The sequence below is a fragment of the Diplotaxodon limnothrissa genome, linkage group LG8 (assembly GCF_057381915.1).
Source record: "Diplotaxodon limnothrissa isolate DT_005_m linkage group LG8, D_limnothrissa_male_GT1.1, whole genome shotgun sequence".
NCBI lineage: Eukaryota > Metazoa > Chordata > Actinopteri > Cichliformes > Cichlidae > Diplotaxodon > Diplotaxodon limnothrissa.
Genome location: NC_140603.1, coordinates 6,769,695 through 6,910,012, shown reverse-complemented (window position 1 = coordinate 6,910,012; position 140,318 = coordinate 6,769,695). Strand labels below are relative to the sequence as shown.

At 40.8% G+C, this 140,318-nt stretch overlaps 3 protein-coding genes across 5 annotated transcripts; all 3 read left to right on the top strand.

The window, feature by feature from the left end:
- The first annotated feature begins 18,276 nt into the window (after positions 1–18,276).
- Positions 18,277–54,313, top strand: radil2b (Ras association and DIL domains 2b). Of its 2 annotated transcripts, none has more exons than XM_085360375.1 (18): positions 18,277–18,404; positions 22,394–22,596; positions 23,854–24,028; positions 26,786–27,018; positions 27,995–28,416; positions 36,379–36,675; positions 36,796–37,188; positions 37,727–37,764; positions 37,850–38,076; positions 38,326–38,438; positions 42,177–42,441; positions 45,563–45,735; positions 47,782–47,926; positions 48,007–48,173; positions 50,883–51,360; positions 51,436–51,632; positions 54,004–54,143; positions 54,220–54,313. In XM_085360375.1, exons 1-18 carry the CDS (start codon positions 18,277–18,279, stop codon positions 54,311–54,313), a joined length of 3,888 nt encoding a protein of 1,295 aa, XP_085216501.1. The 2 variants fall into 2 exon arrangements, with proteins under 2 accessions (XP_085216501.1, XP_085216500.1); XM_085360374.1 differs by having other exon boundaries at positions 22,391–22,596.
- Positions 54,314–71,546: 17,233 nt separating this feature from the next.
- sult2st2 (sulfotransferase family 2, cytosolic sulfotransferase 2) lies at positions 71,547–88,963 on the top strand. The gene is made up of 6 exons (XM_085360373.1): positions 71,547–71,809; positions 86,351–86,562; positions 87,270–87,396; positions 87,575–87,669; positions 87,781–87,961; positions 88,533–88,963. Exons 1-6 carry the CDS (start codon positions 71,671–71,673, stop codon positions 88,640–88,642), a joined length of 864 nt encoding a protein of 287 aa, XP_085216499.1. The 5' UTR covers positions 71,547–71,670; the 3' UTR covers positions 88,643–88,963.
- A 4,836-nt stretch (positions 88,964–93,799) lies between these two features.
- Positions 93,800–140,051, top strand: LOC146626189 (uncharacterized). 2 transcript variants are annotated; one of them, XM_085361197.1, is made up of 47 exons: positions 93,800–94,200; positions 98,645–99,462; positions 100,876–101,065; positions 101,160–101,518; positions 101,983–102,102; positions 102,182–102,379; positions 102,522–102,662; positions 103,194–103,454; positions 105,212–105,392; positions 105,498–105,664; positions 105,815–105,955; positions 106,040–106,218; positions 106,752–106,924; positions 108,657–108,881; positions 108,974–109,083; positions 109,607–109,822; positions 111,425–111,551; positions 111,667–111,886; positions 111,988–112,135; positions 112,775–112,952; positions 113,073–113,250; positions 113,867–113,993; positions 114,104–114,223; positions 114,769–114,919; positions 115,009–115,121; positions 115,644–115,794; positions 116,728–116,976; positions 117,268–117,480; positions 121,261–121,442; positions 121,562–121,745; positions 122,185–122,327; positions 123,892–124,073; positions 127,762–128,021; positions 128,121–128,358; positions 128,442–128,625; positions 131,487–131,613; positions 131,804–131,890; positions 132,757–132,942; positions 133,023–133,285; positions 133,446–133,594; positions 134,810–134,894; positions 136,081–136,195; positions 137,427–137,558; positions 137,646–137,897; positions 139,143–139,284; positions 139,393–139,549; positions 139,628–140,051. In XM_085361197.1, the coding sequence occupies exons 2-47, from the start codon at positions 98,656–98,658 to the stop codon at positions 140,039–140,041; spliced, it is 8,925 nt and encodes a 2,974-aa protein (XP_085217323.1). In that variant the 5' UTR covers positions 93,800–94,200; positions 98,645–98,655; the 3' UTR covers positions 140,042–140,051. The 2 variants fall into 2 exon arrangements, with proteins under 2 accessions (XP_085217323.1, XP_085217321.1); XM_085361195.1 differs by lacking the exon at positions 93,800–94,200 and adding an exon at positions 95,338–95,400.
- Positions 140,052–140,318: the final 267 nt, after the last annotated feature.

Genomic DNA, 140,318 nt, shown 5'->3' with positions numbered 1-140,318 from the left:
ACTAGAAAACATGCAGCAAGAGTCATAAAAATCTTATCCTGCAACAGATGGTATGGCCCACACAGAGCTCTGATGTCAGCATCAGGCTATTAGATGAAGAGAGTGAAGACAACCTAAATCCACACAAAGCAAGCTCTCCGAGATGTTTAAAAAAATATTTAAGTCCTTTTAGTGCACTGTATGTGAAATTGATGAATGGTAAATAAACACTTGTTTTTAAAAGCAGCCTCAAGTAATGGTGTATTTCAGAAAACGAAGGCACAGCTCTGTGACGGTGATGCTTGGTTACATATGGACACATGCACTTAAAGAGAACATACAGTAGGACCACACCTAACAAATATATCTTCAAACCTGTATGACTGGAAAGGTATTTAAATAAAAGTCCTTAAATCTTCCTTCCACCTCGTAAACCTGTTACACTTCCTCTTGGACTGGTTCAACATGCTTAAAAGGTTATTATAAAATACATTTTCCTGTCCTACAGATAAACTCTGTTTGAGGTATTGTGACCTTAAGCTCATGTATGGGCCAAGTCAAATCAGCGAGTCCTAGTATTCTGTCATTCTCACATTTCTTCTGATCTCCAACCAGATATGGCACATGGCTGCACTTTCCTGGTTCTGTTGAAGGCCTTCTTGTTAAAAGGATGTTCTTCCTGTTGTTGTTCCTCCTATAAAACAACTGAAATTAAATGAACTGAAAGGTAGACAATCTCGAAAAGTGTTTCAGCTTTACCTATGTATGGCCCTGTGATGGAGTATGCAGCTATTGGCAAACATGTCAAGCTCTGTATAAACCACCTGAGACATAATGTCTTCAAATGTTCTCTTATAAAACTCGTTTGAAGCGTGATTGCTTCATTGTCCAACTCCACAGATACTTCCTGAGGATTTAGAACAAGCTGCAAAGCACTGATTACACACACACAAAAAAGGCCAGAGAAATGGTTCATGATCTGAAGTGTACCACATTATTTATCAGTTTGTCCGTCTGATTGCGTTAATGCATGTACTGTATATCAAGAGTGGTTCAGCATCAGTTAAATTATGTGCACAGTGCATACTTGTACCTAACAGTCTGATACAACTTTGGCTGAATTGGGTATCCCTGAATCATCCCTTAGTTATGCAACTATAGGCTCACACTGCTGTGGGTGCTCCTGTGGTACTCTGATGTGGTTTCAGTACCACTGCCATGTGGTTTCTGTATCAGTACAGAATGTTACATTTCTGCCTTCTCTCTCTTTGCTCTTGCTTTCTTCTTTTCTCTTTCCCCTCACTCCCCAAACAGTCATAGCAGATGAATGCCCATCCCCGAGCCTGGTTCTGCCTGACGTTTAATCCTGTAAAAAGGGAGTTTTTCCTTCTTACCCTAACAAAGTGCTTGCTCATAAGGGGCCAACTGATTGGTGGAATTTTCTCAAGTATACTCTTTACCTTAAAGTACGTAGCGGCTTGAAGCAACTGCTGGTGTGATTCAGCGTTAGCTACACAAAAATGAATTGAACGTCCCTTCTGTGCAGTTACACTCTGCTCATTTGCGGATTTCTGCATTCTGAGCCAAGTCAAAGAAAGGAAAGCGGAAGTCAAAATACTTTTACTGAATATTGCAGTTATTATCTTATTTACAGGAATCAAAGCTTTAACAAATACATTCCAAATAAGTGCCCAAAAAGCAGGCTCCTTGCAGAAGTACAGCTACTGAGCATGCCTGAATATTTCCTCTGCTGCTCAGTGTTGCTGTGTGTGAACAATCAGAGCCTAGATTTTGCTTCAGAATATCCACTCCACGCCAACATTTGGTTCGCCACATAAAAATAGATGCACCTCTGTGCCTTAAGAATTAACCTCAGAATCAAACACTGCTAGTGTATCTACTCTGGTCAAAAAAACACGCTTCATACTAACGTCCACATTTCAGTTTATTTTCCTCTCACAATGCTGAAGCATCGTGAAAAACAGAGAGAAATAAAATCATTTCAATTTTACATATGACATCCATCTCAGAAACGTGTTCCCTTTAACAGAGTACGTAAGTGCTTAGAAAAGTTAATGCTCATAATTCTACTGTTGAAGTCTGCCGTGTTATCGTTCTGCCTCTCCCGCTCACAACTTCCGGTTCCTGTGACTCACGGAGGCGGGGACTGTTCGACAACAATTTTATCAGAAAAAATTTATTTAAAGAAATGCATCCATAAACTTGTAAATTATCTTGTGGTGTTTCACTATAATTGTACACAAATATAAAATAAACAAAAAGAAAATAAACAAATCAAAATGAAGATTTCACATACCATCTTCTTGGGTTGTCATGGCAACCCACTCAAAGGCATTTCAGCGTGGCTAGGTGGCTTTTATTGCCTCTGAATATTTATGAAAGCTACCTATGGCTGAAAGTTTTTTTTTTTAAACAGTTGTTAGCAGAGACGGGTCTTCCAGCGGAATCTGCATGAATATTGAAGATACTTATATTGTCTAGACGGAGGAATAATCACACGTGGGGCATCGGCTTTTCACCGGAACAACACTTAGTTTTTATTATTGAACTCTCGCGTGCACTCTGCAGCATAACAGGAAGCATCCTTTCAAAATAAAATCACAACAGATGACAACGAGGGCATACCTATTAACTAGCTCAACACCCCCACTTGCACTCACGTTGTCAGCTTTACATGCATTCCAAAAGAAACAGTTTTTCTTTACTATTTGTTTACACTCCAAACATATATTTCTCAAACTTCAATAACTTCCCCTTTGTTGCTGGCTTTGTCATAACATCGGCCACCATCAGACCTGTCGGACAATACTCCAATATCAAATTTCCAGCATTAACTGTTGATCTCACAAAATGATATTTGATATCGATATGCTTACACCTCTGTCTGTTAACAGGATTCTTTGCCAATGCAATAGTCCCTTGATTGTCCTCAAAAATCTTTGGCGGTCTCTTTTGATGCTCATACATGCTTTGCAACAGTTGTGTCAAGTACAAACATTCTTGTGTTGTTGCTGCCAAAGCTATGTACTCTGCTTCACAAGTTGACAAGGCAACAGTTGGCTGCTTCTTTGTTCGCTGTTTTGAAGGGAGGAAGGTTCAGGGCTGAAGCAATCAGCTTCATGGGCTCATCCGGTTAGAATAAGAAAAGCAGCCATCTAATGCAGAATTATTTTCAGGGTACTCCTTTTATTCTCAAATAAATAAGGCAAAAAAGGAAGGAAACAAAGACACACATGGACTGCCAATGCTGAAAGAAAACAGAGATTCAAGTTACTCATTACCTTAACATTACATAAAATAAAAACCCAAACAGAACCTCACCTCAGCTGCCGCCCCGTGTGGAAGTGCGGAAAGAGTGAGCCAAAAGTGAATGCAGTCCTTATATACTGTGTGACATATAATGTGTGACAGGTGAGTGCAATCAAGGACAAGCACCACACCCAATCAAAGGTGAGAGAACTAAACAAGGTGCATCTGGTGAAGTGAGTGGGTGTGCTGGGATGTGCTAAAAGGTGGGTCTCTACAACAGCCGCCCCCATATTTCTAGTGAGAAATATGTTGATATGATCAGGATCTGTCTTCGTCAGGAAGCGAGGGCAGGGGGATCAGACAGGAGACAGGGCGGATATAGGTTTTATCCTGTACTAAGACCTCCACAGTTCTGATGTGGTCATCTGGGCTTTTCAGCAAGCGCGTCACTCTTCCTACAGGCCAAAGGGCTCGTGGAAGGTGTGAATCCATAATCATGACGACAGAGTTCAATGTGAGATCTGGTTTTTCCTTCTGCCATTTGGGTCTTCTTTGGAGGGATGGTAGATAGTCTCTTATGAAGTGTCGCCAGAAGTGATCTGCCAATATTTGTGCATGTCGCCATCGTCGTCGGCCTAGGAGGTCAGAATCAGAATAGGATACCAGGGGGAGTGATGAATCATGTCGGCCCATAAGGAGAAGGTTTGGGGTTACGGGGTCAATGTCCGCAATGTCTGAGGATACATAGCCTAGGGGTTTTGAGTTAAGAATGCCTTCAATCTCAATTAGGACTGTTCTTAAGACCTCTTCAGTGACCATCTGTGCACCAATGGTTCTCTTCAGAGCATTCTTCACAGAACGTATCTCCCTCTCCCAGGCTCCACCGAAATGGGGTGCATGCGGGGGATTGAATTTGAAATGGATTCTTTTAGTCATCAGGACCGGCTGTAGAGTCGGAGCAAGGTTGTTAAAAGCTGCCTGTAGTTCCTTATCTCCTCCTTTGAAGTTAGTTCCTTGATCACATATAATTTCCAGGGGTGTTCCTCGTCGAGAAATGAATCGTTGGAGGGCCATGAGGAAGGAGTCTGTATCCATACTGTTTAGGAGGTCAAGATGTATACACCGAGTGGTGAGACATTTGAATATTATTCCCCACCTTTTCTCCGATCTGCGGCCTGTCTTGACCTTGTATGGTCCAAAGCAGTCTATTCCTGTGGAGTAGAAAGGTGGTTTGAATAACCTAAGACGAGCAGCAGGCAAGTCTGACATTTTTGGAATGATGGGCTGTGCTCTCCATTTCTGACATGCGACGCAGCTATACCGATGCCTGCGTACGGCTTCCCTCCCTCTGAGAATCCAGAATTTCCGACGTAGTTCAGCAAAAAGTCTTTCTGAACCAGCATGATGCAGTTTGTCATCATAATTTTGTATGATCAGTTTGGTCACTGGATGAGCAGGATCAAGTACTATTGGGTGAATGACATTCAATTCCAAGTCTTGGCTTTGCCGTAATCGGCCTCCTACATGGATAAGTCCAGAATTCCTGCACAACACTGGTGACAAACACAATAGACGGCTGTCGGATGAGAGGGGTTTGTCTGACTGTAAACGGGCTAAGTCTTCACCGAAACTGTCCAGTTGTGCCTGACGAAGGATTTCTTGTTCTGCTGTTTGATAATCAGCTGCAGAAGGAATGTTACCCTTTTGGTTGGAGAGTGAATGAGCCGTGAAATCCAATAGCTCTTGATACGTTCTGAAGCTGGGTGTGTATGTATGGGAGGGTATACTGACAATACCAAAAAAGTAGGATTTCTTTAACTCAGTCTGATCATCATCAGGATGGAGATCTGTAACTGTGGGCCAGTTATTTGGAGGTTCATGCAGAAACGAGGGACCCTCAGTCCACCTGTTTGGGCTAAGGAACTCTTTCAGGGATTTACCTCTCGTAACATCATCAGCAGGATTTGTGGCTGAATTGATGTATCTCCAGTCTTGACTGTTTGTGAGGTTTTGAATTTCTGAGACTCTGGCTCCTACGAATACCTTGAAACGGCAGGAATCTGACTGAAGCCAGTGAAGTACAGTTGTCGAGTCAGACCAAAGGGTGGTAGTCCTGACTGGTAAGGTGAGTTCTGTTTGTATGAGCTCACAGAGGCGTGCGCCTAGTAGGGCTGCGCATAGCTCCAGTCTGGGTATTGTTAAATGCCGTTTAGGAGCAACACGTGAGCGAGCTAACAAGAAACTCAGTTCTACATGGCCTTCAAGATCATCTGATCTCAAATATGCGACAGCACCATATGCTCGCTCTGAAGCGTCACAGAAGATATGAATGTCTCGAACTGTGGTAGAAACATCCATTTCCTTAGAAGTATAGCAACGTGGGATGGCAATTTGTGGGAGATAACAAAGTTCTTCTTCCCAGGACTTCCATGCCTCTAAGAGGTTGTGTGGAAGGGAAGGGTCGTCCCAATCTCTCTCTTTTCTCCATAGCTCTTGCACCAAGGTTTTGGCGCGTGTTGTGAATGGGAGTAAGTAGCCTAATGGGTCATACAGACGAGCAAGTACTGCATAGATACGACGCATTGTGGTGGGGTGTGAGGCTAGAGTTCTGTATTTATAGGCAAACAAATCAGTCTCACAATTCCACAATAATCCTAATGTGCGTTCATGTGGGCCAGATGGCTTGTCTTCAGTCAGGCAAAGTTCATTACTTGCCGTTCTTACCTCAGATGGTAGATGGCTAATCACAACAGGATTATTGCTGGCCCACTGGCGAAGGTCGAAGCCTCCTTCTGATAGATGGTTTCTTAATTTGTCTAGGAGTGTTCGAGCTAACTCTGCTGATGGAAAACTCTGCAAGCAGTTATCAACATAGAAACACTGCATTACTGAAGACTGCACATCTTTGTCAGATTGATATTCCTTCACATGTTTCTGCAGTGCATAGATTGCACAACAAGGGCTGCAGGTCGTACCAAAGGGGAGTACCTGCCACTCATACACTGAAGGGGGAGCTGCTTTGTTCATGTCACGCCACAGGAATCGGAGGAGTGGTTTATCAGGAAGCAGAAGACGGACTTGGTTAAACATGCCTTTGATGTCGCCACTTATTGCTACTGAATGTTGCCTAAAACGCAACAAAACACCAAGAAGTGTTGGGCCTAGGATTGGTCCTGGCAATAGGTACTTATTGAGACACTGACCTTGAAATGTGAAAGAGCAGTCAAAGACTATGCGATCTTTATTGTTGTGACTTGTCATATGATGAGGAATATACCAGGTTTCTTTGCTATTGTGCATCTCCTCTGGGCTAAGTTTGACTATATAGCCTGCTTGCTCCAATTTCAAAATCTGATCCTTGTAAGACATGGCTTTGCCAGGATCTTTAGCTAACCGAGCCTCAGTGTTGCGGAGTCTAGACATGACTACATTTGGAGGGACATTCAAAGGAGGAAAGTTTGCCATCCGAAGAAGAGGAGTGGCGTAGCGATTAACACCATTGATCTCAACCCTTTTTGTGGCCTGTTCAAGGAGTTCCAGTGCCAGTTGATCTTGCTTTGATCGGATCACAGATTTCTCACTGTATTCAGGTAAAGTGTCTAGTTGCCATAGCTTCTCAACATGATAACGCAGTACATCTGCAGATGAACTGAGAGATGTGAACAAACACTGCACGTGCTCTGTACTGCTCTGGGGATGAAAATCTGTGATCGGGCCTTGAAGTGTCCATCCTAATTGGGTTTTAACTCCTGCAGGAGACCCATATGGTCCCTGTCTCAATGGAGCAGTAGGCGTGATGAGGTGAGTATGATCTGAGCCTATGAGCAGGAGTGGCGCTGCTTTATTAATAATGGGTAATGGGATACCTTGAAGATGCTTGTATCTCCGTTGGAGAGATGATACAGGGTAGGTGTGGTCTGAAAGTGCTAGGTGATTTGCAGTGAAGGCATTAGTAATTGTGTAGGTTTTCTCTGGGTGTGCGATGGGTGAGATTTTGAAACTTACGGAAGAACCATGAATAGTTTCAACTTCTTGACGGACCGTTCTAAGTGATAATCTCTCTGCTTCCCCAGTTAGGTTGAGATGCTGTGCAGCTGATGTCAGAAGAATGGTACGCTGGGAGCCATCGTCAAGTACTGCATATGTTTCAAGGGTTCTTTTGCCATTTCGCAGGAGCACTTTCACGACCTTTAAAAGGACACTAGGACAATCACTAGGTCTATCAAAGTATAGCGTCCTCACTACAGGATGAGTGTCAGTTTTAGATCTCTTATTTACATCGCATAGGATCTGGAGATGTAGTCCCATACAGGTGGCACATGCTTTCTTCAGGTCACACTTTGCGGCCTGATGATTCCTAGCACAACGCCAACACCGTTTGTTTACTTTTATCCAGTTTGTTTTCTCATCCTTTGTCTTCTGAATAAACCCAGGACACTTACTAATGTGATGTTCTGGTGAGCAGCAATATGCACATGTAGCCTTAGTTGTCATGATCGGCTGTGTTGCATGTACAGAATCATCAGATGTATTTGCTTCATGTAATATTGTTGTAAGTGGAGAAGCGTACTTACGGGCAGGTCGTGTCTGGTTGAAGGATGGAACAGGACTGGCCTTCTTTGGTTGACACCTGCATTCCATTTGCAACCAGGATGAGAACAAAGGCAAGGTATACGTCATTTCTCCCTGTTCCCTGTAAACATGCCGTTTGAAGTGACTGAAATGCTCTGCAGGCAACTTCACTAACAAGCGATCGACATGGGAGCCACAGTCTAGTTCTGCACGTCCTTGTTCTCCCATAGTGCTAAGCAACCCAACTAAAGCCTGTACTCGAAGAGCAAAATTATCAAGGCTCTGACCATCACCTGCTCTGATAGGAGGCAGTTCCAGTATATTCTTTAGCTCTTTCAATGCCAGCTGTCTTGGTTGCCCATAACGCTCATCAAGGGCTTTGATGGCTTGAGTGTATGGGTCAGGAGCGTAGGAAAAGGCAAGAGCTAATCGTTTAGCTTGGTCTACTTTGAGGTGATCAAGAAGGACATGATATTTGAAGTGCTCTGTCTCATGAGGATCAAGAAGGTTTGTAAGGGCCATCCGTAACATCCTGTATTGCATTTCGTCTTCTCTACTAAGGTCTGGAAATGAAGGACCTTCAAGCTTATATACATGTGTTCTCGTGCTAGAGGAGTGACCCGAGCTAGCAGTACCAGATATCAAAGGTTTCTGTTCATATGAGGTATTGGATGTAGCTGGTTGCTGCTCTAGAGGAGGGCAATGCTTGTGGTCAGATATGCGAATGAGAGGTTGAACAGGGTCTTCAGCTAAAGGAACAGCAGGTTGAACACATGAGATCTGGTCGGGATCCTGCCGTGATAAGGCCAGGAAATCAAAGGGAGTCTCATCTTCTGTAGCAAGGACTGGTCTAGGCAAACCAGTTGAAGGGATAGCAGCATCTAGTATTGTTGAATTAGGTAAAGGAGGGCTGGCAGCTGTAACTAAGCCAGACTGACGGCTAATCTGCGGGGGCTGGAAGGGTGATTGACAGGTTACTGTATCAATCACTGGGAGCTGCTCATGTTGTTGATGTGTTTGAGGACTGGCTCGTAAACTGCATACAGAAGCTTTGATTCCATCAGATGAGACTGTGCGAATGGAAGATCTGGAGCTACGAGAATGGGAAGGAGATGATTGAACCATAAATTGCTTAATCTCCCTCATGGTCGTTAGGAGTTCCCTCATGACCTCATCTTGGGTGGTGGGTAAAGGAACAAGGGATGTCTCTGGTGGTCTGTCTGACTCTCCGACAGGATCCTGCAGCCCATGTGTGTCTTTATCACTGTGCTGGCATTCAGTTTGGCTCTCTGTCTCACATGTAGCTCTTCTAGCTCCAGGGTACTGAACTTCATACTGTTCCAGGTAGGCAGGAGGTCTACTATCACGACTGGATCTTCTAGATGGCTGCTGTGTATCCATGATGCTAATACCTCTCCGGCTCAGAGGACCATGTTTTGAAGGGAGGAAGGTTCAGGGCTGAAGCAATCAGCTTCATGGGCTCATCCGGTTAGAATAAGAAAAGCAGCCATCTAATGCAGAATTATTTTCAGGGTACTCCTTTTATTCTCAAATAAATAAGGCAAAAAAGGAAGGAAACAAAGACACACATGGACTGCCAATGCTGAAAGAAAACAGAGATTCAAGTTACTCATTACCTTAACATTACATAAAATAAAAACCCAAACAGAACCTCACCTCAGCTGCCGCCCCGTGTGGAAGTGCGGAAAGAGTGAGCCAAAAGTGAATGCAGTCCTTATATACTGTGTGACATATAATGTGTGACAGGTGAGTGCAATCAAGGACAAGCACCACACCCAATCAAAGGTGAGAGAACTAAACAAGGTGCATCTGGTGAAGTGAGTGGGTGTGCTGGGATGTGCTAAAAGGTGGGTCTCTACAACATTCGCCATGACACCAAAGTACCTCCTTCATTCAGGCTTACGCAGTAACCTGTAGTACTCCTCCTGTCAGTCACATCCGCAGCCCAGTCTGAGTCACTGTGACCTTGTACTCTCAAATCTTTGTCACTTTTCCTGTAGCACAATGTCTTGTCTTTTGATTGTTTCAGGTACCTTAGAACATGTTTCACAGTAGTCCAATGTTCCACAGCTGGTTCTTTGAAGTGCTGTGACAGCTTACTTACAACAAAACTCAAATCTGGTCGTGTGCAAGAGGTCAAGTAAATAAGGCTACCTACTGCCTCTCTGTACATTCTGACATTGTTCATTTTCTCAGCATCATCATTGTAGTTCAACCTTTGTTCACAAGGAGTTGATCTTGGTTTACAGTCTTGCATTTGAAATCTTTCCAGTATGTTTTCTACATATCTCTCTTGTAACATTTTTACACAATCTTGGGTTTGCTCAAAATCAATACCAAGAAAATGTTTGAGTTTCCCCATATCTTTCATTTTGAATCTTGCAGTTAGCATTTCCTTCACAGTTTTCAAAACCCTTTCATCACTGGCTGCAATAATAATATCATCAACCCATATGATCATGATCACTTTTTCTTTTCCTGTTTTCCTTGTGTAAACACAATGATCTACAGGACTCTGCATGAAACCGTTCTCTATCAAATAGTCATGTAATGTCCTGTTCCAGTTTCGGCCTGACTGTTTAAGCCCATAAAGTGACTTTTCCAGCTTGTAGACCAGTTTCTCATCTGTTTTTCCTTTTACTTCATAGCCTTCTGGCTGCTCAACATACACTTCAAAATCTACTGGTGCATGCAAGTATGCGGTTTTTACATCCATCTGATGCAAAATCAGGTTTTCTTGTATTGCACACTGCATCAATACTCTTATGCTTGTCAGGTTAGCAGTCGGAGAAAAAGTTTCATCATAGTCTATCCCAAAACACTGGTTGTAACCTTTAGCTACGTACCGTGCTTTATATTTTTCTGATCCATCACCACTGTTTTTCTTCACATATACCCATCTACCCCCCACTGTAGAGCTGGGCGATATATCGAGTTTTTAAAAAATATCGATATATTTTTATACAAGATATAAGATGTGACAATATCCTTTATATCGATATAGTCTATGTTACGTTATAATTATACTTGTGGAGCCGCAGGTTTGCCTCTCTTTCGTCCACTTTCGTCTTTACGCAATGTTACTCGGCCTCGCCTCTCCTTCACTGAACACAACTCCCCCTCCTCCCCCATCGCTTCACCTGCAGGAAGCGACAAGATGGACACGGCAAATCTCCGTTAACGAGTTACTGCGCATCGCCCCGTGCGTGGGGCTGGACGGCGTCAACGTGTTAGCTAGCTAACCACGCTAACGAGCTAACCACGCTAACGCCATGCAGCCCAGAGGGGCTGCACGGACTAAAATCCTTTAATTTTCTCAAAAGTTGACAGCGCGCCTTATGTATGAATTCTGGTTGTGCTTGATGGCCGCGAACCGATTTTATGTGGAACACGGCGCTCAGCAATCTGTCAAAAATGTTTTAGTACGACTTTAGTAAGCTACGGAGCTGCACCGCTTGATGGATTGTCGGAGCATTACGGCTGAGCCTCGCGGAGTGATACGTACTGTGCTTCAACGTAATATTACCCTACTGTGTATAAGGACTATAAATGGCACCTGTTAAGAGACGCGGTTGCGAAGCGGATTTCAAACTCCAGGCTGTCAGTCACGCAGTACAAGTTGGGAACAGAGCAGCTGTGAAATCTGTCTTTGTTATTGTGCTCAGCGTCTTTTAGTTTACATTTTGACTGCACAATTGTGAGCTTTTTGTTATGCACAAAAACAACATTGTTTTCTTTTATTTATGGAGCATTATTATTTAATAAATGCTCATAATTTATTTTTGAGTAAATTTTATGTACATCTGCTCTATGTTAATAAAAGTGCCTGTGTGACATCTGGGACACAGCTTTGACTAAGAACTCTCTTTTTGTTCTTACTTTATGGCTTTAAAAAAATATATCGAGATATATATCATATATCGCCATCCAGCTAAAAAATATCGAGATATGAATTTTGGGTCATATCGCCCAGCCCTACCCCACTGCTTTCTTTCCCTCAGGTAAGATTGTTAGGGTAAAGGTGTTGTTCTCTTTTAAGGATTGCATTTCTTCATCCATAGCTGCTTTCCACTCTCTAGAGTTGGGTGACCTTGCAGCTTCACTGAATGTCACGGGTGAGTTACTTATCAGTCTGTAACAGTAGTCTATGTTAGTCAGCACTTGATCATCAATGTCTTCTCCTGACTCATATTCATTTAGATAATCTGGTTTCTTTCTTGTTCTAGAAGGATACCTTCTGGAGTTTTCAGTCTCATCACTAAGTGGCATCTGACTGTTCACTTCTGGTTGGTTGTCAGTATCTGGTTCCTGTGAACTGGTACTGGGGCTTTCCCTGTTCACGTTTGGTCTCTCCCTCACCTGTATGTCTTCATCCTCAGATGTCGTATCAGTTTGTGTTTGCTTTTCCTCATTGTGTTTGGTTACAAACTTAACCAGCCTAAACTTTTGCACTTTGGCGCTGTCTGGGAAATAAACCTTGTATGCTGGACTGTTTTTGTCGTAGCCTACAAAAATCCCTTTTGTACACTTAGAATCCAGCTTACCCTTGTTTTGCTTGTAAGCATAACACTCACACCCAAACTTTCGCATTCTGGATAGATTGGGCTTCCGCCCAGTCAGCAAAAAGTAAGGTGTCTGCCCTGTCCGGTTGTTAAAGCATCTGTTTCTCACGATAGCCGCTGTTTGAACTGCATACGTCCATAATTCCTTTGGTATGGCACTCTCAATAAGCATGCACCTCCCCATATCAAAAAGTGTTCTCCAGCCACGTTCCGCTGTACCATTCTGGTGAGGGGAATATGGGGCTGAAGTTTCATGTCTTATTCCATGTTTGTTTAACAATACCTGGTAACTCTTTGCCATGAACTCTGTGCCGTTGTCTGACCTGATACACTTTACCTTCCCGAGTGGAGCTGTATCGGCCAAAAAGATTTCAGTTGCTTGCATTGTTTCACTTTTGTTTTTGAGAAAATATACAAATACTGCACCGGAAAAGTCATCGGTAAACAATAATGCATATCTGTGTCCATCTCGTGATTCTGGATCTATCGGCCCTGCTAGATCCGTATGTACCAGCTCGAGAGGTTTCTCAGCTCTCCTGTCAGGGTTTCTATTCCTAGTCTGGACAAATTTTCCCTGAATACACACCTCACAGTTCAAACTTTCTTTGTCAGTTTTCCCTTTGATTTTCATACCTTCAACCACATTTTGTAGCTTCAGAATGTCACTATGATTGCAATGTCCCAAAATTTCATGCCATGTCTGCACATCAAAACAATTATTACACTTATCATCGTACTCACTTACAGTCTCAAGGTAATAAAGTCTGTTGTGCTCATGGATGTGAAACTTTGTACCGTCTCTGTGTTGAAGGACGTTCCTTCCTTTCTTAAAGATGATAGTGGCTCCGTTCGTGGTGGCCGCTCTCACAGAGAAGATATTCTGTGGAAATGAGGGAATGCATAGGGCGTCTTTCAGTGTTGTTTTACACTGTCTCCCTCTGCTGTCTATCAAGCACACCTCTGCATCTCCTCTGCCTTCAGCCACTCCTTTACACCTGGTGCCATCAGCTAATTCCACACAGTGCGTTCCCGGCTGGAAGTCGTCATTAAATTTCTTGAACGCTGTTTTATCATTCAGGATGTGTGATGTTGCGCCAGTATCCACCATTAGGCCTTTGGTCCTGATGTCTTGTGGCTGTTGAGGTGCCGCGTAGTCATCGCTCATCCGGAAGACATAGGTGTCGTCGCTCTCTGCGTTGTCGCCCTCCTCCGAGGCTATGCGTGCTTCATCATTCCGTTGTCGTCTCCTGCAAGTCGACTCTCGATGGGTGTTGCTCCTACAGTGACCGCACCACTGTCTGTAGCGGCATGCTCTGGCCTTGTGTCCCCGTTGGCCACACTTAAAACAGACTATGTCTGACATGTCTCTCCTGTGGTCATTAGCAGCTGCTGGGTTGCACTCTCGCCTTCATGATGTTATCCTCTTGTTCCATTAAGCGCATTTTCTCAGTGTCCTCATAGCTGCGGAGTTTCGTTTTAAATTCCGCAAACTTGATTTCTGATTCACTTTGCGTAATGTGAACGGAAAAAGGTTTAAATGTTTCTGGTAAACCTTTTAACACCATCGCTACAAGCAGACCATCACTAAGTGTCTCTCCAGCATTTCTCAGGGCTGTAATAAATGTCTCTGCGCGTATGATGTACTCCGTGACGCTCTCACTGCTTGCTTTCTTCAGAGAAGTCAGTTCGGTATAAAGGCTGATAATTCTTGGTTTACCTTTTCCTGCATAATAGTCTCTTAAAATTTTCAGTGCCTCGCGTCCATCATCGGCAGCTTCTCTCATCACGAGCGATAAACTCTTATCATCCAGGAACTGTATTAACTCTGCATAGGCCTGGGCATTCTTATCTTCGTCGTCCTCATCGTCGTCATCACTTTTCAATATTGTGTCTTTTAGACCTTGTAATCTAAGATGTCCCAAAAATTTTGTCTCCCACAGTTCATAATTCTTCTCATCTCCGTCAAAAACCAACCTTGCCCATCGGCCACTGGGTTCACCAGCACGCTTATTCATGGTGCTAACTTAGCACGCTAGCCCTCACCGAACACGCTGTACTTTGCGACTTTTCTGGTGGTAAACTTTCCCCTGGCGTAGCTTCAATGTTTTCCTGGGCCCATAACCTGTTAGCAGAGACGGGTCTTCCAGCGGAATCTGCATGAATATTGAAGATACTTATATTGTCTAGACGGAGGAATAATCACACGTGGGGCATCGGCTTTTCACCGGAACAACACTTAGTTTTTATTATTGAACTCTCGCGTGCACTCTGCAGCATAACAGGAAGCATCCTTTCAAAATAAAATCACAACAGATGACAACGAGGGCATACCTATTAACTAGCTCAACAACAGTGTTCATTACTCCCAACTGTCTTTACAACAAGAGTTTTTTCTTACACTGTAAAAAAAAAAAAAAGTAAAGAAAGGTAAAAACAACAAAACAAAATACTGCAGCATGAAAATGTTCCACAATGATGGAAAAAGTCACACGAGTCTGTTGTTTAAAATTTGTAGTGTTTGGTCATGCTGAGATACTGAGCTGTGAAGTTCTCTGTTAAAACCACCAGCATACATCAATTCCTGTCACCTGTCAATCTGTTGAACACACCCAGGAGTATATGTAACTCCACACTGTAATAAATTAAAATCTTTAATTTAAAATTTTTGCAACTTTTATAGAAAAACAACTAGCTGTCAATCCATCCACCCTTTTTGTCCACCAAATTATCCTTAATTGTCTCAGCCCTTTGGATCTGTGTTTAAATGTGCACACCACATCAGATGTTCCACCAACCAACACAGCCAACTTCAGTTTAGTTTTTTTCCACTCAGTAATATATGAATTCTGCTATTGGCACCTCTGATTAAGCTGTGTAAGCTAATGTTTTTGTCAAAACTGATTAAAATACCAGAGTCATGCAGTGCATTTCCAGCAGGTCAGTTCTGGTCAAATTATAACATAAGCACAGAGCTCTGCTTTATTTTGGCTCATAACACAGCAGATGTGTTGTTTTCTGTTTTGGAGATAGTGAAAGAAAGGGAGATTTGTGTGTAGTAAAGGCATTTTTAATTGTTCCGCAAACAGCAGCACTGACTTAACTACTGTTAGGTAAGTTTGTGAGGTATGGGCTGTAAAGCTTTCTTAAGTCTCCTGCTTGCAGGTGTCACTCCTCCTTCTCCAGCCGGGGATCTGATTACTAGATCTTAAGCCCTTCTGTTCTCTTCCTATGTACTGAGAAAGCCTGACCTTGGCCTACAGGCGGATTCTTTCCTGCTCACGATAAGATGGATAGCCTATCCAGTGAAGTGCAAGTAAACGAGTCCACACGAGAGAGAACCTGTACGGTGTGAACTTGCAGTGACATGCGGGGGAAGCCCTGCGTAGTGTTTACACTACAGGAGCTGTTACAAGATTCAGGTATCAGAAGCGTCATGTTATCCAAAAGGGCCTATACAGAACAGCTCCGCCCATTTATCTTTCCACGCAAACCACGAGGGAGTGCTCTTCAGCTCACCAGCGGGTGTTTGATGTGTTTTTGTTTAAAGTGAATTAATGAGTTAGAGAAAAGTGGCCTTTGTGAATTGAACAAAAGAAGCAAACGTGAATTAAATAACTACTATACAGGGTTTAGAATATATATATATATATATATATATATATATATATATATATATATATATATATATATATATATATATATATATATATATATATATATATATATATGAAATATGTAAGGTTTTCAATTTTTTGAATCCCTTATAAACAATGTCAGTGTACAAGCAGAGCTTCTGTTCAGGGTGTTACACTCGGTTATTTGTAACGCACAGTGCAGTGCACCATCTAGTGGTCATGTCTCTAATCGACGGTCACGTGGTGTTGCTCTTGGAACTCTTCAAACAAAACAGCTGCTGGTGGACTTTCTGACGGACGAATGGAAAAACATAAAAAGCAACTTTAAGCTTGTATCTTATCATTCTAGTGTAATATTGTATTAGCTCTTACATCCACTAGTGAAATTTTGTATGGAGTGGATCTTATTTGTTGTGTAGCTACTTTCTTTTCTCATTATGGGTAATGGGCTGAATAACTAAACCTCAGTTACAATATTGTGCAAAAGTCTTGAGTCACCTCTTATTTGTTTATATTTTGATACGAAATTGGAATCACATGAAACTACAAAACACATGTGATACACTCTGATGTGAGTTTGCCAGTTATAGCAAGAAATGTCTTCTACCCAGCAACCTAAATGACAGCATTCAGGGCAATCAGCTAATTTTACACATTGGTTTTATGCGTTAGCATATTTTTACTGAGAACACTGAATAAAAGCATTATAACATTTCTTGTCACACATGGACCTCTGATGATGACATAAGTCAGCAATTTGGTTCAGGGTTTAATAACTAAAAAGGATTTACCAAGCACTAAATCTTTTTAGTTATTAAAGGTTTAACAAAAGTATCTTAAACGTAGTGCCGACAACTCAAATATGATTGTTTTTTCCATAATAGCTCCACTTAAAGATGGGCAAAGACTCCAGTAATGACATAATATGCAAAAATAATCCCTCAAGCTTAAAGCTAAAGCAGCTTTAAACACTTTTTTAAATACTAGCTCTGTGTGTTACCAACAAGAGGGGATGTTACTATATCTCAAGCAGAAACCTACCTGCTGTTCAAATCTTCTTTTTTTCGTGGGAAAGCAAATCAGAAGAACTTTGGCTTTGACTACTTTTGGACTGAGTCAGTCCTAAACTAGTTGGTATTGAGGGGTTACACCAGGGACCTGTATTAGATAAATAAGGACTAATTTGAAAGGTAAATCATTGCAAAGCTAGAATCTAGTAGATTTAAGAGTAAAAGAAAAAAAAATCGGAACTGCAAATTAGAATAATAAGCCTACATTAACAAATAAATAAATAAAAAAAATCCTGCTGTGACAACACGTTCTCACTCCCAAAGCGTAACATTTTACGCTAGGTGACAAATCGTCAACATATTACGTTTTCGGCTACCCACCACGTTCCTAAATGACGACCTCGGGAAAATGAGGAATTATGAGAACCGTATGGACTCAATCTACACATGTTCTTCAAATCGCTTAGAAACACGCTATTTAACATCATTAAAGTCCTGGTTAAGGTCAGGAAAAAGGTTATGGTTAGGGCGCTGGCTGTGATCTGCTTTCAGCCAGAAGATGGAGTGATGGACACAGGAATCTTGGATTCACTCACTGCTCGAGTTCCTCTGTCTGCTTCAAGCACAGACGTGAACTTAGCACATCTTCCACAGCAAGAAAAGCGGTGCAATGCTGTGAAAGCTGGGATTTAAAAGGTCAGACGAGTTCTTCAGTAAGGTTTTATTTTGAAAGTTTCAGTGCGGGTCGGCGGGTGTGTGCAGCCTTGGCACTTTCAGGCAGTTGCGCTGTCGAAACACATCTGGAGAGCGGGTTCGTTATGAATTTGAAACAGGCTGCTTCCTTTGGAAGCGGACAGGATACGTCATAATGGCAGCAGTGTTCATCAGATGTGTCCGCTCCCTGGAATGACATCAGTAAGATATATTTCGATCACGTGTCAGCGTCCCAGAGACAGTTAAGAGATGAAGTTGTAACTGGAGAAGCTTCGTCGCTGTTGTTGGACTGAGCAGTCCGTCAACAGCTGGATGAGGGTTGGAAACATCTGCAGCGCTTATTCCGGAAAATGAAGCAGCAGCTGGATGAATTTGCGCCTCGGTTCCTGAATGGAACATGTCAGGAATGATGCAAGGCAACACCGGCTGTTCTCCAGTCGAGCACTAGAATAACCCTCTCTGATCATTTAGAATAAAACCACTTTAACGTAGCACCAGGTGGATCAGACAGGAATGAGTCGGATTAAAGATTCCTCTGAGGAGCTGCGCTCTCTACCACCAAGACCCCCGAACTTACCTGCAGCTCTCCCAAAAAGACGGTTTGTCAGGCTGGGGAGGAAGACCAGTGATGGCTCTCAGCAGTGAGTATGAAACACGTGCTAACAAATGCGTATTCGTGCCAAATTGTGTTCATGTGCACTTTAATTAACAAGTTGTTCACCTGACCAAACTTTTGTCTGCCTCAGTGCACCTTTACTTCTGTCTTCGTGCTTCCTGTCATTTGATTGTATTGTTAGGCATGCTGTCTGAATGTTGTTGTATGCTGTTATGTATTCAATCCTGATGTGTCCTGGAACTTGCGATCCCTTAAGCCACTGGATATAACAAAGCATGAGGTTCACATTCACACTGACAGACTGTCTGTGTATTTGAACTGTGAACTTGACTTTAATTGTAACAAAAACAGATGATCCATGTTGATTGTTCACCTGACAAAACATTTGTATCCCCAAGTGCAAGTTTACTTCTGTCTCTTTCTTCCGATTTGAATGTTTTGTATTTCATGTAATATTAGTCCCAGTCACTGTGAACAGGAACTGATCGGAAATTTTAAACTTCAAGTGACTGAATGGGGTCATTTTTGGCTCAGTCGTGACATAGATTTTTAAAATTATACACACATGCATTTGTCAGTCTACTTCTCCTATAGCATTTCACAGTTCAGTTTTCCACTTCTTACTTTTTTCGTAGTGTTTTGCAGTCATCCATGGCAAACAGACCTAGAGTTGTAAGAGTGGTAATGCTTTATAATATAGCCATTTACTAAAAGCACAATCATTAAGTGGAATTTTCAGTTTTCAGTTTTCAGTTTTATTTGTCATATGCAAGTTAGCACAGGGTCAACATTGCAATGAAATGTGTTTGACGAGCAGCAGTCACTCAGCAGCATGGTACAGTAGAAGAAAATATAATAAAATATAATAAAATAAAATAAAGTAATAAAAAATAGAAAAATAGTAAGGAGCAAAATATTAGAGAGACGTGGTAAAAGAGAAAAGATGACTAAATATATATGTATCTATAAATATAAATATATGTACACTAGTGATTAAATAAGAAAATCTTGAAAAGAAATATGACGGGGGGCAGATGGGATATTGCACAGGAATGAGCAGCAGAAAATTACAGTATTGCACTTTTAAATATAAATATCAATAACAATAAAGTGGAGTGACCAGTGCAGATTAAACAGAGTACTTGTGAAGCTGCAGGGTAGCTTCTGAGTGCGTCCTGTGGACTGTGTTGTGTGTGTTTAAGTGTTGTGGTTGAGGTGTCGTATGGCTTGGTGGTAAAAACTGTTTTTGAGTCTTGTAGTCCGAGCAGACAGACTCCTGTAACGTCTGCCAGATGGTAACAAGGAGAACAGCTGATGTGCTGGGTGGCTCTGGTCCTTGATGATGCTGTGTGCTTTACGGAGGCATCGCTGGAGATAAATGTCCTGAATGGCAGGAAGCCTCATGCCAGTGATGTGCTCTGCTGCCTTCACCACTCTCTGTAGTGATTTACAGCTGCTGGCAGAGCAGCGTCCGTACCAAACTGTGATGCAGCTCGTCCGCAAGCTCTCAATTGCACACCTGTAAAAATTTGAGGTGATGTTGGCGTTCATGCCAAACTTCCGCAGCCTCCTCAGGAAATAAAGCCGCTGGCGAGCTTTCCTGATAGCAGTGTCTGTCTGAAGGGTCCAGGAGAAGTTGTCTGTGATGTTGACTCCAAGGAACTTGAAGCTGCTGACCCTTTCGACCTTGACACCGTTGATGTGGATGGGCTGGTGTTCTCTGACTGGTCGTTTCCGGTAGTCTACTATCATCTCTCTAGTTTTGCTGATGTTGAGAGTCAGGTTATTTTCCAGACACCACTCGTACAGCGCCATCACCTCCTCTCTATAGGCCATCATTGCCTGTGATGAGGCCTATGATGGTTGTGTCATCCGCAAACTTGATGATGATGTTGGACTCGTGTTTAGCAACACAGTCGTGTGTGAACAGGGAATATAGGAGGGGGCTAAGCACACAACCCTGTGGCGTACCTGTGTTTAGGATGAGTGGTGAGGAGGTGTGCTTACCAACTCTCACCACCTGGGGCCTGTTTGTGAGGAAGTTTAGAATCCATCTGCAGATTGGTGTTTCCAGCCCAAGGTCGACGATTTGATGTACATTATTTGAAATTACTATTAATTATATTTAGATACAAATACTTAATGGTAGGTGCACTTGAATAAGTGGGCAACAAGTCAGATTTTGTTAGGAAGCAAAGAAATATTTACACTCTAAGTAAATTTAAGTAGTATGTAAGTAATTTTAACTAATGAATACTTGTTTTCCCACAAAACCATCAGGTAATTGCACACAGCTCAGTTAGGCCATACTTCATATTACTTACAGGATCATTTCTGTCTCCTTTTCTGTAAAATACCTGTAAGTTAGGCAAGGTTATCCCACTCTAAAATACAGCCACACTCTAAAAAGTACAGGGAAATCACACAGTACTTAAAATTACTTATGTAGAACTTAAAATTGTTCTACATATGTAACCACATAAGTTACATTTACTTACCGCATAATTATTTCTTTGTTTCCTGTACAATATGACTTGTTACCTTCTTAAGTATTTGTATGTAAATATACTTCTATTGTTATTTCAAATAAAATATATTGAAATATTATTTAATTACAGTTGACAGGCTGCACTATAAACTGTTACTGTAAGATTTACTTCTCCAGTACCTTGAGGCAGAGTCATCAATTCTACGCTCATCATCCACTTTCTTACATACATCTGTTCAACCACTCATTGACACAGATATCTAATCAGACAGTCACACTGCAGGAACTCCATTTAGCCATTTAGCCATAATTAAGGTGACCTACTGAATTTCAAACTGATCATGAGAATAGGGAAGAATGATGATTTAAGTGACTTTAGATGTGGCGTGGAGATTAAAATGAAAATGCCAGAGCTCAGAGGAGAATGGTCAGACTGCTTTGAGCTGATAAGAAGACCACAAACTGAAATAATAACCACTAATCAAGTGCACAACATATGTAACCTTGAAACAGATGGGTTACACCAGCAGAAGACCACACTGGGTACCAAACCTGTCAGCTAAGACCAGGAAACGCAAACTATAGGTATCATACACAACAAGAGCCATTACAAAAGTATTTCATCATAAAATAAAACGAGGTTTTAAATGAAAGATATTCAGCAAAATTCACCTTGCTCTACAGGGACTTATCCCTTGAAGAAACACAACCATAAAGATGCCAGCAGTGAAGCTGCACTAACACATACATGGACAATGATACTGTCACACTGAAGTTCAGTTCAAAGTTGAAAAAGCTCAGGCAAGTGGTTTTTAATTCAACATGGACACATGAACTTAAGTTTGGTACAGCTAGAGCCTTGCAGTATTGTTGCACACTACTACACACACTACACTATGATGAACTCAGCTACTGGTGCTCGTCTTCCTTTTTTAAGACTATTGGCCTGATTCAGAAGCTGAAGACCAAACTGAAAAAAATGCCACTGCGTATTTCTTCTACAAATAAACCCACATTTTGAGCCGAGAGAACTTGAAGGAGCTTTCATTATCCTCTAATGCAACTGCTTATGTGCAACTAGGAGTGCTAAGATTATCAATCAGACATGTAAAATCGTTTATTTCCAAGTGGTGGCGTAACTGCAGAGAACCTTTGAACCATAATGATAAGTAGCTTAGAGGCTCAGTCAGAAGTAAAGCAACACTTGATTATTTCATTCATGTCCCAAGAGAGCTTAGAGAAGCATGGTGAAGGAAACCAGGCAGCACTGCATTACGGTCAGAACGGTATGTGCCTAGCATACGTGCTGCTTTCAAGAATGGACATGATACTTTATGATTCGATTTGCTTTTTCTGATATCTTTGTTTTGGTTCCCTTTTTTTGTGGCTGATGATTGTTTGATTGATTGAAGACGCAAACATGTCTTCCTTGATCTTGAACCGATGTGATGGCTTTATCAGTCCTCCAGCTGGTAAGTGTTCAAAATGTTTCTCAAACACTCTTTTTTTACTTTTTTATTTAGCAGTTCAGCTTCATCCACTGGAAGTTCATCTGCTAGCAGATCTGCTGAGGGCGTGGCCATAAGACAGCCCTGCAAAAGCCGCATTCGTCGGAACACCCACCGCCTCTCAGGTGTCTTTCTCCGCACCCCCACCTCCACCTCAGGCTCCATGGCACTGACTGCAGGACTCAAGTCATCATTGTCTGTCCACACCAGGAAGGGAAGCAGTACGTCACAGTGACTTTACTTTCTCCCTGCATGTTTACACTCAGGATTTGTTGTGCTAATGCTACAGCTAGTGTTTTTAGCACAGATGACTTGTGGCTCTGGGATAAGTGATGATGTGCAAGACGATGACCCAAATGATATCATCAGAGCTATTTTGGCACTAGTTTGCAAGCGCTTTAGATTAATACCAAAATCTTGCATGCAGGCTGAGCCAGTTTAGAAAATAAAAGTCAGAGTAGCTCTGCCTCTGCTGTTTTCATTTTAATAATAATTGTTTTGATTAAATCAAAAAATACCACTAAGTTAAACTGGCTGCATCAGTTGTGCAGTTTGTGTTATAAAGAATATTCATCAGCGGGTCATGGATGTACAGTAAGGGGCTGTGGCTCAGGATGTAGAGCAGGTCATCTACTATCGGAAGGCAGGAAATGTGATTCCTAGCCAGCCAAAGTGTCCTTGGGCAAGATGCTGAACCTGAGTGAACCTGAGTTGCTCCCATTATGTTCATTGGAGTGAGAATGTGAGATAGAGAGCACCTGGATGTAGAAATAAATGCGAGTGTGATTATATAGTGCTTTGAGTGTTCACGTAGAGTAAAAAAGTGCTATATGGGAACCACTGCACTTACTGTACATTAATTTTCACCATATTTTTTCATTACATTGTCCTTCAATTTTTGGAAAGTCACAAAAACAAAGTGCATTCAAATGCAAATATGCATTCTGAAATTGGTTAAAATTGTTTTGAATGACAATCAGCTAAAGAGAAACTGAGGAACCAGCCTAAACTGCATCAGTTAGCATTAAACTTGTTTTACTGCATGCTTTTTTACTAATGCTCCATGAAGGGGGACCTGTTATACTTTTTCAGGCTTCAGGCTGTTCTATCCACTCAATTTCTGACAGTTTTTCTTCTACTCTTGGCTCTATATGATGTGAAGATAGAGTAGATATACCGAAACTGGCCCTGAGCACAGAAGCCCCACCAACCTTCTGTTCAAACCTTTTGTTTTTTAATGGGCAGCAACTCAGAGGAAACCTGACTTAACCTGACTTCAAGAATGAGGTTAAAAAAAAGTAAATATAGTATTTACTAAATGTGAATCATACAAAGCTACTCTAGCAGAGTTAAGAATAAAACATGGAGCTCCTTTAATAAAAACTAATTTTTGTAATCACATGTAAAAGTTTGGCCTTTCATCGATAATACCAAACCACAACTGAGTAAAGCATTAAACCTTCCTTCCCTTTCTGCAGTGATCTCTGCAGATGCTTTAATTGCAGAAGACCCATCTGAGCTGTCCAATCAGATAACTGCCCCAGGAATCCTGAAGATCTTTGGAAATGAAATCCTGGAAGGAGCTCACTATAAAAGCGTCCTCGCCACCACGCACTCCAGTGCAAAAGAGCTCGTCAAAGAGGCCCTTGAACGGTGAGACCATGTGTTATCTGGGAACATGCGTCTGCCTGCCATATGTGCCTGCTTTGTGTGTTTGCTCATGAGCCTGGCTGAGTTATGTATATCCATATGCTTCTTCTGCTGGAGCGGAGTTTGTATATCAATGCAGTCAGAATAGTTTTATAGACTGGCTATAGTGCCTGATGAAAGGTTAGCGCATTTACGTTTCTGTGTTTAGTATTGTATATTTCAGATGAACAAAGTTGGTATGACCCGTTGCTCTGTTTGTTATAACTGCAGTATAGTGCACACAGGGCCACTGAGTTAGTATTGCTGAAAAGGACCAGAGAAAACCACAGGCTTGTGTTAAAGACGGCCAGTGTGGCCCAGCTCCGAGGCAGCCTCTAGAGAATCAGTGTCTGTCAGCGTTTGCTTATATTTCAGCCAAAAAACATAATGGGATGATTAATGCAAGCGGTATTCACTTTGTAGAGGAAGGAGTAAATCATGACTCTTTTCTCTTAGTGAAAATAATTCTCTGCAGCAGTGACATTTAAATATGCCATTACTACTTTATGCATTTAGTAACGGTTCAGCAAACACTCTCAAATAATTATTTTTTTGTGTAATGAAAACAGGTTTATTGTAATATTCATAAGATACTGCTTTGACTACTTCAAAGAAACAGAATAAAAGGAGGGTCTGTTACATCTGGAAGACAAATGTGTCAAAGCTGCATTAATTCCTTTAATGTTAACCATTGACCCATTACAATATGTAAAGTTAAAAATGGTGCCAACAGTGAAGAAACCACTAAGAATCACCCCTAGTTTCTACAGCTTCCATCAATTATACCAAACATTTTAGCCTCTTGGAGCTAATTGTTGAGTTTCTAACAGCCTGAAGCATTTTTTACTTGGTTCACTCCCAGCAAACCCATTTCCAGCTCTTAAAAACCCACTACATGCACGGCAACAAAGGCAGACATAGTTAGCAACTAGCTGGCAAACAAAGTTGGGTTTTAGCATCTTTAAATACAGATATTTCCCTCAGGAGCAAATGGAAATCGAATTAAAGCCCAAAGTAAAGTGAATATTGGATTAACATTCAACAAGCAAGCACAAAACAACTCTAAAGTTAAATATTAATTCTGTTGTATGGACAAATGTGCAACTAGTTGCTAAGAAATCTATGCACACATAATAGTTTGTCAATGATATGGTAGATTTGTTAGGTTGGATGTATGCACTCTACATAAAAAGATGAAAAAGTGAAGCAGGATTAAAGGCTTGAAGATTCAGTTAACAGGCAGTGCTTGCTAACATTAGCAGTAGCGTAATGGCTTAGCAAACAGTAAGTTAGTCAGTTTGACTTATTTGACCTTGTGTTTGTTTGTCTATGAAGGTTTATCAGTCAAAATTATATTGATAAATTGTAAAGTTAGTACAGTACTGTAAGACGAAGACTTTCTTTTAATTTGTAAGTGTTTTTAGCAATAGAGCTCCAGATTTTCTAAAGGTCTTTTAGTTTTTCTCTTGACGTTAGCTGCTGATTCAGTCCCGTCCTTGTACCTGACATTTTCAGAGGAATGTTTTGGGTTTTTTATTTTACTTACTTGTTTACCACTTAACACTGATAAATGAATCATTCAAGCACAAAAACTCATCTAATTCAAGGGATGAATCAGTGTTGTGTCTACACATTATAGACAACTTAGCAAAGAACAGTAAAGTTTGTTACTAAAAGCTTGTCACAAGCACACAATTTGTTCCCATTTTTTTTAGCTGATCCTACAAAAGTGCCGAGGATAACAAAATCTAAGGGGCATAAAATTTTATTTTTGTACCAACATGGTAGATTCCCAGAAATATATTAGCCTGAAAGTTGACATATCTCAGCATTATGCAGTGTGTCCTTAAAAAATGTTGAGGAATGTTTAGTGATGGATGAAAGCAAATGTGCCAGATGAACATTATCTAAAAGTCATGTTCTTAAGAAACTGGAAAAACCTGAAACAGGGTCAGATAGATGCATTTCACCCCCTTCATTGAAGCCTCAACAGAAAATGTTTCAGTGGAGAGCTCAAAAAGTGATTCTTAAGGAAGGAAAGGGGAAAGAAAAGACTTAGACATGCCAAATTATGCAAGAATTAAACTGAAAATCAATGGCAACGGGTTTTAGGGGGTGATTAATCTTGTCAAAACTGATGAAATTATGAAAACAGATGCTTTAATTTCTTTCTCAACACGTGAATAATACCAAACATTTTACCAATGCTATTAGCAAACCTGAATAGAAAAACAATATAATCAGTAAATTGCTGCACTTCCTTTCCATTATCCTAGTAAAGTATAAAGAAATTTATTGCACTTTTACATAGTACTGCATGTAATGTATATAAACACTTATGTGAAAGCAGTTGCTTTTGGTGATGAGCTAATATTGCACTCAAGAACAGTCTCTCTCACTTGTTCAGAGCATTTAAGCATTTTTGAGCTCAGTATAAAGTTTTGCAATTTGCTGTCACTTCTTTTAAGAAATTTGTTTCTAGACACAGCAGAAGGGTGTTTTACGCAAGAAACATTTAATAAACCCACTGTGAAGAAACAGGCATAGTTAGCTGCTAACAAGCGAACATAAACCTTGAGTGCTTCTGAATGTAATGCTTCGGTCTCAAGAGAATTAATGATATTGTCCAGGAGAAATTCTCAGGAGAAATTTTGCTGCCTACTGTTTTAGTGCTCTGTCTCTGGGTTTGAAAGGATGATAACATGGCTAACTGTGATCTAGGTATGGCCTGAGAAAGGAGGAAGCGGAGTCCTACGTTCTCTGTGACACCATTGGTTCCATTAGTAATCATCCGTGGAGAACAGAAGGTTTCCGAGTACTGGGCGACCATGAAAAACCCCTCCTCCTGCAGTCGCTGTGGAAACCCAGAGATGGTTTGGCAAGACGATTCGAAATCCAGAAGAGAAGTTCAGTAGAGGAGAAGACATCCAAAGAGAAGGATACCATCACTGCTGGTACGCTATAGCCACAGGGCAATAAGGAGTTATCGCTGCACACTATACCACATCCTGAACCAGGGTGCATGCCCTGGAATAGGAGTCTTCACCAGTAAATGAAGCATTGTCAGTGTTAAGCCCAGTTTTAAAGTTCTCACAGTAAAAATGTGGTTTGTTGGCACGTTGTTGTTCCAGTGAAAGTAGGCCAAGCCACATAGGCCAAGCTATATTTTAATAGGTCCACTATTTCTTTTTTTCCTTTCTTTTCAATTTCTGCTGCAAATTTGGGGATCACATTTGCTCTCAGTTCCATTAAAATGTTCTTTAAAACTTTAAATGTAATTGATGTCGCAGACACACTTGTTTAATTAGATTTCTTCCAGTGACACACCCTATCTTTTGTACTTCACTGCTTGCTGCAAAATGCTGTAAAAGATTTACACTGCTACAATATCTAATTGGCCTTACAAGGGATGATGTGACAGAAGAAAAACACCAGAACTTTCCACAGATACCTGACACAAACACTCCGTGGTACTGTAACAGCACTGGCTGGACTATTTTCTACAATCATTTCTACTAGGGGCCCCAGCTGTGGTTGACACAGCTGTGTTCGTAGTGTAAGACTGTGTCCTGTTATGTGTTTTGCTTTTATGAATGGCACAGCTTGTGATGGCCTTCTATCGGTGTCAGCTTGTAGATGCCTGCTGCGGGGGTGCTGTTTTTTCTTCTTTTTTTCCATGAGCTCTCTTTCTTTCCACTGAGGTCTGTTTCCTGTATGGTGCTTCTGTGTTCATCCTGGCATAAACACACCATGGACAAATGACCGAGGCTCACACACACCTCACCTTGCTTCAGGAAGAAAAAAAAGGGTGTTGCTCTATCACCACATTCCATTAGCCCTGAGCTCTGTATATTTTTACTGCAGCTCAGTTTGGATGTAGTTACAACGCTATTCCCAGCTCTCTTATTTGTTTATTCATCTCCCTCTCAGGTATCAATGCTCAGGCTCGTAAGCTGCAGAAGAGCCGCTCCAGAGTGACCTCCACCCTCATAGAGAAAACCATGAGCCGGAGCCAGAAACTGTGGAGGAGCAAAAGTGAGATGGACCTCTTAGAGACCAAACACGACACAGATCACGAAAAACGTGTCAAGGATGAAAGCGAGTGCCCGAATCAAACGTCAGTGCAAAGCTTTGAGCATCCAGAACAGAATCACATTCACAGCCTTGCAGCTCCCTCAGAGGGGGCCAAAACAGAGAACCTCTGTCCGTCAAGGCCGAGAGGCGAGCAGGAAGTAGAGGAGTCGGAGAGGGAGGAGACAGAGAGCAGCGACGATAACACCACACAGTACTCTATTCACCCTCCTCACGACTGTCCATACCTGCTACTGCTGCAGGGCTACAACCCCGCGCAGGTATCATATCCAAACACACGCTCTGCATCTGACCCCGAAAAGCAGTTTTCCAATCATATGTCAGCAGCAGTAGGAAACAGCAATGCCTGTCAGTGCTTTGGCTTTTTATACATGTTCGAGTGTTGAAATCGTCCATTTAAAGAGTTTAGTAGCGGGTGAGTGGTGTTTTTATATGATAAAAAAAAACTAAAAAGACAATAGTGTACGTTTAGGGAATGGTCTATCTGATGTCAGTTTTATTTTTTCTGGCAATTTGCCTCTTCGGCCAATAGGACAAGACAGGAAACATGCAGAAAGTGATAATCAAACTGAAAAACTTTTGGTTACACTGTGTACTTTAGCTACTGTTTTATTTACCTCACCTTCAGAACCTTCAGCAACAACCAGGTCATTATTTATATGATCGCACTAAAAAGATGTAAACTAGCAGTGTATTTTACAGTGTCATTGCATTAGCATTACTGATGCACACAAGCTGAATTGGCATTAAAGTGTCATGACAATTCAGCTATTACATAAAGTTTATCTTTATAGTTAAGTAATCAATGCTTTAAAAGTTTCCCGGGGATAAAATTGTGAATTGTGCTCATGAAAGGTGAATCCCAAACTATATTTCAAGTTATTGTTACCACTTAACTTTGATGTCCTCTACTGCTACTGCCAGAGCTCCCTCATTTATTTGTTCTAAAAAGTTGCAATAGCTATCATATTATGTTTACAGAACCAGCAGCATAACAGTACACTACATACAGACCTAAAAAGTGTGTATGTGCAACATTTAAAAAAATGGTCCTGTTCATAATAACTACACATGTGTTTTTACTTACTGTGTGGAAGTTTGTCCCGGATGCTGAGTTTGGGTAACACTACCAACTGTTCACTCCCACAAAAGAAACAAAAACAAAAAATAATGGCAGACAACAGTATTGGCAAACTCATTTGGTTATTTCCCTTAAATTCTCTTCTTAGGCTTTGCCACTGTTGATCATCTGCATCTGTTTGGGACTTGAGCAATCTGCATTATTTTTATCCATATGCATGGCAAAGATGTAACACTCCTCATTTATCCTGGTCCTGGACCAGCATGATCACTACATTGACCCCCCCAAAGGGGCTCACCTCACACTTCCTAAATATAGCCTGTATGTATAAGATGGACAAGGCCACTGTGAGGTCACCCATTGGTTAGTGAGGTCTCATTCTGAAGCCTCAAGCAAAGCATTTTTCTTGTGTCCCTCTTGGAGCTTAAACCAGACAATTCATTTCGCTTTATATTGTAAGGTAGATCCTACAATAATACATACAGAGAAAAACCCAACAATCATATGACCCCCTATGAGCAAGCACTTTGGCGACAGTGGGAAGGAAAAACTCCCTTTTAACAGGAAGAAACCTCCAGCAGAACCAGGCTCAGGGAGGGGCGGGGCCATCTGCTGTGACTGATTGGGGTGAGAGAAGGAAGACAGGATAAAGACATGCTGTGGAAGAGAGACAGATAAATAACAACTATAATTCAGTTGAGAGAGGTCTGTTAACACACAGTGAGACAAGCCAGTAAAGAACTGTTAGGTAAATGTTTGGCAAGCTTCTCAAACCCTATAATGTTAACATCTTAAGATGTTTTGAATGGTAACACTTTCTAGGATTAGGATTAGGAAACTATACTTTTTTGCAGTTGGCCAGAATGGATCTTAACATTTTATCTTGTACTCATAGTTACATTTTCACTATAACAATGATTCTGTTTCCCGTGTTGGGGGTAACGGAATACATGTACCGGCATTACGTATTTAAAATACAAAATATGAGTAACTGTATTCCATTACAGTTACTGTTTAAAAAGGTGGTTATCAGAGTACAGTTACTTTGCGAAATAAAGGGATTACACTGCGATCTTTTCCTGCTTCATATGTTAGGCTATGCCCTCTCTATTTTTGGTAATTCCACGCCGGTGGAAATGCAAACAAAACACACATTGAGAGGCCCCGAGATTGAGTCTGTTTCTCAATCTCGGGGCCCATGCCACCTCTACTTGCGGCCCGCATAATGACGTGAAGAAATATTTTTTTAAAAGTATTATTCAAAAAATTATTTAATATGAAGGCAATAGGCAGAGTGTTACAGCCATAGCATGTATGGAACATGTAAATATAATAATAACCACTGCAGCCAAAAAGAGTGCCTGACGAACGCAGTTGTAAGTAAGCTATTTAGACTCGACTGTACACTGTGTTCGTGTTTTCCTCCAAAACAATAACTTCCGTTGGAGCAGCCTTTCAACGCCTCGCTCTGTCTCTCGTTAGCAAAGTTGACCCAGACAACAAAGTAAAGCTAGTTTTCGGCTACGAGCCCGACATGGAACCCGACATATTAGCCAGAGGTCTCTTTACTACGGTTCGCAGCCGCGGGCCTGTTTTATTTACGCGCCGAGTAATTTTCTATACGAAATCGCTGCATAAAGTGCAGCCTCAACTAATGTCCACCCTACTGTTACTCATTTTATATTAAGAGTATTCTGAATCCAAAGCATTCAGAATACGTTACTCTCATTGAGTAACACAATGGAATACGTTGCTGTGTCTTTTATGTCAACTGCTGAGCATGCTAACTTTTGACTGGAATAGGCAGTTTTAGCTTCAGTCTTTTAGCACCATGCAGTTTTCACCAGACAATTTAATGCGTTGTTAAGTTGAAATGCATTTATATAAAATTCATAGAACGAGAACTTGCTTTATCAGTTAGCTAGGTAGATTCTACACTTAAAAACCGCTATAGTCAGTCAGTAGCTCTGCCTCTGTTAGGTGTGGTTAGCTAAAACGATGAGGTATAATTTTTGGGCACAACTCAGCTAACGGTAAATTTAGACTGCTCTACAGTTTTAGCTGCATGTACGTTGTTTTCAGCTTCTTTAAAAAATATTTCCATATGCAAACCATTACATTTTAAAGTATAGTGGTACATGTGCTGTAAAATCCATTGTTTTCTTAAGTGAAAGTGAGAGGCAGCGGAAAGAATCATTATTGTGAAGGTCAGTGAACAGCACGTAGAAAAACTGTCAGTATAAAAACACTGTTCAGGAAACAGAAGAAGACAAGCCTGGCACTGCTTCCTGACTGATTACCAGTGGTTTTTTAACGGTGGCCAACAGCCGCACACATGCAGGCACACACACACATACACAGATTCTGCAGTGCTTTAGCTCTGCGTCACAGCTCTTTCCCAAAATACCCTTCATAAGAATATAATCATGTACCCCCAAGATATAGTATTATAAAGGTTTAAAGAGTTTATTTGTGCATTAATTCAGCTTTAATCTGTCCAGTTGGAAAACACAAGCATCACAAGGGGAATGTCAAACATAATAATCTCTACACACTATGCTTGCCACTCACTGGGGCTAATAAAACATTGTTTGTCTAATCAGGCTTGGATCTAGATTTTAATTCCAGTACCTCCACATGATCAGACTGCTAAGCTTTGTTTGAGGGAGACTGTTACATAGCTGATGGTGGACTGACGTAATGCACTAAATTCAATCTTTCTTTTTGTTAGTGATTAACAAAAGGGCTAAAGTGTGTAGTTGTGTCTCCAGATCACAGCACTATCCATAAAATGAACTCAAGCATTACAAAAGCACTCATTACTCAGATTTGAGCCTTTTTTTTATAACATTTTTTACAGACCAAACAAAGTCAAATGGATGCAGTCTGTTAACATGTTGCAGATATGTTGCTGATTAACCACAGACTGTGTATATAAGATCGATGTAGCCGACTTCACGTTACCCTTTGGTTTGTGAAGTTTGCAGCATGTGTCAGATCAGCATCATTAACTCAGTAATGCTACCACATGAACATAATGGCAGTTAGCTCAGTGGACACAAATGTGTGAGGTTTGAAGTGTGTGCTTTTCTTTCTTCTGCTCATAATTTTCTCAAGTTTTTTTTAATTGTTGTTTTTTTCCACTGTCTATATAATTGGCAAATAGACAGAAGAAAATGATTCTTGAATGCAAACCTATTACTAGAAAGTCTAACAAGGACATTCAGGCGCTATTTAAGAAGCACCTTGAGCTGATGACAGAGTAACATCTGCAACATCTGTTCAACTTTAATTTTGACGCTATTCTTCAACCGCAACTAGACTGCTGCTGGCTCTTCAGTGATTGATATGCTTTCTTAAACTTGGGCAATCAGAATATAAGATAAGATAAGATAAGATAAGATAAGATAACTCTTTATTGTCATTGCACAGTCATACATAGTACAGTAGTACAATGAAATTGGAAAAACTGTCCTACGTCGGCACTACATATAACACAACACGACACGATATGACACATCACAACGTAACAAACAACACAACACAGTATATTAACTTAGTATAAAAAAGAAGAATAAGTGTATGTGTATTGCACACTGTTATTATTGCACATTAATTATTATTGCACCTTGTTATAAATATAAATATTATTGTTATCGTTTTAAACATTGTTACCTCCCCCTAAAAAGTCCAGGGAGGTATCCAGTCAGGTCAGCTATTTACATTGATCAGGGCTATTGCCCTGTTGTAAAAGCTGTCCTTGAGTCTATTTGTTCGGGACCTCAGCAGCCTGAACCTCCTGCCAGACGGCAGCAGCTTAAACACCCGGTGTCCTGGGTGTGTGCAGTCCCGTAGGATGCTGCGTGCCCTCTTGAGACAGCGAGTGCTGTACAGGTCCTTCAGGGAGGGAAGAGGATGTCCAATGATTTTTTGGGCCATGTTGATGACCCTCTGGAGTGCCTTTCTGTGTGCTGTGGTGCAGCTGGAGAACCACACACCGATGCAATATGTCAGCACACTTTCAATGGAGCAGCGGTAGAAGACGGTCAGCAGCTCCTTCTTCAGGTCCATTTTTCTGAGGATTCTCAGAAAGTGGAGACGCTGTTGGGCCTTCTTTAAGACCGCAGAGGTGTTAGAGCTCCATTGGAGGTCTGTGTCTATGTGCACACCCAGAAACTTGAAACTGGAGACCCTTTCCACGCACTCCCCGTTGATGCTGACAGGCTGCAGCTCGGACTTCCTCCTTCTGAAGTCAACTACCAGTTCTTTTGTTTTGGTGGTATTGAGGTCCAGGTTGTTATCTGCACACCAATCTGACAGCCTCTGAACTTCAGCTCTGTATGCAGTCTCATCTCCCCCTGAGATGAGCCCCACCACAGTGGTATCATCTGCAAACTTGATGACTGTGTTGTCTGGGTGGGAACTAACACAGTCATGTGTGTACAGAGTGTACAGTAGGGGACTCAGTACACAGCCTTGTGGAGAGCCGGTGTTGAGGCTGAGGGCTGAGGAAAGATGAGGCCCCACTCTAACTCTCTGTACACGGTCTGAGAGGAAGTCTCTGATCCAGCGGCAGGTGGTGGAAGGAAGTCCAATTTCCAGCAGTTTATCTATTAGTCTGTCCGGGAGTATCGTATTGAAAGCAGAGCTAAAGTCAACAAAGAGCAGCCTGGCGTAACGGCCCTGCACTTCCAGGTGAGAGATGGTGGTGTGGAGCGTTGTAGCAATGGCATCTTCAGTTGATCTGTTAGCTCTGTATGCAAACTGGAGCGGGTCGAGTGTGGGTGGCAGGCAGGACATGATGTGACGTCGGACCAGTTTCTCAAAGCACTTCATTATAACAGGTGTTAGAGCAACTGGTCGGTAGTCGTTGAGGCTGCTAATGTTAGTACGCTTTGGCAGTGGGACAATTGTGGCTGACTTTAGGCACGGCGGGATGCAGGACTGGGACAGTGAAGTGTTGAAGATCTTAGTGAAGACCCCAGCCAGCTGGTCTGCACACTCTTTTAGGACCTTTGCGGTTACCCCATCTGGTCCGGTGGCCTTCCTGGGGTTCACTGCCCTCAGTGTGCGCCTCACCTCATATTCCTGCACTATGAGGCTTGGGCTGCTGCTGTCCGATGTTTTTGCTGCTGCTGCCTCTGGTCCCTTCACCTCAAAGCGTGCGAAGAAGTGGTTCAGCTCCTCTGCAAGCTCCGCGTTACCCTCAGTCAACGTGGTATTACCAGGTTTGTAGTTGGTTAAGTGCTGAACTCCCTGCCATACCTGTCATGAGTTGTTGGTGGTGAAGTGGTCGTCGATCCTTCTCTTGTACGCTGCCTTGGCCTCTCTGATGCCTCTTTTCAACTGAGATCTGGCTGCACTGTACTGCATACCATCACCGGATCTAAAAGCGGCGTCACGTTGCTTCAGCAGGACCTGGACCTCTTTAGTCATCCAGGGTTTCTGGTTGGAATACACCCGGAGACGTTTGTCCACAGTGACACTGTTGACACAGAAGTTAATATATGAGAGCACTGATGTTGTGTGCTCTTCAAGGTCCTGATGTTCGAACACGCTCCAGTCCGTGTTTTCAAAACAGTCCTGCAGCTGATGTGATGCACCTTCTGGCCAGGTTTTCACAGTTTTTGTATGTATTTTTATGTAATATGTATTTTTTCTTTTTTATTAAAGATACAGTGTGTAAAATCTTTTCTTATCCCTCCAAATTCCCACAGGAGCGCTCGCTGCCATGTATTTTTAATGAATTCATTCCGAGTTTGTGAGAATGCATCAGTTTTTTAGAAGATGTACATATACACTAATCAATGTATATTTATGAGTACAACTGTCTTTTTTTCTACTAAATAATGTCAAAAGATTACTTACTGTACCTTTAAATTGTGCTCCCAAGTCTCTGCAATCAAGGTACAAAGAAATTAATCAGACAAAAATAAAAAAAATATATCAGTTTTTACCTTCTCTAAAATATAGGTTTAGCGTTAGCATTAATAGTAGTGTTCCACCTACGATGACTTAGACCTCAGAGGTCTGTCTGGAATGTCTATGGCATTCACACCAGTAGCAATTTGCTTTATTGCTGATGGTTGGTTGATAGCGGACATTCCAGACTTCGATTTCCTGGATAACTGGATAACCCTCAAATATATTTACAATCCTGTCATATGGTAATTAAAATATGGTTTGAGCTCAGTGACAGTCACTTCCGTTGCTCGCCTCAAAGTTCAGAAAAGTTGAACCCTACTGAAGTCACTGAATGTCACAGATTTTGTGTCAGCACAGATTTCCATGTTGGCCTTGCCTGTGTGGACACACCTTTCTGTTACTAAATGCTGTTTTTTTTACCACTGTTTATACTCAAGTACAGCATGCTAGCATTCACTGTGCAGACACTTGTCATTGAATTGTATTAAGCAGATCTTTGCATTCTTGTTTTTTAGCTTTCCTACTATCACTAAATCCTCTTCAGGCAACCATTCATAGGCTATATTAGAAGTATTGGAACCTGTCACTGGATCATTGTGCAAGTTCTGATTTGAACCAAAACTATGATCCATTCTAAAGCTTTTGGTGCTTAAACACAGCATGTCTTTATACTGTCTTCCTTCTCTCACCTGAACCGGTCACCATCTTAACCAGGCTCATGGAGGGGCCCCCCCTCCATGAGCCTGGTTAAGATGGAGGTTTCTTCCTGTTAAAAGGGAGTTTTTAGTTCCCACTGTTGCCAAAGTGCTTGCTCATAGGGGGTCATATGATTGTTGGGTTTTTCTCTGTATGTATTATTGTAGGGTCTACCTTACAATACAGAGCGCCTTGAGGCGACCGTTGTTGTGATTTGGCGCTGTATGAATAAAATTGAATAGAATTGAATTAAACCAAGTAGATCTGGAAGTTAAATGTAATCAAAGAAGCAGGTAAAACCAAAACAATAATACCAAAGTTAAAAAAAAATAAAAATCTCACATGGGAGGTCAGGTAATCATAATGCTTCTTTATATACTAAAAGAAATTCTTTGAGCATGCCTGAACAAAGCACCAGCAGACAACGGCACTGTACAGGGTGGAATACATTTGAGAGAAGATGAGATATAGTGAACTCTTGGTGATTGTTTGGTAACTTGTCATTTATTTCTTCACTCAGGACTTTGTCATCTACCTCCTTGCCAGCCCAAATATTGTTGTTGGTCAACAAAGCGGTCACAAGGAAGGGTCAAAGGCTGATATCCTTCTCTTTGCCGCTGATATTCTTCCGAGACACTGCTACTTCCTTCGCCACAGCGCCGTTGCACCCACCGTTCTCTGCCCGCGTCAGGATGCCGTGGTCACTAAGAATGGAAAAGGGCTGAGAAATGAGGAACCGCTTTGCTCTGGTGATATTATTGGGTTGGGACAGCACTACTTGTTTCTTTTCAAAGACCCTCTAGCTTCAATGCACAAGGTAACGGCAGATTACCTTCACAAGAACCAAAATCTTTTACTTTTAATCAATTTGGATTTTTTCTTAAGTGCAAATCCTGCTTCATGTTTCATGTTTCTTGTTTCTTTCTGGAAAATAAAGGAAGTGATCAGTGATGCTCTTGAACCCAGCCTGTCTGCCGCCTCCTGGACTCTAGGTCACACCACCTCTGCAACTACAAGCAAAAAGATCCTCTGTAGCACCTGCATCACCTACCAGAGCCCAAACTGCAAACTGCCCTTGAGCGGAGGGCCTCCATTTCTAAAATCACCTGAAGGCCACAGTCTGACTCTTACCTATGCAGCTGAAGACGAGGACATTATTGTGAAGGAGATTGTTGCTATGGGGAGCAGTAGCAGCATCAGTGGTAGACCACCATTGACTGTTGCATTCCTGTTGTGCATGTGTGTTCAGTATTCATCAGTTTGTCTTCAAACGTCAGACCTACGCAGGCTTCTGCTGCGTATTGCAAGTGGAGTTCAGAGTGCCATGTGGGTGAGTTGTAGTAACAGACATAAGGAGCTCGGCCACATTTTAAAGTGGAGCATAACAACAACAAGCAAAAAAAGTTGCTCCAGATGTGTTCAATGTCAGGAAATCAGAGATTTCATGTTTAAAAAAGGATGTGCACAGGTTAATATTTAAAGAGATCCATAGCTGGTCGCCATGATGTGCTTACAGTCTTTTTCAATCATCTGCTTCACTGCTAACCAAAGGAGAGGTCACTTTCAAGTGTTGCTGAGTGCATCCAGCACGAGCACACCGAGACCAAAGAGAAAATGTCTGCAGGGAGAAAATCAGGCTTAAAATTCTGTTCCAAAAGTTAATTTCCCAAAGCAGAACTTTCTTCAGGGAATCATTTCTTAGGAACTCAAACTGCTGTTCACTGTAGCAACCAAGGACTGAATTACTAAATTAAGTTACTATCTGAAGAACAGAGAAATACTGTGTTATATCCCCCAGATGGCTCTGGCTTACAATTTTACCTATTGCTATTTTAAGTCACTCCAAAACTTTTAATCTTGTCGTGCAGGAGCAGACCAAGGAGCTGGCTGCAGTTCAGCCTGAAGTGTAAGCAGAGCTTTCTTTATTTCCCCGACACTAATTATATTACAGTTCACAGAGAACACTGCACAGCTTTCCTCCTGTGTTGCAGTCTCAGGTGCGAAGGTTCAAACCCAGAAGACCCCACTCTTCTCTGCCTTCAAGAGCTGATCCCTGGACTGCACCCCCTAGTGGTGTGGATGTCAAACAGCCTGGAGCTGCTGCAGCTCATTCAGCACCAGCTGCCTCTTATTCTGGAGTGGAGAGCCCGAGAAGAGGAGGAACAAAAGGAGGAACCAGAGAAGGAAGATGATGAGAGCAAGGAAGTAAAGAACTTGGGTTAGTTGTTTAGGTGCTGTAGAGAGCATGTAACCATGATAATAATGAAAGAGGAGCTATTCTGCTTGTTTCCAACTCCGGATTTTTATTCTTGATCTCTGCTGGCATAATTTAAAATTCATCATATTCCTTATTTATCTTATGCTGGGCAGTAGTGCAACCAAACAGTGCAACATTATGAAGCACAGTCCACATTTCCAACCATATGATTACATGACATTTATGCGTTTCTGAATGTATACCTTTCAGTATTGTTAGAGCTTCTGATGTCCTGCGTCCGTTCAGCCAGCGAAGAGACGATAGCTGTCCTAGAGGAGGTCATCATGCTCGCCTTTCAGCAGTGTGTGTACTACTTCACTAAGGTAACAGACTACTATCAAGGAAGTGACTCAGTGGTGCGGTTTACAAATTGCTGATTACATATGTCCTTGGTTTAACTGGAAGGAAACGATCTGACCTGCATAGACAACTTGTAGATCATCTGGTCCACCCATTGCAAATGGCTGAGAATAAAGAGCTTAGTTAGCATTCCAGTAGCTTTCTAGCAGACAGAGCAGCAATGCTGCCAGACCACACTGAGTGCATTGTGACATGGGAGAGAGGCGGGACACCAAGGGCCTTGTGTGTGTGTGTGTGTGTGTGTGTGTGTGTGTGTGTGTGTGTGTGTGTGTGTGTGTGTGTGTGTGTGTGTGTGTGTGTGTGTGTGTGTGTGTGTTAGCAAGGAACCATTTCTTTCAACTTTTTATTTGTAGAGAAAGGACTTTGTGCACATATTCTCATGCTAACAAAGTTTCAAATGTCTGTATGATGTGACAGTTGTACTAATGAAGTAATGAAGACCTACTTTTTTTGCACCCTTTTAGCTTCTTTTTTTTTGGTTTTCAAGCTTTGTAGCTTTTCTCTTCTTTTTTTACTCTTTCTTTCTTCCTTCTTAGTTTGGATGTTTCTTGCCAGTGAAAACACACTGTATTCCAGTAAGTTAGCACCTTGTTAGTAAACTATGATTCCACCTTGAGCAATAAAAAGGCCAGGTTTCCCAAAGGCAAAAAAAAGAATTATTAATTCAAATATACAAGTGAAATGTCTGTATTGGTATATGGTTGTCTAATTTTTCTAGAAGTTTAAGAGTTAGTCAAGCTCCTTTCCATTATTTATGCTAAGCTAGGCTAGTTGTCTCCTTGTTCTAGGTCCAATTTTAGTTCCTAGACTAAAGACTGATGTTCATACTTATCTCACAGTAGGAAAACTAGTAAGCACATTTTGCCAAGTTCCTGACACTAAAGGTAAATCATTTACAGTTCTTAGTCTGTATGTTTGTATTGATTTATGTTGTGCTTTATTCACACAGTGTTCCTTGGGAAAAGAGAAAAAACATATTTTATTGTAGCCACAGTATCCAGTTGTGCACTTTCACTAAAGCGCCACACCCATGGAGCTCTGCCCAGGAAAGATTCAGATAAATTTCCAGTTAAGTGTGTGGGTGTGGGTGAAAATAGCATCCAAAAAAAATTAATCAGGAGACTGTCCTATTTTGGAGTCATACAGTTACATCTTTAAGCTGATAGTTGATATGGAAGTCTCCTCTTCCAGTTACCGTGATGCTTCAAACGAACAATGCAGATTTAAAGAGTTCTGTCTTTTCAAGTATTAGGCCACATCCAAGACATCATTAGCAAATGACATTAGCCAGCCTGACATGCTGACATGTTAAAGATAGAAAAACAGAGGTCTCACATAAATTCTGGCAGCTGCAATTTTCTTTTCTTAAACAATTTTCCTGTGAAGGAAGGAACTCAGTAATATGACCCTGGTTCTTTAAAGAGGAAAAGTGTTGGAGGATATGGTCTAGATACCTGCCTACAGATAGTAATTTCTAACATGATGCATAATTTTACCTTTTAGAAAATGTAATGTTCAGCTGGTTCACCTTAACTTCTCTCCTGCACCGTTTTGCTTATAAAATACTTTATTGGAGTATATCCAATCAACTGGTAATATTTATAATTTCCTTTTCATTGTCAGTTAGTTATCTCTACAAAACAATTTACAAATTAGAGCAACTAATAGTTCGTTCGGCTGTGTTATATAATGGTACAGCAGATCATGAAGAACTTCAGGGGACACAGGAAAGCACCAGTTGTCCCAGTTTTGACCAGATATTAAATGTTAACAGGGTATTACAACAAACTGCCACCTTCTCCACCAAAATACTGTTGCTGTTGGTTTTTTTTATCCATCTTGTACAGCGTCACTTGCGGTGAACTTAAAATTGCTGAAGGAAGATAGATTGATTGGTAAAGTCAAGTACAGTTAATCTCTGGCTCTCTTCCACTGCATGTCTTTATCCTGTCTTCCTTCTCTCACCCCAACCGGTCGCAGCAGATGGCCCCGCCCCTCCCTGAGCCTGGTTCTGCTGGAGGTTTCTTCCTGTTAAAAGGGAGTTTTTCCTTCCCACTGTCGCCAAAGTGCTTGCTCATAGAGGGTCATATGATTGTTGGGTTTTTCTCTGTATGTATTATTGTAGGGTCTACCTTACAATATAAAACGCCTTAAGACAACTGTTGTTGTGATTTGGTGCTGTATAAATAAAATTGAATTGAATTAAACCACGTAGATCTTATTTTAACTGAATGTATCTTTTAAAACTTTATTTTATTGTAATCTATTCTATGAATCGTTCATGAGCCAAGGATGGGTTAATGTGAGGTATTATTTGTGCTGCATAATCTTGATTACTAGACAAAAGAGAAGAGGATAAAGTTATTTCTCTGCTGTTTGGGCAGATTGAACTCGCTTTCTTCTCACATAGTCTTCTTTGATTTTTGCTTTTTTCTGTTCTTGTCCTGTTAATCCAGGCATGTTTTGTCATCCATCATGAACGCCACAACTTAGAAAGCTCAGAGCCATGAGGCCTGTGGTGTGACCACTGTTAGTCTACAGTAGCGTTTTATGTAGTGTAGCTTGTCTGAGGCAGTATAAAGTTATATTAAATCCTGACAGGTTGCTCCACAAGGTGACCCAGGAAAAACCTCTTGTTTGATAACATTATAACTCCTCCTAGATCACAGCAAATTCAGCTTTAAATCTCAGCAGACATGCTAAAAGTTTCTTAAATCTCTGTTTATTTAGGAGTTTTTCATGGCTTTCCATCTGATGTGAGGGTTATTGCTGCGGGATGGAAAACAAAAGGCGCCACTGGTGAGCAGCTATTGCAGCTGAAGACATGTCGTGATGAATAAAGGCGCACTTTAACAGGCTTGTGGGCAGACTGCGTGTTTACGTGTTCGTCACAATGAATGCAGTTTTATGTTTTTTTACCCCAGGCTAATACGTGCCATGGATGCATGTGGTAATCCCAGAATCCAGTGCTGCTGAGTGAATAAATCCTCTCTGCCCTGATTCCACTGAGAGATATTTTCCAACCAGCAACATTTGCAAGATTATTTGCTTTATTGTTCAGCCATTTCCAGCGTCTTATGTGCAGTGGGATCCGTGGTCGTTACGTTCTCCTGTTCATGTTCGGCCTTTCCTAGCTTCAGAGCGTTAGTGAAAGTAAACTGATCTCCTCAGGGTGGATTGCTTCAAAACCCTTCACTCAGCAGTTCTTTTTGCAGTGCAATGCCAAGCCCACACGAGCCATATTCAGCTTTTTAGGAATGTGATCTATGGCTGGAGTTGGCCTCGGATGCTTGGTGGGTCTAAGAGTGAGATCGGAGAGGAAGGGAGATGTCTGTGTACAATTAGCCTGAACAAAGCGGCCGTTGTCCGGGCTCGCCCTGAAGAACACCAAGGGCCTTTCACTGAAAGGAAGGAAATGTTAAAAACATTATGTCTTTTTTATTTCTGCGAGCACTGGTTGGGTCTACCCAGTCTTCTATCAGCTATGTTATAGTGTGAGACAGACACGCCAGGAAATTGTGGGTGGTCTGAATTCTAGGTTAGGGGGTTACATGTTTTATTTTATCCTGCTAATCAGAACATACACCACACAAAGTTAACTTTTCCAACCTCAAATTGACCCACAGGAATTATCAACAATTGCCAGCTCCACATCAAAACTGAGTGACTCTAAGCTGCACATTTGTTTTCTGTCTCACAAGGTCCTTTACCCACTCCTGCCAGGACTTTTGGATTGCAATCCGTTCAGGGAAAATTCTGACCTGAGTACAGCCAGTGAAAGCGCTCAGGTCCTGGGTAGCGGAGGACTGCAGGTCCCTGGGGAGATCCAGCAGGTGGTGGAGGTTTTGACCGAGTGCCTGACACTAGTCTCCGACTGCCAGGTTCACCCGGAGATTTCCTCTCAGCTCATCAGCTACCTCTTCTACTTCATCAATGCATCACTCTTCAACTCACTCATGGAGAGAGGTACGCTGGTTGCTTGGGGTGTTCCAGTGTCTGTATCATAGACTATATTAAAGATGGATGTAGCCACTGTTTGCTGCATTAACCTTTGAGAGGTTTTTTTAGGCAAGGTGACCATATTTGGATAAGAGAAAGGAATGCTCAGTGACGAGTTAGAAAAGTGCATTCATAGGCTAAATTACGCTTGAATTTCAAATGCCACTAGAACATAAAAAAACCTGCATGTACAGAATTACTGGTCAAATTTGTAACGTCTGGTTAGCCAGTTACGACCTTTAACCCTCTGAGGTTTAAAGCCTGATTTAGACTTCTGTGCTGAATCTTTGTAGAAGCTACAATGTAATCTACTGTAAGTCAGCAACACTGTTGCCAGCATTTATGTGGGTGCTTGTGGGAATGCTGGGAATTTTTTCCCTCCTGGGTCCCCACTATGTGTTGTGGTCAGAATTTTTTAGGGGCAAACATATTTGTCCGTCAAGTTTTTCCACATCATTGTACATTCCCTCACATCCATTCCCGTAGTTTCATCAATCTCGCTTCAGGAACTTGCTGACATTTGTGACTCCTTGTGCTGATGCTGCGATTATTATTCCTTATATTGACAATGACTGTTACCCTTGCACTGATGAATTCAAAATCTGCAGTGAAACAGTAGCATAGGTCGAATCGATGATACAGAACAGGCCAATCACAGTCGCTGCGGGTTGCCTTAACGCAGCTTGTTGTTAAATTTATAGAGAAGTGCACGTCCAATTACGCCGTAAGCTGCCTGCAGTGTTTCACAGGGGTTTGTGGTTAATAATTATGTAAGTAAGTAAAGTTTACTTACAGGGTACTTTTTTTTAGACAAAAACAGGTCACAAATTACTTTGCAGAGATATTAAAAAACAAGGTCAAAATGAACACACCTTAGTCATGAGGATGACACAAAACGCAAAAACAGTAGAGCACTATCTAATTATAATTACAGTATGTCGTTATGTTTTTATTTATTTACTCTGCAAAGTCTCTGCTTTCAGGGAACCAATTATTCCAACCGACGCAGACCAAAAACTATGTTTTAAGAAAAAACTGTTTACTACAAGCACGTCACACCACAGACATCACACCAGTTTAGGATTAACATAACGTCCATGCTGATGGATGTCAAGATCCCCGATTGTGCTTCGGTAAGAAGCACAATTTGGTTTGTGGTGTGATGCACACGTAGTAACCTGTTATGTTGTAAACTGTTTGGCTGTGCTTGGAAAAGAAAGACAAATTTACTGCATAAAATATCGTAACTTGCAGACCTCTGCTTTGCCAGCTGATTGCTTGGTTTCGGACACCAGCTTTTCAGTCTGGTAACTCAAGCAGGCTCTCCTCCACACAGTCCTCATTTATAAAATGCTTGGACCCCAAACGTTATAGCTGGCAGGTGGATTTTCCAATTTCAGTACAGGTAGCTAAACAAGGAAATCCACTTACTGCTTAAGAGACAGAGACTGAAAGTGGACACTATATCTTTGGTTGCTTAGAATAAAACTCATTGTTGTAGACAGAGGCAGCACAAAAGTAACCCCCCTTAGACTGCCTTTTCTCCTTGATTTTCACTGGGTTATTGGTTCTGTCACTAGTTAGTTAACATAAACTTAAAAATGTCTGTGAGCTGCAACCAACCAACCCGGTGACATTATGTTCTGTACTGGCACAAGATGGCGCTAAACATGTTCTAAAAACTATTAAGGCTTATTTCTTAAATCCAGCCTCACAGACTGTGTTAAACATATGGCAGCTTTTAAAAGCAGGGCTCCATAGTGTAAATTAGCCTTTATAAATGTAGAGTGTTAAAGTCTGGAACATTTTTTTCTTGACATGCATTAAATGACCTTAAAGAAATCTCAGTAGCTTTCACTTTTTATCCAAATCACAAAATCTTTTAGTAGTTTCACATAGTTGCCTTCAAGTTCTTTCAACACATTTTTGCTGGTTCGAGCGTCGTCTTTCCTGATAGTCTCAGCTGACAAGTAGTAAAAAGTGAAGTGGATAATTTTATAGGTCAGCAGAATCATTTCACCTTTTCAGGTCTTCACAGTTTATACCACGACTACTTCTCAGTCTTTCGTCTACTAGTGAATTATCCTCATCAGTCACAAGAAGATCAGATTGTTACTATTAAATGGGAAAACTGTGTGAGTGTTCTGCCCTAACTTTGTAATAACATTTACACTGAGTCACATTTGTCATGAATTTCTTTGCACTTCATCTTTTCTTCTATACTGGCACAGAGATTGTGATGCATCATGTATGGCTTAAACTTACAGCGTGTTTGGCATCTTTTCCCGTATATCTCTTGGCTCATAATTAAGTTCTTAAGGCCTGAAAGTTTATGTACTAACAGAAGTTACATTTAGCTGTAACTGCCCTGCCCTCTAGTGGCCATCAAGAGATTTAGCAGTGGCTGCAGAACTTGTTCACTTGTCTCCTTTGTATTTCTTCTGAAGTATGAAGGTGCCGACTTAAACCGAAGTGCTTCTACTGTGGGAAATTAACAATATGCAATAAAGATAGCAGTTGTCTGTTTCTTATAATTCAACAAACAAATGAAAGAGCTAAACATACCCAACTGTAATAACCATAAATCAATAGGTTACAGCAGGTTTTTACCAACATAAAGAGAAGTTGAGATTTCTACATTTTCAGTTATCATATTGGCTAAACTATAACCATGTGTGTAAGTAATTAATACAAGAGTTAAAAAAAACATTTTAAAAGAATCATATAACAAACTCATTAAACCTTCTAAATAACCCTACCCCCCAAAAATTGGGAGAGGTTGACAGGGATGTCAAAGGTCCTTAAACTATCAGCAGGACTGATACCTGCTCCTTTGTGGAAGGAGGAACAGCAGGAGCACTGCAAGAACTACAAAATGACCTCCACCATGTTGCATCTCACACTGTCCAGGGGCTCAGTGATGCCCAAGTCCAGAACTGGAAGGAGATCCCCCAGGAAACCATCTTCAGCTCATTAGGAGGATGCCCCAATTCTGAGCTGTGCATATATAGTTGGGAGACTAATATCTAAACTTACTGTACATTATACATTAGTACATAAAACATGTTTAATACTGTTGTGCACACAGGATCTGAGCCAGGGTTCTATCAGTGGTCCAGAGGTGTGCGAATACGAGCCAATCTTGACCTGCTCCTTGACTGGGCCCATGCAGCCGGACTGGGAGAATTAGCCTTGGAGCACACACACACACTCTCATCGGCTGTCAATCTGCTGGCAACGCCTAGAAAGAATTTACTGCAGGTAAAACACACGATGTTGATTTTGTTGATTTTCCATGCGAGCAGCCCAGGAGAATTTCAGGCTGCTCTTTAACACTCTGACGCTGGTCTCTCAATCTCCCGTTGGAGAGCCGCGAGCCTCCCCATGATGGTATCAAACTTCTGTTCCGTGGTGTTGTCATTCTTTTGATTCTGAGACCTCACAACTGCAGTGATCCGTTCCACGATGTGTTCCAACTTTCGCTCAAGGGTCTCATTTTGAGCAGGCCTCTCTCTGATGTATCCCCCCATACGCTCAATGGTCTTGTTTTGAGCCTTCACAGCAGCTGTAAGCGTCTCCAAGGTGTTAACCATGCTGCGTTCGTTGTGAGAGGTCGCGCCTCGTCCCATCGCTTCGATTCCAGCGGGCAGCCTTGGGGGGGTTTGAACAGCCGGTTCCGCTCTCTTATTTCTCCGATAAACCAGGGCCAAGCCAGCTCCGATCAGCAAGAACCCTGTTATCATGGTTCCGAATAGGTAGATATCTTCAGCGTCCTCGATCGACAGTCCCGCCAGGTACATGACCCTCCAGTTCTGCCACCCGTCCATCGTGTATCCGGCAGGGAAAGTCCCTCCAGGGCACTCGGGCTCTCCCGAGCCCAGACTCCTCGTTGAGAAAAGGGTGTCAATAGCATTCAGAGACCAGTTGATCAAATCCATAATTCTCTTTTAGGTTTTAGAGAACGACAGTGAGAGACTGTTCCAGGGAAAGTAATGCACACGAGACAAGACGAGGACAAGAGGCTAAGCAGGGAAGATAAGGGTAAGGAGGAGAGGAGAAAAAGTGCAACCGCCTTCGCTGAGAGCCAACGGACATTCTAGGTCCCTACTCCCACCTTTGGTCACAATCTCGGGGTAGTGACCCAAAGAATGAGATGCAAGCGTCAGAAATGAACTATCTCTGAAGGGTGTCTGGCATCTCCCTTAGAGATAGGGTGAGGAGCACATGCATCCAGAAGGGGCTTAGAGTAGAGGTGTTACTCCTCCACATCAAAATGAACCAGTTGAGGTGGTTTGGGTTAGCATGCTTCTTGGGCGCCTCCTTGGTGAGGTGTTCTGGAATCTCCTACCGGCAGGAGGCCATGGGCAGACCCAGGACACCATGGAATTATGATATCTCTCAGCTGGCCTGGGAACGCCTCTGTGTTTCCCTGGAAATGAGCTACAGGAACTGGCTAGAGGGAGGGAGGTCTGGGCTCCTCTGCTTAGGCTGTTGCCCGGCCCAGATAAGTGGAAGAGAAGGGATGGATGGATGGTTTGATGATGTTTCTCGTTCCAGTATTTAACTGACATACTGCACTTAGCCTAAAGGCATCTACTTGCTTGCCCTGTGTTTGCTTAACGTCATATTTAAACATGAACTAATTCAACAAAGTGCTGGAAACATTTCTTAGAAATTTTGGTCCATAGCGATGTGATAGCATCCCACAGTTGCTGAAGATTTGTTTGTTGTGAAAAATGACATTCCCCAACCGAAAACATTTCAGACCAAAGTCTTTCTTGATGGATAGACAGCTCAACTGCTGCTCAGGAAGTAGAGTGGGTGGTCTGATATTTGGAAGGTCATTCCCGTCTACATATTGAAGTGTCCTTGGGAAGTATACTAAACCCTGATTCAACAGTCTGTGTGCAGTTGATAAATTTCCTAGTTCTGTTTAAACCTGTGGATGAATGTGGGTAGTTCATCAAGTTCAAGCTCAAGCTGACCGAGACATCAGGGTTACCCCAGTCAGGTTTGAGGGACACTGGCTTAAGGTCGTTGGTCCCAGTTTTTAGCTACTCACCTTTAAATGGCTGCTTTTCACAACAGCATACAAACCTTTCCGTTGAGCAGCTGTAACTGTATTCAAAAAAGACAACTGACTTGTACAGCTTCTTATATAGCGCTTTTCTTTTTTTAAAGAAAGTTTTTATTTAACTTAACAGATGAAAATGTAGTAGAAGAATCATTCTAATGCACTGTGTGTGTGTGTGTGTGTGTGTGTGTGTGTGTGTGTGTGTGTGTGTGTGTGTGTGTGTGTGTACACAGAAAACATGGGTTTCTCTTCGCTTAGACTATCCTGCCCTGAGTCCAGCCCAGCTGAACCATCTTTTGAGTCTATATAGCCCAGCATCGCCTTGTAGACACACCTGGACTCCTTCAGTGCAAGAACAAGCTGCAGCACGCCAAACAGGTGAGAAGTGAGTGTACTGTGAACACAATAATCTTACCTTTCATTTTTTTCATTTTAATACACTCCGTCTTCTTGCTTAGCTGACATTCTTGAGAGCTTTGACACCCACCATCCACTGGTGCTGCCAGACGTGGGCTACCAGCTTCAACTGAGAAGAGCCGTAACAGATTCAGCCCTGAGGAGAGAACTGGACAAGCTCAAAGAGTTTATTTCCACCTTAAATCTCTCAACTGCTGAAGACCACAAGGTAAGAAAATTGCAAAAAGAAATAATATTTTATATAAAGCATAAAAGTATAAAGTTTGCACATAAAGTCAGATTGGAAGCCTTTGCTAAAAAAAAACATATATCAGAAAACTTTCTCGTCATGCTAGCAGCCTTGTGAGGCTATAGCAGCATTAGCTTTAGCTTAAGCGCTAGCACCACTAAGCAAACAGTGTAAAACCAACCATGTTGATTTTTACTGTGTTTACCTTCTTAGTCTGTAGTGTTAGTCTGATGACACTTGCTAATTAGGAGTAATAACTGCTAATTAATAAAGTTCAGCAGTTCTTAGTCGATCTGACCGGTTTCTTAGCTCTACTGAGTGTTTCTTTCCAGTAACTAGAATATATTGGGGTATTTAGCAAGTACAAATTCAAAGAGCTAAACAAAGATTGCACATAGAAGTGATGTCCAACAGGTAGCCACATTATCGGTTTCAAAGGAAGAATGTTATTTTAAAAAATGTCGCTTTCAACTGAAAAACAACAAAAAAAGTCTAGTACCACTCAGTCCTTTTTCAAGAAAAACTTCTTGTTCAGCTTTCAGCTTGTCTTTAATATTCAAATTCCAGTATTTAATAGCTATACACTAAGTCACTGAGAGTAACAGTCAGTTAGCATAGAGACTGGAAGTCCCAGCTAGCCTGGGCCCGTTTAAACGTTAAAACATCTGTCGATGATTTTATGAAAAACTAGAAAGCTGATCATCTGTGAAGGTTGTCAGTCATCCAGGTCATCGTGGTCTAAGGAGCTTGGAAAGAAAAAACTCTCCTGAGTTTTAAAACATGTGGTTATCCTAATTGGGCTTTCATCAAGTCAGCAAAGAGGCACCGAAAAGATGACCAGACAACAACTAGACAGACAACAGGGAGGATCAGAAAGACAAACGCAACAACATTGTCATCCCCTATGTAGCAGGTTTATCAGAAAAACTCAGGAGAGTCTTCTCCAAGCATGACATCCCAGTATACTTCAGACCCAGCAACACTCTCAGACAAAAACGAGTTTATCCCAAAGACAGAACTCCTAAACACAAAATTAACAATGTAGTGTATGTGCGAGGAATACTCAGGAATGCTCAGACCTCTACATTTGAGAGACCAAACATAAACACATGACACAACATAGAAGAGCCACCTCCACAGGACAAGACTCAGCAGTCCATCTGCATCTAAAGGACAATGATCACTCTTTCGAGGATGCCAATGTTCACATTTTGGACAGAGAGGACAGATGGTTTGAAAGAGGAGTGAAAGAAGCCATCTATGTCCACTGTGAGCGACCATCTTTGAACAGTGGTTTACAACACCAACTCTCTGCCATCTATAATCCAGTTTTGAGATCCCAGATGCCTTAACGCCCACTCATATCCTGGGCCTTCTGACCTCAGGAAATCACATGATAGGGTGGGGCTAGGCTTCACAATGAGCTCACCCGAAACCTTGGCTGATTGTGACCTACACCCGTTTTCACACCTTGGCTCGTGTGATTAGGTAGAGGATCATTAAGGGGTTCATTGACCCTCTACAGGGGACACTCCCACAGGGTTTAAATCCAGGACTCTCCACCATTCGACCTTAGAAGCTTCTCGGATGAGAGGTGAAATTGTCATGATCCTGGGTCTTATGACCCAGTGTTTTGAGTTTAGTTTATTTGGATGTTTATGTGATTAAGCTCATGAGTTTTTCTAGTTCTTTGTTATTAGATTCCCCTTGTGTCTTCCAACCCCTGTTAAGTCTCCCTTGTCCTTCATGTGTTTCATGTCTGTTATGTTGTCAAATTCATGTAGTCATGTCTGCGTTTCATTATGTTTCCTATTTTATTTTCTAAGAGGTTCTGTGTTTTGTTTTACTCTTTCCCTGTGGCGTTATGTCCACGTTGTGTCTACTGTGCCTTTCTGTCCCATGTTTCAGGTCCCTATGTTCTGTCTTCTCAGTTGCTGTTAAGTTTGCATGTCTAGAGTTCAGTCAGTGTGTTTCTTGTTTTACTTTGAAGGTTCATGTCTCATGTGAGTGATTCTAGTTTTGCTTCCCTTGTCTCGTCCAGCCTGATTACTCCCAGCTGTGCTCTCCTTCTGTGTCTCATTCCCTCGTTATCCCTCTGTGTATTTAAGCCCTGTGTTTCTCTTTGTCAGTGTCGTAGTCTCCCTCATGGCTGTGTTTCCGTGCGTGTCAGTTTATCCATGTCCCAGTTTAGTTTAGTTTAGTTTAGTTTAGTTTAGTTTAGTTTAGTTTAGTTTAGTTTAGTTTAGTTTTCCATGCCATTCTGGAATAAAGCAGCTTTTTGAGTTTAATTTTGTTGTCGTGAGTTTTGCATTTGGGTCCTTCTCCTGCCTGTACACAACCGAAACATGGCAGAAATGTCTTCAAGCAACTTAAAGAAGTCCAGATGTTTTTTCTTTCCAAGCTCCTTAGACTAGAAAGCTAATCACATATCTATACCAGAGCAAGGGCAGATGTTAGGCCTGAAAGTGACCATTAAAAGTGAAAAATCAACAGCTCGAACACTGCAGGCATATTTGTTGCACATTTCACAGTCACAAGTTCTTCATCAGACAATAATGCAATAAAAAAGAAATCTGGTGACACCCTTTTTATCGTTTACATCATGTTACAATGAACTATACTATGGTGGCTGTTTTTATGCTCATTGGTGTATCTATTCATGCTGTTCTAATGTTATTTGTCCACCAGGGTGATGGGATTCAAATGGAGGCTAACCTGACTAATGTGGCTAATCTTCAAAACAGCAGTCTAGAAACTTTGAATACATTACAAGCTGATTTGAACTTATGGGAGCCTAGTGACCAAAATCACCATTCCCCTTCAAGTACCTTTGCTCCCTTACCACCTTCACCCCCATCACCGCCATCACCATCATCGCCTTCAACACCATCACCCTTTCCTCTCTTCACCAGCTACCTGGATGAGTTCAGCTCCTCTGGTGCCAATATTTTGTCCCAAAAGCTAAGAAATCTAGAGCTGCAGACAAGAGAGACTGAGACCAGCGAGTCGAGGAGGTCAGTCCTGGACCCCTCCTGCCTCCTCACCCCACCTAACAGTCCCCTCATACTAGGTCGAACTGATCAGGTGAAGGAAGACCAAAACAAATGGATGAAGTCTGATGATGAGACACTTCCCTGGCTCTCTGGTGTAGATGCACATGATGAAGGTATAGAAAGACATTTCCATTCCTAGTTTCTTCTCTGCGTCTTTTTTTGAACATATCATTTGTTTTACTCTCCAGGTGGATTAGTGTTTCAGTGCTTAGCTGCTCTCAAAGTAGACCGCTTAAAGTCCGATTGCAGCAATATGAAAACACTCGTAGAACTAAAAGAAGAAGAGGAGGAGCACGGAGATGAAGAAGAAGCAGATGAAGAGGTTTTTAGCCTGGAGCTGGAGCGAGGTGAAAGAGGGATTGGTCTTGCTCTAATAGACACAAGGGTAAGTCAACGAGAATTTAACCTGTAGACAGTTCGTCACAGGGCTAGCAGAATCTATGGCACAGCTAAAATTTTATGACGATGAAATTCCAAGAGTAAAGTTGAAGATCTATTTCAAGAAAAAAGTCGAAATGAAAATGAAAAAGATTACAATTGTACCACAGCTGCTATACCCTCTGAGTTACTGCAATCGTACGTCAGAATCGGTTTTAGCAACAAGGAAGGAAGTGATTTCTCTTTTAGCACATAGAGTTAGTGTGGTGAGGAGTATGGAGTAAGCTGTGTCTGGTCAAGCTTTGTACGAAATGCTGGTAATGAACAGATGTGAGGTTGTTGATGGTTATGCCATCGTGCAACAAAGACGATGTATGTTGTGGCCCGATACTCCATCACAGCGCTCATTTTAATAAAAAAAGATAAATAACATTTTTATGTTTTTGGAAGAGGAAAGAGAAACATTTTAAATTAAAAAAAATATATAACAATAAAAGGTTCAGAAAGAGATAATAGAATTCAATTTTCACTGCTTAAATATTTGTATTTTCCCACACAGGAAAAAAATCTTGTGATTAAAAAGGATTGAATTTAGCAGTTGTTGCTGGATAAGGACAAATAGCTAGCAAACATGCTACTGATTATCAATTATCAGTTAATAATCAGCTTTATGTTTTGTTTTTCTTTTTATTAGTAATATGTTAAACTTGTTTAAATATTTGCAACATTATAATTATTTAAAAACTGTGTTTTACCATTTAAATAAAAAAATGTTATTCTCTTATCTTATTCTATTCCATTATTTTTCTTTTTGCTGTTGTTACTTTGCACAGTCCACTTTCTGCTGTGACACAACTAATTTCCGAGATGTGGGACTAATAAAGGTTTATCTTATCTTATCTCTGCTAACATAGCTGTAAACTTTTACAGCTATTACAATGAAAAGAAAAAGAAATAAGGTTTGAGTAAGCATTGAGCCACCAACCAACCTAATAATGAAGTGCCTAAAAATACAATTTAAAATGACTCTTTGCTAGGTATGAAAATGTGCCCGATATCCTCTGAAAAACTTTGAAAGAGCTTCTGAAAGTCTGGACAGCTATTACTCAAAAACACTTAAAGTTTGGCTTCTTTGAAGCAGAGTACAGTACTGTGTAACGCAGACACTAAAGCTGATGCGCCAGAATGTCATACGAACGATTCCTTAAATACATGGGGGAGCAAGCGAGTCAGATACCAAGGGCACAAAGATGAAGCAGGTCTGATCAGCAACAGTTTATTTCCCGAGGCAGTAGAAATAAAACAACCCAAATACTAAGAAAAAAGTATACACCAAAGGCCTATCTCCCCTCACCACACTCCCTGCCGGTAACTGATGCCCTCAGGGGTTGGTGCGTTGGTGGTTCTTGGTGTCCGGGGCTGGGCGCTCAGGTATGTACCAGCTCACTCCCAGTGACTACTTGGCGGGGCCTGGTGCCTGTTGCTCGGTCAGGCCTCTTCCGGGGCAAAGGGGGCCCTCGGGCCTCCGGCCTCTGGGCCTGGGGCTCGGTTCACTCTGGCACAGCTGGCCGCCGGCAGAGCCGGCGGGCACGCCACTGCAGCCCCCTCTGGCTTCTGCTCCGTGGCCACCAAATGGGACAGGCAAAAAAAAAAAAAAAGAAAAGAAAAAAGTATACAATAAAATGTTCTCCATATGCTAAAATTCCCACGGAGACTAGATAAAACAATTCTAAAACCCATAAAAATACCATTTTCTACTTGCACTAAAATCCACTGGTGTAATTGTCCCACAACCCCAGATGAATGCTCATTATGGGTCCACCAGCAGGCCAGAAATTCCTTCTCCAGAGCGGGCTCCACGCCAGCCTCATCCCAGAATGACGAGGAGGAGCCTCCTGTCCCCCTCTCGTCCCTTCACTGGACCCGTCACATCCCAGCCCACCTCGCATTTTGCACCGGAGTCTGTCCCTATCAGCTAATTGTCCCATGCCCAGCCAATCCACAGTGGATTAAAACAATGTAGAATAAAACGCTAAAAACCATGCAATACGAACATTAGAATAAAATCATGCAATAAAAACTACACTCGCAAATAAACGCTAAAATCAAAATAAAACCAATATAAAAGATAAATACAAAGTTCCACTGTGTGACAACTGTACTTGAGTTGTTAACAGCAGATGCGTAACACTAAAAATATATCTATAATACATAATAACTATATATTATTATGTATTGTGGCATGAATTATATTACTTCATGCCATTTATATATAAAAAAATATAATGCAGGTAAAAATAAGGACCATTTTGAAAACCTCACAGTCAGAAACTGTGAAATCTTTGCTTTAATCGAGAACTCGACACCTCATGTTTCAGGACACTTCTTTGAAGGCGAAGGGCATCTTCATTCGTGCAGTGGTCCCAGACTCTCCAGCTGCCCGGTGTGAGAAGCTGTTACCAGGAGACAGGATCTTGGCTGTTAATGGAATCAGCCTTCTTGGACTGGACTACCAAAAGTAAGAAATCTATCATATCTCATATTTAAAGAATTTGGCACGAGCAACTTTGTTTTCATATCTTTCCCTGTTTCAGCGGGAGGGAGCTGATCCAGTCGTCAGGGGCCAGACTGAGGTTACTCGTGTCCAGATCAGACTGGATGGCTAAGATTATACAGAATGAGTGCTGACGCTACATTTGCTGAGAGACTTGTGACACACCATCAGCACTTAAAGATGATTCTGAGAGCTTTTGGAACTTTCAAGTTAAAGGATATGGACAATTTAAAGAAAATCTTCAATCTTCTATCAGGTTTTAGATGTTTTGCAGCTTTTTAATTTACATCACAGTGGCATCATAGTCCTTTTTTGTGTATGGTCAAGGTTACATTAGCGTTATCATTTCCATTGGTAGAAGACAAGACCTTTTCTCTCCATGCTCTCTCCAACTACAAGACCATCACCACAAGAACAAGAAAGCTGATGCAATAACACACATGGAACATTTTTCACAGTGTTATTTAAGTTCAACTCTCTTGTTTAGTCATTAGACATTTCTGGGTCCAAGTATTTCTTCACTTCAAAAGAAGCAGACGAGCCCTGAGGCACTACTGGGAGTAAAAAGCGTGGCTGTTCTCCGAAGTTTTGCAATATCATTTAACATTCAGACATCCAGAAGTAAGTAAGTTAGCTTGTTGACATGTTGATATACCATACTCTGATTCAAATATATTTTTAAAAACAACAACAAACAAAAAATTAACATGTAGACCACTGCAACAACTGTAAAGGTAAATGAAGACAGAAATCTGTCTTCCAGCAATGTTTGGAGGCTTCTTGACATATGATCATCTGCTACTTATGACAATAAAGCACATATAAGCATATCGACTAAGTGAAGATGTAGGATGTGGATTCAGTTGTTCTTATTGTACATGTCAAAGAGAAGGCTCTGAAAATGGACAAAACTTCAGTCAAGAGAACATCTGAAATAAGACCATCTAAAACAATGTGTTACTGGATGGTCTGGATTTCTTACCATGAACAAGTCCTGAATACTTTGAAAAACAAAGGGTTTTTTCTAATTGTATGTGTCTTGGCCCTTCATTCACATGTCAGTGTTTAGATTTTCAGACGTTTTTTTTTTTTTGCATTTATATATGGACAAGAAAAACAAAGATTTTGTCACGCAATGTCAAAGTTGTACACCTTTTTGATGACAAATTGTGTTAATGTTTGTAGGTTTCTTACTGGCTAACGTGTCTATAAACAGTTAGGATTATATCACTGCAGCAAAAGTGGAGAAAAAAAAAACAAAAGCAGAAAACCCCTTTTTTAAAAATAAAATATGCAGATTAAAAGCCACTTATGCAGTGCCTTCACTTTTTCAGACTGTATTTTTTATATTGTCTATGGCTGCATATCAATAACTTGTAAAAAGAAAGATCAAACTCAACTTAAGAGAAAGTTGTTTATTTTTCTTCAATCATAATTGGAAATTTCTCCTTCACATGTTTATATATACTTTTTTTAATTTTTAAATGAGAATGGACAGAACCAAGAGACAGGAAAGAGAAGGAAAGAGAAGCTGGGAAGTGAGTTTACAGAAGGAGAGGGAAAAGAAAAATAGAGAAGAGGGATAGAGAGAGAAAAGACGCTGTAATCATAGCAACAACCAACATATGCATAAGTAACACTAAATAATAAATACTGCATGTTGCCGAGCAGCACACAGTACTAATAATGCACGATATGTTTAGAGGCAGCAGCCAACCCAGACAGTGTGTGTCTGTGAGGAACCATGGGCACAGCTGTGCTTGTGAGCGTGTTTGTATTCAAAAGGTTTCTCCATGTAAGTGTCTAATAGTACATGTGGGGAGCCATAGTCCTGCCCCCCCGGACATGAAGCAGACATGGAGGAGATCCAGGCCATAGCCATCCAGAGGCCCCCCAGAGCACGTGAGCCCAAAGGGGGACCACCACAGGGGCACCTAGAAAAGAGCTGAGGAGAGCCCCAGACAGGAGTCACCCAGCAGCCACAGTGGGCCTTCAGCGATGACCATGCAGGCAGCCGGCCAGCCAGAGCAGACCGAGTCCTGGTCCCAAAGATCCGCGAGCCCTCATTGTAATTAAACATTTTGAGCCATCACCTCAAAGCAAGTCAAAATCAAATTTACAAGATTCCCTCATTTCTGTGTACTCCAACTGTGTAATCCAAAGACATGACATTAGTGTAAGTGGTAACTCCAAATTGGCTAAAGGTACGAATGTCAGTGTGAAGGGTTGTCTCTCTGTTATCCCTTTGGTAATTGGCTACATGGCCACAGTGGGGATATGCTCCAGCCCAACTGATACTCTGAATTGGATAAATTGGTAGAACAGGTCACCTACTAACTGGAAGGTTGGTGGCTTGATCCCAGTCTGGTCCAGTCTGCATGCAAAGTATCCCTAGGCAAGATAGTAAACCCATGTTGCTCTCCGATGCATCCATCGGAGTATGAATGTTAGGTAGGAAGCACTTAGAAACAGTAGAAAAACATGCTTGTGCGAATGGGTGAATGTACAAGTTGTGTAAAATGCTTTGAGTGCTCAGGATACGGTAGAAAAGCGCTATATAAGAACTAGTCCAGTTACATGTTGCTGATTTGCTAGTTATGTTATAGTTGAGAAACTTTTAACATCACACATCATTTAAAGAATTCCACCCACATTTTACCCACACTGGTTTGCCTGTTTTCTGTTAACAAAGTCTGCAGACACAGTCAGTTGCAATCAATACTTTTGTTACCATGCGGATGGGAGAGCAAACAGACAGCCAACACGATGGTTGCATAGTCATGCACCTCTTTTATAGCATCACACAAACATCTCACATAAGCTCTATCGCTATGGTATCATGACGCACTCATAGCACACTATGCTCACAATGCGATGAGCCACTTTTGCATTATCTATGAAACAGTAGGTGGTTGTGTGCCAGGAGCGTGCTCTGTTCATTGCCCCTCACAGTCAGCAGATACATGTTAATCATGTTATGTTATGACGTGTTCTGCATTACATCCTGGTCTCTTTAAGGGCAAAAGTTATAAGGAGGTTATACTGTTGACATGTAGAACACGAGGCAAAGCACGACTTCATAAACAAAGGACTTGAGGTTAATTGACATTCCGAGCTAAAATTTTCCATTACAAGGGATAACCAGTTGACAGGGGATCCCATAGCCACAGCACTCTACACAACCCTGACCCATCTGGAACTGAAGGAGATTTATGCCAGGCTTATTTTCATTGACGTTATGTACTGTAACAGGGCGGCCCTTAGCGGCTTTATCTTCCCAGAGCCAACCACGAAGCCCAAGTACTCCACTTCTCTCTTGGCTATGGAGCACTTCTTGGGATTGATAGTCAGTCCAGCCATTCTAATGGAGTGTAGCACCTTCTGTAGGTGAATGACATGCTCTTCCCAGGACTCGCTGTACACCACCACATCATCCAGATATGCTGCAGAGAATGCTGACACATCTCTCAGTACATGGTCCATTAATCGTTGGAATGTCGCTGGCGCACCTTGAAGCCCAAATGGCATGACTTTAAATTGGTACATACCAAAAGGAGTTTTGAAGGCTGTCAGCTCTCTCGCTTCTGGTGCCAAAGCCACTTGCCAGTATCCTTTACACAGATCGAGTGTTGTAATGTACCTTGCTGATCCAACTCTCTCCAGCAGGTCATCCACCCTGGGCATTGGGTAGGGATCAAACTTGGATACTGCATTCAAATATCTGAAATCAATACAGAATCTCAGGGTGTCATCTTTCTTTGGTACCAAAACAATCGGGCTCACCACTCACTACTTGACACCTCAATGATTCCCAGGTCCAACATCAGTTTTATTTCTTTCTGCAGCACTGGCACCAACCGTTCTGAAATTCTGTAGCTCTTTTGTCGAACGGGTGCATCCTCCTTCACCCGTATCTTGTGCTGAACCAGTGATGTGAAGCCTGGTGTTTCTCGAAAGAGCTGTGGGTCCACGAGTGGTTTTATATCAGCCTGCTCAGTAGGAGACAAATGAGAAAGGTCAACTGAAGCACAAACTTGAATGTTAGTTGGAAAGAACTTCTCAGTCACCTCCTCATCCTTAACTGAACGCACCAGTAACTGATAGACCGGCTCTTGTCGGCTGTGGAATTCCTTCAACAAGTTCATGTGAAATGTCTGATAGATATTTTTTAACTCTTTCTGGCATATTCAGTTCATAAGTGACTTTACTCACTTGTCTGACGATCTCGTATGGTCCATGCCATTTTGTCAGCAGCTTGTTATCGCTGGTGGGAAGCAATAACAGTACTTTCTGACCTGGAAGGAAGACCCTATCCCTGGCCTTCTGATCGTACCATGTCTTTTGATGTTTTTGTGCAGCTTTCATGTTGTCTTGCATCAATGATGCCATTTTCTCCAACCTCTCTCTCATGGTGATGACGTAGGCTGCGATGTTTTCGCCCTCTGCTTTGGATTCCTCCCAGCAGTCCTTAAGCAGATCCAGGGGGCCTCTCACTTGGCGACCATATAAAAGTTCAAAAGGCGAGAAGCCAGTGGAAACCTGCGGGACCTCCCGGTAGGCGAACAGAAGGTATGGCAGCCATTGATCCCAGTCAGCACCTGTGTCAGAGACAAACTTACGCAGCATACTTTTGAGAGTCTGGTTGTATCTCTCCACTAGCCCGTCCGTTTGGGGGTGATACAGGGTGGTCTTAAGTCCCTTTATCCCTAACAACTTATAAACCTGCTGCAACAACTTGGATAGAAAATTCAGTCCACAATCCGTCAGAATTTCTCTTGGTATGCCTACCCTAGAAAAAAGCTGCAGAAGACAATTAGCGACGTGACGGGCTTTAATTGATCTGAGTGGGAAGGCCTCAGGAAACCGTGTCGCATAGTCACATATGACTAATATGTAGCGATGACCTGTGGATCTCCTCTCTAAAGGGCCCACGATATCCATGCCTAGCCTCTCAAACGGTGTTTCAATAATTGGCAGTGGTTGCAACTGGGCTCGTGCTACTCCTTTGCCTGAGGTCAACTGACAATTTTCACAGGAACAGCAAAACTCAGAAACTTGGACATACATCCCTGCCCAAAAAAAACGGCTACTGATCCTATTCAGTGTTTTGTGAAAAGCCATATGACCTGCCCATGGAATTGAATGACCCAAATCCATAACTTTGTTTCTTAACTGTTGTGGGAGTGCTACAGCTTCACACTTCCCCTTTCTCTGGTACAAGATGCCTCCTTTAATCAAGTAAACAGTGTCTGCAAGACAGCTTACCTGACCTTGACTAGCCCCCTCTACCTATGTTACCTTCTCAAACCAGGGTTTTAGAGTAGGGTCGCTTCTTTGGAGTGCACCTAAATCTGAGGGAACATCAAACTCAAGTTGGTTATTTGGCTTAGGGAACAATGCTGTACCCTTTTCCCCTGAGCCTTTGAACTTTTCTCTTCTTTTCTGAGCCCTAGACTTCCTAATCTTCCCTGGCTCTGTTTCGAGAGACTCCTCAAAAAAGGGTAGCTCTTTCATCATTTCCTTTGCACTTTGTGCCCTTGTGACTACATGACAGGGTTTAAATGGCTCAACTGTCATATCTAGAGGAAGGGAGCTTCCAGATTCATCACCTAAGCCTTGAATGTCTTTCTCAGCACTCACTTGAGGGTCATAATCTGACTGATGTATTAGATCAAAAAGAGTGGGGATGTCATTACCAAGTATCACTGAATATGGCAAACTGGGAACCACAGCTACCACTAACAAGTGGGTTTGACCTCCCACTGTCAGGTAAACCTCAGCAGTGGGGCACCTGTGTTCGTCTCCATGCACACAACTTATTGTAGCCCCAACCCCACTTAGCTTTTCTCCTGAAATTATGCTAGAATGTACAAGAGTTTGGAAGCACCCAGAGTCAAGCAAAGCTTCCTCTTTACGCCCATTAATTAAAACAGGGACAGTACAAGCTTCCTTTCCTACCGGCTCTGTGGCTGGTCTTGGAACTGCACACAAAAGAGATGGTTTTGACTTAAGGGCAGGGCAAAATTGTTGTGTATGGCCAAAGTTATGACAGTGATAACATTTAATATCCTGAACTGAAGACTTAAAGGATTTCTTCACATTGTGAGGTCTATGAGAAGGGAGCTGCCTAGAACTAGAAAGATTTCTAGCCTGAACTTGACCAGAACCCTGTTCACCCCCAATGGACTTACTTGGTTGGGCGTAGTGGGTCTCCCGGCTGAAGTAGGTGCTCTTGCTTCCTTTTCTGGCTGAAGTGAAAACCTCTGCGAGGCTAGCTGCTTCCTTTGCCGTCTTCGGATCATGCTCACGTATCCAGATCTCCAGCTCTGGGCTAACCATTCTCAAAAACTGCTCCAGAATTATCTGCTCAGATATTTCTTCTACAGTTGATTTTTCAGGTTTAATCCATCTTGAAAACGGGTCTTTCAATCTTACATAAAGTTCACGTGGCGTCTCACCTGGTTCAACTTTCAGAGATCTGAAGCGGCGTCTGTAGGTGTCAGCAGTGATCTCATATTTTACCAGAATTGCCTCTTTCACCTTATCATAATTCTCAGAGTCTGTTAAATCCATAAGAATGTAGGCTGTGCGGGCTTTACCTGCCAACAGGGGAACCAGACGAATAGCCCACTCATCTCTGGGCCATCGACACACGTTTGCCATTCTTTCAAACGTAGTCAGAAAATGTTCAATGTCATCTTCTGTAGACAGAGGAAAAAGTTTTGGTTCACTTAAAGACTTGGACCCACTGGCCACTGGAATGTCTTCACCTTTGAATCCAAGTTCTTGTTCTTCAGATGTTGTAGGGGGCGCTGGCGCCTCTGGTGGATCAGGCTTATCAATTACAGCATTAACTTGTAGCTGGATTTGCTGAAATTGATGCTGCATGCCTTTCCACCTTTGCTCCTGACGTGACAAATCCTTCTCCCACTTTTGGTCTCTGGCTGCTTGAGACCGCATAAGAGATTTCACCAACCCTGTCAACTCCTCCAATTTGTCCTCAGGGCTTGTTGCTGCCATGGCCTCTAGCTCAGATGAAGCTCCAACTCCTTCATCAGGCTGCTCCTCTTGGCCTGGCTTTCTTCCACCTCTTGTCATCATCTTCTCACTGTGCCATGAGTGACACACTTCTGACACCACTTGTAACAGGGCAGCCCTTAGCGGCTGGAAACACAGTGAGATGGACCAAGGCAAGTGTAGTGGAACAAAAAAGCATTTATTTCCTATACAGCTCCCCTTACAACAATTAATTTGTCAAGCTTCTTCACAGCACAAAAAACCACACTCTAATGACAACTGGCAGCCTTAAATATGTTCAGCTGTCACAGACTAAACCATTATTCCACTCTCAGGTAAATTCTTAAATCCCAACCTTCCACCACAATATCCAATATATCAATAAGAATAAATAAATACATAAATACATTTTCACATTTACATATTAATAAATATTTCACACTTTAATGTTACACCAAACCCAATGTTATAAAAACCCAGAAACCCAAGCACAACAAGATTCACCACACTCTCTTTACCAATGGTCTCTCCCGGAACCTTTAAATGGTGTCTGGACCCCAGGGGAAACATTTGCCCAAACACCTTGAAGAGGACACAGGCAAGAAAGGTGAGTAATCATTATCTTACACTTATTTGCACCACTTTTATCCCTAGATTTCACACACACACTTGCATTAGTTTTCCTTATTGGTAAACCTTAATCAAAATCTCAATCACCATTCTTTTCTCCTGACAGACAACCACCACATTCCTTGATGAGGAGCAGCTGTGCAGGATCTGAAATAAGGCTACCAACTGATTTTAAAATTCCCAATAAATAGTCAATAAATATTTAAACTTCTTGTGTGCAAATCCATGCTTAAAGTGCAATGCTAAATAAAGTGTTTGATAAGGTGCTTTTAATAAAGTGAAAGGTGTGCTCTAAAGTGCTATACAGATAATATAATATAAATAAATATAGTAAGGGAGTCCTCTTCCTTACATGTACATATATACATATATATATATTTTCTAGTATTTCTGATATTTGGAGAGTTGTGTAATCATTTGTACGCATGCTAAAAATCCACATAAGTACACCACCATAACCAAAAAAACCCACACTGAACCTTTCAGGCAACATCAGCCTGGTTGCTTAAATGAATCTCTGCGTTCATTGTTGATCCCTTGTGGGCGACACAAAGTCTCACTCTGTACTTCACTTACTTGGAGCTTGTCTTGTTGGAGGAGGGCGATTTTTACCCCTCACTTTTCCTTACAACCTGCATCTTGTTTGCTAGAAGAAAAAAGGTACTCATTTAGAGAACATGTTGACAGTCGCCAAGCAATACTTTTGACCTCACATAGTTTAATAAAAAATGGTTGCAGATTATCAAAAGTCTTATCCAGGAGAATACATTCTGAACACCTGTACGGAGATTGCTAGTCACGCAAAACATAAGAATTACGAAATTAAACGTAAACTTGGAATTCCTTTGTAAACCAGTGTAGCATTTGTCATTTTGACACACGGTCCACACACTTTGACACACTTTTCTGCTCAGGTATAGCCTTACTGTCGATAGTCTGTGCAGGTGTGAAGGCGTTAGCGCGGTTAGCTCGTTAACGCGTTAGCGCCATGCAGCCCCACACACGGGGCGATCTGTGCTAACTCGCTAACAGAGATATGCCATGTTAATGCAGTTATGCCGTTAACGTCATTTTAACGAGATTAACGCTGACAGCACTTATTATAATATTAAATTTGGGACACATCATCAGTAGTGGACCTTGGATTCATTGGGCGTTTCAGCCATTATCACTAGACACCATCCAGGAAGGCCCTGCCAAGGTTGATCAGGCCCAAGAGTGTGTCACTGGTTTACGTTAGATTGTTATTTCTCTTCTACTTTCTTCTATTTAGTTAACTACAATTTTTTTTCTTCTATCAGTTCGAAATGAAAATTAATACTTACCCTTTAATATTTAAGGAGCCTCACTTCTTCAAAGGGATAGAAAAGGTAATAGAGAGAAGTAAGACAACTGACAAGACAGGAGAGAGGAGAGCCGGATGGGGGCGCCTGATCTGGCATCCCCCCCACCGGATCGAATCGGGCTGTACGCTCTACTGAAAAGTTTTCTGTCAGTGCACTGCAAGAGAAATGTGTGGAATGCTGTGGCTACTGTAAAACAAATGCTTCTGTTTAGTTCATCAGCGACATCCCTAACACTGTATATGTATTCATCTGTGCAAAGAGGGAATTAATGGAATTTCAGAGAGCACTTGAAGAGATGGAAACTTAATAAAGAAGGCACAGATGAAGCTGAAAAGAGCAAAGGACAAGGGTCAACAGAGTTGCCAGTAACCCTGAAATGAGGTATATGGGGACAGGGTACTTTGACCGAAAACTAAGGACCTTCTGATGACTACTGAATACCTTTAGTAAATATTTGAATACCCAATAAAGTCAAAGTACCTATCAGTAAAGTAAATAAATAAACAAATAAAATTGCCACAGACTATATCCTGTCTATACTATGCACAGCAACATCAATGTAAGACAGGCAAACACACAAACGAAACAGATCTGTTCAGCTCAGTGTTTTCCACCAATAGGAATGCGTGTGTAGTCATCCTTCAGGAATGTTCTTCGAGTGTTAAGCAACAATTTGAAATATTTTTTACTGTGAACAAAAACATTTTATTGAAAATCCTGTAGGATGTATATCACAGCAAAACGTATAATAGACACGCCAAGTCCATCGCATCCACCGTGTCAATTTCACATTTTAACTCTCTGAAACATGAAATGGACATGCATGCAGATGTTGCATTAACGTATGGGAAGATGTGAAGAAGTTAAAATTGGAACAGGCTCATGAAGTTTATAGTGGTTTGTCCGCTTAATCTAAAACTAATTATACTCTCCTGAAAGATGCTATGAGGAGGTGTTTGGATCCTTGTGATAGTGAAGATTGCAACTGTGTGAATTATTCTACATGGAGGAAGTTACATAATGAAACAGTCCAGGAATTTTGCATTGCCTCACATAGGCTGGTATGTAGAGAGTACACTTCTACTGATAATGATACACATATGTGACACAAGACTTGCTGGCAAGGGATCATTTTATTACACATGTGGGATGTAGGATTTTGCATGTTACTCTTAGCAGTTCTAAACCAGCAACATTAGCGGCTGCAATAAATTTGACTGCAGAATTGGAACTTATTAGAGGTTTGCAAAATGGCCACTTGGCTCAGGATAGTAATGTAGTTGTAGAACAAAAGTCAAAGAGGGATGAGCAGCTGGAAGTTTTACTTGGTGTAGTGGAAGGGAGAGCGGTTCAGTGCCTGAAATTGGAGCCCACGCATTTTGCTTCTATTCCCACAGTTGTCTAAGGAGCTTGGAAAGAAAAGCGTCTGGACTTCTTTGAGTTGCTTGAAGACGTTTCACCTCTCATCCGAGAAGCTTCTTCAGTTCTAAGCAGGGGCGGATCTAGAGAAATTTTCTTAGGGTGGCATGAGGGTGGCAAAGAAATCAAATGGGGTGGCAAAATCAAAGCCTTTTTTTTTCTCCAAACACACATGTAGGTGGTTATATATGGTTAAAATGATTCAAATGCAGTAAGTATACACGTTTTTCATATATATATATATATAGTCTATAACTTAATTATTGTCTGTAGCCCACATAATTACACACTTTAGTTACATAAAACATGTGAGTTTTGATGTTATGTACTGTATAGCCTGTATAATAAATAAATATGTAGCCCAATAAGTATAAACTCCAGAAAGCTACACAACATGGGGCGGTTCATTTACAAACACAAGTCTAACTTAAGTTTCACTGTTTTTTGTTAGAAAACAATCACATTGTTACAGCTTAAATTACACAAAATGTCAGAAATCTGCACTGTCATGAACAAATATGTAAACCTAATTGTTCATGATTTGTTGGATTAACCCACTGAGGTCTGAAATAAAACCGGCCATTTTTGACTCCTTTTGAGTTTACGTTTGTGTTTCACCCTCAGATTGTTTAATTTTTTTCCCCCCCTTGCCTTGTTTGGTATCATTCTTTTCAGCTCAACTGAATTTAGTTGTTTTTCACTGACATACTGCATTAGTACTACTATTACTATTAATAGTACTATTACTGATCTGAAATCACACAAAGAACTTAAAATCCTAGTAGTATTTTTTTACTGTAAAAACCCCCACAGACATCTTGAGTAAATTTTTATAACTTGAAATGCAAATATAAAATAATTGTACATTTTGTAAACATATACAACTATTTATCTAAAAATGCAGCCAATACACCTGCTGTTTTTTTTTCTACAACCATTTAAAAATATTACTAAAACTAAAATGAGAGAACAATCAGGTGTTGCAATAAGATGCCCCACAAATGATGTGTGCCAGTAAAAAAAAAGTTTGTCCACCAAAAGACAGAGAACAGCACAGGGATAAACCTGCAGGCCTGACAACAGGAGGTGTATCACTCCGCTGGTTTTCTACTTAGTGACAGTGTTTACATTGCAAATGTGCCTTTGTGACATTCATTAGTGCCCTCACTGACACACAAAACAAAACGACTACACAACAGAACAACTACACAAGACAACACAACACACTAAGAATCCACTCCACACTAAACGTTTCTTTACTGTTTTCGTGCTTTCCTTAGAAAACGCTTTAAACACACACACACAAAAACGTGATGACAGTATTTAGAAAAAAGCGTGCCTTATATATATTATCACAACTCTAGATTTACTGGCCTGTAATTAAAATTTAAAAACTTTAAAGTCATAACTTTCAATGTGGGCTGAAATAGAGACTCAGGGTGGCTGCAGCTTGTTGCTATGTCAGCTTACATCAGTCATGTGATTTGCAGGTGCAGCGTGGACCACAGAGGGTTAATAACACTCACCTTCCTTCCATTTCCAGAGTGTAACATCCAACCACCTGTGTAAAATCCGAAATTCCCATGGTGTTGTTCAAAATGTGCTCTGGCACAATCAGAAGCATTGCTTGTTACTTTTCTTTCCAAGCTCCTTAGACTACGATGACCTGGATGACTGAGAACCTTCACAGACATATTCCCAGTTATTCCCACTCTTCTCCCTCAGCCTGCTAGTTCCAGTAACAGGAGAAGGGTTTTGGTAGTGTGACTGTAGTCCACACATATGGTGAAATTGCCCTTATTTCCAGGAAAGGAGGCGTGCATAGGGCCCAATACCTGTCCATCCCAACCCTTTTAGTATCTGTCAGAGGCTTGGAAAGTGCTAAAGAAGGTTCTGAATGCATCGATGGTAAATTAGGTGGGTTTGTATTGGTTATTACAGGGAAATCATATTCCATTATACCTAAATCAGTTTGGTTCTGTATTACTAAGGGGGGGGGGGGGGGGATCTGATTTGCAAGAGTATAGTAATGGGAGTGAAGAGCAGAAAATGGGGGGCTATGCATATTCTTGGGGGTTGTCAGTATGTTAGTTTGACTCTTTAGCCCTAGTTGCTAATTTCTTTTGGTTTTGTTAGGTTTTGTGAGGTTTTGACCTCACAAAACCTAACAAACGCATTTGACAGACATGGTAGTTTTGCATTCATAGATGAGGCGACGAAGATAGATAGAAAGGGGACTGGTGTTCTAGTGTGACGAGGGGAGGCTAGTTCCCTTCCTTACTTAGTATAGGGCTGGGAATAAGATGCCACCTATAAGTCCTTGCGGACTTTAGTTGCCATTGTAGTGCCAAAAAGTCATTGATTGAATTTAAACTGCTATAAATAACTTTTAAGCCTATGTATATGTGAAACGTACATTAAATGTATCCCTCATGAATGATATCAAGTTATCTTGAACCACAAACAACATTCCTGTCACAAGGTAGAAGCCTCAATCAGTTTTTTGACAGAGTGACTTTAATATATCCGTTATTTAACCCATACAACATCTGATTGACATTAAAAATGTATTTTTTAAGACCGATCCGGCCAAAGGATAGCAGAAATATAACAATAGATCTATAAAGATATTTTAAGTGGCCAAAAAGGACGGGATTGGTTAGGTACAATAACACAAACATATTTAAAAAACATGTAATTTTTTTTTTATATATAAGCCCTTTGCAAATCATGTACACTAAAGTCTTTTTACAAATATAAGTAAAGACATTACACATAAAAAACACTGAAACACAGACCAGATCAGATCCCAAGGGAGGTCTGGTGTTTCTGTAAGATCCGTATCGTTGTTTTATTGTCGGAGGGAACGTAGACGGGGAGAGATGATCCAAGTTCAGGCTGGGAGCTGTAATCGGAGCTCCAACCTAATGGTTTTCACTGCTTGCAGTGTCAGTCATTTACATGCGGTTGTTTGCAGTGTATAGATCCCTTTGAAGTGTGCTGTTTTTTGCCCTCCCTCGGGTACATACACTCATAAAAATTAGTCATTGGATGAACTCAATTTGATTGATGGCAGGTTTTCCACGTAATACATTTATTTTGGTTCAACCAAATCTACATACATCATGACAATTTAATTAAATTGAGTCAGTAGAACACAATTTCTTAAACACATTTAAAAGGAAAAAAATTACATTAATAAGATGTGAAAGGTTTTGGTTGGTTCAACTCAATACAATGTCATTCATTTGAGCTAGATTTTCTTTCGAATTGAAATGATTATTTCAAGTTCAACTAAATCATAATTTTAATTACCAGAAAACTAATTTAATTATTAAAATAATGACAAAATAAATTTGTTTTTTCAACTCAGTTTTATTCACTTGAATTAAAAGCAGAAACAGAATATTTTGTGAATAAACATACATTTCACATGGTCAAATTAACCTTAACAAAATCAAAGTGCTCACAAAAAAGTGCCTTACATTTGAAATGAATATCAAATCTGAAAAGCACACACCTCTGTACTACTAGGCAAGACTGAAAACAAACTGGAATTTGTAAAATCCAATTTCACGTAAGAATCATTGTATATATATTTATAGTGACACTTGCAGGTAGGTTTTCAGCAAATTCACAATGATAACCTACTAAACATTGCAATTCAAGTTACAACCATTAAACTTTTTTTGAGCTAAATTCCCACAGTCCTTTTATCCATCTATAGTAGTATAGATTAAAGGTTACATCACTCACAACAGAACAGCAGACAAAAATAGACAACTTCTATTTTTCAAAAAAAAAAGGAAAAAAAAAGGTCACAGTTTGAACAAAAGAGATAAAAAGGCCAAAATCAAATTTTGTGCTGGGGTCTTGTTTGCCTAAGCAAACATCTTCAATTTCATTTGTTGCATTTGTACTGAGCCTTTGTCCATCCAGATTCATTAAAATCTTCTGACAAAACTCAAAAGTGTACTTGAGGTCATTTGGATAGCTCAGATCAAGTGCATAAATCAGTCCAAAGAGAACAATGAATGCCATGATGACACTACCGAGGTTGTTCATAACTGTAGTACCTTCAATGACAACTGCAACATCCTCTGGCTCCTGAACGCCTTCTCTTCTGATGGTGTAAATACCCATGACAGTTGCTGCAGTGGATCTCAACCATTCATCCTCAGTGGAGGTCTGAAAAACAGGATGTTTCAGGTTTAAGGGCTCTGTCACTTGGAAGGGGAAATATTATGCAAAACTCAGCTTTGTATCCTTTTGTGCTGAAACATGGGTCTCTACTGCCTCTATAAACACTCCAAACATGAATAAAACCCGTCAATCTGTTTCCTATCAATATTTTGGGTTTAGGTATTATGTACCTCCCTTTGGGAGGGGCTTGAAATAGAGGAGCAGCTCCTCAAGTGTCTATAGGTGTAGGTGTGTGTGTGTGTGTGGGCTGGGTCACTTTCCCTTATTTCATGACAATTGGGGACCTTTTGAAACAGCTTGTTTTAGGCACATTATTCCGGAAACCAGAAGATCGCTGTAACGCCAGTGACACTAGTCAGTGTCTCGATGCAGTCTGCTGGGTTCCTTATATAGAAGACTTTTTACTAATTGACATAATTAACTGAATTTCATTGGAGTGTTTACTTTATGAAGTGCCTTGAGATGACTGTTGTTGTGATATACCGCTATATAAATAAACTGAATTTAAACACTGACAGAAAATGGATGAATGTTTTCTTCACATTTACCATGTTTATAGAGGCAGTTGATACTTTCATGGCAGCCCCAAAAAAATGAACAATTGAATTTTTACTGAATCTGTCCCCTTAAAAGGTGCTCTCCAGTACAAGTTTCAACAATGACTATTAAGAATAATACATATTTCACAATTATATTGTCTTATTTGAATATATGAGCATTTTGTGTGCGATGAACCTAACTCAAATTGAAGCTAGAAAATAAAGTGTGATAAGCGTACCAGATACTCCTTGAACAGTAGGTCTGGATCTTCATTAAAGTAGATCACCAGGCTTTTAAGAGTATGCTCCCTCTTTATGTCGATGTCATCACACTAATGCAAGGGTGGAAAAAAAAAGGTGAAAAAAATGTAATTGATTGATTGCATTTAATTGATGGGTTTATCATTAGTACTGACCAAACTACTGATTGCCATGATATCCTTGATCTTTTGGCCCTTTGCTCCCCTCAAAAATTTGCATCAGCTTGTCTGTTAAATTGTCCAGCTGAGCCAAGAACTTCGCCTGCAGGGGTTTTGTAGTGATCTGCAGGAACTCTGCATTCACCTGGAAATAAAACATACACAAATATAATAAACTAGAAGTTTAAATACAGACTGCTGAATCAACACACTGAAAGTTGCTAAACATTTGAACCATCAGTGAAGTTTGTCAAGACCTAAACTGTTTGTAGCTGAGTTTAGGAATATAGCGCCACCTGTTGCTTTGGCATGTTCCTAGCAGCGTTTTCCTTCATTTTTGCGTTTACCTGTGGACGGGATTATTTTTTAAAACGATAACGGAAAATCTCCGTTTTCAAAAATACCTGTGTAAGTGTGGACGTAGCCGAAATCTTTTATAATAAGAAATAGGTTTGAACGTCATGGGAGTGCGCATTGTGCTGCCTGCAGTTACTCTTCCGGCCACATGGTTCGCTTTTGGTAGCACCCTCAGTAAACTATGTAGTGCTTTTAAAGACACCTCAAAATGATACTTTCTACTAGAAAATGGCATTATATAATAATAAACACAGAATACCATATTTTTAGATTATAAAAAAGAAAACAGTAAGAAAGAAGTTAGCTATAGGACATCATCTTTCATTGAGCACAATGGCTAGCTGCTAATAAGCTAGCACACGCTCCGAGTACTTAAAAGTTGGCAGCTACACAATTTCTCCTCTAAAACAAGGCACTTTTGAAAAGACCTGGCTATATTGTCAAAAAAAATAGTATTCAAGCAGAGAAGAGAATGGTAGCACCACCAAAAGTTCAAAAAACAACTGTTACAAGCTTCTATGATAAATAGCATTGCCATAGATTTAGCTGATAAAGAAATACACAATTGGATATATGAAAAAATAATATGTTACCTTACCTGAAGGTGTAGTTTTATCCAAAAAGTACAGAGAGGCCAAGAGCAGCTGCATTCATTTAGGTGATCCTGAAAGAGCGCAAAATTTTCAAAGAAGGCGGACCGTTGTGTAACTCAATAACTTTGTGTTCTTGTAACAAAGACTGCTTTGAGAGAAAATAATTTAGGTTCACCACACGAATAATAATTGCAGTAACGCTGGAGTGCTACATTTGCGTTGAGTGAGATTAAAAAAAATGTTTAAGCTTAAAGCGGGGCTTGAATTTATTTCTTTGAGTTTACAAATACTTAAGTGCAAAAATGTACTCCTCCTACCCCCAGTGCCCCAACAAACTCATTCATTTTGTGTTCAGAATCAGCCTCTGCTGGTTTAGAATAATTTTAGGTTTATACAAAGAAAATCAAATTAATTTGGTAGTTTTTAATTACATTTATGAACAACTAACAAAATTTGTATGTGTTCTTTGAAAGAAGGACCTGAATCTGTTTTTTGAGTGTAGGTGGCCTCCCTTCAGCCTTTGTTTGCGATCCTCGTTTTAAAGTGCCAGCTGTGAAATAAAGTTTTGGGTCTTAGCTTGCGTGGCAGTGTTTTATTTTCGGCTCTCTGACTTATAATTGTGAATATTACAATATAAGCTCTGTTATCAGCTCCAATAACAGCTCTATTATCCCAACAAACAATGAAAAATAAATAAATATATTGTGTATTACTAAGTCCGTAAATTTTACACGAATCGTTCAATGATTACTTGGTCATGAATGCTTGAGCTTTGACAAAGAATCGCACACTTGTTGGAAAGTGACGCAAACAGAAGCCAGCGCGAGACCACAGGAGAAGCGGGAGTTGCGCTACAGTCTCGAGCTACAAAAACAGTGATAGTGCGTTAAGTTGAGACAAAGTCCAGCAGTTTTTCAGCTCGAAGCTCTCAGAGCTGTTTTCAGTGAGCTGCTTCTGCTTGTTGAAGCATGACTGAGACAGAGTTATACACGCTGTACAAAGGCGTCTATGTGCCTTCAAGTCTCCATCCGCCCGAGAGCCTCAGGTACTACGAGGAGTTTGCGTTTCGTCCGGATGACATCCTTATTGTAACGTACCCCAAGTCTGGTGAGTGATCGCGGTTCGACTGCAAATGGTTTCTTTTATGCTAAAGAGGGGTTTGTTTCAGTAGGCTGGAAGAGGATTTTTCAACCTGTCGTTTTCTTATTATAAGCAGCAATAACACTATATAATCGTCCTGGCGTTGGTCTAACACGTCGTTTAAAACAAGGATTGCTCTTAGTTTCCATTTTATGCGACCACGTTAATGGTATGTATTTAGCATTAAATTTCATTGTGGGGTTTATTTTAAATGTGGGAACCTTGTTGGAAAGCTCTCATCCCCGACTGTCCGTTGAGTCTCCGGCAGAAACAGGTCTGTCAATGCCCGGCGTCTAAATATATGCAATTCACTCCAAACCTGAGAACCTCATTTCTCTGGATCACCAGTGACCGTCTGCCACAAAGTTATTGACGATGCTTCCATGTATATTTATGCCTAATGTCTTTGAGTTGACTACAGTCTATAGAAGCAATGTATGAGGGTTATAAAATACATAAATTACCTGTTTTATACACTGTTAGAAAAAGCATCTTGAAAAAATGGTAATATTCCGGCAGCTGGGGCGCCAAAATACGACCGTATAATTACAGAAAATAACTCCCGCATAAAAATACGGTTATTTCCAGTAATGAAAATACAATTAGTTGCGCTAATTTGACATGGGATTCTGCCTTTTCCAAGTGCTTTTAGACATTAAATTAGGAACATTTTTACGTGATCAAACAATGAAATTACCTATAAACAAGGTCACTGAATGTGGAAATATGAATCATAATACGTAAATGTACAGAAATCTACAGTTAACAGTTGGTTTAAATAATAATTGATTGCATGCCCTGGGACAGACTGACAGAGGCGAGGCTGCCATCACTAGTAGGCGGTAGGTGAAGAGTCTTGACCACGGACACAACGACGGAGAGTGTCCGAGCCGGGGCGTGAACCGGCAATCTTCTGATCACAAGGCGAACTGCCAACTCTTGAGCCCCGAACGCCCTAACTAGTAATGATAATAATACTTATGTGATGAAACACAAGCTTATAGGGATCGTGTTATATACTTTTCCATAGCATTACATTTGAATTCAACAGTTCAATCTTTCAAATAACGGACAGATATTTGTGAGATCATGATACATTTGTGAATGTATTTTAACAATCTAAATATGCATATGCACAGACAGATACATTTAATAATCATAACTGTTGTGATATTTTGATACCACGGTAGCATTTACAGGATATTGCTTTATAGTGAAAACTGTTACTCAATAAGGCCCATTTACTAGTTGTTTTTCTCTTTCTCTCTGACCCAAGAATTGATGTGTAAGACTCACAGGCTGGTACCCCAAGGTCGAAAATACCACAGAGACGAGACGACTTCCTTACTCCCATCCTCCCTTCCTTATCTTTTAGAAAAGAGCTTGTTAAAAAGCCAGGTGGTTTGTTTCAGAATTCACTAATGAAAGAACTCTGTATTCTATGTCTAGGAGTGTATTTTGCTGGGATGATCATAAATTGTAGCTGAAGAGAGAAACTACACAAAGGATACTTCTTTGCTCACAAGGCAGGAAGACGTTTCCTTATTTGGTCTGTACCGGTTTGAACTGAGAATCTGCTGACACACGAACCTTTTTCCTCTATATAAGCTGTTGTATGATAAATAAACCTCTGAGTCAGTTTGGAATGACACCTAGAACGGTCTCCGTGTCTTCTTGTTCTTCTGAACTGCTCCCGGTACTCCGGCCGGTACCGTGATTGCCCGTTGATCATGCATGAGAATATTTTAATTTTGTTATATGTTAAAGGATGAACTCTGCTTATTGGTGCCCACGCTTTAGGAGGAAACTCGATCTATGACAGAGATTTCCTTCAATGACAATTATGTTGTATTACATTACAGTGATTTAACGTTAATTTACATTCAAAATGTGAAGTCAAAGTCTATTTACGTAACTTTAATGATGTTCTAGAAGAACAGAACATTACTGTAAAATGCAGTAAAATACCTTCATATTAGGGTTTTTTCCTACGGTCGCAGCCATACCCGCGACCTTGTTGTTAGTTCACATTCATTGGCCGATGCTTAGCGTCATGTTATTTATATTAATTGCAATTCCTACCTCTACATTTCTTTTTCAAAATATATAATTAGCACAGCGCGTCCGTGCAATGTTTTACATTGTGGCATGCAGAGAAATCTTAACCCCAAGCTGGTAGGGGAGCTCTTTATTAAAACACTTGTGGTGCAATGTGCCTCAAGGTTCAACAACAGCACAACAGAAGTCACTCATGGTACAGCACTCTCTCTACAAAACAACTGTCAGTGACGCTGCACCACGGCGTAAACACAACATTCAAGATAACAGTTTAAAGTAACGTAACCATAAACAATGAAACAAGAACATCTAAACAGCAGCACATGTCCCAAAGCATGATGGGAGACACTTCTGGATGTATTTTTACGATCTAAATATGCATATGTACAAAAAAATTTATTTAACAAACAAGTAAATTGTGTTTTATTACATTTACAGTGATGTTATGTTATTTTACATTTGACGTGTCAGATCACAGTCTACTTATGTAAATGTAATGATGTTCTAGAAAAACAGTACACAACTGTAAACTACACAGTAAAATAATTTGACATTACTATTTTTTGGAACAGTGTAATACAGTTACCGTGGCACAGAGCAGCTGTACCTGTATTAGTGCATTATACCTGCATCCTTTCTTCATGTTATGTACAAATCCCTCGTAAAAATAATTTTAGTACATTCTATTTATCAAGATGAGCAATAACATAAAAAAAATCACAGAATCGCTTTTTGGCTGGTATTTCTGAAGAGACGGACCCTATATACCCTATGAATGTGCTGTGTGGTACTAAGGCTCAAAAATGTCTTCTGGCACTTTTCTTTATGTTTTTGTTAAAGGTGCTGTGACAATAGATATGACTTTACATGCTACTTTCCCTTTTAACACAATGAATCACGTCCGGTTGATTTTTAGTCATAAAGCCACAGACAGCAGAGCTTTTCTACCAGCAGCTGGGGGTGGCTGTACCTCAGCTAGTAGAGCAGGTCACCTAATGATCAGAAGGTTGGTGGTTTGATCCCCGGCTCCTCCAGTCTGCATATCAAGTATCCATAGGCAAGATGTTAACTCCTGCTAACTAACCAGTTGCTCTCTGATGCGTCCATCAGTGTGAATGTAGTTAGAGTGCTTGTGAGAATAGGTGAATGTAGTATGTTGTATAGAGTGCTTTGAGCACTCTTGGGGAGTACGATATAAGAATCAGTGTATTTACAACTTAAAATGTGATGTTCAGTACCAGAATGGTGTTTTTTACTTGCAAAAACAGAGGAATACAAGTGAAGTTTTATTAGAGTTTGGACATATTTTCTACAAAGTATTTGTGAACACCAAAAACAATCAGCAGGCGATGGATGGATTTAAAAGGACAGACAGGAAGTGGACTAGATCAGCTCTGTCTTAGACAGGGACTTTAGCTTGGATAAAATTAAAAAAGTTAAATAAATACAGTGCTAACTGAAGAAAATGGATGGCTTATTGTAGTTTTAGTTTAAGCTTTCTCATTATTACAAGAGAAGAATGCATATTTAGGGAACTGTGTACAACTGGTTCATTGTCAAGCCAGCATTCAGTTTTGCTAGAATGGCAGGACAGATCTGAGCAGCACAAACGAAACTTTTTGCAGCACAAACCAGCACAAATGTTTGACATCAACTTTTTTAAATTTGACACTCAAGTTTGCCAGTGTCATGAAATGAGGTGAGCGAGTTTCTGCTGACTACTGTGGGCCTATAGTAAATATTTGAATACTGCATTAAGCTCGCTTTGTACAGAAAGATCTTTTAGTAACAGACTCGTGAGTAGAACATAAAATGCCCACAGACTGTCCGGACCATACTATGCACAATCACAAGGTAAGGCAAACAAGTGAAACATATATCTGGTCTACTACATTAAGGTGAAAGATTCTGGAACTCGCTCATTTCTAAACCCTGGTTATTGTCACGGTTCTGGGTCTGGGGACGCAGGGTTTATGTTTTCTGGTTTTTGAATATTCTTTGATTTAGTGTTATTCATGTAATAGTCTTTGTATTTCTTGTTTCTTAGTTATTTTCTGTAGTTTCTATGATTTAGGTTGTGTTTATGCCTTTGCTGTATTCCACATTTCATATCTAGTCACCCTTTTCTCTATGTTCATGCAGCTCCTCTGTCCAGACTATGTTCCCTCCTTCTCCCTAGTCAGTCATATCTCCTGGTCTCAGTGTCAAATCCACGTCATACGTTCACACCGATCATGCTATGACAGTGTGAACGGCACAAATCCGATATTTTCAAATCCGATCTGGGTCACTTATGTGGTACTGAATCCGATACATATCCGATGTTTCAGAAAGCGACTGCTGTTTGAACGGTCAAGTCGCATTAAATCCGTCTTTTACGTCACTGACACGAGACAGACGCCAATTATCAGCGCCGGAGAAGCGCCCGATAAGACATCGTGAACGCTTCCTGGCCATCCGGTGAAACTGCTGGGAAGACAACGTTGGAGAAACGTGAACATTTTATTTGTACTGTATAATCTGCAGATTCTGACAGAAATCTGCAACTATCCTTTGAAGCACCGCTCCTCTAAAACAGCAATAAGGATAATTATTAGGTTATTTACATTATTATGGAAATAACAAAATTGGGAAACGTGAAGTCCGAAGTATTTATATTAAGGGCCATCAGTCAAACAATAGTTTGCTCTGGGTCTAAACAGAGCGCGTTGTGTGTGACGTCTTCTTTTGCGCATGCGGGCCGCTTTGAGCGTTCACACTAGAGCGCGTTTGCTGTCGCATTTTATTTGTAGTGTCAACAAGCAGACAAAAAAATCGGATTTGATCAAAAAATCGGAATTGAGCATTAAGACCTGCAGTGTGAACGTAGCTGTTACTCCCCTCGAGTCGTAATAAAGCTCAACTTGTTCCTTGTGTTTTAACTGACATTTATTTCGGACAGGAGGATTCTTCGACATGCCTTAACTTGTAATGATGTCCAACCACAGCCGATACAATGCCGTCAGAACTAAAAAGAAATACAAACTTAAATGAATATTCTTAATAAAGCCCCTAAGCATTATATATGGCGAAACATTCCAACAAAACAATCAATAAAATACACATTACACCTCACACTGCGGTAATTGCACTAGAATATCACGCAACACTAGCATATTTACATACAACGAAAATAAACAAAAGAAAACATTTACCTCATTGGCCTCACTCAAAGGGAATAAAACTTTAATCCTTACATCGTGGGGAGGTCCAAAAAAGGCACTCTTTTATTTATCTTACTATTTACTATCTTACTGTGGACGTGCAAACCTCGTGGCTCGTCTCAATTAGCTTGCTGAGTGTGCCAGCCAAAAATACCCTCTTAGCAACAACAGACGGAACTATAGAAAAGGTTCCTATCTAATTGCACAATTAGTAAAAATAACACATTTAAACATATAAATCCAATGAACAAAACATGAATTACTATTGATTTATTTCTTAATATTTCAACTACTAATTGTTTCAACCTTACATATCTAATAAAATGAACTTAAATGCGAGAGTTGCCTCTGACGGCAGCTACACTCCCACCAAATCACTTGTGATTTCCACCTATGAACTTATGAAATGTAAACTAATCTGCTTCTAATAGTGTCACAGTCTTGTGTATAGGTCTGTCAAGTAGAACTGGTTTACTCAGTCTCTTTCCATGGTCATCTAACAATGAGTCACTCATTAACAGTTGTACTTTGCGTATACATCCATCTTCACTCGGGTGTATGGCAACAACTTTGGCCAACTTCCAGTCGTTTCTTGATGCTTGGTCATCTTGTACGATCACTATGTCATTGATCTTTGCATTTCTGTTTGTTTTGTGCCACTTTTGTCTTTGTTGTAGGCTCAATAAGTACTCTTTCTTCCATCTGTGCCAAAATTCATTGGCCAAGTACTGGACTCTACGCCATCTTTTGCGAAGATACAAATCTTCCTTTACAAAGTCTCCTGGTGGTGGCAGTATTACTGACGACTTCATGGTCAACAGAAGATTAGGTGTAAGTGGCTGAGGTCCAGTAGGATCGTTGAGTAAATGTGGGGTGATAGGTCTGCTGTTAACTATCGCCATCACTTCATAAAGATAGGTTCTTAGAGATGAACTGTCCAATGATCTGGATGACTGATCCAGAATGGTTGTCAATACACTTCGGATCGTACGAATTTGCCTTTCCCAGGCTCCACCCATATGACTGGCAGAGGGAGGATTCATCACAAACTCACAGCCTAGCTGTTTCAAACTTTCCTGATCCATTTCCTTTACTGCTTCCAGAAACTCACGTCTGGCTCCAACAAAATTGGTGCCTTGATCTGATTGCAACTGACGTACATTCCCACGCAAAGCGATGAAAGAACGCAGTGAGTTTAGAAAAGCGTCGGTTGACATATCATCAAGTAGCTCTATGTGCACCGCACGAGAGCATAGACAGGTAAACAGAAGCCCGTAACGCTTCAGTTCTTTTCTTCCTTCTTTAATGTAGAATGGGCCGAAACAATCCATCCCACAATACGTGAAGGGAGGGGTGGTCTCCATTCTCTCACTTGGTAGGTTTGCCATCTTTTGCTCTTCTCCTCGACGTCTGAATTTCCTGCACTTAATACAGTTGTAGATAAAGGATGATACTGCTTGACTGCATCCTAGTATCCATATTCCGTTCGATCTCAGCTGATTTATCGTCATGCCCCGTCCTTGATGTTTCACCCGCTGATGATAGTGATCAATCAGTAACTTTGCGATATGGCAAGTCTTTGGTAAGATGACCGGGTGCTTGACGTGTGGCTGCAATGTAGAACGCTCTAATCTACCTCCCACTCTAAGAACACCCTTCTCATCCAGGAAGGGATCGAGTCGATAGAGTCTATTTGTTCTGTCCTTGGGTAGATCCTTTCGCGTTTGAAGTGCCTTGATTTCCTTGCAGAAGATTGATCTTTGTACAATGGATATGACTTTAAGCTCGGCTTCTTTCCTTTCTTCAAGGTTAGTGGCTTTATTGCTTCTCCTTTCCAAGCCCTTAAACTCTTTCACAAATCTGAGAAGTCTTGCCATAGCTTTGACCAACCTTGACCAACTGGAGAATTTCAGAAAACGTTCTGCCAAAGAATTTGTTTCTGTAGTTGTATGGAGTACAACAACTTTGCGTACTTCTGGATCCTCTGCATCAAGTTTCCCCACCGTGACTTCTTCGTGGGGAAGTTTCTCTTGCCAAAGAAAACTTGGACCACTAAACCAGTTGGAGGTAATGAGGTCTTTGGCCTTCAGTCCGCGCGAGGCATGGTCTGCTGGATTGAGATCTGATACCACAAACTTCCATTGCATCGGTTGAGTGCTTTCCTTAATACGCTGAATGCGATTTGCAACGAAAACATGGAAACGTCTCGCATCGTTGTTGATATATCCCAAGACAACTTGAGAATCTGTCCAGAAGAATTCTTGAGCATCTTCTAGCTCCAACTCTGCTTTGAGCATGTCACTAATCCGCACTGCTACAACTGCTGCAGACAGCTCCAATCTTGGCACCGTAGTAACCTTCGTGGGTGCTACTCTGGACTTGGCAAAGACAAGAGCGCAGTGGACTTGTCCTGCTTCACTGACAGCTCTCAGGTACGTACAAACACCATACCCTGAAACACTTGCGTCTGAGAAATGGTGAAGCTCGTACTTCTGAACTGTTTGAAAATCTTTTGGCACGTAACATCTGTCAATTTTGACATCTGCTAGATTTTTTAGATCCAACAACCAGGACTCCCACCGTGACTTCAGATCGCTTGTGAGTGGTTCGTCCCAATCTGCTTTCTCACGACACATTTGCTGTAGTATCTGCTTCCCAAGTAGAACAAAAGGTGCCACAAAGCCAAGTGGATCGTAAATAGAGGCTACTGTGGACAACACTCCTCTTCTGGAAAGTGGCTGCTCGTTCACAACTACTCGAAACTGGAAATGATCCGAGTCGATGCACCATTTGACACCTAGGGCTCTTTCAATTTGTTGCTCGCCCAGTGACAAGTCCTTTCTTACTGTTTCTGCACAATCTTCTTCCGGTAGCGAATTAAGCACTTGCTTACTGTTTGAAACAAACTTGTGAAGTCGCAAGCCTCCTGTGCTGCAAAGTTCCTTTGCTTCCTTCACCAAACGAATTGCCTCTTCTTCTGAGTGGAAACTGATAAGACCATCGTCCACATAAAAATTTCGCTCAATGAATCTTATGGTAGCTTCACTGAACTTGCCTTGACCTTGTGCAGCAATATACTTGAGACCAAAGTTCGCACAGGCAGGGGAAGAAGCAGCTCCAAACAAGTGTACGCGCATGCGATAGACAGATGGAGTAGAGTTGAAGTCTCCATTGTCCCACCACAAGAAGCGAAAGTAATTTTGATCTTCTTCTCTGACTCTGAATTGATGAAACATGCGCTCAATGTCGCACATCACTGCAACTGGACCTTTCCGAAATCGGCACAGGACCCCCACTAGAGAGTTGGTTAACTCTGGCCCTGTAAGCAGGTAGTCGTTCAAGGACACCCCTCCGTACTTTGCTGAACAATCAAACACCACTCTTATTTTGCCAGGCTTTTGAGGATGATACACTCCATGGTGTGGAATGTACCAGGCAGGGCCTTTGTCCAGGTCTACAGAGGGAACTCTTTCTGCATCACCACGCTCTATAGTCTCTCTCATGAACTCTGTGTAGTCTTTGTGGTATTGCTTGTCCTTCTCAAATCTTCTCTTCAAATTTTTGAGTCTGTGTTCTGCACAGCTCCGGTTGTTTGCCAGACTTGGTCTGTCTTCCTTAAATGGCAAAGGTAACTCACAGTGTCCATCTGCTTTCATCTTCACTCCTTCTTCCATTATGGAGATGAACCTTAAATCTTCTTGTGAGAAGTGTGAATCTTCCACCTTTCTTTCATTGAAGTCGGACTCGAGCACTTTAATTACATCTGCAGATGTGACCACCTCTTTGACTTGTGTGCGACAGACGTATTGCACTTCTTTGACCAACTGCTCAGCTGACTGATTGGGTGTCACTTCCTTGACAATGATCTTGTGGCTACATCCTATGGCATCCCCATAGTCAACACATGGATTAGCTCCTCCAACTATTGTCCAGCCAAGGTCTGTTCTTTGGGCAAAAGGTTCATTATCTTTTCCCGCCACAACTTCTCTGGGTACCAACACTTGTGAACAATTGTAACCAATGAGCAGGCCTACGTCACATTCAATCAGTGGAGCGATTTCTTCAGCCAGGTGCTCTAAGTGTGGCCACGCTCTTGCTGTCCTTTGTGTGGGAATATGACTCAAATTCGCAGGAATAAACTCTCTTGTGTATGTCACAGGAAGAGGAATTCTCCTTGAAGAAGAGAAACCTCTGACCTGTAACCCAGACAGCCTTTGACTTGGTACTAAAGTGTCTTTAGAAGACATTGTCGAGAGCTTTAACTGCACACATTCCTTCTCTGCATCCAGAGCATCTGCCTTTTCCTTCAAGACGAATGTCGTGTCACTTTGGCTATCAAGAAGAGCATAGAGAAGAATCTCATGTTCAGGATTGCTTGTTGTGGATAACCAAACTGGAATGATTGTAGATGTGAGATTACTTCTGTCACTTTGAATCACACGGTTTGATATTGCTTCACTTGGTGCTTCCTTGGGTTTGGTTTCTCTACTCTCTTTATTGCCTTCCATCTCTTTCATTTGTGGTTCCTTGTCACTTTCCTTTTCTTTCCTTTTCTTTGAGGTTTTGTCTCGTTCCTCATGCAAACATGTCGGGTGTTTCCCTTTACATGTGTCACACATCTTTCTCCTTTCACATTTCTTTGATTGGTGTCCAAAGCCTAGACATCCAAAGCACAGTCCCTTAGTTTGCACAAACTTGACTCTTTCACTCAAGACCTTGTCCATAAACTTCCTACATGTGTGAATGCTATGATTTGGGTTTTCACAAAACACACATTTTTTTGTGTTGGACGTCTCTTCTGCAGCACTCACTAGCACCTTTGCTCCAACACTTCTTGTCTTGAAAGATTTCATTTTCTCTGAGTCACCTGCTTTGAGTGCATGAAGCGATGTTACTGGATTGCACGCAATCTTGGCTTCTCTCGCAATGAAGTCAACAAAGTGGCTAAATGTTGGAAAAGAACCATCTTGTTCTTCAATTTCAATGACCTTTCGATTCCATCTTGCTGACAACCAATCAGGTAGCTTGCTTAGCATTCTCTGATTCTCATTGCAGTCATTCAAAACTTCAAGACCTTTAACCTGAAGCATGGCCGCTTCACATCCTCTGAGAAAATCTGAAAATTCTCGAAGTTCAACGCTATCCTTGTTCCCAATCCTTGGCCATGATGTCAACTTATCTCTGAAAGCTTTGGTGATTACAAATGAACTTCCATATCTTTCCTCCAAAATGTTCCATGCTGAGTAATAAGCACGCTCTGTTCCCAACAGAAAATAACTCTCAACAGCCTTTCTCGCCGGTCCTCCAACATACTTGTGAAGATAGTAAATCTTTTCATTCACTGGGATGTTCTTTCTGTCTATCAGCATTTGAAACGACATTTTCCAATCCTTGTACTTGAGAGGATCTCCGTTGAAGACTGTAGGTTCTGGTACTGGTAGGCGACTTATGTGAATGGACTCAGCTAGAGCTTGGGCCAATGTTGTGGTACTATCTTCCTGTTTGCTTTCTCTTGGTTGTGACCTTAAGTTGGCTTGTGGCATATCAAACGGCTCTGCATTTGCATTAAGTTGCGAATGTGCAAACTGATTCATCGGTTTAGCTGTGACATTTCTCCGTTTGCTCCTTTCGTGCAGAAGGTCTGATATTTCTTCATCTGAGCTTCCTTCGTCATTGTACACTTTCAAACGTGCTTTAGCAGCATTCATTCTCTTTACTGTTTCTAGCCTTTCAAGCTCTCTTCGCTTTTGCTCTAAGGCCTTCTGTTTCTCAGCATTCTCTGCTTCAAGGATTTCAAGTGCCTTTCTTTCACTTTCCAGTTCCTCCATAATCTTCAGAGTTGCTTCAGTAGCCGCAAGCTCTGCAGCTGCTTCTTGCCTCTTTACAGACAACTTACTTGAGCTTCTTGATTGCCTGCTATTCGAACCTTTGGATCTTTGAGAGGCGGCAGAATTGAATGCTGATCCTATATCACTCCAGTGAACCAATCTCTCAGAAAGTTCTTCGTCTTCTTCTGCTGCTAATTTTTCTTGAGCTAGCTTTATCATCTTTTGAGAAACCGCATCACAGGTGTCCACTCTGCGGCGAGTGTCTGCATCAGGAGTTTCATGATTGCGCAGTTCATCATAAACTTGTTTCACTTCTGCCGATGTATGTTCAACTCGGCCGATAAGCTCTTTAAGTTTTGCACTAACAGGTTCTTCAAGTGCCCTTTTGCCTTGTTTTGCAACAACTTTCCACATTTCATAACTGACTTTGAAGCGAGCTTGAAGCTTGTTCACCTTTTCATCATGTAGTGCTTGGCCCCTTTCAGTGAACTTCTTAACTCTTTGACTTTTCCTCAAACTCCCTTCTTTAGTAGCTTTACTTGTGCATGGTTCTGGCAAACTTTCTTGCTCTTCAAAAGCTTCTTGCTGCTCCACAGCTTCAGTGTCACAGCCTTCTTGCTCCATGTCACAGACAGTCAAAGGTATTGTACTACACTCAAGTCACCTAGGTCAACTTAAATACGTGAATAGTCACCTTATGAAGCACCTAGGACCTTAAATTGCTTTACTTTAAAGAGTCAACTTAAACATATGTCACAAACTCTTAAACCAAAATAGTAAATTGCTCTTCACTTGTAGTACAACAGAAAATAACCTTCAATGTCAAACAAAATACTATAATGTGACCTTTAAATATCTAATGCAGTCTTAAAAATAAGCAAACCCTTATAATCAACTTAAACGTACCTTAATTACAGTTACTTAGCATAAACAACAATAACATGAGCTTAAACTTTTACTCCAAACCACCACACTTCCACTTTCATTGCTTGACAGAGTCCCTTTAAGATGAGCTAAAGAAATCTACTCTCCACATTTAACTTGTATAAACGTGTTACTTCTTTGTAGCTTAACCAAGCTGCACCGCTGGACTCTGGTTGCTTTATGAGATGTCTGTGTGTGTGTTTGAGCGTCTTTGATGCGTGAGAGAGACGCGAGCTTAATCACGTGACCCGGCGCGCTGTCGGCTCCGCTCCGCTCCCACTCGGCTCAGCTCCGCTCCCGCTCGGCTCCGCTGCGGCAGACCTCTTTCTCCTTCTCTCTCCTCCAGCACGAAGCAGGCTGAGTTCTGACTGTTACTCCCCTCGAGTCGTAATAAAGCTCAACTTGTTCCTTGTGTTTTAACTGACATTTATTTCGGACAGGAGGATTCTTCGACATGCCTTAACTTGTAATGATGTCCAACCACAGCCGATACAATGCCGTCAGAACTAAAAAGAAATACAAACTTAAATGAATATTCTTAATAAAGCCCCTAAGCATTATATATGGCGAAACATTCCAACAAAACAATCAATAAAATACACATTACACCTCACACTGCGGTAATTGCACTAGAATATCACGCAACACTAGCATATTTACATACAACGAAAATAAACAAAAGAAAACATTTACCTCATTGGCCTCACTCAAAGGGAATAAAACTTTAATCCTTACATCGTGGGGAGGTCCAAAAAAGGCACTCTTTTATTTATCTTACTATTTACTATCTTACTGTGGACGTGCAAACCTCGTGGCTCGTCTCAATTAGCTTGCTGAGTGTGCCAGCCAAAAATACCCTCTTAGCAACAACAGACGGAACTATAGAAAAGGTTCCTATCTAATTGCACAATTAGTAAAAATAACACATTTAAACATATAAATCCAATGAACAAAACATGAATTACTATTGATTTATTTCTTAATATTTCAACTACTAATTGTTTCAACCTTACATATCTAATAAAATGAACTTAAATGCGAGAGTTGCCTCTGACGGCAGCTACAGTAGCCTTAGTCTGTCTCATGTTTCCTGGATTATTTTGATAGGTCCTTGTGTAGTGCTTGCTTAGTGTGTTTAGGTTTGCTTCCTCCCTGTCTCGTTATGTTTGAGTACTCCCAGCTGTGCTGTCCTCCCGTGTCTCATTCCCTCATTATCCCTTTGTGTATTTAAGCCATTTGTCTTCCTCTGTTTGCTGCCGGATTATCTGCGTATCTCCCCTTGTGTTTCTATGTCTCGCGTTTCCCATTCTCCAGGTTTCCATGTCTCAGGTGCTCAGGTCTTTAGTTTCTTTGTACTTGTTTTTAAGGTTTCTCCCAGTTTAGGTTTCGCTAATTTAGTCATTGTCACATTTGGCTTTGTTTGACTTCTGCTCCGCCATAACAAAGGCTCACTTTCAGTTCAAGTTCTGTTCCATCTCCAATGCTTGCGTTTGGGTCCTCTCACTCATAAGGAATACCGTCGTGGTCATAAAGATTGTAGCTAGCCGGCTACAAAGCCTGGTTTCCGGCTTCCTCTTTGTAGTGGACTTTCTCCGACCTTTGATTACGTTTCTCCTGAGCCTGGAAATTTAAAGTCTGTGTTTTCAGAAACAGAATCATCTGCTCTAAGGACTTAAAGAACTGTGTTACTCCCACTCCTCCCTGTGCTCACTCCTCCCTGGTCTGGAATAATAATTCCAAAGATTGTTTATTCTGAGACTGCGTGACTGTGAAACTGGGCTCCTCAGAAACTGAAACTCCCCTCAGAGGCTGAGCCTGTGACCTCAGCTGGCTCTGCACTCCTGGAGGCAGTGCAGCCTTCTTCTCCTCCTCCGTCAGCTGGGAGCTAGGCGAGTTCATCCAGCCAGCCATCCCGATCAGATTGCATGGGCTGCGCAGCCCCAGCTGCTGCATCCTGAGCCAGCTGTGTGCCCTGCACAGCTCCAGATAGCTCTGCTTCAGCCAGAGGTTTCTGCACCTGCTGGCCCTGTTTCGCCTCAGCCGAGCCCCTGCAGCCTCCTGTTTCAGCTGGAGGCTCACATGAGCCCGCTCAGCCATTGCCTGCCTCAAGTCGCACCATACAGTTTATACCACAACAATAAAATGTATTATTATGACTATCTTCTTCAGTCCTGCTGTCTCCCTGCCGGATCTTCTCCTCTTTCCGTCCTCGTCTGACCTCACCTCGTATCTGCTCCTCTTCCTGCAATAACAGAAGACGCCTCCCTGACTAGCCTTGATTATTAATATTATGCTACTGATTCTATTTATTATTTAAGTTTGGGAAATTCTGTTCGGACACCCTCAGCCCAGTATGATGTGTAAGCGTGTTGCAAAAACCCTCTGCACTCTACATGTTAATCAAGATAATTCAATTCAGTCGAACCGCTGAGCTCGAATATTGGGAGGCCCAAATAAAAGCTAAATCAAAACATGAGATTGTTTCTTTTTTGTAGGTACGACATGGATGCAGGAGATGCTCCCTCTCATCATCAGCGGAGGGGATCCGGCCTCCGTTGAGACTCTCCACAACTGGGACCGTGTTCCATGGCTGGAGGAGAATCGAGCCCTCACCCTCAACCTTGAAAAGAGGCCGTCTCCACGCATGTTTACAACTCACTTCCACTACAGCATGATGCCGCCATCCTTCTTTGAAGTTAAACCAAAGGTAGGTCTGCCACATAGTTTGGTTTGTGGGTCATTAAAGCTGTTAATTCAAATGTGAAATGGGATGTTTTATGGGTCTCTTTAATTCCTGCTATAGAGTAGCAGCTTCTCCTCCTTAATAATAAATAATTGGCATAGATATGCTGGGATTCATCCAGGCATAATCTAAATTGAGTGGTTTAAAACATGAATGTAGCACAGGCAGCCAACATAATACTTGTAAAAGACATGTAGCCAACAGCCCCTAATATTAGCCTGATAAAACACTGAGTATACAACTTGTCGGAGAAAAATGTGAAAGTCTTTGTCAGGTTTCCTCCGCACAGAAAACTGATGTGGAAAGAAAATGAAGTAACTGAAAGAACATTACAACACAATTTAAAAGACACAACAACAAGAACAGAGGATTTGTCATTACTCACCACTGACAGCTTCTTATGAGACCTCAGGCTATTACTTAGTAGTTCCTATAAGAAATACAGGGTTTGTATTCTGCTGTGCCTGTGTCCAAGTGTCTGGCATGGCAAAGTAAGCAACCATACAAAAAAAATCACCAGTGAGAAGGTCTATGATTGCATGTGAAGGACAGGTTATGAACTCAAAGTGCTTTGTCTGTGTAATACATACATTGTAGTTTTATTTGGTCATAGAGCTACAAACTTAAATGTTGAATGTTTAAAGTGAAGTAATGATTTGTCATTACTCCAGGTCATCTATGTCATGAGGAACCCCAAAGATGTGTTTACGTCTGCTTTTCACTATTTCGGGTCAACTTCGTTCCTGGTGAAACCAGGCCCACAGAGCGAGTTCCTCCAGAAGTTCCTAGATGGAGAAGGTTGTTCTTTTTTTTTTACTCTGTATTAGAACAGCAGGTGACATTTAGCCTTTTATTCAGTTGTATTTTACAACTGGTAACAAGAGGAATAAGGATTGATGAAGTTGAACCATTAATGCAGAGACGTTTGCTATTGTATTCATAATAACTCAAAGGGAATCTTTTCTTTTTCTTTCAGTTATATTTGGTTCCTGGTTTGACCATGTGAAGGGTTGGCTCAATGCTAAAGATAAGGAGTCCATCATGTACATCTCCTATGAAGAACTTTTAAAGGTGAGAACAACTGCAAATGCTTTCCAAATAATTTAAACACGAAAAAAAGAGTCAAACACTGAGATTCGTGGTAAGAACATGAGCTGAACGGTGTTTGTCTGCACGGTGCAGGACCTGAAGGACTCTGTGGCCAGAATCGCTCAGTTCATGGAGAAATCTCTGGATACTGGAGTAATAGAGAAGATAGCAGACCGATGCTTGTTCAAGAACATGAAGAAAAACAGCATGTCGAACTACTCGGCTGTTCCTAAAGAAATCATGGACCAGAGCAAGTCTGAATTCCTCAGGAAAGGTGTGTTTTTGTAATACTACTGAGAATGGTTACCGCACCCAACCCCTCTCCCCCCGTCAAACCCCCCCGAAGTATGTTGGTTTTGAAGCTGTACTGTATGGTGAAATAGCATGAGTTATATCTCTTATCCACCCCCCTATAACTTCGACTGGCATGTCTAAACAGGACTCTGGGAGGAGGTGAATGTGGATGTAGGTTTTAAAATGAAAGTATGCAGGCAGGAAAATGTTGGAGTACCTTGGATTATTGGTAATTTTTTTTGTCCTTGTGTTCCTCCTTTGCATCACCGACCCAGCGCTCTTTTATCAGACTTTTAAAGGTTCTAATTGGTGCAGAAAAAGTTTTGACTCTGTGTTTGCACCTGGACGTGATACCTAGGTTTTAGAAATGAACCAAGAACTTTCTAAATGATCACCTGAGATAGGGTTTGGATTTTTAGCTTATAAGCCTGGTAATAGTACGTAAGGAACTGAGAAAAACTGTAACAGAATTTTACATTTACAACCTAAAATAATAGACACAACAGTTCCTTCAATTTAGGTTTAATTCTTCTCTGTGTGTTGTGTTTCAGGAATTGCTGGAGACTGGAAGAATCAGCTAACAGAGGCAGAAGCAGAATGCTTTGATGCTGTTTACAAAGACAAAATGAAAGATGTCAAATATAAATTTGTTTGGGATTAAAAGACTAAATGAAAGTCATTTCATCATAGAATTAGAGAAACAAAGTAGAGCATTAAATGGTTTGTTGATATGTATTCATGACGTAATTTCGTAGTTATCAACATAAAACTGGTAACAGCATTCTGATTGGTGCAAAACCAAAATCAGCTCTGTTTAAGTGAAACCCTGGTGGAGTGAGGGAGTTGTCAGGGTCGATGTCAGTGATGATGTTGAAAGAGTCCGCGAAATAATTTTCCACTAGGCTAGAGAACTGTGAAACTTAAAATATCCAATGTCACTGAATGAGAGTGGCAATAGGACCAGTAAAATGTAACATGTATTTGTTTATTCTATGCCATTTTGTTTTCTGCTTCCAAACTTTCAAATGATGTACTTTTAACTCAATACCATTTATATTAACTCTTAAGTTGCTTATTCTGCAGATTTTAAAGCATAAAATGTGATAAAAAGCTATATTGTTACAGATAAAGCTACCCCCTGATGCACAAGTAATTAAAAGCATGTGATATAAACATTCAAAAATTATGATCTAGTAATATAGTGCATATATTCTGCATAATTAAAGTATATTCTAATGCTCAAACATTTGTTCCATTACTTAAGTAGATTTATGCCTTTATTCAATATGAAACAGTTTTTACATTTGGGTGCAATGCCACTTTACATATAATACTTTTGCATACGCACACAGGTCTGCACAAGTATGCAAGTTTTCCTGTGCTGTGTGTTTTTCTGGTCAAATGCTCTGAAGTGTCACAAGGAGTTATGCTACCCTCTGTAGCTCAGATCGTACATCTTGTCTGTTAAAGTGGTCACTGTGCCAGATTAAAGCCCTAAAATCTTGCCTAAGTCATGTTTGTTAAATGTTACTACATGTACAATATTGTTAGAAAGAATGTACAAGCTAGCAGTGTATGGGACATCAATGATAACGTGGTGTAAATCATAATTGAGTTCAATGCAATGTTACATCACCAGTCATCTGAAGGCTGTTACGTCCCCTGGCTAGTCTAGGGGGTTGAAGGGACGAACATAAAGGTGGATAGAGAAGGAGGAGCCAAGATGGTAATTTTAGAAGGTTTATTTAATACTGGTGATGGGATTTGGGGTCAGACTGAGGTATAACGTCAGGGAGAGCTAAGGCCAACATAACAAACAAAACATCCCTGATGTAGAAATAAAAGAAACTTACCTAACTCCAAAGAAACAACATATACAACCTATAACCATAACCTACCTAACAACACATAAACAGGAGAAAACAGGTTGTCAAAACAAAAGGCAGCTCTCCCCTACAAGCCGTCTGAACATGAAAACAACAATGCTCATACAAGATCCAAAGGCATGCAAGCCTGCACAGGTATGGCAACCAAAATAGCCAGAAGGCACAGAAGCACAGCTCCACAGACCTTAAATAGTGCTCTGCTGATTACCAATTAGCCGGACTCTGCGCAGCATCCAATCGGGACAGAGGAGGTGGAGCCTGGACAAAACAAAGGGTTAGTAGGGAGAAGAGACATCCTCCTGGGGGATGTAACAAGGCACTTTAGATTATAAGGTAAAGATCATTCAGTATAAGACAGAAAACAGCAACAATCAGACTATCCCTTATGAAAAAGCCCTTGGAGAGAGTGGGAAGGAAGAACTATTTAAGCATGAAAATACATCTTGCAGAACCGGACTCAGTCTTCTGCCATGACGGGCTGTGAAGTGACCATAAAGACACAGAGTAAAACAAAATGTATGAGAAGATAAAACCAGTGACGGTTAATGGTGTCATACTGATTATCATGTTTGCTTTCACAGCAGTGGGATTGCTGAGCCTCACAGAAAAGAAGGTACTGTCAAGAAAGAATTAGCAGACCCAAAATGATCTGCTTCTTTAGCTTGCTATTTAACCTTCAGTAGCAAGCTGCAAACCTTAACTAAGCAATCATTATGAAGTCATTTGGGCTCATAAACCAATAAATGGTTTAGACAGGGTTTTTTTGTGTGTGGTTCTGAACAGACAGCCTTTGAAAGGTCATGCTGTAAAAGCTGGCTGTAACTGAACGCAAGATTGTTCCATAATTGTTTGTAGTTGTCTGAATCACTACTGCAAATCCTTTTTCTAATAACTAAGTGCAGGGTGGAGTTTAGAAAGAAATCTATATCTGTAAAATTCTTTCTTTGTCAAAACGTGAACTCTTTGCTCTTTCACGTGGGTGCGTAGGGAAAGAATTTACTTAAACTAATCATAAGTAACGATTATGGAATGCCTCTTTCCCCCCCATAGTTTCCACCGCTTTTCTTTTCTTGTTTCAAATGTAACAGATTGCAATCTTTGTAAATATGTAACTATTTAATGACTTAATTTTTTGTATTTCCGTTTACTCACACTTGCAAAATCTTTCCTCTGCTCCACTTAAAGTCAGAGGAAAACTACTGTGCTTTGTCCTGCAGTACACAGTCCTTTTGCTATTTTGCAAAGAACAGTTGTCCAATTAGCGCCTCATTCTATGTCACACCAGTTTTTACAGTGTAATGTCCCTGATGACACATTCTGCTTGCGTTTCAGGGTGACACTGATGTGGTTTCCATTTCCCAAACATGCAGTGAGTGTTGTCAGAAGTGTAAAAGGCTTAAAGTGTTTGATTTGTTTCAATTTAACATTTTAAAACATTAGCGATTTCTTGGTGCCGCATTGTAAAAGAAGTTTTCCACTGTTAAGACTTTGTATTAGCCAACACAAACTTAGTTAAAGTTAGAGCAGCTTTTCTTTTAATTTATTGTATAATAATACAATTATAAGCAATTCATATATTTTTCATTTGTTTTTTCCCCCCCAAAAAAATTGGCATTCGGTTGTGGAAATACTTCAGCATTCTTGAGTTGCGTAAAATTGAGCCAGAGATCATTGTAGGACTGAGCAGAAGATCAGCTGTGCCATCCCTTTATGATTTCAGTATTTTACTGAATAATTGTCCAAACAACGAAAGGGTCACAAATTAGGGCACAAACAGATTTTATTTAATTAAAAAATGAGGGAAGTCAGATCCCTCTTCCGTGGAACCAGGTCCCACTTTTGGTTCAGGAGACAGGCACCCTCTCATCTTCAAAGAAAGGCTTAAAACTTTCCTTTTTGCTAAAGCATATATTTAGGGCTGGATCTGGTGACACTGAAGCTCCCCCTGCTGGGGACATCAAGAAGCACTGTGTGTTTATAGAGCAGTCTGTGTTTAATCATTAGTTATTATTCATCTCTGGCTCTCTTCCACTCTGTCTTTTATCCTATTTTTTATCCTAATTATATTATGGCTGCCCCTCCCTGAGTGTCCCAGAGGCTTTTTTCTGTTAAAGGGGAGTTTTTCCTACCCACCACTGCCAAGGCTCATGAGGTGCTGTTTGATTGTTGGAGTCTGTTATTGTCTATTATTGAACAGTGTTAAACTTGCAGTAAAAGTTGCCTTGAGGGAACTATTGTTGCTGTTTGCTGCTATATAAATTGAACTGAAACTGAATTTGTCCAGAGTCTGTTGCTATCTGGGCAACTAATCTCACAACTGTCTGCGTCTGATCTGTTTCTCCAGATGTTTATCTTCAGTTGTTGTGACCTACACTTGGCCCTGTCAGGGGCACAGCTCAATAATTAGATTTAAAAACTAAATGCAAAATTAGTGCATCTAATGGAAATTCACATTACAAAACATTTTATATTTTATGCCACACTTGTATTTTGCCTGTAACAAAATAACAAGCCGATTAAAACGACTCTCCTATTTTTTCTCTCCTGTTTTGTGAGTTAAATATCATGGTCAGCACGGACACAAACATACAATTCCTCCATCCACTGGAAATGGGGTCTCAGAGTTGCTGATCTCAGAGTTAATCAACTCAAGAGTTTACTTTCAAACTCAAAATTTCTTGTACATGCTTCCAGGAATAGAGGACTCAAGTGCACAAGAGTGAAAGTTTAACACGTTTATTGAAGTCACAGAGTCAGACGTGGTTGAACTGGTTGAGGCACCAAACGACATTCCTACAGTAAGTGCAATGATCTTTTGACTACCAAGAGGCTTGAGTAGCAGGTGACACACCTGCATGCCAAGCTGAGACATGTTAAGCCTTTAAGAAAGTTTGTTTGACGTCTATTGGGGTGTTGTCATCGGCATTTTTAAATATTCAACCAAAGAAATGGTAAAACCTAAGTTCAACTTTACACTTTTTTTGTTTGTTGTTGTTGTTTGTATGTGTTTCTGAACTCATAAACAACTGTTTTTGTTTTGTTTTTTTATGACATACTTGTTCTTCACAGACACCCACTACAAATAGATGATTTATAGAATAGGATACTGGGGATTACACAAAATATAAAGCGTGTATTCATCAATCTCACACTGAAAAGGGAGTGTTAAAGGGGGAAAGGGGGAGGAAACGGGATCTTAAACAACTTGTTTCAGACACTAGATCAGCAGTTGCTGATAATGTCACTGTCTAACACAAAAGCTGCCCTAAGGCTACCTCACTACCTCAGAATATACATTCACACGTCTCTGAAAACTGTTTATATGTCTGTTTGGTTTTATATGTCAAACTTAGAAACAAAATAGTGACAAATTTGATTGTGAGTGATATACTATTTGTGAGTAGCTTTCGCACATGAACGCCTCTAAAGCAGAGAACGGTTTTTTACCACCTTTATCGAGCAACGTGAATGCAGCTTAGCAGTAGCTAGCTAGTCGGCCAAGATGTTAGCATGCACAATGAGTTTCGATTTAAGATTTTCTACTAAATTGGACTTTTTTAACAGTGTTAAGATTCCCTAATACAAGTGCCGCCCCGATTAATCGCTGTAACTCTTTATATTGACCGACTAATGTCATTATTATTACTTCATAATATTTCTGCTGTTAGTTTCGAATGCTAGCCAGCATAGCGCCGTTGCTAGCCATCATAAGTATCTGTCATGCTTATATCCTGCCGGACAGAGATGTTGAATGCAGGCTAAGACACACGCCCCACAACTGTAACTAAAGGGTTGTTATCGTAATAACAGGTAGATGGACAGCATTTTCACTTAGTTATTTCGTTCTAGGTTGTTGCTTCTTTTTCCACAGTATTTCGTAACAAAATAATTATTTTGAATATATGAATATAAAAGTTGCAATGCAATGACGAGGTACATTAGTGTAAAGTAGTCGTTTCTTAGTGGATGTTTTGTTCTTGTTCTCCGAAGGCTCAAAAGCACTTTCGCTGTACTAAATGACACACTGTAAACCCTGTAGTTTTACATTTGATTAGATAATGTTATAAACATGTCATTTCTGCTCTTATTAAAGAGAGCTCTGAGGACATACAGATATACTGTCTGCTTGACACTACTTGCCTAACTGCACGGGCGGTTGGAGACCTCTGTTTCAGGTAGCTGGGTAATTATCATATATCACAAGACTGGGACAAAAGTCACATGGACTCTCATAACTATTTTACTTCTGCTGAGGTAAACTAGTTAAGACTTGTTACTCTTCGTGGTTTATTGTGATGCACTGAGAAGATCGAAGCACACTGATCACTGTAAGGTATGTTCTCACTGACAGACTATACATATATATACTATTCTGTGTCAGTAAAATAGCCCCGCATTTTTGCCTATATTAAAAGCTATCCAGCCTCTAATTTCCAATATATTTCATGTTAAATTGGAGCTGTTTTAATTGTCCTTAGTTTGATATTTCATGTTAAACATATCAAGAGTTTCAGATAATGAGGTCAGTGTATGTACGAGTAATCCCTGTGTGTTTCAGACTGCTCTGTTTCACCTTTTATTGCTCTTTGCTCAGCATGATGTCATTAAGGTAATATCGCCCGTATATATTCAGTGACACACCTGCTGTTTGTGTTGTTGGTTTGTGAGGGATCTCAAGTGAGGAAAAGAGAGCTAAAAGAACTTGTTTCAGACACTGGATGAAAACGGTGTGGCTGAGATAACTGATTACTTTTTTGGACTGTGAGCTACCCCTCTATAGTTCAAGAGGGTTTTGAACGTCACAGGAGTTGAGCAACCAAACGTGACTGGCAGGAACATCTTAGGCCTCTGAAGTTTCTTGTGTGTGTTTCTGTTTCCCCACGCCTTATTATATCACCACAGGTTGACAGGAAGTAATGTAACAGACAGAGTTTAGTAAGATCAAAACTTACTGTGCTGTAAGTTTTTCAGTGCGAGCCAAATATTCTGGTTAGTTATGATGTAATTATTACATGCACAGCACAAGTATGTACATTTGTATCCAGAACTACACAGAGCTGTGATTACTTTCTGTTTCCTTTCCTTGTGTAATGGATTGTTTTGAGCCTAATCATGTCACATGGCTTATTACCCAACAGCTGATGTAAATCAGCTGAAGCAAAAGCCAGGAATGTGAAACCTAAGGCCTCATGCCCTCTTTGTTTTCTCCCCAATTTCCAGTGTCCAATCAGAGAAGAGTTTTGCTTACTTTACACTGTGTTGTCTTATAAATTCTCAGTCTTCATTAATGCTTTGACCATTTCTGGAAATGTGAGTGTGGGTACATCGCAATTAAGGACAGAGACATGACATACATGCATACATGAGCATGGCTGTTGGTTTCAGTTTCATTTCTCTTCATGCTTGAAACGAAACACAGCAGGGTGGAAGGGAAGGGAGGAGGAGGAGAGTATTTAAGCTTGAACAGGATGTTTCAGGTTCATGTCTTTGTTCAGGGAGAGATGAGTGCAGATCTTATCATTTGAAGGAACAGGTAAGATTGCTCTGATTCCAGCACTTTTGTACTATTGGCTGTATTTTATGCACACATATAACTATTATATAGTCTATATGTTTATAGAGCCTTTTGGTTTTCATAGATGATAACAGTGTAAACTCACAAACAGTAGTCATCAGCAAACACATTGTGGTTCTTTTGGATAAAACATAATCTGCTTCTGTGGTTAACATGTTCTCACTTATTGCTATTTTGATATAACTAGTGCCATTTTATTCACAGTGCTGCACATTTAGTGTTTGCCACCAGTGATAAAACATTGACTAGTGCACAGGATTAGTAGCCACAACAGTTTGATTTAGTGTTAATTTAATCTTGGACATTTGAGCATTAAAACCTGCACATTTCGCTAGTTTAATTTAAGTAAAACACATTGACACAAAGTCCTTGAAGAAGAAAAGCCAGTAGCTCAAAAGTAACTGGACAAACAACCGTCTTAACTTTAAATATAAAGGAGTGTTTTTAATACTGGTGTGAGAGTCATTAACGATCAGCCTCTTGGAAATGGGAGAGTATGTATAAAAATGGCTGTAATTCCTTAACAGTTAATTTAACTTTTGTTAAATCATTTGAATTAAATTGAAAGTCTGCACTGCATTCACACCATGGTGCTTGATTAAAATCAAATCTACCGTGGTTGTGTTCAGAGGCAAAATTATAAACAGTCTTATTGTCCAACGACTTGTGGAACTGTATGTGTGCTGTTAATTGGAAGCATCTATCTATATTTACAGAGATGGGAGTGATAGATTTCATTTCAGATCATGCGTGATCATAAATAATAAAGACCTTTAGACACCAGACATGTAAAATTTGTGTGAATATTTGGTCTATTAAAAATGTTTTTTTGGAATCACTTCTTCTTAATGCAGCCGTTCACACCAGCAGCGTAATTTCACAAGAGGAATTTATGGCATTTCTTTTTCCAAACTAAGCTAAATTTTTGCTAAATTTGGGCTGTAGCTTAAATCACACACTATTGAATATTTATTGTTGTATTTAACGGTTAAGTTCAGACATGCGATACATGCAATGAAATGCTCAAAGCAACAAAACAGTAGCTCACAGTGTTGAGTAAATACACTACGCATCTTAGAAAGTAAAGCAAACCTAAGGTGGAGGAGGAATGTTTCAAAGCAGACCTGGTGAAGATGATGTTCACCGAGGACTGAGGAATACTGCGCTGCTTTCATCACTCAACAAAAGTTCAACATTTCAGCCCTCCCCCCCCCCCCCCCCTAAATATAATTTAAAACGTGAAACATCTCCCACTTTGATTCTGATAGAAATCAGAATTTGTTTAAGTTTGCCTCTAAAACAATACTGACTTGTTTAGGTATTTAATTAAATGCTGTAATGCCTATGAGATGCATGCTTTACTTGCTACCATCTTGGTACTCGGATTCTGTGATGAACTGGTGGACACTAGTTTGTGGTGAATCTGTCTTAATATTTTTATTTTATTATTATTGTGACTATTGATTTCTTTAACTTTGTTGTTGCTGTGGCTTTAAATGGAGTGACACTTATAGGAGTAATTCTTTGGGTTCCTCTTTTGATCTGTCACATATGTCTGACCATGTTTTTGTTGTGCTGTTGTGGGTGATGGATATACATGGTAAAGTTCACATACACGATGTGTTTCAGTTGTTCTTCATCTTCTATGCAACTTCGAAATAGCTGAAGCTGTGCCAGAACTTTTCATGAGTCATTCTATGGAAAATTAGTGAGTGTCACACCCTCAGAATCAGTAAATTTTTGTCATACAATAACTTTTGCATGTCTAATCAAGATACTGAATGTTCATATGTCATACTCCAAAAAATAGTCTGAGATAGAAAAAAAGAAAAAAAAAAGAAAGAAAGTAAAGCAAACCCTTCTTAGTAAAAAGACACCTCACCTATGAATTACCTTCTCACCTTCCTCATGCATGCATCAGCTGGCAGCCACCAGCTTCAACAGCAACAGGCAATCTGCAGCAACTGTTAGTTTTGGCTGTCTGTCTTGTTATGCCAGGCAGGTATTTGGCAATGGCTTTGTAACCTTATGATAAAACAGCTGACTGCTGGGAATGTGAACATGTAAAGTTGAGTCATTCTCTGGGTTAACAAATACCTGCCTTTATTTACATATTCATTTATCATACAATCTAAAACATGGTATTGGAGAACATAAGAAGCCATTGAACTATACATCAAAATAATATAATAATTAATTATATAATTATATTTGACTATAGCCACATTTACACTGGAGCTTTCAGGGCATATGTGTTAGAGACAGATTCTAACCTTGATGTGTAAGTAATTTTAAACACCGTATAAACACACAACATGAAGAACATGCTCTCAGTGAGTTGGACATTTTTACAGTTGGCTGTAAAAATAAATTTATTAGCGATTACTTAGAGCAGTGGCGCCACCATTTCGAAACTGGTTAATAGCTGGTTAACACATTAAGTACACTGCCAAACACAGTATACACAGTAACACTAACTTCGGTCCTGTTTTTCTCACTTAAGAAACATTTCTAAACTAAGCCCCATTGTATCTCGTACTGAACTGGAGATTGTCATTGGTGCTTTCATTTCATCAAGACTGGACTACCGTAATTCACTGTTTACATGTTTAAACAAAAACTCCTTGGAGCGTCTACAGATGGTTCAAAACGCTGCAGCAAGACTTCTGACCAAAACATCTAAGTATTCACATGTGACACTGTTGCTAATACAGCTGCACTGGCTCCCCATTGAATTTAGTCCATTTCAAGATTCTGGTTCTGACTTATAGAGCTCTTCATCGACATGCTCCTGCCTACATCATTGAACTTCTACAGCCCCATGTCCCTAGCAGGTCTCTTAGGTCATGTAATCAGGGCCTACTTGTCATTCATCATACAAGGCTGAGAACTAAGGGAGACAGAGCTTTAGCCACGGTGGCTTCCAGACTGTGGAACTCTCTCCCACTGAGCTTAAGATCTCGGGACTCAGTAGCTTCCTTTAAAAAACAACTAAAAGCACATTTTTTTAGAATTGCATTTTGTTAAGTGGTGTCTGTTTTATTTTATACTTTGTTATCCTTGCGTGAAGCACTTTGTGGTCTTTTATCTAGAAAGGTGCTATATAAATAAAGTTTTACTTATTTACTTACTATACAGCAAGCTATATTTCTAGCAGATAATCATATTGTCCATTAATGCTGGTCTCTTTTCTCCCTGATAGTGTCACTCAAGATGGAAAAAGTTCGGACGGAACTAGTGTCCATTGTCAGGGAGCACCCTGATGGGATCCCGCTTAAAAAGCTGGCTATCGTCTATAGCCAGACATATCACAAGAACTTGACCTTATCCAAACTGGGCTTTGACTCCATGACCAGCCTGGTATCCTCGATGGAGAGGGATCTGGTTCTAGAAGAAGAACTGGTGTTTCACAGGGACCATCGTGGGGGAAACCAGGCGACAGCTGGGGCCAAATGTGGAGCTGCAGCTCAAAGTAAGGAATCAGCAACAGCTCCCGAAGTGAAAAAAAGATGTAAGACTTTGAAGAGAATTGTGAAAATGATGAAAGGACATCCGGATGGGATCCCTCTGAAGTTGTTGACTGCAGCCTATCAACAGAAATACAGCCATGACGTCTCCTTAGTCTCTATGGACTTCAAAACAGTTTCCAGCCTGGTAGACTCTTTGAATGAAGATCTGGTTGTGGTGGAGGATGTGGTGTACCATAAGAGTCACCGGCCTCACAATCAGCCTCAGGCTGGGATGTTCACGAAGACTAAAGAGAACAGCAGACCTACAACACCACGTACGCCTGACTCGCTTATCAGGAGCAGTAGCCCTGCCCTTCGTACTCTACCACAGCGCGATGCCAGTCCTCAGATTGTTCCTCCCACTCAGGCAAGAATGAACCTTCTTGGATCTCCTTTGATTTCCACTGCTTCCATATCTTCCTCCCATTATGTTCCTGTTATTCCCCTTCTTACTGTACCCCAGCCAGCTGAGGAATTGTCCCAAGAGCAGCTCTACCAGAGGATCTTAGAGGTTAGCTGTGCACTCTGATACTATATATATATAGATATATATATATAGGCATCTTTTATCTTTACAGTTTGATGCTGACTATCTTGACATCTTAAAAATCTGCAATACTTTTGAGGCTAATAGTTGCCTCTTAAGTTAAAAGGTACAGACATTAAAGGAATCATAATTTATTATTATTAATAATAATAATAATAAACTACATTTTATATATAAAGCACCTTTCAAGACCCCCAAGGACACTGTATAATAGGATAAAACACATAATAGAACAATGACACAATGAAGAACAATAAAACAAAAGCACAAGATAAAAAACTGAATTTTTTTAATGTAAAGATAGTAAAGAATGCTTTTTTTCAAATGTGTTTACTGGTTAGCCTAAACAGTAAACTAGAATGCAGTCAGCAGCTGAGCATCTACCATCTCTTATAGATAGTTCTCAGTCCTGTGTCTGTTAGCTCGCGAAGATGAAAATATAAAAAGAGGCCTAAATTGTTCCCTGACATGCTTAGGTTGGGGGGTAATATTCCTGGTGGGGTTATTTTAATTTACAGAGTAATGAGTTTTCATTGCAGGAGGATAAATGAATTAAAAAGTCCACTTAGCGTAAACATGTCTCACACTACCTGTGTATACGGTACATTTTTTTAGTACATAAATTTTGACAAGGTTGTCCCAGATTGACCATGCAGAGTTTTGCATTTGTATTTGCAGCATTCGATTTCATTTGGATTTTGACAACATTTTCCATTCCTCATACCTCTGACTACACGTAATATTACTCAGTATTACTTATATAGTGAAGAAAACAGTCGATCATACACAAACCCTAATAAATATATATAACACTGGCATCACCATCAGTAGTTTTCCTAATTTTGTTAGCTGATCGTTCCTTCCTTTCCAGTTTTGCAACATCACAACCGTTGACATAGAGGAGTTCAGCAATCAGCATTTTTACTGCTTTAAGTACATTATCCAGTTCCATAAACCCATTAATGTAGTTATATTTGATAGTGGGAACACACCCATGCTTGTAAATTAAATAGAAGGATGCAGTTAGAGACAGCTCGTTTTCCCTCTCACTACTTAATTTGGTTGAAGCCATCTGTAAGTAATTTTCTCACCTAAGAATGTGAAAACTTAAAGCGTGCTTTGCTCACTTCAATGTATTGTGAGATTGTCTTACATTAAAACAGTTGAAATATGCAAAAAACTGCCAGACACAGAGAGCTTTGTGGAAGTTCTTAATAGAGTTCTTCATTTATGCATTACAAGCTTGTATCTGAATGAACTCATCTTCTACCAATGTACTCTTAAAACTGAACTTTGGCTTCTGCAGTACACTGTGTTATAGCAGGTATTTGCCTATGGAAACCAGTTGGTGTGTAAAAGTTTATTGATGTGTTTCAGGTGATGGGGACGTACCAGCTAACTGCTCCATCAATGGAACAGCTTCAAACCTGCTATTCTCAGAAGTTTGGTGAAAAGTTTCCTCTTGCCCAGTACATGTCACTGTACGACAACTGGGAAGCCAAGAAGCTCCCCACTCAGTCTCAGCCAACAACTCATCCCAAGACTGGGGTGTGGCAGACCGCTGCAGGTAGCCAAACATCAAAACATTCCATTTCAAGCATAAAAAGCAAAGATTCTCAATAGTCCATATTAATTAAATAGTTTGTATTATCCTCCCACAGCAACACAGAGTCCTAAACCTGAAAAAGAACAGGAACAGGCCAGTGGGCTTAGCTTCCTGTCTGCCTCTGATTTTCCAGTGCTGGGGGCAGATCGGAGTTTGACCAAAGAGCAGAAGACCAAAGTGAGGGATGCCAGCCCGAGAGAAGGCAGCGGTCCTGTCTTTAATAAAGGTTATCATGCACAGCTCAGGGAGCTCCTTGGAGAAAATATGCGAGCTGTGGAGGCCATGGAAGCAGACCAGGAGGACTTCAATGGGAGGTGGAGAAACAGGGACATGGATCAGGATACGATCAACACTCTGATGGAGAGTGTCATACGAGAAATCGCTGGGGATGGAGAGCTGGTCACCACAAAGAAGGTGAGGACGAACTATACTTATTTTTTCTACTGTGTAGCTGTGCATAATATGCTATTTGATCATTTTCCTAATCATTTAGTCTGTTATGCAACATTAAATTATTCTCACAGACTACACTGCTTGCCTCACTGTTTCTAACCCAGGTTACCATCAATATATTTGGGCTTCTACACACATATTTATTTACGCCAGTTTTCTCGCTTGCAGTTTTCTTCCGTCTTGTTTTTCCTTTAGTTTATCACCAGTTGTTTTTCAGCTGCATCTTTGTTTCTCATCTGCTGTCAAGTTTCCAAGAGGATATTTGATTTGGCCCTTCCCATTTATCTGGGCTTGGCACCATCACTACGGGTGTGCTAGGCTTGTGCTTCCCACAATGAGTCATGTTTCACTCTGTTACATTTGGACTAACTCGCTGCGTTTGATTTTGTTGTTGTCCTCTCACTGCCTTTCATTCCTGCTTCCAGGTGATATCCCGGGTATGCAGGCTGGTGCCTTCTTTGGACCCAAGAGGGGTAGAGCACTTGCCTCTTAAAGCTCTAAAAGATCTTCAGTACCTCATTAGAGAGATCAACATGTTCATAGAGGTTGGCACGCATTAGTTTTCACCTGTTTTCTCACTGTCAGGTTGCCAAACTGAATTTTATTTTGTCCTCTTTCTCCCAGACCACCTCAGCAGTGACATCCATCTGTACCCTGTATGAGCTGGGCCAGTCATTAGCTGGCCTCAAGGACAAGAAGCGCTACGAAGAGCTAAACCTCGGCCCCCTTTGCAAGCTCCCCTTCATTCACCGCATATTCAAGATTGACAGCAACACGAAAGATGACGATATCCACCAGATCGAGACTGTAGACATCTTAAAGGTGCATTCACAGGGCTTCAGTTTTGTTTTGCACTTGAGCTTTAATGTTTATAAGAGCTTATTTTGTTGTTGTTGTTGTTAAATTATGTTTTACAGTTACAGTATATGTCATAAATATATGTCGTTTCCATTCTTTTGTTTAGCAACTTCGTGTTTTTAGGAGGAAGCAGACGAAGGTAAAAGTGGACCTGGCTGAGTTTATGAAGCATCTGGCTGACCACTATAACTGTGACTCTCCATACGAGCTGGGCATCAGGATAACTGGTCTTGGCCTGCCCATATCGGTAAGAAGCACAATGTTCTGCTACATTCCAGGACGGTTTACTGATGAGTTATGATCAGCAGAGGTTTGGGACATATTTGCTGGGATATATTATGGTTACACAAGCTGCATGTGCATCCACAGCCACACCCCGCACAGCCTGGGTATCCTCCCAGATGAACCTTCTTGGCAAACATACAGGGAGGCTTGGGATCGAGTTAAAGTGCCAGCATGAATTATTGTTTTATTCTGCTTCCGGCTGTGGTCTCAGCTAGAGCCTATGTCCGCTTGGGACCACACTGATTATTTCTTTTGCTGAAGGTAGTTTCAAGTAACTGATAAATTTAATGAATAATGCTGTGATTTCTTCTCTGTGAACCCCACTGTCCATGCGTTGTTAAGTATTAACTATGACAAACAGTGAGATGTGTGGAAATCTCATTCGTGAACTTATAACAAAAAAACGACTTCACTTGTGTTTTTGGGTAAAGATTAACCTGCTATACTTTGCCATTATTCTCATATTAAACACAAACACATTTGTCTACTCTAGACAATCTCGAAGGTAGGCCGTAACGAGCACACCATCTTGGAGCGTGCCAGGGAGGTGATTCAGAAAGAGCTGGAGGAGGAGATATACGAACGGCTGAGGAAACTCAAAAAGAGCATCTTGGAGCCGCTGAAAGGAGCAGCTTCCTTCTCCTCTGCGGGCAGCTCGGATCTCTCGAAGAAGTATGCCTCAATGACAGCGGCCGAGGTCGTGCTGGCGGTCTTTACAAATGCAGGGGAGGTGTTCAGCCCCAGGATGGCCAAGGTGGGTGTCACACACTGACAGATGTCTTGTGTTACTGAATCTGGACTGGGTCATTTGCCAGTAAGAGGGTCACAGAATGACGCTAAAGCATCCATCAAAGTTTGAGTGAGAGCGTGTGTTAGTTGGTTACAACTTTAATAGCTAGACTAAAGCATTTAGGTGTGAATGAGTTATAGCAGGGCTGTAACTTGAGTTATGTGACTGACGGCACATAACTAGTAAGATGTGGTTTATATGTTTATTTTTATATGTTACCTGTGAATCCAACTGGCTGAGGTGAATGCTCACTTTGTTTTCTTCATATAGTCAGGATAATATTATGTGATGAGAAAAACTCCTGTTCAACAAGCTCAAACATGAAGAAAAGTAAGCGGCCAACACTGTTTTGTATTAAGAACAAATAGAAATGAAAGCTGTCTCTAGTATGTCTATACGATACATCCCAGCTCGGTCCATACATACAAGAGACTGGAAGATAAAACTAAAAGCAAGGCACAGGGAGCAAATATCTATCAAAATCAAACAGGAAGTGAGCAGTGATAACTGAACAGGGAAACACAGATGCACAAATGAACAATACAGGGGAAGTGACACACGAGGAAGAAAAAACAATCACTAAGAGTAGAACTAAACCCAAGTACAACCAGGAACTAGAAACTAAATACATGAAGAAGACCTGCAGCAGGCTGGTGACCTGTCCGGGATGTGCCCTGCTTCTGACCCGGGGCCCTTTGCTGTGTGTCTTTTCCCCATTTCTCTGTCTTTTTTAACTGCTCTACCGTTGAATAAATGCCCAAAAAAAGTTACACCAACAAAACAAAAGTCCATAAACTCAAAAACATAACATGACATATGAAGGTGCACTTTGCTGCCTGCTGAGAGCACCTATTCCCCTCTCTTTCTATTAGTGATCTATTATTTTGTTATTTTAAGAATGTAGTTTCTATATAATTTACAGATTTGGATTATTCATATAAGATAGAAGTATAGTAATTAGTAATGCTGTTTGATTATAAATTAAGATGGCATCTAAAGTACTTAAAATACTAGTAGATGTTTTGTTTTTTCTGCAGACCAGTAAGATAATACATGAGGCCTGTAAAAGACTGGCCTACTGGCCTGCAGTGCTGTCTATATATAGTAATTATGCGCTGTTTTACAAATGTAAAACAGCTTTTGCCGGTTTTCATCAGAGAAACCAACCTACTGTGGATCATTTTACAGGAATTATCAGTGACACATACTCCATGGAAAAGGTGGTTTTCACCTCTTGTATATGAAAAAACGAATGGAAAAAACACAGAGTTGTGGGATTGTTACTCAAAGTAAACACACACCAATTCTTACATTGAGCATCAGTGCCCAAACTATGCCTGTGTTTCTATTATATTTGCTGTAAACCAAGCGAGACCTCACATTCTGCCCCAGAACAGACAAGTGAAAAACAAAAACAAAGACAAGACTGTGCTGGAAATGTGTTAGTCCAAATTGGCAGGTAATAGCAAAGCAGGTTTCAGATTTCACACCGTCCACATTTATCAGAAAAACTAGACTTTTGGAAAAGATTTTCTAGTTTGTTTGTTTTTTTCAGAGTCAGTTCTTAGATATAATAAACAGCATCCACACACAGTAATGGCACACACGAGATTGAAGTCTGTGTTTGCTCTGAGCAGAGAGAGAAGCAACAGAGAAGCTAGGTGTGCCTGTTTTATTTCTGCGCTCCTGTGACACAAAGCTCTATTTGTTTTCTGATCCAGCACGTCCAGAACTTCCTGCTGCAGGTGTCAGGTAATCGGCTGGAAACAGCTCTGTTTCAGCTGGCCATCTGTGGGGGATCCCTGGCTGTTCCACACGACCTAGTGCCCAAAGACAAGACCTCCAAACCCACGGAAAAAACTAAACCAGAGGACAAATCCACCAAATCTCTCCCAAGCGAAGGTTTCTAACGCAAGATGTTACACATATATTAGCTTATCCTATCCTAAACATGAATCTGTTATATTTTTAAATGGCAAATGCACATTTCTACTCTCTATTTCTCAGCTAAAGTGAAGCAGTATCTAAGGGACAAACTGGCTGCTCAGAACTCAGCTATCACTTTGGCACACATTGCTTCCTTGGAGAAAAAACTGTCTGAACACTTCCACGTGAAAGACTTCCTGTCTTTAGAGAAAGGCAGCTTCCTGGAGTTTTTGGTGAACAACATTCAGGTAGTTGTCTCATTTTTGATTTACTTTAACTCTGCAAATCGCAGGTATGGGACCAAATTAACAAAGCAAAAGAATTTGCGGTCATAATAAGGAGATAACAAGTTGCACCAAATCATCCAAATTCAGTGTCTCTCATCTGGTTGTGTGCAGCTGCTGCAGGACACAGTGGGGTCCACCTTGATTCTGGGCAGCAGCATGGAGCGAGCCGGCAGTGGCTTCAGACCCTCCAAACAAGATGTTTTTGAGTTCATCAAACAGTGCGGCGACGTAGCCTCCACTGATCCAGATGAAGTGAGTCATAAAAACAGACACAGATACAGCAACCTTTTTTCACAGTAGATGTTCTAAAACTACACTGCAACTGTGTTTCCTCAGCTCTCCTACATTGAGTCAGCACTGAGGTCTCACTATGGGGTCCGGGACAGTCGTGACTTGGGGCATGGTCCTCTGCACAGACTGGCTGACCTGGTCCAACGCCAAAAAGCACTGGGTGGAGGAGGACTGAGCCCAGTCTGCTATGAATCAGCCCTGTTTGCTAAACAAGGCAAATCAAGGTTAGAAGCCTATCACCAGACAGACAGAAATGCACCTCAGTATATGGGAAGGATTTGTAATGTTATGCTTTTCCTTATGTTTATTGTATATCTGTAAGAGTGGTGGAGGCAAAAACTCAGGCTTTGTTTGTTTTTTTACTTCTGGCACGGTGTGTCAGTGAGAGGCTCCACCCACCTGCTGTTCAAACCTTCTGTGTGTGAGGAGAAGCTAATTAGAAGAGGTTAGCTAAAAGGGACAGCAGCCTTAAATGGAGACATGGTGAAATGGCTTGATTCAGACACACTGTACCAAGGCTTAGTATTAAGATAAATAAGGATTGCTATGAACTCTGAATCAAACAAAGCCGCTCTGCCTGGACATGTAGAGTCCAACAATAAATATGTAGAGCTGGAAGTGAGCATGCTAGGTCCCCTTTAAAATGAGAAAACCTTATGGGAGGATGAATAACTTAAAGATAAACTCCCCATCATTTGACAGGTCCAGTTTTCATGTCAGTTGCCTTTATTCTTCTGTCTTTCACATCCATGAACAGTGCTGAAGGTGGATTTGAGTCAGTGGGTCGGCTTGGTGAAATGTCCAAGGATCAGGCCCTGGCCAGCTTGCTCTCCTGCCCTCTGCTGGAGGATTTAAGTGAGTGGAGCCAGTGGGAGCTGATCTTTAAACCCCTTCACGGCTCCCTCAAGGAATTCATTGAAAAAAATGCAGGTAGGCACGAGGCATATTGCTTTGAACATGACCATTTTTAGACTTTTTAAACTGAACAAAATGTGATGTATGGAGTGGCTGTAGCTCAGGAGATATAGCAGGTCATACTTGCTGAGCTACAGCATACCGTATTCCTGAGTCAGCTAACTCAGGCATGTTGTAGAAAGCACTTTGAGTGCTTAAATGTAACTTAACCATATACAAGGTGTCCCATTTCCCATAAACCAGTGATCGGTGTAAAATGAGTTGATAAAACGGTACGTCGTTCAGTGATACGGTATATGTGTAGACTGAATCCAGAATGAATCCTTGGTAATATAGAGTGCATTATTTTTACCTTCTGCCATTCTGTTCAGCTAATTATGTACAAACAAAGCCTTGTTTCGATTTAAAGATATAAATAAAAAATGTTTGTTTCTGCTGTCAAAAAGTGCCAAACGTGTGTAGAAATCATGTTTGATTATCACATTAAGTCCACAAGAGGGCAGTCGATACAAGGTGAGACGTAACTAACCGTACCAGTGCACTCATTTCAACATAAACATGACTACACACTGTAAAATAAAAAGATGATTAGATTAAGTTACATACTTTAAAATAAATGTGGAAGACACAGAGTGAGCACTGCTGTGACTGCAACAACAAGTGTAGCTGAAAACTGCAGCAGTGCCACACACAGCTGCTCCCACTTTTACGGCTGTGCTGCAGTTGGGTCCTGCACTTTGAGCTCCTGCAAGCTCTTACTAAGATAAATATAACCTTATTTGTTGAAGGCCTTAGTTTGCATATTCTAAGTTTTAACATTAAAGGACAGGATGACCACCACTGTGTCTCACATTGCACAGAGAAACATTTATCCTTTCACCTTTTGGTTTGGTTTTTCCACTTTAGCTTTTGAAGATGTTTAATTGTAGTTTAGTCAGTTGTTAATTTTTATTAGACATTTGTAGTGTTATTATATGGAGAATAAATGCCAGAGATCAGTATGGATATTAGAATAAAAAAAAGAGAACATTATGAAAGCAATTGACTCACATTCATTCAGACATCCAAAGTCTCAATAAGCACGTCCGTTACAGCCTCATCAGAAGAGCTGTGATAAAGTATTTACCAAATTAACAAGGACTTTGCAAAACCATTACTGTTAGTTACTTTGCTACTTTGTTTTATTTTAGTTAATAAAAATGCTTTTCTAGTTTTGGTTCGCAGTTATTTTTAGTTAACTAAATCACATTTCTTAAGACATATAGAATCTAGTGTCTCTTTTATTGTTTAGTGTTGGAACAGTTAAAAAAGCCAGCAACCTCGAAAGCAAATTTTAGATAACTGAGTACTAATTTGATTACATCATCTTTTCATGATGTTTTCATTTCAGAATTTGAATGAAAATGGGATGAGTTGAATTAAAAAAAAACAGAAGCTGAATAAAAACAACAGAAGTTGAAAAACACAGAAGAGAAATATTTCAGAATTCTGAATTCTGAGAAAAAAATAATTCAGAATTTGAATTAAAAACAACAGAAGTTGATTGCGGAAAAGAAAAAGAAGACGTGCCCATTTGTATTTTTCCTAGTTGCCGTAATCCTCTTCCATACCGAGACACATAAGCTGTCTGCATCATTTGGGTATTCAGGCTTTGATAATTAAATTTGATGTGTCCTCTTGAGCAATTAGCAGTAATACAAAGGCATCAACAACTAATGGGTGATTTCATGTTTTACTTACTGCACAGGTAATACAGGCCTAGCAGCATTAGAGGTCACCCCCGGTGTGCTGTTTAGGGTCACCACAGACACAGGAGACAAGCACTTCTCTAGTGCCACTACGGCCCTCGATCCTGTGGGCACAGCTGGCCACCTTGTGTCCATGGTGGTAGCTGACGGAATAGTTAATGCTCCCATAGCCCTCCTGAGCAACCACATGCAAAGCTCTCTGGCAGCAGCTGTGGCTAAAGAAGGTAGGTATTTAACAGGATAGATGATGGAAAATCATTTTGCTCCATAGAAAAGAGTAAAGCACAACTGGACTAACAGAATTTGTGTCGTTTAGATTTGTCCATGGCTGAGGAGGATGTGTCATGTTACGACAAAGTTGCCAAGTTCCTCCTGGAGTGTCTCACACGAACCCCCACCAGAACCTGTCAGGCTCTTCTGCTGCAGGTCAGGAGTGGATGCTGAAAAATGCATCTCATGTCTTCTGCAGAAGGCTAGAAATTCAACATCTGATATGTTATATATTTATATCCAACTGAAATCTAGTTGATGTTTTGATTAGTTTGTGCTCTTTGGCACAACATAAACCCTTGATCATATTTAGTGTTATTGGACATCGATGCTGGCACTATGTGTTGATGATTCCAGTAAACAGCTTTCAACCAACAAAAAGGGAACATGTGACAACATTTCAGTGTGTCCTGGAACACATGAGTGGGCAGCTTTAGCCTCTGAATTTAGTTTGTTCAGCTAAATCGCTGAAGAGGAGGCTGTTATTCAGTTGTCATGCCAACCACAGACTTAGATGGCTTGTTGGACATCTCAGAGCTAAAGCTCTCTCAAGTTGTCTGCAACATCTTGTCTCTTTTTGCTTTGCAACAATTTGTACAATACAATGTACATAACAAATATGTGTAATCAAACATCACGGTCATGTGCATTTAAAATTCTGGCATTTATGTTCTTCCAGGTGTTTTTGGAGCCCTTCTCCCGTGTCCTGGGCCAGGCCAAATCTAAACGGGTCCTGATGACCGTGGCTCAGTCGGAGCCGAGGTACATGAACTGTCTGCATCGTTTGGGCATCCTTCTAGGCATCCCAGACTGGATCAAAGACTACGAGAAAAAGCTGAACCCACCTCAAAGCCAGAGCTGTAACACATACTCAGCACCTGTGGACCAAGCCAAGGTCAGAACACAAGCGAGGGAATCTATAAATGTAGCTTATACATTACACTGGAATTGAAGAGTCCTTTTTGTCAGTGACATATATCAGCACAACATCAATCCACAAAGTTATGGACTATGTATTTAGAGTATACTGGAATCTCACTGCTGCTCAAATAACATAAAAAATGGCATGCGGTATATGATAGCTGAGTTGTAAAGTAAGCAGTAATAGTAAGAGAAAAACACAAAAAAGGGGGAAAAAGCAACATATAAGAACTGGTTCTAGTGGAAAGTCTGCTTTTTTTAAGGGTATAATGCCAAAGACCTGCTGCCACGACAAAGCAGCATTGTTTAAACATTTTTATTGCGCAAAAGGAACTCTTGAGGTTCAGAATTGAGACTTATTATCACTAGATATAGGAGATATCTATATTTTCTTCTGCATCAGAGACTTCTTAAAGGGCAGATGTAAACTGCTGGATAGCTAACGTTTGAATAGAATGTATATAAAATAGGTCCCGTGAGCCAAAAACCTGGATTTCTAGACATTTTTTCTCCACTCTTGACTCTTGTATGATTTCTAGGACAGAGTCACGTCAAGAAAAAAAAATTAGTTAATCATTTTCAAAATGAATTTGAAATTCCAGATTAAACACTAAAATGTATTTAGAGAAAAAGGTTGAAATGTGGAGATTACTGCATCTACATATAACCCTCTACAAAATGCACTGTTAAACAAACTGATCAGCCAACTTGTACATACATCGTCTTGGTTGCACATCCATAACTATCATAACTGCATCTGTCCATTACCAGGCTGTTCATTTTGTACAAATCCACTCTCCCACATTCGTGTGTTTTTCTGTTTTTCTGCATCCTTATTCTCATCACACAATATGTTTACGTTCTGAAGAGAAATCATTTCCTTCCTTGTTACTGAAAACGATTCTGAAGTTTGATTTTACTCCCAGGGCAGCTGTGGCAGTTTGTATTGAGACAACAACTGTAATCTCCACATTTCTACTTATTTTTTTTTTTCGAAATACAATTTCGACCTTATTCTCAAAAAGGTCGATAATAATTTTTTTTCTTAACACGGCCCAAATACTTGTTCGTAGATTTCAGTGATATTCCTGATGCAAGTCATTTTAGGCACGCAACTCTGGCTGTTTGCACGTGAGCAGCCTCCTGGTGGTTTTATTAAAATTCTGCAGAGGGTAATTAGAAAATGTACAATTAAAGGGAAATCAGCTTGTTTCAGACAGTGGATTAACTGGACGGCTACACAAAGGCCCACTATTAAATTACTAAGGTTTATTTTGAACTTTGAATCATGCAGTATAAAAATGTGGAGCTCCTCACAGATCCATTTTGCTGTGAGGAAACAGCGCTAACCAATGAGGTGCCATTAAGTCACATTGATCAGATTGATTGGTCAGTGACAGCACAGTAAATTTATTAATTAATTATTTGAATTGTGTGGAAAGTACAAAGCAGTAAAAATACAGAAATGTGAAGAAATGCTCAACAATGTTGTCTACTAGTTGTAATGTTGCACACTGTTGCTCAGCAGCATATTTCTGTTATTAACTTATTCTTCTTACCTTTCTTATGTCTTCAGTCTAATTTGACAGATTCTGAGTGCAGCAGTCTGTCAGCTCTCAACATGAGTGAAGATGACTTTCTTGAGGATAACATCATGGACAACAGCTTTGAATCCTCCCAGCTGTACCACAGCCCACACCAAGGTGATTGAAAGTGGCTCTCCACTGCAGGATTTTGAACTTTATTACTGTTTTCATACTGTGACAAATTATAATCTGCTTCCATTTTTGACATCTTTTACCAAATGTGTTCTTTAAGTCAACGATGAGCAAGACATAGAGGCTGAGGAGGAGGAAGAGGATGAAGAGCAGCTGTATGAGTTGGCCTCGGTGCCTAACGGAGAGATATCAGACATCAGCAGCGACGCTGAAGGAGGCCAGGGCGAGGAACAGCTCAAAATGTCTGACGGAGATGAAAAGGAGGGTGACAGCTGTGAGTCCGAGGACACAATCCAGAGAGCCGTCATTGAAGACATCAGGTTTGTCACCTTTATCCATAACTGCTCTGTCCGTTTAAGTGTCATGATTTGGTTGTGGCTGCTCTGTCACTCTTTTTTGGTCTCCTCTTTCTCTCTGACAGGAAAAGTGAGTTTGGCATCGGGGTGAAACTGACAGCTGAAGGCCAGAAACTGATGCAGGTCCACCAGGAGCGACTGGGCCGCAGCTTAGACCGCCTCTCCACTGAACTCTACAGCAAGGACACACACTTTGTCCTGGAGCTCATTCAGGTAGAAATCTGAACGTGTTTATCAGAAGCTTCCAGGAGTTTCTCCATCCTGAATTCTTAGATTTTTTATATTTGTCACACTTTCAGGTTTCATATCATCAAACGTATTTTAAGATTATACGAAGATAACCCGAGTTAATACAATATGCAGTTTTTAAATCAAGATTATAGATCATAAAAACCCAGAACAACTTCTAAAGAAGTGCAGGCCTCACTTGTCTTGTCGCACTTGGGTAATACAGTATGGAAATCATCTGAAACACACCTGCAAGTCCACCTCTGATTGGCTAAAAAAGGCCAAAATGAAGGTTTTAGCGTTGCCTAGTTAAAGTCCTGAGTTAAATCCGATTGAGATGCTTTGACATGAGCTTAATGTTTGGAAACTAAAGCAATACTGTTGAGAGTGGGTAAATTTGGTGGATCTTAAAAATTGTCTGATGAACCGAAACGTGGCCGGTGTGACAAATAAGGAAAAATAAGAAATCAGGAAGGATAAAAATAGTTTTCAAAGATCTGTAAAACAAAAAACAGCAGTTTGATTGTGGGTCTAAAATTCTATGAAAGGAAACTTCTTTGCTTTAGTATTTTGATTTGAATTTTGTCCAATATCCTCCGAACTCTTTGTATTCCTTTCTTTCAGAATGCCGACGACAACAGTTACCCGGCAGAGCCTGGTGTTGTTCCAGCGCTGGCTTTTATGGTGGAGCGAGACTGTATCACTGTCCTCAACAATGAAACCGGCTTCCAGGAGAAGAACATTCGGGCTATTTGTGATGTAGGCCGCAGCACTAAGGGAAAACACAAATATGGATACATTGGTAACTCTTTCGTTCTTCCACCGTTACAACTGTGTAAAGGAATTTAAATTTTTTGTGTGTAGTGTTGGAGAACTTAAAACCACATAGACAAATGACGTTCTCCTGTTTTACTTCGTACAGGACAGAAGGGCATTGGCTTCAAGTCAGTGTTTAAGGTCACAGACTGTCCTGAGATTCATTCCAATGGCTTCCACTTGCACTTTGACAAGAACTGTGGCCCCATGGGATACATCCTCCCCCACTGGACTGAAGATACGAGGCCTCTGGATCCACAGCTGAGGGACATAAATCAGCACAGGTCAGATGACTTATTGATCCCAGTACCCTGAGAGTCGATCAGCTAAATTGAATTGATCTGTTACCAGTTTCAGTATTTACACCAGTGCTTTTCTTGGAGCTGTTTCTAAAAACAAACCTCTTATTTTAACTTTGGAGTTCAATATTACACAGTTGTGATAAACTACACTACAGAGTGCAGCTAAAACCCATCTTTACCGTCATCTCCCTACATACTTCATGTTTGTGAGATCCAAAGTAACAAACGGCATCTGCATTGTCAGCTTCTTGGTCAGGTCTGCTCATTTGTTGCCCTGTAATCTGTGGGGCTCTCAGTGGATCGCTGAAACGCTGACTGTGTCTGTGTGCATAAATTGGCACATTGTTTGTAGGTCAGCTGCTAAACGTTCCTCTGCTTTTTGCAAGCGTGGTCTCACGATAATTTGCCCTGCGTCAGAGTCTGACCCTCTTTGTTTATGTCCCCACTCTAGTATAAATAGTTGTATTCCTTGTTTATTGTTATAATACGGGTAATTTAGTTTGGTTATGGGGAAGCCAAAACATCTGTTTAACTTTATTAGCAGTCTGCTGCTCACATTAGACCCATGGTCTAATTTTTTGTCTTCTTCTCTTTTCAGCTGGACCACTAAGATCAGCCTTCCTCTCCGGACTGAGAGCCATCAGACCAGGAACCTGTTTCATGACGTGCACCCTTCGCTGCTGCTCTTCCTGCATCGACTACGCTCCATCACCATCTACAATCAGGTAAGTCAACAACAAGCGCTTGCACATGTGTGTTTTTGCACATAAACCCACCTAAATGGATTAGGAATAAAAGACCTTGTTGCTACTGTATTTATTGTGTCTATGTGCAGAGTGAGAAGCGTTTCATGACGATGACTCGTAAAGATCTCAATCACAATGTGCTCGAGGTGGAACACTCGGAGGGTACCGAGCGCTGGCTAGTGGTCAAAACCACACTGAAGCCCAAGAAGGTGATGCACACAAGCTAACTCCCACAACTTTTTAGGCGCACATATCATATTTGGATTTCAGAACAACAACTAACCATCTGTTCCTATATTCCATCCCTCCTGGGGCATAAATAAAATCTGCTGTGGATTTGCATTTCTCTGATGTACTCCTGTAAATATGAGTGTTGATCGTTCTGCTCCTCAAATGTCTTTTCTCGGGTTTCCATCGGACTTTATGAAAACTTATTCACTGGATAGTATTTTCAAACACCACCGAGCTGATTTTAATGATCTGTCTGGCTGAAAGGGTTCAGTAATACCTGCTCTTACTCCTTCAGCTGTTTTCCTTCTTTTATTTCCCAGAGGCAGCGTCCTGTTACCTGCAGTTAGGTTATGTAAGAGAATGAGCAAAGCTGAGTGACAGAGGCTATTTGAGACACGCTGTGCTCTTGATTTTCTTCTCTTTTTTTCCAGTGGCCTCACTTTTTGCAAACCCATTTGTGCAAGAAGTCAGCCTGTTAGCAAGTTGTTGGCTCTGTTGTGACATTGATTTGTGCCTCCTTCAGATCAAAGAGGATGTAGAGTCGACCGAGCTCGCTCTGGCTTTCCAGCTTGGCAGCGACTCCACAGGAAGTAACATTGTGTGCCAGCCTCAGAAGCAGCCCGTGTTTGCTTACCTGCCCCTTCGCAGTTTTGGCTTCCGTTTTATCATCCAAGGTGAGAGTGGAGATGAGAGCAGTTTATTCACGGGCGCCGTTGGGTGAAGAACAAGTGCAGTCAATAACTGATGTCCGTTTCTTGTTTAGGTGATTTTGACATCCCTTCTTCTCGTGAAGATGTTGACAGAGACAGCTCCTGGAACCAGTGGCTCCGGTCTGAAATAGCACAGCTCTTCCTCCAGGCCATGGATGTCTTCACTGTAAGACATAGCTGCAGAAATAGAGAACAATAACCAAGAAAGTGCAATATTATATGATACATGGAATGTGTATGCACATTATGTTGCAGTATGAAATCATTAGAAACTAATATGCAAGTTGATTTAGAAAATATGATTTAAGGATCGTTTACTGTGACGTATCTGGGCAGGAGGATAAAATTTGAAAATTTGCTCAGTCATACTAACCAGAAATTATTAGCAGATACATTAAATCATTCTATTAGAAGAGAGCGTTAAAACTGCATATTTGATACATTACTGTGTAAAATAAATTCTGAGCACTGAAGTTTATGAAATCTGATAATATGCAGATTTGGTATGTAGCAGGAAATTACAGGTCTGTCTATTTCCAATAAAGGCTTGGTTCTTTTTGTAGCTGAGGTAACTAAAGAAAAAGTCTAGAACATAAAGTATTATTAGGCTAATATTAGATCTTGGTTGTGTCTCCGTCTGAAGAGAGCTTTTTCTTTTATGTCATATTCCATCTTCTCGTTGTTCCAGAATCACCCAGAGTTCAAGGGACTGAAGGGCCTGTGCCAGTTCCTTCAGTTTATCCCCCTGTCTGACGAGGTTTTGGACTTCTTCAAGCCTGTTGCCGGGCAGATCATTCAGCTGCTCAAGGGCAAATCCTTCCTGCCTACTCTCAGTTCAGGTATTATAAAACTAAACTAAAAACTAAAACTAGATGTGAAAAATGAAAGCAAGACCAACAATTTCTAATGCAGAGTGTGATACAGATTAACTCAATTTGGGAATATTTCTTGAATGAAAAAAGCTCAAATGAACCAAAGATTTCACTTCATTTAAAGTTAAAGCTGAGTCAAAAGGAACAAGAAATAACCTCAGAGTGTCCTAAAGAGGGAGCAGATCTAACATAAACAATAAGGTCCCCAAAATGGAACCCTGCGGCACACTGTAGGCAAGAGAAGTGGAACAGGACACAGAAAAGGATCATTCAGGCAGATATGAGGAGAATCAATCAACCAAAGCGGAGCCCGATACCAGCCCGAACCCAATATCTCAGGCTATCGACAAAACCTGGTGGTCAGAATTTAGTTTTTTACGAGTATAGGTCAAAGTGTCACTTTAAAGAGGAGCTGTTTTAGTAAGATGAGCAATGCAAAAGCCAGACTGGATTACCCCAATACTGCATTTATCCAGAACATCTGTCAGCTCGTGAGCTACAAGCTTTTATAAAATGTTTGCAAGAAATAATAAACTGGAGATTAATGTGTAAGTGCTAAGAAGAAAAGATTCAAGGCTGGCTTTTTTTAAAAAATGACAGCATTCTTAGAATAAGCAAGGACTTGACTAGAGACCAGTGAAGCACTGATTACAGTTCGCATACAGACACAGACACGGGTAAACCTGTTTTAAACAAAGATGCAAGTAAAATGTTGAGTGAGCCAGAGGATATTTCCATTGAGTCAACACAAGTTTAACCAGCTCAGGTAAAGGTAAAAACGGAAAACCAAACAGGTTGAGCTGGGGTTAGACCAGAGCACAAACAGGAGCATGTCAAAGAAATATGAAAGATTATTTCTTCCCTGTAACACTGTAAACATTCCTCTGCTTTCTCTCTCAGATGGTAAGATTGTGTACAAGCTGCCCTCCCAGGTGGCCGTCTGTCAGGACCCTGTGATACGGGAAGTGATTGGTGGAGGTGAGCTGGAAAAGCATCTGTCTCTGTCCTATCTGCATCCGGATCTAAGCCCAGCACCGCCCACCTCCCTGCTCACTCACCTGGGAGTCCGATACCTGCGGGGAACGGATGTTACCATAGTAACCACAGCCATGGCCAAGGAGCTGATGACAGTAGGAGGTATCCATTCAGGTGTGTGCAGAGCAACACTGGCATCTCACAGTGAGGGCAATATGATGCTGCATAGTTATATTGTCATTATAATAAATGGCTAAACTTTAAATATTCCATTTTATTTCTTTTTCATTCAGTAGAAACAAACTGATGTTTTCTCTGCCTATGTAATGGCAAATCTGAACACCAGACTGTGTCATATGATTGTTGGGTTTTTCTCTGTATCTATGAAGCGCCTTGAGGCGACTTTTGTTGTGATTTGGCGCTATATGAATAAAATTGAATTGAATTGAATTGTGTTACTTTCAGATGCAGGTCTACATCAGCTGGCCAGGCTGCTGGTTTGTAACTTCCGAGCTCTGGAGCATGGATACGGAGAGGCAGATTCCATCCTGCAGACGCTCAGAGAGCTACCCATAATCCCTCTAGCTGACGGACGTGCGGTGGCACTAAGTGTGGAAGGAGTGTTCTTTCCAATGGAAGAGAGCAAGACCAAGAAAAAGAAAGCTCAAGCACAGACAGGTAATACTCTGACTTCATAACTCTATTAGTGGCAGTATGTAGTGGCTAAGAGGCTTGATCTGTGAAATGTGATCGGTGATTAAATTGCAAACTGATATCTTGATTATGTGTGTCCTTCTGAAATAACTTTGCCTTGCTTTAAGTCAAAGAATAGAATAGGAAAAGCCTAAAGTTTGGGGCTGAAAAGTGAAGCTTGCAGAAGTCCAAACAGCTTCACTTCCTCCAATGGCCACTAGAGGCTGCTCCAAAAGCAAGGCATTCCATTTTCTACTTTTAGCATAAAAACAGGCAGGCATTTTTACAGGCAGGTAAAAATAGCACTGGCTTTCTTAAAAGTTAATTTCAGCCCCTCTAACAACTGTGTGGGGGTTATTATTTTTTAATATAGAAAAGGTTAAACGCTTCTTACACGATGTGCTTGAACGTCATACACTACTAGAGGCAATAAATGAGGAAATGTGAGTTCTGCAGTGTGTGGAGCTGTTTATTTCACGTACTGTTACTTTGCTATAATTTGCAAATATGTGTCTCTGTGCACTTGTTAAATTAGCCTGTTAGCTGATAGCTTATCACTCCAAGCGCTGTTCTAAATACGATATCTTTGACTATACAAAAAAAAAAACTACATTGCACTGACCAAATACTAACAGCTTCAGCTTGAAATATGGAGTGAGTAAAAAAGTGGATGCTATTATGGTACTGACACAAGGACAAGCGCCTTTAGTTCCTAGCTGTATACCTAGCTTGTTTTCTTCTTTCAATGGTTGCTAAACAAATTTGCTAACATTAGCTGAGAACTTAGCCTTGCACACTCATATCCAAATATGGCAACTTCTGGCTCCTAAAACCAATGTGAAGAGTAAAAGGCTTTAAAAGTATAATCCACAAAGAAATAGGCAACCTCACAATGGCCACATCAGCTTGTGTTTTACATACATAAGTAAAACTAAAACTACTGCATATTTTAATACTGTTTCTTAACAGATGAATAGCTGCAGTATTGTGATAAAAAGACAGGCCCAGCATACAGTGTACAGCTGCATGTAGAATTAAAGAAGAATTGTGAAAGAGTCAGCAGCAATGTCTCTGTGTTTTTGCTGCTTTGGTGCAGATAATTGCTCTGCACCTGCAGAGAATTTATAGATACGCATGTGATGATTGCACTTTGCTAAAACAAGCGTGAAAAAAACAAAACAAAAAACAGTGAACCAGCAGTAGAGATGGAGAAAGGAAAGCAGTGAGAATATAGAACAGTACGCTTTCACAGGTTTTCAGTTTCTAAAAATGTAACAAACTGATGTAGGAGAAACAAAAACGGATAAATAAGTATCACCTTGTTGACGGTGAGAAGTGCACATGTAACTCTCTCCATCTGTGCTCACAAACCTCAGCCAGGAAATCCTTGCAAAGCTGGAAATTGTTGTGGAGCTTCATAAACTGAGTAAAAAATAGCACAGTGCATTACCTGGTACATTTGAATCAAGGCACTTAAGTAAACAGACACGGTAACAGACTACAGAACACATTCAAACTTTCTTTTTTAATGTCTGAGTAGATATAGAAATGGCATAGGGGGAAAGACTCTGAGGTCTCGAAAAGGTTAAAAGGATCTGCGTCAGTAGCTTTGTCTTCTGTTTTCAAAGTCAGCAGACTCAGACATGCAGGTTAGCCAAGTAGGTGTATGACAAACTTGTACAGTCTGCAGATGAAGTTGACCTCTTTCCAAGAATAAGCAGGCATGTAGCCACTCAGGTCGGAGCACGCTCGCACAAGCATTGAGGAACGGCACCGGTGTTGTGTTGTGCGTCATCGTATTTGAAGATGGTACCCAAAGCAGACGTTTAGAATGGCGAGCATGAATAATGGATTTTCACACTTTGATGTAAGCATCCTGCCGCTGCAGCTTGCTGGCTTTAATAGATGTGCAGTCTAAGTGGTTTAGTGTTTCTTTAAGGAGCCAAAGTGCTCATGTTCCCCTCTCCCTCAACTGCCGTCGTGTTTCTCTGGAATCTGTGGCTCACATAAGCATCACCAATGTCTGTCTTTCAAAATTGTTTAGATTAGACAAATATCTTACTTTCCTTAGAAAGGGGGAGGGGAGCATTTAAAAGAATGACATCTGGCTTGCTGAGGATCAATTTATCAAGTTTATAGAAAATTCCACCATTGTTTTAAGACCAAAAAATATTACAAAATAGCTTTTTTGCACCAGATGTTTATTTGGGAGGCAGATCCATCATATTTATCTAGAACACAGCTGGTCGTGAGTCATTAAAAAATGAATGCAACAAAAAAACATATAAAGAGTAGATAGTACACTGGATCTGATAATCAATAACGTTCCCTCCTATAGGTCAGCTGTTAGACACAGATTTCAGGTCAATACAGGGAAGTCGTTTCTAATAAAGCAGTTCTTCTCTGGATAAATCTTCCATTGCACCTGGGCTCCCATATTTCATCCAAACATAAACCTTTCCTGCCTTAAAGACCTCATGCTGCCCCTCTCACTTTTTGAAGGAAGATTTCCCTCGTGCTACTCGTGTCAGAACATTTATTTTTCCACTCCTGCTCCTTGGTATGAATTGCCGTGTCGTTTCCAGAGAGAAACAGTTGCATCACATTAGAAGTCGCACAGCTGAACCTGTGCTGTTGGTAGATTTACCTCATCTGACCTGCTAATTTGTGCCGCTCTTGATGCATTGCATTGGTTGTTATTGAAATGAACTGGCTGCTTCTGTGTTGGTTAATTAGCATATAGGAACACTGTGGACAGTAATTCGCCTTGTGTAGTAAGTCTGACAGGAAGTGTGTGACCAGTGAGGTTTCAGATTTTAGGATTTGCTGCCAGAAGCATGGTCTTGCACGAGGACTAACAGTAAGGCTGGCTTTGATTTTGGGCATTGATCTGCCTCCTGTGGGTCGACTGCTTCATGTAAGAGCACTAAATCACCAGTGCACACCACCGGTGTTTGAGAACAATAAAGTTTGACAAATTCTTGGCTAGTGAAAAACATGATTTTGAGTGCAAGGCTCCTATTCATAATTGTGAAAAGCTTTTGTCACTGGAAACAGACTCAATAAAGAATGTTTGGAAAGTTGATGGGGAAATAATAAAAGTCAGAGTGAAATCTTTACTCTAGCTGGTTTTTCGGGTCAGTGATTGTAGATTAAATCAGCCTCGGTGCAGCATAAACCTCAGGCTCTGCTCAAAGGCGAGGTGAACAGAGATGAGTGTGATGGGTTTAGAGAGACAGCGAAGTTAAACACAGTGTTCTTCTGAAATATTGAGCAGCGCAGAGATCAGTGGGAAAGCGTTCCTTCAGATGCAAGCCTTAAAAGGAAGAAAAGTAGGTCACTGGAGGTCTTTACTTAAAGGTAGTTGCTGTGTTTTATTGTAGTATTGTGTTAAAAATTAAGACAGTGTATGAGTAATTCAACATTTACCAAGAATTGTGTATTTCCCAAATCCAGGACAAAATGAGACTAGATGCCTGTTCAGAAAAAACGTCTTCCACATTTAGCACTTTGCCACAACAGCAGTCTTCTGCCTCTCTTCACATCTGTTACAGGCGAGTCTCTGAAGGGCGAGTCTGTGAAATGAAATGAAATGAACTGGAGTGACACTTTCTAGAGTCTGATGAAAAGGTTCACTCAAAAGAACTCAACTTTAAACAGGGTGGTTATTATATAACATATAACCCTACAGTAAATGAGGAGCATGCAGTAGGTTTTGTTTTTGTGACCAGTTTGGTGATATAACCTGTACTTTTCTTCTCACAGGACCACTGGCTGCATTGTACAAGGATGTCAGTGTGGTTCACCCGTCCCTGCTGAGCTGTTTGGAGCCTTTGGAAAGTCAGCAGGTTCATGAGCTGCTCAGAAGACTTGGGGTTCACGAGCTAGAGCCTCAAGAGCTGCTGGAGCAGCACATCTACCCTACAATAAGGAACAACAAATGGAAGGTAACAAACACTGTAAATGAATATGAGAAAAAAAAAAGGATCAGTGATCTTTTTTAAAAAAAAATTGGATGAATTTTCTTTCTTCTTTCTCTTATTTCTGTTTACCCTTTTCATTGAAGTCAAAGCCTACACCTGTGGTTGTGAGTTACTTGGTTTTCATCAAGCAGCACTCGTCCTCTAGCCAGGAGTACTCAGACACCGCAGTACCCGTCCTCACCTCCAGGGGTCTGCTGTGCCCATCCAATGAAAGGGTGCATTTCTCTGAAGAGTACGGAAACGTCAACTTACCATCGAAGCTGCCTGGTAAGGAGAATCCCACAGCTTTTATTAAAAGAAAGAATAACAGCTTGTGTTGGTGTAAGGCGCACTGCAAGCCACTTTGCAACCCAACTTCACATCAAATCATCCTTTTCATGACGTTTCCCACATAATCAATTAACACTGATTAAGTCTGCTGTCAATAATACCTGCTCTCTTCTCTGCTCGGGTCTTGCTGCTGCTCCCCTTGCCTGTGTGAAAGGGACAGCAACAGCCTTGCCACCAAATCTAAATATCAGTGTTCCTGTGACTATTCTTATAATATTCTAGTAACAAAGGCCCATGCATCACAGGTACCTTGTTTGTATGACTGAACAACTCATTTTAATCAGTTACATTTTCAGTTACCAGGTTCAGCATTTCTTTGTTGATATTCCTTCTGTAAACCTTTGTGTTGCTGACTGTTGTGTTTCCCTTTCACCAGGCTATGATTGGATCTTGCTGAGTCCCTGCTATGTGCAGACAGACGGTGATGTGGCAGGATGGAGAGAGCTGTTCAGTAAACTGGGAATCAAAGATGGTCTCATCATCTGCAAACAAAGACAAACACTCACTGCTACAGAACTGGTGAGGACGATATTCCTGAACTGTTACCTCAGCTAGAAAAGAATGACACACAGCTCACGCTGCACTGATCCAGTCAGATAGGCAGAAAAAGATCAGACAAAGGTCACGATGGCTCTGCATGTAAGCACAGGTGATAAAAGGCTATGGATGTGTTTTGTAAGGGCAAAATATTTAGTGGTTCCATGGACACCAGAGGAAGACCAGATTATATGTCTGCATCTGTGAGTCATCGTGATGAGTAAGGTAGTGATTAAAGGACGAAAAGACTAACAATTATGAGTCGCACCAGAACTAGGAAGATCAATGGCTGCTTTGAGGATAAGAAGAAAAACAGGTGGCTGCTGAGAAATGTCACTCAGGCATAGTCGGAGGTGTGCAGCTCACACATTCCTGACGCCTGTTTTAGACTGAGCCACAGCTACAGTGGAAAGTATGAGGATTTGTGATGATACTATCAGTCATGGTGTGACTGATACTACCTACATACAATGCTGGAAAATTGCGATAACATCATTCCTGTTTAAAAACACTGTATGGATCAGATGCTATTAACAAGTCATTACATTAAGGATTTTTTATGCTATTGTTAATGATGTTAAAGCAAAAGTAGGCTTTGCTCATTCTGTGGTTAGGGCCATGATAAGAAATCCTTCCAGAAGATCCATTTAGTAACTGTTCTAGAGCTGTTGGTTGTGTTATGCCGCCTATTAGCAGTAGAGTTTGCCCACTTGTTGTAGGATTGTGAATGTATAAATTATCTGACTCAAACGGCTAATTCAATTAAGTTCAATTCAGTTTTATTTGTACAGCGCCAAATCACACCAACAGTCACCTCAAGGCGCTTTATATTGTAAGGTAGTTGTAAGGTAGATGTATTATTGTAGACCCTACATTATAGGGCCTACAATAATTCATACAGAGAAAAAACAAACGATCATTTGATCCCCTATGAGCAAGCACTTTGGCAAAAGTGGGAAGGAAAAACTCCCTTTTAACAGGAAGAAACCTCTGGCAGAACCAGAACTGGACCTTGTGTTTTTTTGTCAGTTGAACAGTCAGAATCAAAAGTGATTCACAGTAGTTTTAAAACTGATTTATCTCATTAAGCCATTTATCAAGCAAGATAGCAGAAAAAAACTGTCTATGATTACTTTACTTGCAACTATAGGCAACCTGAAACACATTAATCTATCAGTCTTAACAACTGTTTGTTGGTGTCCTATACTGTAACTGTATAAAAGTTGACAAAACAAAGTAAACACTAATTATTAAAGCGAGCAGGTTTTGGACCAATCAAAAAAAACTGGTTTTGGCTTTGTATGTGCCGCCAGCGATCAGTGTTCCTTGGACATGATCAGATTTCCTTCTTCTTCTTCTGGCTTTAGTAGATAACAACCTAAGAGAAGACACATTCAGTTTGCTACTGTACTCTTTATGGGCTATAAAGAAGCAAGCAATGCTTGCAGGACACCTCAGTTGATTTAACTTCAGATGGATTTGAACATTTAAAAGAGATGTCGATATCAGTGGTAAAGCTTACTTTTTTGCCATACTCCTCCACCAGGCCTCCAGCCCCTGGTCAGTCGAAAGTGCAACGTGGCGCCAAGTCCCAGGGGAGGGCTATGTACTCGACGACTACCCGTGTGAGGAATTTCACGCTCTGGCCACAGCAGAACTGCCTGGCTCCCTCTTGTTGCAGCAGAGAATGGCTTTGCTAGAGCTGCTGGAGGCCAACTGGGAAACTGGGTAACAATCACACCATGAAACACACCATGTTCCCCCTCCTGTGTAATGTTTTTCCAGTGGATTTTGCCCAATTTCAGGAAACAAATGGTCAGACTAATGGGTTTGGGATTAGTCAGCATCAGGTGGCAATTCCTATTGTTTCTACTGTGGCCATTAAGTGATTACTGTGTTAGAGTGCAGACATTGTTGGGCATCCATCCGTCCATTTTCTTCCGCTTATTGAGTTCAGTGTTGTGGGGAGAATGGAGCTTATCTAGGGCGAGAGAAAGTACACTGTGGACAGGTCACCAGTCTGTCGCAGGGCTAAAGCATAGAGACAGACAACATTTATCCTTAGAATTACCCGTTAACCTAACCCCATGCATGTCTTTGGACTGTGGGAGGAAACCGAAATTCAGTGTAGTTTCATTTTATTTATAAAGCTCTAAATCACATCAACATTTGCCTAGATTTGCTTTGTACTGTGAAGTAAAGAGCCTACAATAATGCAAAGGAAAGCCTAACAATTAGATGACCCCCTATGAGCAAGCACTTGGTGAGAGTGGGGAGGAAAAACTCCCTTTAACAAGAAGAAACCTCCAAGAGAACCAGACTCAGGAAGGGGGGTGAGGGGAGGGAGACAGGACAAAAGACACACTATGGAAGAGAGAGATCAATACTAACTAATGATTAAATGCAGCGTGTCATATAAACATATAATGGAAAAAGTCGGGCCTCCTGGGAAGCCCCCAGCAGCTTAGGCCTATTACAGCATAACTAAGGGAGGATTCAGGGTCACCTGATCAGCCTTAAAGATAAACTTTTAAAAATGAAAGTTTTACACCTAATCTCAAAAGTAGAGAGTGGGTCTGTCTCCTGAATCCAAACTGCGAGCTGGCATTCTAGCATCCACAAGTAAACCTGCAGTCTCAGAGTCAAGTGCACCATTGGGTTTATATGGTGTTATGAAGTCTTTAATATAAAGTGGATTAAATAGCCTCTGTGTGTAAAAGGCCCCAGAATACATTGGAGCCCTGGACCTGTTGCTGTGAGGTGACAGGGCTGACCTCCCCAGCACCAGCAGTTCAAAATCATTTCTTCCTGAGGGAAAAAAGCAGTGACACACCGAGCTTTTGTTTGGGCTTGAGCTCACACAGGCATAACATTCGTAATCTGGATTTAGGTGCTTTTAGTGCGGTCCCATCTCATGAGTTCCTGTTATATTTGTGTGGGAACAGACAAGAGCAGTTTAGGTAAGGAGGTCACCCAAACTCATGCCAGTGAGCAGCACACAGCTGAATTATTTCTCGTGTAGATTTTCGTACCAGCTGTTGCTATACATCACATTTCAATGAATAATTAAAGGATCCCAAAATTGTTTTTGCGTGTTAAAACCCATTTATCATTTAGACTTTGGCTGACTGCCAAGCACTACCCTATCCGGTTGTTCAGTGATGACGCGACGAATCCTACTTCCGGGTCTAAAGTAGTCTGCGTTTAATATGGCTTTTATGTTGTTAACATGTTTAATGTTATGTATTTTCTTCTATTTGATCTCAAAAAGCTCCTAAAACAGTCAGTGATCCCTGTTGACCTCCCTCGGCTTTTATTACCGCTAATCATTTATTTAAGCTCAGTTTTTAAAACCTTAGGATGTAACTACAGCCCAGCCCATGCAGCAGTATATGAATGACTAACTTTGTATTGTAGATGAATTATCTCAGTTGTTCTCCTGGCTGAAGTTTGGTCCTTTTACAGCATCCTGCCGTGCGATTACATTTGTTTCTGACCACCGAGAACACTCACGTTAACTTTTATCGAGTGGAAAAAAAGTTAGCTTGTTTATATTATGCTAACATAGCTATGTCGCTAGCGGTCACGTAGCACATTATATACCAGCTAGCCAAACTTCAGTAACCCTACAAACGTCACTGCTGTTTAGTTTTCTGTCTTCATTTATGCTGGAAGTGATAAGAAAGCTGTATGTTTTAATTTGTTTCCAAAACCCCGCAGTCAGGACATGCTATATTGTATTTAGATAGAAGCTAGCGAGCTAACTCCCTGCTAACTTCTAACTCCGTTAAATGTCATAAATTCCGTTTTCATGGATGCCTGGATGTTAAACTCAATTGTTACACCTGGTAGAGCAGAACGCTGATCATTTTATTAAAGATGAAAGACTTTAGACAGTTTTTCAACTCTCAGTAATGCCACAGTGATTGTTTGATATATGGACCTGCAGCGGAGTTTAGACCCAGACACGGCTAGTGACGTCAGACTGAACAACCGGATAGGTTTTAAATTACAGCTATTCGTTGTGCCTGTCTGTGTGTCTACTTTTGCTTTTTCTCCTTCGTTTGAATTATCAGCAGCTTCGTTTATGCTTGTAGTCCTTATCAACTGCACTGTTTTTAGATGGTGTGGCTCCCGAACAGTTCTCAAATGCATCACAGCAGTGTCATTTTCAGTTTCAAAACAGTGACCTTTGAAAAAAGGGACTAAAGCACATGAAATTGAAGGAATGAATAGTTAACAATTAATCTTTAAATCAAATTTCAAATACAGAATGAGTAAAAATAAATAAATAAATACTTAATACTAATGTACTACATGTCCCTTATATATACCATACCATTCACTAGCTCTAGAAACTGGTGTAATTCTTTTCTTTTTCCTCCTATTTTAATCTGCTTTTTCTACTCTTTGCCCTGTATGATGTCAGTGAGTGGATAACCCTAATATGGTGATATCATTTCTGATCATGAAAGGGCAGCCAACCAGATGAAAGCTGGCTTAAATGCCGGGGAAGGGAGCAAAAACAGTTTATTTTAGAAAGTAGGTGAACAGAGGGGCTTCACCAAGGCCCAATGTAAGAAAAATCTGGATTTTTTGAATGATGAATTATCCAAAGTCAGTCTAGTAAAGTCCAAATGACTGGAAATTCGCATAGTAGGTCCACTTTAATAAAGAAAGTCAAATAGACTGGCATTTATAAATCACTTTTCTAGCCATGTTTACCTACTTATGCACTCATTCATGCAGTGCTTTATTCTATTCATTTTATGCTATACACACAATCTCACACACCTATGAATGTATCAGTTTAACATCACTTTAAGACAAGAAGCTCAGTTCACCTCAAACCATTAAAACAGTAAATAGACGGGTTCTTATATAGAGCTTTTCTACTCTATCTGAGCATTAAAAGCGCTTTACACAACTTGCCTCATTCACCCATATCTAACATTCACACATTCCAGTGGATTTTTCGGAGAGCAACTTGGGGTTAGTATCTTGCCCAAGGATATTTAGCACCCATAGGTGGGAGAATTCCCATAAAGGCATGTGGAAAATGCTTAAGCAACAATATCTACCTTCTACAGGGTAACAGGATGGGGAAAGTGTTCCACAGCATATATGAGATTGACTCAGAGAATACTATTTTTTAACTGGTATCTATTGCACTGATCAGGTTGGTGAAAATTTATCTGTATATTTATCTCACAATGCTGCTGAGAATGTAGTTCACACACTTCTGTCACTTTCTGAGTCATTAAATCAGGACAGCTGGAGAATTGTCAGCCATGCACTGTAATGACCCCACATTAATGGTGTCGCGTGTCGTCTGTAACGTGTGGTGTTTTCAATCCACTGTAGAAGTGGGTTGAAAACATCTCAAACAGTCTCTTTCTCTGTCTCTTTCTTTCAGACATTGCTACTCTCAGTACCTCACAGCCCAGGTGATCGACAGTGATGGGCAACCAATCAAAAGCACCAAGTCTTCCTTCTACCATTCCTTGTGTCGTCTTGAATGGGTGCCAGCCTATCGCCCAAAACAAGGAGGCCAGCTGGACAGAAAGTACCTCTGTCCGAGCTCTGTCTACCTGTCATCACCTGAAGTCACCAACTTGCTGGGGACCCATGTCGACTATGTGGACATTAGCTCCAGCGACTTCAGCAGAGCTCTTGGTAAAAATGTGTCTTTTACAGTGACGATTACTTTTGTCCATTGCTATTCTTGTTGGTTGTCCTGTAAAGGAGTCTGTAACTGTGTTCCTGCTCTTGTAGGGATGAGAGAAACAATCTCAGTGGATGTTCTGATTAACTATCTGAAAACGTGGTGCATCAAACCAGAGGAAGATGTTCAGGAGCAAAGGCTCCCTGAGGATGAGTCAAAAAGGGGAACTTTCACTTCCACAATTCAGCACATCCACAACGTCTACACCTACCTGCAACAAAACTGTTCTCAGGGCAGCCTGAAGGAGCTCTTCCAGCATACACCTGCTGTGTTTATAGAGAACGAAAGGTACATTATCATCATTTTCAGCATACCTTTTCAGATTATTCTCAAAGTACCTGAAAACCACAAGCAGTACTTTGTTTCCTCAGGCGCAGTGATGACTGGTGCACTGGACGGTTCTACCACCTGAAAGAGGTGTGCTGGGGCGACCCAACAAACATGTTCCAGCGCTACAAAGAGCTCACACGTAAACCAGACAGCCCTGTCCGGGAGCCCAAAGTCCTGTTTCCTTTCTATCACCGTCTGGAAGACATGAAAGACTTCTTCGTCAGGGTAAGCTGCCCTACTAAAGAAGAAAAGAAACATAAGGTTTCTTTTTGTTTTCTTTTTTTTCCCTTTGATGTCACTGTCAGCTTTTCAGCTTTACTGTCAATCAGTAAAAGCACTGAATCAATACATGAGAATAATGCAGATTTGCTTCTGTTAAGCTAACAAGGAAGCAGGTTTTATTCAGCACAGTGAGATCAGTGTGAAGACAGATTGTGTAGCCATGCTCTGAGTTAGTTCTGAGGATACTGAATGGTATTTTGGTATGGATTCAATGCTTTAGTCATTTTTCAAAAAACAAAGCTCACATGATTTTTCTTTCTCGAAGTGTAAAATATGACCTACTGATTATCTGCAGAGAGGTTGTTTACTTCCCATCAGTCTGGGTGTCCATTGGTGTACTTAGCATTTGGGGTCAACCAGGTTTCCTGGTATAACTAAGATATCATTGTATACAAACTCAGATTAATTTTAAAAAGCCATTTAAAAGTCTTAAACTTTCTGTTACTGTTCTTGTGCTAGAATTGGCTGTAGGTCACCTAGAGGGTAGTTGTTGAAAAGGATTGTATGGTTGTATTGTGTTTGGGCTAGAAAGCCATTGGATTTTTATTTTTGAGTACTGCCTATAAAATTTCAGTGGGAATTTTCATCACAATTGTCTGCTTTATTGTAGATTTGTCTTCAGATTTCCTTAATAACTAAAGTAAAGCAGCTCCATTATTCCTACATAGCAAATACTGATTGTGCTAAGTAAAACTTTATTGGCTAGCTAGTTAGCCATTTAAACAATGGCTTGCTCTGAGCGATGGCTTGCTCTGACTATCGTCAGAGCGCTTGCTCATACAGCAGGGGTGCCTAGTGGTGCCATATGGGGCAACTAAAAACACTGGGGTGGCACACCAACAGAATCTCCAGATTTATTATGCTGTTGTCAAATTTAGGTTACTAGAAAAAATATGACAAAAAAGAGAGAAAGAAAATAATTATATGCCTAGTTAATTTCTTGCTATTAAAGATGATATCACTGAAAATAGGCAGTCAATGTCTCAAATCATTGTAGGGTGTCTTCCTTTCTCTTTTGCTCATGTGTATTAGAATTATTACCAACAGAGGACCATCTTGCCAAAGGGGGGGAAGCAAATTTTAGGTGGCAGCCAGTGCTTGCCTTAGCCTCCCCTTGGTGACACCCCTGTCAGAGAGGATCATATGACTTTCGGGGTTTTCTCTGTTAGGGTCTTTACCTTACAATTAGAGCAGGGCGATATGGCCAAAAATATTTATCACGATATATATTTGAAAATTTGTGATAACGATATAACCGACGATATAATTGATGCGAGACAAAATACAACTCCACAACATTACTAGCGCAAAAAGACAACCTTCCATTTATTTTCACTTAAACAAGAAGCTGGTTTTTATGTACATTAAAGCTTCATAAAAATGTAACAGTGCAAATGCAAATTCCTTGCTGAAAGTTTAACCAAAAGGCATTTCCAGTAGAAATGGGCTGACATATCCTGAGCATAACCATGTATAATATCCACTGAAGTTAAAAAGAGGTGCTTTGCAACATTAAACTGCAGTGTGCAGTACGCATTTTTCGGACCATAAGGTGCACGGGATTATAAGGCACATTAAGCGAAACAAAGCAGTCAGATAAATCAAACTTTATTAAACTCATTCTTCTTGCTTCCTCCACTTCTGTAACATTGATTCATTAATGTTGAATTCTCTGCAGCTGCTCTATTCCCATGTTGTTGCAGTATATTAATGACTAACCTCGTATAGTGGATGGATTATCTCAGTTGTTCTCCTGACTGAAGTTTGGTCCGTTTACAGTATCCTGCCATGCGATTGCATTTGTCTCTAACCATGAAGAACCTTCACGTTAACTTTTATAAGTGGAAAAGTGTTAGCGTTCGTCCTCCAGCTTCACTGTTTATGTTATGCTAACATAGCTGTGTCGCTAGCGATCACGTAGCACATCATTATATACCAGCTAGCCCAACTTCAGTAACCCTACAAACGTCACTGCTGTTTAGTTTCCTGTCTTCATTCATGTTGGAAGTGATAGCAGAGCTGTACGTTTGATTTTTTTCAGAAATCTCTCCGTCAGAACATGCTATATCATGCTTAGGTAACTAGCGAAACTAGCGAGCTAACTTCCGCTAGCTTCCTGCTAACTTCTAACTCCGTTAAATGTAATAACTTTTGTTTTCATGGATGCCTGGAAGTTAAACTTTATAGTTACACCTGGTAAAGCAGCAATGCTGATCGTTTTATTAAAGATGAAAGAATTTAGACAGTTTTTAACGCTCAGTGATGCTGCAGTGTTCGTTTGAACTGAAGCATACGGAGTTTAGGACCCAGATTACTCCCAGATTTAAGAGCATCTTAGTCCGACAAATACGACAATAACAACGGCCGCTTGCATGTTCTGCAAAAAAATGTGCTTTGTTGTGTATCTGACGGACAAACACCAAACCAGTTCCACATCACTGAAGTTGCACCATTTTTACAAACCAATTCTGGTTCATCTGTTTCACTCAACAATCGGCCATGTGCGTATGAAAACAAAGGCACTGCGCATGCGCGTTTTACTCCCATTCTATCGCGATATTTCATTTTCCTATCGTTGCCTAACATTATACCGGTATTACCGTGAACGGTATAATATGGCCCAGCCCTACTTACAATTTAAAGCACCTTGAATGAATTGTGATTTGGCAATTTGATATAGATCAAATTGAGTTAAAAAAAATAAAGGAGGACCGACTGTTAACAAAAATGCAGTACTATATACTAATAATAATACTAATACTAATTCAACTCTTTGTGTCTGCATTTCTTTCTCTCATGCATAGCTGCTGAATGTGGAAAACGACCCCAACATGAACCAGTATGTTGGCTTGTTGGAACTGATCTGTTCCTCCTGTCCCATACCAACTGCTGAAGTGCTACAGGATGTCTCGATACTCTATGCCAGACTTGGTAAGAACATTTAGATTGCCTTTCTTTCATTGACTCATACATTTGTTTACTGTTGATGTCCCATCTGCCAGGAGCTCATTATTTCCTGCTCAATAGTCTCTCCATTGACTAGCTTGATTTGATACTTGATCCTTCTTCTGTTTTTCTTTACATAAAATATTTTAATGCAATGTCGTATTTGTTTTAACAGCTAAAAACTGTAAATCCAAAATGTCCGGAGACCAGGAAAGAATTCCTCAGTCCAAACTTAATCACAGTTACTGCTCCACTTTGAAAGGTGAGTCATGTATCTATTCCAAAAACAACGCACCTTTCTTTACCTGTTCACGCAGAATTTCTGTTGGAAATCCAGCATTATCTGCCATTTGTCAGTGTGCCGCATGCTTTAAATGCAGCTGGGATGAATTTGTTGCTGCAGCATTAAAGCATTTTGAACTTGGGACTGAAGACAGTCAGACTGCACTGTCTGGAGTGGGAATGTTTATATTTTTTACATTTAGCAATACTCTTGTAGTACCTGCGGAAAAATATTTATTCAGACTTAAAACAATATAAATACTCAGCAGATCCTTTGTGCAGAAAGCTGAATGTAAGCATCAGGTGAAAGATGTGACGCAAAGATATTGTGTGAGGTAAAAGACATGGGTGCATGTTAGTGTTCTTAAAATGATGGAAAGTTGTTATGGCAGTTTGGATCACGAGTATGGTCAGCAGTTACAACAGCATGTGTCAAAGTTAATAAAGCAGTCAATTAAAGTAAACCTTGGTGCAGATTGCTGCAACTTGCATCATAAATCATTAAAATATGAGCACACAGAGAACCAACTTAACAGTCAACATCGGGCAATTTTTTCTACTTTTGTATCTATATGATGCTGACCGCAGATATGTTTTATATGGTCAGCACAGAAGTCCCGCCCACCTGCCGGGCAACCAAAAGATGGTTGGCTTCAAATAAGTGGAAGGGAGATGAAATGCTAAATCGAAATCTGCATTTAGTGTGAACCTCTTACAACCAACCTGCAGTTTTTGTAGTACAATGAGAAAAAAAGTCATGCTAAATGTCTACAGCTTATTCTGTGTGTACCTTTGCTGTTTATGTGTTACGTGTCTGATTTATATGGTTGTGTGCATGTCTGATAGGGATGGTGTCTGATAAGAAGGTCTTCCCTACTAAGAATAACAACTGGGTGAGTCTGGCACATAAGCCTATGATCAGTGACAGCAAAGAGCTGGAGAAGATCTTCAAACCTCATAAGCAGGTGCGTCTGCTCAACCTGCCCCCACCAGAGAAGAAGACGGCGCTCAAGAACAAGACAGGAAACTCTGGTATAGTGCTTTTACATTTTTATTGTTTGTGTTAGAATAGACTGTGATTGATACTTTCATGATTTTTTTTCTCTTAATAGACGCGGCAGATCGAACTGCATTCAATGAGGTAGACAGACAACTGTTTCTGGACATCTGTGGTATTCGTCAGCTCTCCGAATGTGTCAAGAGTGAGCCTCTGACTGAGAACCTGAGGCCCTGTCCGTCCATGCAGAGCCTGGTGCGCTGGATTGTTCCCTACGTTCAGAGGTTTCTCTATCACCATGACGAACTGAATGAAGTCTATTCAGAGCTGACTGAACAAAACATAGCAGGAAAAATCAAGCACCTCTCCTTTGCACAGGTAAGAGGATAAATCTGAAGGAACCCTAATTTGTCTTATTTTTTCCTCTTAAGAGTCTTCTTGTAGGTGCATCCACAACACCTAAAGCTCTGCAAGGAAGAAAGCATGAAAACAAAGACAACAAATATGCACTCCTTTGTTTCTGTCTGATTATTCACAGGTGGGCAAGCTATACATTCGCCACCAGCTGGATGTAGCTGACGATGAGGACCCTGTGATTGAGATCGTGGATGTCATCTGTCTGCTGAAGGATAAAAAAGAGCTTTACATCCAGAAAGATAATCTCTCAGCTGAGCTGGACATCTGCAGGTTTGTGTGTGATGGACGGTCTCAGAAATTAGTTTCTCCATCTAAATGATTCTTAAATGTCTTAATCATGTCTTAATCAGTGATGTTTTTCAACCTTCACTAAGTCAGGAAAAGTCTTGTAGAACAGTTCAGTGTTAAATGTTGGTGTCCAACTATTTTTCTATGAACTCCACAGAACTCTATTTTATTTTCCTTCGTTTTGCAGTTTTATGTGTAGTCATTAGAAAAATATTGAATTGAATTTGGAGGGAAACACAGAGTAGAACCTCATCATTATATGCATTACTATAGCATATTTACACGTTCTGTTCTAATTCAATTCAATTGAGTTCAGTTGTATTTATATAGCGCCAAATCACAACAACAGTCGCCTCAAGGCGCTTTAAGGTAAACCGTACAATAATTCATACAGGGAAAACTCCAACAATCATATGACCCCCTATGAGCAAGCACTTTGGCGACAGTGGGAAGGAAAAACTCCCTTTTAACAGGAAGAAACCTCCAGCAGTACCAGGCTCAGGGAGGGGCGGGGCCATCTGCTGGGGTGAGAGAAGGAAGACAGAATAAAAACATGCTGTGGAAGAGAGCGAGAGATAAATAAGTATGATTCAGTACAGAGAGGCCTATTAAGGAACTTTTACTAGGGACTAGTAAAAGCGCTATACAAATACAGGCCATTAACACATAGTGAGTGAGAAAGGTGACCGAAGAAGAAATATGCAATTCTGGATTTTGGATTTTTACTAAGTGATCAACAGTTTGTGGTGCAATTTGGACCAACCTGATGTAATTTAACAAAGCATCATTCACGTAATGTGTGTTCAGAACATGTGAACAGCTATTAAAGAAATACTAATATCAACAGAAACTATTAAGTTCTGCAAGCTCTGGCACTGAAGTTCTAGCCATTTTCCCCAGAGTGTTTCTCAGTGAGATATAAGTGAATTAATAAACCCTTTTATTATCAGATTATTTCTACAATTAATTTTTAATATGGCATCGAGTCTTAGCTGTCAGTTGAGATCCATGCATCCACATGATTTTATTAATATGATGAAGACTCATATTGATCTTTGCTGAATTTCAGAAGTCCTTCCCTCACATGCATTTAAGTCTCATAAAGAGAACATATCCTGAGTAAGCTGTTCATAGACTTACCCTGTACATGCTTTGGCATTTGTCTTACAGTAGCTTGCAATGCTGTGTGTGTTTCAGGGAGGTGGTGAAATTGTTTTGCACAGAGAGCAGCCACCAAAAGGAGCTGACACCTTTCCTTTTTGGCCTGATAACCTCGCGCAGTGTAAGTGATATATAATTCCTTCCAGCATCGATCACTAATCCACAACCAGTGAAAAGAGTCTTTAGTCATTTGCACTTTTTCATCCTGCCACTTGCACAAACTCACCACATAGCTGACCGTAGCGCCGGGTAACGGCCGTTTCCCTGGAGAGCAGTTGCATTTGCATTATTTGCCGACTCACAGAGCAGTGCAGCAGCAAAAGATGCTCAGATCTGGCCTCAGCTTTGATCCTGCTCCACTGACCATTCTCTTCTGGTTTTCCAGTAGAACAGAGCTGCATTATATAATCAGTTTTGACATCTGGATCAAATGTTTGATTTAGGTTCCATTTTGGGATTTTCCAAAGTCAATAAAATGAAATTCTTCAGTGTCTGATTAAAGGCTTTAATGATATGATCCTGTAGCGTAACATCCCTTTACACTGCAGTCAGACAGATATGAGAGGCTTAGGGGAAATCTGGCTCCTAACTTATTATATTCACTTATTACTTAGAGTATCCCAGGAAGTTGATGACTAGAAGTTCGTGTTAATTAGGACATCGGAGTTTTACTGAGAATGTCTGTCATTGCCACTGTTGGCAAGAGAATCTGAAAAGAGAGACCTCAGATCTAGTCAGCACTGGTCTTATTATGTAGTGATTTTATAAGGGGGAACAGGGAGAATCAGACAGATGATGAATGGATCAGACCTCTGTGTTCCTCCTAAATAACTCAAATGCAAGTCCCACAGGTCTTCCAGTGTGAATAAAATTATGAAATGCAGTTAGTTTTGTTCTTTGATACAAAACAATTGCTATATGCTGTCCAGGCAACAATAAACATGAAGCATGCGGACGTGCCAAAACTGCAGTTCCTTCCATTTGAGGCAGGCTCCTAAGGCTTTGTCTGTACATTGCACCTGGTACAGTTTACGGATGCAGCTTGTTAGCTATGTTAGTTAGCTGTAGCAGTTACCTTAGCACTCCTGTGTCTCATCTGATTATGGTCATTTCTGGATGTAAAAAAAAGAACATGGCAACAGGCAAAATGTAAATGTTTTAGTTTTAAAATACAAAGTCCACAAACCACTGGTGATATCATGTTGCTACGTCCATCTTTTTTATACAGTCTGTCAACCTTGCCTAATATTATGTGTATGCCGTGTATACTATAATAACTACAATAACTATAATAAATACATATGCAGGACCCAAGAGCCCTGAAGAGATTCTTTGCCAAAGAGGAAATCAGAGAGCTGCCCAGTGAGGAGGAACTGTGGGAGGTCCCAGAGCCTCACAAACCAGACATTCCCCCTGAAAGAGGTACAGAAGACACATGGTGGAAAAAACACACACACAGCCATCCTGTCTCACATGAAATGTTGGATTTACATAAATATCAGAACATATCTGTCAGTCAGGACAACAGTGACCCCCTAGGCCACAGAGGTAGTAACCTTTTGGAAAAACAGCGTAACTGATAGGTTATCGTTATGTTGATGGAATTTGATCGAACAGAATACTAAAGGTGAAAGTTGAAAAGTCAAAGCTTCCACTTGTTTCCATTAATTTATTCACCATAACAGACACATTAACTCTCAAAGCGAAATAGGTTTGATTAAAATAACAGTTTAATTGAACGTAGCATTGCTTGATGTCATTGCGATGGCTCTGTTTACACTCTTCTACACCTCTAATTGGCTATTTTCACACACACCATGCGATTTAAGCTGCTGTAACCTGGCCACACCTGTTGCACATCTGCAAGCTGCTTTGCAACCCAGCCAACTCCTATGTTTTTCTTTCATTTTGGCTTGTCTGCATGGGTCGGACTTGTCATTAACACCTGCTCTCCTACAACAGAGCCATAGTGCCAAAAATATATATCGGTAAATAAGGTTCTTTGTTACTCTATAGTGCTCCTCACTGATTTACTTACCTTTGTGAAATTGCAGAATGTTTGAAAAACAGCCTGAAAAATCCATGTGTTCAGCCCAGTGTTGTTGTGCATGAGAATCACAGTTTGATGCAGAATATCAGCTCAGTGCTACAACTGCAACACGAGCTGAATCCTAAAACTCACTGCTGCTTCCTCTCACGCTTCCATCTGCAGTTCCTCCAATTCTCTCTGTGACACTTGCCCCCATTTCCATTATCATTTCATAATATTCAAAGTGGTTTTCTTCGCAGTCTCAGCCTCACACAAACACTCTCCTTCGGCACACACACACACACAGTGCACATAACTGGTGTGTTTCTCGCATATGCTAATTCGAGTTTGTTCACTCTTGTGTGTGGTGACATAAAAGAGCAGCTGTTGCCAGGGCTCAAAGAGCAAGAGGAGCAGATCCCATACTGCAGCAGAGAGCACACACATACACACACATTTTACAAGGATTAATATGATCAAAGACTTTTTCATTACACATTTTGCTTTCATGGCACAACAGCTCTGAGACAGGCTCACACTGTGTATGATTGGTGTTTTATTTAAGGTTTCATTTCAATGTTTCCTTTATATTCTTTGGATTTAACTGAAACTATTATCCTCCAGTGCTGTCAAGGAGTTTCTCCTCCACCAGCTCCACAGTCGAGCCATCTCACCCTGGACAAGAGGACGGGGAACAGACGCTTGTCTGCTGGCCTCCTCGAGCACCAATACACAGCACAGGAGGCAGTCGAGCTGGTACTTAATGCAGATGCTCAGAGTAAAGAAAATTTTGTTTATATTAGCAGTATAAAAAGTGCATGTTTCATTTGTCACATTTGTCAGGAGGTCAGGAAGATAGCAAAGTGGTGGAGGCCGTCATGAAGATGTGGCCTCCTCCAGCTGGACCGAAAGAACAAGGCCTGGAGATGGAAGTCGCACCCAGAGGAAGCAGCCACGAAGGAAACCATCCACCCAGAAGCAGCAGCAGCACCAACAGACCTGCAGACCAACCCAGCCTTCAGAGGCTTCCCAGTCATCCAGAGCAAGCTAACACAACTGCTGCTGCTGCAAACACCAACACACCACCACCACCAGGTTTCACATTCAAGATCCTTAAAAACACAGATATTCGGTTCAGTTTTATTTATATAGCACCAAATCACAACAAATCACATCAAGGTGCTTTGTATTGTAAGGTAAAGATCGTACGATAATACAAAGAAAACCCCAGCAATCAAACAACCCCCTGTGAGCAAGCACATGGCGAAAAACTCCCCTTTAACAGGAAGAAACCTCCACTTGAATAATTAGATTCCTGCACCAGTTAACATTCTGATATCAGAGGTGACACTTCTCCATATTTATGCTGCAGCAGAATAAAAAGAGTTATTAACCTGCCTAATCTAGTAAACTTTCAGGTGGTTTAGTGATTTTGCCGCTGCAGGCGGATTTGTGGGTTTCCAGTATAGCGAGGGCCTCTGGATGAGAGATAACAGCTTAGGACTTTTTCGTTTTTCAGTCAATAGCAACAAATGCAACTAAATTTTATAGAACAAAACTGAAGCCAAAAATAAACACACTTCTGTTTACTAGAATCTGACACACAAGTGAGTCAGATTTTCACAAAAAACAAACAAAAAACATCACAGTTTTAAGATGGATTTGACTATTAGCAATTTATATTCAATTCAATTCAGTTTTATTTATACAGCACCAAATCACAACAACAGTCGTCTCAAGGTGCTTTATATTGTAAGGTAGACCCTACAATAATACATACAGAGAAAAACCCAACAATCATATGACCCCCTATGAGCAAGCACTGTGGCGACAGTGGGAAGGAAAAACTCCCTTTTAACAGGAAGAAACCTCCATCTGCCGCGACTGGTTTGGCTGAGAGAAGGAAGACAGGAGATATATATGAAAATGATTTTCTTCTTCCTCTGCTCAGGCTGTTTGTGTTAGAAATGGACAAAGAATAAATGTGTGCAGCTTTAAGTGTTTTACCTTTGCAAAATTATATTTTCACCACAGGGCAGAATGGTAACACAGAACCGTCTTTCTCAGTTTGTGATAATCACAAGAAACTGAAAATACTTACAGAGAGGGAGAGACAGGTAGATTAAAAGATCGTCCACAATAAGTTAGTTTTATTGTCTTAACCAGCTGCATCTTGCATTATCAGTTAAGATGTTGATTTTAGCTTGTTAGTGAGCAAAGACACAACACTACAAACAGAAAGTTCTTGTGTAATTCTGCGTTGTGTCATTATTCCCAAACTGTTACAGCACATCCTGTAAAAACTAACGTTTTCCATTTGGTGTTGTCTGTCACCAACAGAGCGCCGTCAGCAGAGTGAGACCACTCGGTCTGACACAGCTGAAGGTGGAGAGAAAAGCCTTGCAGCTCCCAGACCTCCACCGAGTCCTCCATCTGAACCACCTGCTGAGACAGCCAGCAGCCAGCCCGTTCCAAACAGCCTGTAGGCTTCTTCTCCTCTTCCCAAATATGTAAAATATTCAGAAAATGTTGATTTTCACTCTTACTGAGTATGTATTTCTAATCTCTCTCCTTTGTCTCTCTCTGTCAGTGCTGTACCTGAGGCTGTGGTGCTTTCTAGTACTTTCCAGGGGACTGCAGCAGCTGCTGCAGAGATCCGTCCTCCTCTGAACCTGGACTTTCCTCACTGGAACAAAACCAAGGCCACACTTGAAGACATGGAGCTCACCTGCCAGAGACCCACCACCGTCAGTATACCGACTGCAAGCTTTGGTTTCCTAGTCGCTGGTTATCAAGTCTTTCCTAATAGCTCCTCTGTTTTGTAGGTGGTCTTATCAGAAGACGAGATAGATGTGGCAGCGATCGGCGAATGGGGGGAGCAGCTGGTCAACTCCTTCCTGTGCCACTGGAGAGATAGCAGCGACCCTGGACGACCCACGCACGTCATGTGGTGCAATCAGAGCGGGGAGACCGGTCAGCCATACGACTTTAAGCTCACCTTCGGATCCACAGGAGAGCCTGAGGTGGTGTATGTGGAGGTGAAGTCGACTATAAAGAAAGAGAAGTCATTTATCCACATGTCTGCCAACGAGCTGGACTTTGCACTGAAGGAGAAGGAACGATACCACATATACAGAGTGTACAGCACTGGAGATGCTCAGAACGTACGCCTTTGTCGGATTCAGAACCTAGCGCAGCATCTCCACACCAAAGACTTAGCTCTTTATCTGTTTGTGTAGTTCCTTTTAAAATCTGTGGAGATATTTGCACAAGTTGCCTAAAATAATTTTGTGTAATTTTTAATGTTTGTAGTAAATGCACTGATTTGAGTCCTTTTAGCTGTATATTGTGCCGTTTATGTTTAATGTATTGTATTTGCTTTTGAGCAAAAGATACATTTTGCTCCTTTTAATGTCAACTGTTTTCCATATTCAGTGAAGTTAAGCAATCTGCTAACCTTTTTTACTTTCTGTACCATTCCTTTATTCCTTTGAAATAATAAAAGTGTGTCTATTG

Bases quoted from the DNA above. Each gene is read 5' to 3' on its own strand.
- radil2b (XM_085360374.1), top strand. From the start codon at position 18,277: ATGAGTCGGATTAAAGATTCCTCTGAGGAGCTGCGCTCTCTACCACCA. The intron at 47,927-48,006 runs GTGAGAAGTGAG...CTTCTTGCTTAG, and splicing joins AGCTGCAGCACGCCAAACAG to CTGACATTCTTGAGAGCTTT. The intron at 51,361-51,435 runs GTATAGAAAGAC...TTTACTCTCCAG, and splicing joins TGTAGATGCACATGATGAAG to GTGGATTAGTGTTTCAGTGC.
- sult2st2 (XM_085360373.1), top strand. From the start codon at position 71,671: ATGACTGAGACAGAGTTATACACGCTGTACAAAGGCGTCTATGTGCCT. The intron at 87,397-87,574 runs GTTGTTCTTTTT...TTTTTCTTTCAG, and splicing joins GAAGTTCCTAGATGGAGAAG to TTATATTTGGTTCCTGGTTT. The intron at 87,962-88,532 runs GTGTGTTTTTGT...GTTGTGTTTCAG, and splicing joins GTCTGAATTCCTCAGGAAAG to GAATTGCTGGAGACTGGAAG.
- LOC146626189 (XM_085361197.1), top strand. From the start codon at position 98,656: ATGGAAAAAGTTCGGACGGAACTAGTGTCCATTGTCAGGGAGCACCCT. The intron at 111,887-111,987 runs GTTTGTCACCTT...TCTCTCTGACAG, and splicing joins GCCGTCATTGAAGACATCAG to GAAAAGTGAGTTTGGCATCG. The intron at 113,251-113,866 runs GTCAGATGACTT...TTCTCTTTTCAG, and splicing joins AGGGACATAAATCAGCACAG to CTGGACCACTAAGATCAGCC.